Source organism: Capricornis sumatraensis, chromosome 2 (assembly GCF_032405125.1).
Source record: "Capricornis sumatraensis isolate serow.1 chromosome 2, serow.2, whole genome shotgun sequence".
NCBI classification, from domain to species: domain Eukaryota; kingdom Metazoa; phylum Chordata; class Mammalia; order Artiodactyla; family Bovidae; genus Capricornis; species Capricornis sumatraensis.
The window spans coordinates 99,469,454-99,586,109 of NC_091070.1; the positions used below are offsets into that span (position 1 = coordinate 99,469,454).

Sequence of the window (116,656 nt, forward strand, 5' to 3'; positions counted from 1 at the left end):
GTATACATGTCTCGATGCTGTTCTCACAAATCATCCCCCCGTCCCCTTCTCCCACAGAGTCCAAAAGTCTGTTCTTTATATCTCTGTCTCTTTTGCTGCCTCACATATAGGGTCATCGTTACTATCTTTCTAAATTCCATAGATATGCATTAATATACTGTATTGGTGTTTTTCTTTCTGACTAACTTCACTTTGTATAATAGGCTCCAGTTTTATCCACCTCATTAGAACTGATTCAAATGTGTTCTTTTTAGTGGCTGAGTAATATTCCATTGTGTATACATACCTCAGCTTTCTTATCCATTCATCTGCCGATGCACATCTAGGTTGCTTCCATGTCCTGGCTATTGTAAACAGTGCTGTGATGAACATTGGGGTACACGTGTCTCTTTCATTTCTGGTTTCCTTGGTGTTGATGCCCAGCAGTGGGATTGCTGGGTTGTATGGGAGTTCTATTTCCAGGTTTTTAAGGAATCGCCACGCTGTTCTTCATAGTGGCTGTACTAGTTTGCATTCCCACCAACAGTGAAAAGATAGCCTTCAGAATGGGAGAAAATAATAGCAAATGAAGCAACTCACAAAGAATTAATCTCAAAAATATACAAGCAACTCCTGCAGCTCAATTCCAGAAAAATAAACGACCCAATCAAAAAATGGGCCAAAGAACTGAACAGACATTTCTCCAAAGAAGACATACAGATGGCTAACAAACACATGAAAAGATGCTCAACATCACTCATTATTAGAGAAATGCAGATCAAAACCACAGTGAGCTACCATTTCATGCCGGTCAGAATGGCTGCTATCAAAAAGTGTACAAACAATAAATGCTGGAGAGGGAGTGGAGAAAAGGGAGCCCTCTTACACTGTTGGTGGGAATGCAGGCTGAACACGTGACTGCTTACGAAGCATGAGACTGAAGGAGAAGCAAGCTGCTGTGGGAGATAACACAGTCGTCCTTTAGCATCTGTGAGTGGTTGGTTCTGGGCCCGTGGAGAATATCAAAACCTGGAGATGCTCAAGTCCCTTATATTAATATAAAACGGTACAGTATTTACATATAACCTCACATATCCCTCCCATTATACTTTAAATCATCTCTAGGTTTCTTACAATACCTTGGAAGTGCTGTGTAAGTAGTTGCCAGGCTGCTTGGCAAATGCAAGTTTTGTCTTTTGGAACTTTCCCCAAACCTTTTCTATATATTTTTGGTCCATGGCTAGTTGAATCCACAATGGTTGAATGTAGAACCCAAGGATATAGAGCACCTCCTGTACTTAGATCTGGGTAGATGATCTAACATGAAGTGCTTATGGGGATGAAGTAGTTTGACCAACACTGGCTTAGGAGTCAGACTGCCACTTCACTGTGGGTGGACCTGAATTAATTTTGGAATTTCTTTGAGCCTCAATTTTCTATATGTGTGAATAGTAATCTTTAATTGCAGTTCCTACGCCCTTTTGCAGTGAAAGTGAGTGAAGTCGCTCAGTCATGTCCAACTCTTTGCAACCCCGTGGACTGTAGCCCACCAGGCTCCTCCATCCATGGGATTTTCCAGGCAAGAATACTGGAATGGATTGCCATTTCCTTCTCCAGGGGATCTTCCCGACCCAGGGATCGAACCCAGGTCTCCTGCATTGCAGGCAGATGTTTTAACCTCTGAGCCACCAGGGAAGCCCAAAACACCACCAATTTTGAATTAATTTGTATTCTCCTTAAGAAAGGCTCCGCTACAATTTATATATGTACCTGGATCTGCCTTTGGCTACCTTAATTTTTTTCTCCTTCAAATGTGATGATTTCAAATTGTGTCCAACTTAGAGGTACTTAACTTCTGGAGGAAAAAATGCAGAAATAATGTGTGTTAGTTGGTAGAAATTTTATAAGATTAAGAAAAATTACGATTTTTATAATTTCTACACCCAGGGAAGACACTTGATATTTCAGTGATCTCTGTTCAGTCTTCTCTGTGCACATACATAGTTCATTAAAAGAAAAAGATGAGGCTAGTTGGCTAGTGAGTATCATATTACAAATAAAGCATGCATTTCACTTAATATATAATTATTCATTATAATTTATTTTTATAATTAAATTTAATTATCTTATTAAATTATATGATTTGTATAATTTTATAAATATTTATGAATTAATAATTTAGTAATTCTATATTTCACTTGATATCACATGAATTATATAATACAGTTATATCTAATTATCTTCCATGACATAATTTTATTTTTTTCTATGAGATTGACTTTTTATTTAGATTCCTCATGCAGTATTTGTCTTTTCTGCCTGGCATATTTCACTTAGCATAACGCCTTCAAGGTCCATCCATGTTGTCCCAAATAAGTAGGGTTTCCTTCGTTCTCATGACTGAATAATATTCCATTGTGTGTGTGTTATCATTTTTATTTATTCACCCATTGATAGACACTTTTTTCCATATCCTGGTTATTAACAATATGCTGCAGTAAACATGGGAGTGCAGAACTCTGTTCCGTATCCTGCTTTCATTTTTGGGGATACATACCAGGAAGTGGGGTTGCAGAATCATATGGTAGTTGAATTTTAATTTCTTGAAGAACCTCCATGCTGTTTTCAATAGTGGCTGCACCAGTTTACATCCCCACTAACACTCCACTAGGGTTTCCTTTCTTCCACATCCTCCCCAGTATTTGTTATTTCAGACTTTTGATGGTAGCCATTTGAACAGATGTGAGGTGATACCATCCTGGTTTTGATTTTCATTTCCCTGATGATGAGTGATGTTGAACATCTTTTTATATATTTGCTAGTCTTTTGGATGTCTTTTTTGGGAAGATGTTTTTTCAGTTCCTCTGCCCACTTTTTAATCCAGTTGTTTGGTTTTTTTGGCTATTTAGTTGTGGTTTTTTTAATGTAATCAATATTTTGGATATTAACCCATTAGATATATGGAGTTAGAAATGTTTTCTCCCATTTGATAAGTTGCTTTTTCATTTCATGGATGGTTTCTGTCTCTGTGTAGAAGCTTTTTGGCTTGATGTTGTTCTACTTGTTTGTTTCTGCTTTTATTGCCTTTGTTTTTTGGTGTCACATACAGAAAAATCGTTGCTGAGACTGATATCAAGAAGCTTACACTCTGTGTTTTAGGAATTTTACAGTTTCAGGTATTGAATATAAGTTTCTAATCCATTTTTTGTTGATTTTTGTGCACGTTGTAAGATAGGGGTCCAGTTCATTCTTTTACATGTGGCTGTCCGGTTTTCCCAATACCATTTATTGAAGAGACTGTCTTGTCACCATTGTATATGCTTAGATCCTTTGTTATAAATTAATTTATCATATTTGCATAGGCTTATTTCTGGGCATTATTGTTTTCCTTGATCTGATGTCTATCTTTATATTAGTGTCTTTTTTTTTTTTTGGAGCATAATTGATTTGCAACTACCATACTGTTTTGATCACTATAGTTTTATAATATAGTTGGAAATCAGGACATGTGATGCCTTCAGCTTTTTTTCTCCCCTCAAGATTCCTTTGGCTATCTTGGGTCTTTTGTGGTTCCATAGACATTTTAGGATTGTTTGTTCTGTTTCTGTAAAAAATGCTATTGGAGGTTTGAAAGGGATAACATGAATTTGTAGATCACTTTGGGTAATATGGACATTTAAACAATGTTAATTTTTCCAATCAGTGAGCTTGGAATATCTTTCCCTTTATTTATGTCTTCAGTTTCTTTCATCACTGACTTATAATTTTCACTGTACAGATCTTGCACTTCGTTGGTTTAAATGGATTTTATCCTTCTACATTTGGCATAATTTTAACCATCTTTAAGTGTGCCAAAAGTATAATCAACCAAGCTGTTGTTACCAATCACTGAGTTTGTTTCTAAAATGTCCTTTGTGGAAACAATACTGAATATATTTGAATATTAATATTTGTATTTGATTGTATAACATCATTTCTTTTAACTGGACTTACTTTAGTATAACCACTTTATTTTTATGCATTTATTTTTTGTTGTGCTAGGTCTTCATTGCTGCACGTAGACTTTCTCTAGTTGCAGCCCGTTGGGGCTACTCTTTGCTGTGGTGCAGGGGCTTCTCATTGCGGTGGCTTTTCTTGTGGAGCAGAGGCTCTAGGCACACAGGCTTCAGTAGCTGTGGCTTGTGGACTCTAGAATGTGGGCCCAGTAGTTGTGGCAAACGGGTCTCCTTGCTCCGCAGCGTGTGGAATCTCCCCAGACATGTCCCTCGCCATGGGATCACCCCTTGTCCCCTGCGCTGGCAGGCAGATTCTTACTCACTCTACCACCAGGAAAGTCCAGTATACGTGAGCGTTTGAAGCACTTTCAAAAGCTGCTGCTGATTTTTTTTTAATGTATCCTCGCTGACGTGCAATATTATTTTAAAATATCATTGTCTACTTAATAGGTGAAATGATATTCTTTTGTTTTTAATTTTTTTGATTCCATACTATAGTGGAACATTTTCTGTATATTAGTCCCTATTGTTTTTCTCATGTTAATTGCTAGTACCTGACTAGGAAGCTTTTTGACAGGAAAAGAGAAGTTTGTTTTTTTCCTCTGTAAGCAGATGCATTAGGCTGTATAGCACTCTGAATTTAAAAACATTTCAAAACAGTCTCCCTATTGCAGTGCACTAGGAGCTTTGATAGCAGAAGCTGGAGTGATGCATGGTGCTTTGCAGTTCTGACAATACACACCTATGCCTGGACCTCACCCTCAGAGATTCTGACTTAATGATGTTTTTAAAACTTCTCAAGCTCCTAGATGGGGAAACAGTAGAAACAGTGTCAGACTTTATTTTTTTGGGCTCCAAAATCACTGCAGATGGTGACTGCAGCCATGAAATTAAAAGACATTTACTCCTCGGAAGAAAAGTTATGACCAACCTAGATCGCATATTCAAAAGCAGAGACATTACTTTGCCGACTAAGGTCCGTCTAGTCAAGGCTATGGTTTTTCCAGTGGTCACGTATGGATGTGAGAGTTGGACTGTGAAGAAGGCTGAGCGCCGAAGAATTGATGCGTTTGAACTGTGGTGTTGGAGAAGACTCTTGAGAGGCCCTTGGACTGCAAGGAGATCCAACCAGTCCATTCTGAAGGAGATCAACCCTGGGATTTCTTTGGAAGGAATGATGCTAAAGCTGAAGCTCCAGTACTTTGGCCACCTCATGAGAAGAGTTGCCTCATTGGAAAAGACTCTGATGCTGGGAGGGATTGGGGGCAGAAGGAGAAGGGGATGACCCAGGATGAGATGGCTGGATGGCATCACCGACTTGATGGACGTGAGTCTGAGTGAACTCCAGGAGCTGGTGATGGACAGGGAGGCCTGGTGTGCTGCAATTCATGGGGTCGCAAAGAGCCGGACACGACTGAGTGACTGGACTGGACTGAAAGCTCCTAAAGTGATTTTATTGTGCAGCCACCTAACCTCAGAAACTTAACCCCAAGGCTGCATCACATTTTTTTAACCTAGAGGGCCCAGGGTTTTTATTTAAAGCATTCTATTTCATCTGTAGATGGTTATATTTTACAGTAATATTCATTATTCAGCATTTGCGTTATTACTATTCCTTGCAGGATCTGCATTGCATGCCCTTTGGAGATTAATTTCAAATCATTCCTTATACTAATAGGACTTAATAAACAGCATATTATGTGGTACACCATGAGACATTCAAGGTACAGTTGGGTGTGGCTCTCCCCTAAAATTCTTACAGTCAGGACTAGGAAAGGAGATGTACACAGAGGTACCAATATGTTTGTTACCATAAAAGGCAGGAACAATGGAGGGAAGATGAGGGTGGATTGAGTCTAGGTGGAATGGTCGATTATTTCATGGAAATCTATGTTTAAGCTGAACTTTCAGTTCAGTTCAGTTCAGTCGCTTAGTCGTGTCCGACTCTTTGCAACCCCATGAACCGCAGCACGCCAGGCCTCCCTGTCCATCACCAACTCCTGGAATTCACTCAGATTCACGTCCATCGAGTCAGTGATGCCATCCAGCCATCTCATTCTATGTCGTCCCCTTCTCCTCCTGCCCCCAATCCCTCCCAGCATCAGAGTCTTTGCCAATGAGTCAACTCTTCGCATGAGGTGGCCAAAGTACCGGAGCTTCAGCTTTAGCATCATTCCTTCCAAAGAAATCCCAGGGCTGATCTCCAGAATGGACTAGTTGGATCTCCTTGCAGTCCAAGGGACTCTCAAGAGTCTTCTCCAACACCACAGTTCAAAAGCATCAGTTCTTTGGTGCTCAGCTTTCTTCACAGTCCAACTCTCACATCCATACATGACCACTGGAAAAACCATAGCCTAGACTAGACGGACCTTTGTTGGCAAAGTAATGCCTCTTCCGATTGGTGGTGGCTTATTAGTTCTGTGTTCCTTATCAGGATCTCCTGTCATAAAACAACTCATGCAAATAGTTACTACGGTGCCTGGCCAGGGTGGGCAGTTTCAATCTGTGCTTTCCCCAACATAACTATGGCTGATTCATGTTGATGTATGGCAGAAACCAACACAATATTGTAAAGCAATTATCCTTCAATTAAAAAAAATACAACTTTTAAATAGCTAAATATATTGTTATACAAAATTCAAATCAAACTTTTTTGGAATTGCTGAGAAATCTGGTTTGAAAATCTTGCTGAAATAAACTCAATTGAAAACATTGTAAAATGTAAAGTTTTTAGATTGGCTTGTTTTTTTATTTGAATTATATTGATTGGTGAATGTATAATGGTCACAGCTTTCTGTAAAATTTTTTCATTTGAATCACTAACTTTTATAACACATGTAATAAAAATTTAGACAAATACTTTGGCTGGGAATTGGTGTACTAAATAATAGCTTGAATCATAGAGTCAGGAGTTGTTTCTAAGGTTACTTAGAAGTTATTTTAAAAGCTTTTAAAATGTATTCTGTGTTTAGAAGGGCACTTTTTCTTTCTAGAAGCTTGAGGCCTTATGAGGAATTATCTATTCTGAATTTGTCACAAATACTTGATGACTAAGTCCTAGTCAATGAATCATGCACTTTCAGTAAGAGAGTCTTGAAAGCCTTTTGTAAAACTAAGTCATCTTGACAAAAGAGATATTTAGGACAGAACCAAATTGATTAATGTTTCTTTTACTTCAAATATCAAGGGAAAGTATTTCTAAATATATTTAAACTTTTCATTTATTACATATATTTTTCCTAATTACTAATAATATGTGTTTCATTTGTTCATTCAACAAATATTTAGGGAGTATTTGCTATAAGCATTGTAATACAGAGACAAAAGAAAAAAGTATCCAAAAGCAGACAGGAAAAGCAGAAATTACTCCATAATCCACCTTCCATGGATAACTGCTGTGAATATCCACTCGGTGTACATCTGTGGGCATTTTGCTATTTGTCCATTACTTTTCTAATTTATACCATTTTTATTAAAATGAAATTGCTCCAAATAACTCTGTTTGATAGCTTGCTTGGTGCTTTTCTTGCTATTAATTTGAAAAATAAAGATTATAATAAATATATTTCATTTAAAGACCTAAAGTTTTCTTTTAAATTTGAAATGGATCATGAAAACTGACTCTCCCCACCCCCACCCCCCACATTTTAAACCAGATTTTAAATCCAGTTTAAATCCTTGCCAATTTGGATTTTGTCCAACTAATAAAAAATAATCCAAGCTTTACTTGGTTAAATTTAAGTGAAATGTGGAATTTGCAGTGAAATATTTAAGTCAGAGATTAGTAGTGACTCATAGCATTTACTGGGTCAGGATGTGTTCTGAATACTATATTCACTCCTCTATTCAACATTTCTGTTCCCATTTTGTGGGGGAAATTAAGCACTGAGCCTTTAAGTGACTAAAGTCACACAGCTAGTAAATCACAGGAGCAGAAGATTTAATCCAGACTGTGTGACTTCATGATTTTGGTCTCAACTACTTTTCTGTACTGCCATCATAGCTTTTCTAGAAACTTGTGTTTTTAATTCATAGTTCCAGTGATCTACCTAGCAAATCGATGATTTGCAATGTAACATTATTTGTTTTGAAAGATTTAGTAGAATTCTTTTCCTCTGTGCTTGCAAGCCTGTAAATCTTAGCAAGTAATGAATGAGATGTAATTTGTTACCCACCCACCTCTAGTATCTCGTGCTAATAATCTTTCTGCCCCGTGGACCTCCCCCACCCCACCGTTTCTGCTTGTCAGCTTCCGTCGGCTGCAGTGGGTGGCCCGGAGGCAGAGTTGGGGGGGTGGGGGTGGGCGCTAGGTGCCGGCCTGGGCTCGGAGCCGTGTGGCGGGGCGGGGCCCTTGCGCTGCTGCCCTTGAGTGCAGAGTGTGAGTCGGAAAGAGGCGCGTGGAGCTGCTGTGTAATCGCTGGATGCGGACCAGGGCGCTCCCGTTCCCGTCGGGGACCTGCCGATTGGCTGCGCGCGCGCACACGTGACCGACATGTGGCTGTATTGGCGCAGCCCCCCTGGGTGTCATTGGAGACGGGATGGAGGTGCTGCTGGGCTCGGAAATGGGGTAGGTGCTGGAGCTGCGCTGGCCCGGCTTGCTGCTTGGGTTGAGAGCGGGCGGGGGGCGAGGGGGAGGCTGTCTTCCCTTGCACTGTCTAAAGCTGAAGGCCTTACCTTGGCACAGGGTCTGCAGCCACACGCCAAGCGAAAAGGCAGGGGCGTCTCCCCCCACCTCTCCCCTACTGCAGCACCGGAGATGGATTTCCTGTGCTTCTGATCCTGGGTTTTTGACAGAAGAGGGAGAAGGGGGAGGGGTACCAGTGTTAAGGGGAGACTGTTGAGAGAGAGCCGTTTTTGAAGCTAGAAAGAGGTTTTGTTTTTATAATGCCTGTTGACAGAGTAGAGTGGAATAACAGTATCTAAGGAAACGGGTAGAGGACAACAAAGAATGGAGCATATTCATGGCAGGAGCGAAGGCGCTAGCCCATTGAAAGGCTGCTTTTCCTCCCTGGCCACAGGGACACAGGCAGTGGTAGCCGAGAGAGCGGATACAAAGCTGCTGCTGATGGCTGATGTGAACCCTGTGGAAAGGGCAGCTTGGGAGAGGAGGAAGAGGTGGAGGCAGGTACTGCAGAGCCTGAGTGGTGGCTTTGGTTGATTTTGGTTACCAAAGAGCCTGCTTTTGCAAACGGTCTGAGTGAACTGCCTGTGAATAGGGTGGCAAAAAGATGCCAGTGCCTTTGTTACTTTGAAGTCACAACCCTAGGGCCTTTTTGCAAATGACTGCAGCAATGCTTTCTCCCACCCAGGCTGAAATGATAACTGCAGAGGAGTAAGAACCCTTGCAGCAGTGCTGTTGGTAGAAGTCTTTTTATAAAAATCCGTAGTTTATCATTACAATCTGTATAGAAGAAATTATTTAGATTTTTAAAAGTAGGAAGAATATCTGACTATGAATGTTTTGACAGTGGAATGTATCAGACACTGATTCTATATCACAGAAGAGATGTTCAAATTCTTTGCTTCAGATAAATCCTGTAGGAAATCTTAATAAATTATGTATGAAGCAGTGGATCTTTTCCTTTGTTAGCATAGCTTTCTGCTATTAATTAGGTTATTCAAGAGTAAATCACTTTATAATATAAATTGGGAAAAAGTATTGTGATAAATTTTTTCATAGGGTTAATATTTAAGATCTGTATTAAGTATTTATATTACTCTTTGGTCACTTTTAGATATCATTGACTAAAGTATATAGGCAAATACTTCAAATTAAAGCACCATGATTTTTCTTTTAGATATATTTCTGTCTTGTGAATACTCATAACATATAGTCTTGATATCGAGTGTTTTCATTGCACTGTTTTTTGTTCTTTCGTTAAATGTCTAAAAACATGTTTTCAGATTGAGTATAGTTTTAAATGCTGCCTTATCTTTATGCATATTTATGATAGCCAGCTTGTCAAACCTCCCTACTGTCTGATCAGGATGGCAGTGGCTTTGTAAAGCACTCCAGGGTCAATGTATCTTAATTAGTGTTTATGTATTAGAAAGTCTTGAAAGAACCTTTAATTTTTGTTTTAGAAAATTTTTTTCAAGATAAGAAATTGAACTTGAATAAAACTAGTCTGGTTTTCACTATTAGGCAATTTTATTCTTTATTTTTAAAACTATTTTTGCTGTAAAATTATTAATCATGCATATCAGGGTTAATAGTCCTTAGAATCTCTTTTTAAAATCTGATGAAAATTGTACCTAGAATTAAAGATGTTATATTAAATTTTTAAATGAAGTTTGTTTGTTTTTTGTAGTATGTATCTAAATTTTCTAGAAGATCCTTTGATTTATTTTTCCAATAAGTTAAAGAAAAATTTAAGTGAAATTTAATAGCTAATGCCATTCATATCTTTGAACCCTGATATAGTTTTTGAGAGTTTATGGTTCTTATTTTTATATAAATTATCTTGTTTTACTATTTAAACAGCTCAGTGTAGCATGATTTTCATTTTACATGATAGATTATTCCTAATTACGTATATTGTGACTTTATACGAGGTCATGTATTGTATATAAGGACATAAAGAACGTAAGTCTTCTGTTTTGTTCTAACTCTGTAAAACTATTTTATAATGTCGCTTGTTGCATAACATACAAAATAGTATGTAACAGAAATTACTTGAAAAGCAATATAAATCACAAATCATTCATTGAATGAAAAAGAAATCTCGGTTTTGAGTTTTTAGCTGTGGTGTAGAATGCTTTGTGAAATATGTGGTGTCTGAGCAAGTGGAGATGCAGCAGGTTTCATAATGGCATTCATAGCATGCTTTTTAAAGATCATCTCATTAATCAAATTAATACTTGTGCTAAACAGAACAGTATTAGATTGAGATTTTAGGGGGTTTAAATAAGAAAGAGCTAAAGTACGAAAAGTTGATTTCTTTCCTTTTATATTTATTATGAAATACCTAATATAAGACTGTACTGTTGGCTTTAGTGGTCTTTGAAATTATTCATTGTTAATTAATATGGGTGGCTCAGATGGTAAGGAATCTGCCTGCAATGCAGGAAACCTGGGTTTGATCCCTGGGGTGGAAAAATCCCCCGGAGAAAGAAATGGCTACCCACTCTAGTATTCTTGCCTGAAGAATTCCATGGACCATGGCAGGCTACAGTCCATGGGGTTGCAAAGTGTTGGACACAACTGAGCATCTAACACTTTTATAATTGATATGGTCAGAATTGAGCTACTGAGTTCAGAAGTTAAATATTCCTAAGTATGTCTGTGAAGTGAATCAAAGCTGTTAATTGCAGTTTAGATTGCATTGCTGTTTAGATTTCTGCCATTTTCTCTATTTTTAAAAATTCTCACATAATGTAGCAGTCTTCTTATATTAAATGTTCTCTTTAATTTTGACCTCCCCTGCTCTGTTTTTTTACTAATCTCTGAGTGTAATTTCACCTAGTATACAGGATAGGATAGGGTAATATGATGTAGAGAAGATGACTTGAGGAAATACATTCACTAGGTAGTTGAGTACCTACTAAATGCCAGACAATATAAAGGTACAAGACATGGGAACTAACCTCCAAGAAACTTACAATAGAACTATTTGGAATATTATTGCTACTGCATTGAAAACACTGCTTTGGCTACTCCTACAATCTTTAAAGATTTATATCATCTAAAATGTCTTCTGACGTCAAGGAATGTGGTAGTTTGTTGTTTGAAACACAATGCCTTGTAAAATCTGCTTGGAATAGCAGATAATTCTGAAATTAAATTTCCTTTAAAGTATTAAGTGGCTTGGATGTAAAAGATGAAGTGATTTCTAGATCTTCTAGCTGTAATAGTCAATAATTTGTGGTTCTTGGTTTCTGTAAGGTTAGAAGGAAAGTTACATAGATTGTTTCTTGTTTTGGTATAGGTGACATCTCACTTGTTAAGTATTAGTTCTGTTCTTGAAAATTATTTTTGAAAATCAGATCATGACATCATCAGTCCCACAAGGCAAGCTTTCATCGCGTTATTCCCACTCCCCTTATGGGCACTCATTCACATGGTTTCTTAGATGTGCATTCATTCTTGCGAAATGTTCAGCATTTTGTGTCTTTTTTGTAGTTAATGAGGGTTTTTTAAATTGTGGTATTTTTACCAGCTCAACCATTTTTAGGTGTATATATAGTTCTGTGGCATTAACTCTTGTTGTGAATGTATCACACAATTCATCTCTAGTTCTTTTTCACATTCCCAAACTGAAACTACTGAGTAAGCACTGATTCTCCATGTCCTCCTCCCAAGCTCCTGGCAACCACCGTTCCATTTTCTTTCCCTATGAATTTGACTTCCCTTAGAACCTCGTATAAGATTAGTCTTCAGGGTTCATCCATGTGGTCACATCTGTCAGAATGTCCACCTTTTTTGAGGCTGAATAATATTCCAGTGACACCACCCTTATGGCAGAAAGTGAAGAGGAACTAAAAAGCCTCTTGATGAAAGTGAAAGGAGAGAGTGAAAAAGTTGGCTTTAAAGCTCAACATTCAGAAAACGAAGATCATGGCATCTGGTCCCATTACTTCACAGGAAATAGATGGGGAAACAGTGGAAACAGTGTCAGACTTTATTTTTGGGGGCTCCAAAATCACTGCACATGGTGATTGCAGCCATGAAATTAAAAAACGCTTATTCCTTGGAAGGAAAGTTATGACCAACCTAGAAAGCATATTCAAAAGCAGAGACATTACTTTGCCAACAAAGGTCTGTCTAGTCAAGGCTATGGTTTTTCCAGTGGTCATGTATGGATGTGAGAGTTGGACTGTGAAGAAAGCTGAGCACCAAAGAATTGATGCTTTTGAACTGTGGTGTTAGAGAAGACTCTTGAGAGTCCCTTGGGCTGCAAGGAGATCCAACCAGTCCATTCTAAAGGAGATCAGCCCTGGGTGTTCACTGGAAGGACTGATGCTAAAGCTGAAACTGCAATACTTTGGCTACCTCATGCGAAGAGTTGACTCATTAGAAAAGACTCTGATGCTGGGAGGGATTAGGGGCAGGAGGAGAAGGGGATGACAGAGGATGAGATGGCTGGATGACATCACCAACTCGATGGACATGAGTTTGGGTGAACTCTGGGAGTTGGTGATGGACAAGGAGGCCTGGCATGCTGCGGTTCATGGGGTCGCAAAGAGTCGGACAAACTGAGCGACTGAACTGAACTGAATATTCCAGTGTGTGTGTACCACATTTGTTTATCCATTCATTTTTTGATGGACACTTGGGTTGCTTTCATCTTTTGGTTTTTATGAATAATTTTACTCTGAACATGGATGTGGAAATACCTATTTGGGTTCCTACTTTTGCTTCTTGGGGTATTGTACCAAATTTATGTTTTTAATTTGTATAACTTTTTAACATTTTTAACTCAATACTATTTTTTATTTTCTTAATACTATTTAAAAAAATTTTGGTGAGGCGGCGGCTACCACCTGCAACATGGGGCTTTCCCTGGTGGCTCGTTGGTAAGGAATCTGCCTGCAATGCAGGAGATGTGGGTTCCATCCCTGAGTTTGGAAGATTCCCTGGAGGAAAGCATGGCAACCCACTCCACTGTTCTTGCCTGGGAAATCCCATGGACAGAGGAGCCTAGTGGGCTACAGTCCATAGAGTCGCAAAGAGTTGAACACAACTGAAGTCACTTAGCACACACGCACGCACACAGCATGTGTAATCTTAGTTTCTCTGCCAGGGAGTGAACATATGTCCCCTGCGTTAGACGCGTGGAGTCTTAACCGCTGGACTGCCAGCGAAGTCCCTCCATACTGTTTTGAAGATCTCTTTTACTTTCTGTCCATCTAGTTTGTGGTACCAAGTCTGCTATATAATGTTCTGTAGCATCTATCAGATGGGAAGGTCCTTAAGGGTTTTTTCCAAGTCTCTTTTACCACAATCTTTGCTGTGGTGTGCATCCTTGTATGGGCCTTCTTATAGACTATTTTAGTAACATATCAGTATATAATTACCCGAATCTTAGTGGCTTAAACAGGAAATACTTAATGCTTTAGAGTTTCTCTGGGGTAGAAATTCAGGAATGTCATAATTGGTTATATGGCTCGCAGTCTCTCATAAAGTTACTTAAGAAGTTAGTCAGGCCTGCAGCCGTCTGGAGGTCTGACTGGACTGGAGGATTAACTTCCTGGATGGCTCACTCATGGTCTGTTTCTCCTGACTCTGGCAGAAGGCCTCACTTCTTTGCCATGAGCTGCTGTAAGGGCCTGCCTGATAGTCTCCATGACATTGCGACTGGCTTCCACCGGTGATCCCAGAGAAGAAGAGCGGGAAGGGAGCCTTTCGTGACGTGGTCTCGAAGGTCATACTCCAGCACTTCTGCCATATTCTCTTCATTAGCAGTGAGGCACTTAGTCTAGACCGCACAAGAGGAGATGGAGTGAGCTCCAGTTTTGAAGGTATAAGGCCAGAGAAATTGTGGGTGTATTTCAAGATCACTTCACGTCTGGTGAGATTTCACTGGAATTTATCCTTGGAAGAGGGATCACTGGATTATAGGATATTTTCCATATTGTTGTTGTAACAAATTATCACAAACTTAGTGTTTAAAACAGCCCAAATCTGTTATTTTACAACCTTGGTGATCAGAAGTCTGAAATGGTTTTCACTGGACCAAAATCATGATAGCAGCAGTGCTGTGCTTTCTCCAGAGGCTGTTGGGTGAATCCATTTACCTGCTGCTTTCAGCTTCTGGCGTCCAGCTGCATTCCTTGGTTCATGGCCTCTTCTCCATCTTTATGCAAGCAACACAGTAAACCTCTGTCTGACCCTCTGTTTCTGTCTTCACATCTCCTCTGACTCAGACTTTTCTCTTTGCTTCTTATAAGAACCCTTGTGACTACAGCAGCTCTCCCCACATAATTCAGGAAATTTTCCCAACATTAAGAAACTTTACTTGTTCACATCCAGAGTCCCCTTAGCCACGTAAGGTGGCACATTCACTGCTTTCCAGGATTCGGACATGGACATCTTTGTGGGACTACTGTACTGTAGGCATACACATACAGCTTTTTTCTTTTTTTTTTTTCAGATGTACACATGCAACTCTGAAGTGTTTTATTTTTTTAAGTTTTATTTTTGTGAATGAATGTTACTTTTTTGAGTAAATTCTCATTTCATTTACCAAATTTGTTTATAGTATGGTATATAATAATGACTAAGATGGTAACCAGATACCCACTGAAGAATATTGAAATATATGTTCCACTAGCTATTTTTAGAGTCTTGGTTTTATTATCATTTAACTTATGTTGGTATATTAGCTACTCTGACAATGTTTAGAATAGAAGCTGAGAAACATTAAAGCAGTGTGGCTGTACCGTTTAGTCTTGTTATACCATTTCTGTGGGTCCTCTGTCCAAACCTCATCTTCCTCACACTGTAGTGTTACCTAGCCACAGTGTGGTTCCAGGCCCCATTTATGCAATTACCTCCAATTGTCTCAGCAAGGTGTGACTCTCATAAACTCTGTCAGTCTCTTGAACCCAAACTTGCCTTTGAATTGTAGGTTATTTGTATCTTGGGGCTTCCCAGGTGGCTCATTGGTAAAGAATCCACCTGCCAAGCAGGAGACACAGATTCGATCCTTGGGTTGGGAAGATCTCCTGGAGAAGGAAATGGCAACCCACTGTAGTATTCTTGCCTGGAAATCCCATGGACAGAGGAGACTGGCAGGCTACACTTCATGGGATTGCAAAAAAGCTGGACACAACTTAATGACTAAACAATAACAACAATTTGTGTGCCTGAGTCTCCTGTAAGTTGGAATCTTGAGACAAGACTTGTGTGAAATTCTTGCGTTGTGAAGTGATCCAGGAACAAGAGTAGTGGCTTAGAAAATGTTAAATAATGAAGAGGAACAGCCAGTATGTGTTCTCAAGTTGATCACCACTCCAGACAATTTGGAAAGCCGGGACTTTCAGAGGAGCATAAAATTGTTTACCTAAGGAAAGGATTATGCGTACTAGCTCCCATTCCCCTTTAGTCCCAGCTCATGTTCACTCTTACTTAGGCTGTACGTGCATGCGTGCTGGGGACCCGCGCTGGCGTGTCACAGAGGTCCTAGAACAGAAAGCACAGGATGCTTGGTTCAGTCGGCGCGCCGTCAGCTTATGTCTTGCTGTGAGCTGTTCGGTGCGGCAGTGACTGCAGTTAAAATGAGCCAAGGGAATGTAAGATGAGACAAGAATGTCTGATTTATTTGTATACGGAACCTGTTTCCCCTTCTACTGGCATATTATCCTTTGCTAGATCATGAGATATTGAGAATAAGGAACATGTCAGTTTATCTTTTCAGTGTTATAGAGCTGCTGTGACAGAGTTCCACAGACTCGTGGATTAGAACCATAGAAATGTATTCTCTCGCAGAACTGGGGCTGGAAGGACAAAACCACAGTGTTGGCCAAGTTGAAACCTTCTAGAGACTCTGAGACTCTGCTCCCCGCCTTTCTCCCTGGCTCGTGGTGGTTGCTGGCGTTCTCTGGCGTTCCTAGGGTTGCAGCTGACTCACTCCAGTCTATGCCTCCATTGTCACTTGGCATTTTCCCTGTGTCTCTGTTCATTTCTTCACGTGGCCTACTTTTAAGGATTCCAGTCACTGGGTTTAGGGCCAGTCCTAATCCCATCGGACCTATTTTAATTTGATTACATCTGCAAAGTTCCTGTTTCCGAGTGAGGCCATTTTTCACAAATTCCAGGGATTAGCTGCTTGTGACTCAACATATTTTGGGAAACCTGATTCACCCCATAAAACCTCCCTATAATATTTTCATGGTGTCTTGGGAATAATTAGTTTTCAAATGTTTCTTGGTTTGAATTGTACAGAAAGATGGGAGTCATCTTGGACAATCTCTGAATTTGTGCCCTCTTTTTACTCTTCTTTGCTCTCCGTGGCTGTTTATTCTTGCATGTATTTATCTTTTTGTGACTTGCACTGAGTATTTCAGGAATCACAAAACTATTAGACCCAAACCTTGTCTTAAAAGGTGGGAAACAACATGGAGGATCCATGTCAGTGTATGGCAGAACCAATATGATATTATAATTAATCTTCAATTAAAAGTAATAAATTAAAAAAATAAACATTTTTTAAAAGTAATACAAAAAAAAGTAAAGGTGGGAAACAAAACTTGCCAAAGTAAAATGGAATAATTAGAAAGCAGTTAAACCAAGTTGTATAGTATTTACTGAACAGTTAGCAGGAAGACTCATTAATGGCTTGTGGGAGACAGATTTTTTTGTTGTTGTTTAAAAAAATAGCAATTTAAAGTGACATTTGAACATTAGTAGCTGATATCTTAGTCATAACCAGTATGATTCTTAAAGCATACAATAATTCCTGAGTACATTCATTTTTTGCCCCCATCCTTTTTTTTTTTGGCCAGTTTTAAGTAAGATTGTTTTCCCCTATGACTTGTGATACAAATTTAGGAAGGTTTTTATGTGAGGAAACAGAATTGGGCTTTAGAGTATACCAAAGCAGAGGGGGGAAAAGGATGGGACATTCAAAAAGAGATGAATTCTGAGCAGAAGTACAAAATAGTTTGTATGGAAGAGTGAAGAGGGAATTAGGTAAAGAGAAGGGTTATCTTGGAACTTAATAGAAAATAAGTTTGGAACGAAGACTGGTATTAAGTACACTAGATCGTGAAAGCTACGTAGAGGTAGGGGCATGGTCCTAGGAGCTTGAGCATTGAGAGTAAATATGACTTTAAATTGTGGCTCAGACATTTGAGCTGCGTTTTTAGGAAAGTTACTTGACGTTTGTGAAGTCCCATCTTCTTTAACTCTAGAATAGGAAGGGATACCTACGTCACAGTTGGTGATGATTAAACTACACACACACACACACACACACACACACACACACAGATATGTACATGGCACTTATATGACCTATTGTAAATATGCAATAAATGGTAGACTTTCTACATTTCATCAAGTAGAAAGATTAGCAGATATACAGAGGATTTGAATAATATGCTACAGGTGTTAGCATATTATATACCTGTTTTACAACTTTGTACACTTTTTCCTTTTTTAAAAATTTCAGTCAGATATTTATGAAAATTAGTCATGTTCTTGATTACAAGGCAAACTTTTAAAAATTCAAAATAATAGCATTTGTAGGCAGCAGTCTCCAGTCAGTCTAACAAACAATAAATCAGTGGCAAGAAAAAGATGACTCACAAGTCATTTTATATTGCTAATAATTGAGAAAAATCTTAAGTACACCTGAGTCAAAGAAGAAGTCAATATTGAAATTATAAATTATCAAGAAATTAAGAGGAAAATACTTCATGCTAAAACCTGTGAAATATGGCTAAAGCTATACTGAGAAGAAAGTTAGTATTATACCTTAAATTATTATTATTAAAGAAGAAACTGATAACATGGTAATAAAGGCAGTAAATGAATTACTGCTCAATTTAAATAACAAGAACAAAATAAGCCAGTGGAAAATAAGAGGATATAATTAGTAAAGGTAAGTTCAGAAATAAATAAAATAGAATATAAAATAGTGGAAAGGATGTATAACACTAAAAGTGGATTCTGGGAGGAGTTAAAGATGAGTGAAATAGAAGAAACCCTGTAAAGCCGGGCTAAAGGAACAAAAGACGAAAAGAGCATAAATGGGAAAGGAGACAAATCTTAAAGAGACTATTTATGGCGCTTTGCTTATACTTGAAAAGCTAGAGGAATTGGATAATTTATGAGTGAACCGTTAATGAATCAAATTGATACAGGAGGATGAAGAAAGAATGAAAAGGCTTAACAACAGAAGAAAATTTAAAATATTCAGAAATCTTTCACCTAAACAAGCACCTTGTGATCTGAATTCTAGCTGACTTTCCAAGACTAGATAAGTTGCTTTTCAAACTATTCTAGACCATATAAAACTAGCGTAAAGTTAATTTAAATCTGTAATTTAAAATACTATAAAAATTTCAGTCATATTGTGATTCCTTTCATAAAAATTTCCCAGGAGATACTGAGCAATGAACAAAGTAGTAAAATTAATAAAATATGAACAGGTAGGGTTTATGGCAGGAATGGAGGATGGATCAAAATGAGAAAATATGGTAACTGACAGCATCAGCAAATTAAAAACTGTATGGTTATATTTTATCATAAATAGAGGAAAGCAATAGAATGGGAAAGACTGGAGATCTCTTCAAGAAGATTAGAGATACCAAGGGAACATTTCATGCAAAGATGGGCTCGATAAAGGACAGAAACAGTGTGGAACTAACAGAAGCAGAAGATACTAAGGAAAGATGGCAAGAATACACAGAAGAACTATAGAAAGAAGATCTTCATTACCCAGATAACCGCAATGGTGCGATTACTCATCTAGAGCCAGACATCCTGGAACCCGAAGTCAAATGGGCCTTTGGAAGCATGACTATGAACAAAGCTAGTGGAGGTGATGGAATTCCATTGAGCTATTTCAAATCCTAAAAGATGATGCTGTGAAAGTGCTGCACTCAGTGTGCCAGCAAATTTGGAAAACTCAGTAGTGGTCACAGGTCTGGAAAAGGTCAGTTTTCATTCCAGTCCCAAAGAAAGGCAATGCCAAAGAATGCTCAAACTACCACACATTTGCACTCATCTCACACGCCAGCCAAGCCAGGCTTCAACAGTATGTGAACCAAGAACTTCAGATGTTCAGGCTAGATTTAGAAAAGGCAGAGGAACCAGAGATCAAATTGCCAACATCCGCTGGCTCGTCGAAAAAGCTAGAAGAGTTCCAGAAAAACGCCTACCTCTGTTTTATTGACTATGCCAAAGCCTTTGACTGTGTGGATCACAAAAAACTGGGAAATTCTTCAAGAGATGAGAATACCAGACCGCCTTACCAGCCTCCTGAGAAACCTGTATGCAGGTCAAGAAGTCACAGTTAGAACCGGACATGGAACAACAGACTGGTTACAAATAGGGAAAGGAGTACGTCAAGGCGGTATACTGTCACCCTGCTTATTTAACTTACATGCAGAGTACATCATGAGAAATGCCAAGCTGGAATCAAGATTGCCAGGAGAAATATCAATAACCTCATATATGTGGATGACACCACCCTCATGGCAGAAAGTGAAGAGAAGCTGAAGAGCCTCTTGATGAAAGTGAAAGAGGAGAGTGAAAAAGTTGGCTTAAAGCTCAACATTCAGAAAACTAAGATTATGGCATCCTATCCCATCCCTTCATGGCAAATAGTTGGGGAAACAATGGAAAGAGTGAGAGACTGTTTTTTTGGGCTCCAAAATCACTGCAAATGGTGACTGCTGCCATGAAATTATAAGACACTTGCTCCTTGGAAGAAAAGCTATGACCAACCTAGGCAGCATATTAAAAAGCAGAGACATTACTTTGCCAACAAAGGTCTGTCTAGTCAAAACTATGGCATTTCTAGGAGTCATGTATGGATGTGAGACTTGGACTATAAAGAAAGCTGAGCACCAGAAAATTGATGCTTTTGAACTGTGGTGTTGGAGAAGACTTGAGAATCCCTTGGACTGCAAGGAGATCCAAGGATGCAAGGAGACATCCTAAAGGAAATCGGTCCTGAATATTCATCGGAAGGACTGATGCTGAAGCTCCAATACTTTGGCCACCTGATATGAAGACCTGATTACTTGGAAAAGACCCCGATTCTGGGAAAGATTGAAAGCAGAAGGAGAAGGGGATAGACAGAGGATGAGATGATTGGATATCATCACCAATTCAATGGACATGAGTTTGAGTAAGCTCTGGGAGTTGGTAATAGACAGGGAAGGCTGGCATGCTGCAGTCCATCGGGTCACAAAGAGTCAGACACAGCTGAGCGACTGAAGTGATGCGTTATCAAAACGTGCTATAAAGTCATTTAGAAGCCACTCCTAAAAACATTTTTAAATAAAAGGAAGATACCTGAATGTTAAAAGTATTTACTGAAATCTAAGAGTAAGATTTTTAAATGGTGAATTATGAAATCATTCCTATTAAAATCAGGAATAAGATCACTGTTGTTAAAATACTATTTTGAAGTCGATTCAAGCTAACAAGATAAAAAGAAATGAGGTCTAATTATTAGGAAAGAAAAGACAAAATTATCACTACTTATAGATTATATGATTACATACCCAGAAAATCTACAGGAAAAGACTGTTAGAATTCATAGGATAATTGGATAAGGTGATTTCATAAGGGGTATGTATTATATAAAATAATACTAGTACTAGCAATATTTGGTGTTTAAGTCATGGCAAATCAAATAACAAAAAAGCCGGAAGTCAATTTGATACAAAATGCACAGGGCCTTTTCTTGGGGGGGAAAAAATAGAAAATTTGATCGAATTATTCCTTACTAGGTAAGATTTTTAATCTATTTCAAATTAATATAAATGTAATACAGTTATAGGTCTATGTATATATGAGAATTTAACATAGTTCAGTGAAAAAGAAATGTTTTAATTAATCTGCAATTGGTTATTTGTATGAGAATCAATTCAGTTAAACCACTCATAGTATAAAATACAAATTCTAAGTGAATTAAAAATCTTAATGTAAAAAGTAATTTCGAATACAAGCTAGTGAGTTAAAAATCACTTGCGTTTATCACTTCTTTCTCTTAAGACCTCACTGTGAAGTGATACTTACAAAAAACCAGTGAAAACAACGTGTTCTGACAGTGTCACAGAATGAAAGGGAGCCAGATCAAGGTTGTAACAAATTTCTGGAAGAGGAAGAAATCATGGAAATTAAAAATGATTACTGAAACATAAAGTCCTTAAGACTTCCTAGGTCTCTTTTCAGGTTACTTCTTATTTAAGAAAAAAATACTACGGAATTCTCTGCTAGTCCAGTGATTAGCACTTGGTGCTTTCACTGCCATGGGCCCATGTTCAGTCCCTGGTTTAAGAATTAAGATTCTGCAGACTGCATGGTGCAGCCAATAAATAATTAGTAAAATACTAATTTTGAAATTTCTCAATAGCCTTTGAAATTATGTGGGCTACCTTAAGGGGCTTGGAAACCAGAATTGTGAATTCATGTCTGGGCCAGGGATTAGCAAATCGCTACTGTTTTTGAAAACAGTGTTTTTGGAACACAGTCATGTGCATTTATTTATGTATTGTCTGTGGCTGCTTTTGTGCTACAGCAACAAAGTCAAGAAGTTGCGACAGAAATCATATCGTTTACCAAGACTTCTTATCCAGCCCTTGCAGAAAATTATCCAGCCTCTGTTCCAGGTAATTTTGGTGCCCTCACTTGGAATGGACTTCAACAGAGTCCAGCCAATGAATGTAGCCGATTACAGAATGTAAAGGACAGGAAGGGGTGGGGAAAGAATAGAGCAGATAGGAGACTGATTATCGCTATCTACCTGACTTTAGTGGAAAAGAGGAAGAGAAGTTGAATGGAGAATAAATACCTCTACTGGTTGTTAAATAAAGAGAAAAGAATTAAAAATAGGTGAGGTGCAGAATTACTTTTTAAAATCTGACTTGTTAAAGTTTCATATTTCTTGAGATTTTTGTTTTATTTCTTCATTTTCAATTATTATTTCCTTTTAAAAAATTTCCTGTCCTAATTACAACTTCCAGGATTATGATGTAACAGTAGAGAATCATTATCATGCTTTGCTTTTGATTTTAAAAAGAATGCCTATAGTATTTCAGTATTAAGAATGACATTTAATGTTGTTGGCAACTTCTGTTCCCAGCTCACTGAGTTTTTATCTTGAGTAGATAATGATGTTTTCCAAATGTTTGTTCTCTATTGAGATGATCGTATGGTTTTCTTCTTTAATGTTTTAATGAAGTGAATGATACACATAGATCATCCAGTGCTAAACCATCTTTGCAAGCTGAGTAAACTCAGCTTGATTCTGCTATAGTTTCTCTATACTTTTGTGTTTTATTTCCTGACACTTTGTTGAGGATATTTGTGGCAGTATTCATAAGTGATATTAGCCTATGATTCTCTTTTTCACAGTACCTTTGACTTATATCATGACTATATTAGCCTCATAGAATGGGCTGGGGAATATTTCCTTGATTTTTATTCTTGGAAAAGTTTGCATAAGGTTGGAATGATACGTTTCTCAAATGTTTGGTAGAAGGTGTTTATAAAACCATTTGAATCTGGTATTTTTTTGTGTTGGACAGAAGAAAGGGGAAACATTTAACTCCTCCAGCTTTCAGTAGTTGTAGAACTATTAAGATTATCTATTTCTTCTTGAGTCAATTCCCCACACCTTTGAATGTTGTTCACTTTATATGTTTGGTATCTTGTCTGTCTCTAACATTCAATCTTTTCAAAAAACCAACCTTTTGCTCTTTACAAAAAGGTATACAATGAAAAGGAAGGCATCTTCTCAGCAGAGCTGAGACTTTTCCAGAGGCAGTCAGCGTACTTTTGTGTATCCTTTCAATGACATTTTTATCTTTTTCAGTTCAGTTCAGTCGCTCAGTCGTGTCCAATTTTTTGCGACCCCATGAATCGCAGCACACCAGGCCTCCCTGTCCATCACCAACTCCCGGAGTTCACTCAGACTCATATCCATCGAGTCAGTGATGCCATCCAGCCATCTATCTCATCCTGTTGTCCCCTTCTCCTCCTGCCTCCAATCCCTCCCAGCATCAGAGTCTTTTCCAATGAGTCAACTCTTGCATGAGATGGCCAAAGTATTAGAGTTTCAGCTTTAGCATCAGTCCTTCCAGTGAACACCCAGGACTGATCTCCTTCAGAATGGACTGGTTGGATCTCCTTGCAGTCCAAGGGACTCTCAAGAGTCTTCTCCAACACCGCAGTTCAAAAGCATCAATTCTTCAGTGCTCAGCCTTCCTCAGAGTCCAACTCTCACATCCATACATGACCACTGGAAAAACCATAGCCTTGACTAGATGGACCTTTGTTGGCAAAGTAATGTCTCTGCTTTTGAATATGCGATCTAGGTTGGTCATAACTTTTCTTCCAAGGAGTAAGCGTCTTTTAATTTCATGGCGGCAGTCACCATCTGCAGTGATTTTGGAGCCCAAAAAATAAAATCTGACACTGTTTCCACTGTTTCCCCATCTATTTCCCATGAAGTGATGGGACCAGATGCCATGATCTTTGTTTTCTGAATGTTGAGCTTTAAGCCAACTTTTTCACTCTCTCCTTTCACTTTCATCAAGAGGCTTTTTAGTTCCTCTTCACTTTCTGCCATAAGGGTGGTGTCATCTGCATATCTGAGGTTATTAATATTTCTCCCGGCAATCTTGATTCCAGCTTGTGTTTCTTCCAGCCCAGCGTTTCTCATGATGTACTCTGCATAGAAGTTAAATAAGCAGGGTGACAATATACAGCCTTGACGTACTCCTTTTCCTATTTGGAACCAGTCTGTTGTTCCATGTCCAGTTCTAACTGTTGCTTCCTGACCTGCATACAGATTTCTCAAGAGGCAGGTCAGGTGGTCTGGTTCCCATCTCTTTCAGAATTTTCCACAGTTTACTGTGATCCACACAGTCAAAGGCTTTAGCCTAGTCTATAAAGCAGAAATAGATGTATTTCTGGAACTCTCTTGCTTTTTCGATGATCCAGCGGATGTTGGCAATTTGATCTCTGGTTCCTCTGCCTTTATCTTTTTACAACCCTTTTATTTTTTATTAAAACAGGATGTACAGTATAAGACATAGTGATCCATACTCTGTTTTCTCTCTTCTTTTTTATGTTTTTACATCAACCTCATTTTTTAAATGCCAGTGTAATATCCCACTGCATGGATGTATCCTGTTTAATTAAAAGTAGTTATACTTTTATACCCAGTAAAAACCTTTCCCATTTGTTTGACATAACCCAAGAACTTGATTTATTACCCCTATTCTAGTAACAGACATAATCATTTCAGAGGTCCAACAGGCCTTCCATGTGCCTTACCCTTTCACAAATAAGTCAAAATTAAAATGTTCGTTGCTCTATAATAGCCTCCTTGAAAGAAGGTGTATTCCATTTAAGTATTTTTAATTAAAAGCACAACTCTTTTCTATAATTTAAATGCCATATAATGTTCTTAAGCATTTAAATCCCTGTTTCTTTTGTAATTCACCCTAATGTGTAGTATAAGAAATTGATGCTGCTTTATGTTTGCTCATGGCTGTCCTGTTGCCCTTGCCATGTATTTAAAGTCCATCTTCTTTTTTTTTTTTAAGTCCATCTTCCGACATGCTTTTGAGATGCTACCTTTATTATGACTAACTTGCATATACTTCTGAAATTAAAAAAACATGTTCCCTTGGTTGATCTATTCATCTGCCAATATCATAGCTTTTTAAAGCCTTCTTATTTTTAAATAGCTTTGTACTTATAAAAGAGCTAGAAAAATCTAAGAGAGTTCCTATGTACCCTTCAGTTAGTTTCTCCTAACGTTAACATCTTATATATCCATAGTATAATGACAAGAACTAAGAAATCAGCTTACTGATACAGTAAACTCCATACTGTTTTACTTATACTGGGTTTGCAGCACTAATGTAATATGACGTAGGTATGCTCTGCTCTTCCCTTCATATTTTCCCTTTTTTGCTTTTTTTTTTTTTCCAGTTGTCTAGCTGTAGAAAACAAAATTTAAAAAAGTTTATATAGTATTTATATTGGGACCATGTAAAACTAACTCAGGGAGAAATGACATCATGATGATGCTGAATCTTTAGTACGCAAACAAGATACGTCTTTCCATTTGTTGAAATCTACCTTTGTGTCTCTCAGAAGCGTTCCATAGTTCTCCTCATACATGTTTTGAACTCTTTATTCAGTTTATGCCAGTTTTTTTTAATTATAGATAAGATCTTTTCTTCCATTTTATCTTTTATCTGGTTTCTCTTTGTACATGTGAAGGAAAGATTTCTATTATGTTTTATACCTCACTAAATTACCAGATTATCTTGTAGTAATATTTAGTTGATTCTTTTGGATATTCTGGTTATTTAATTGTACCCTGCCAGTAGTATTCCTTTCTGATTTCATTCTCTGTGTTGACTGATAAAATGAGTAAGACTGGTAAAAATGGGGCTTTCCCTGACTTTAGTAATATAGTGTATCTAGTATTTCCTCATTGGGTGGTGCTGGGCTTATGTGGGGCTGAAATATATTGCATTAAAAAAGTGTGCTTTTATCCAGTATTTTCAACAAGAATGGGCATTGAATTTTTAAAGCGTCTTTTCATCACCTTTGGCATGATAATATTTTTCTTCTGTGTAGCTCTATTAATGTGTTGAGTGATATCAATTTTACAACAATGATTTTTGTTGTAAATTTTAGATTTCCCTTCTCTTTTGGTTAGTTTTGATAAAATACACTTTCTAGTAAATTATCTGTTTCATTTAGTTTTCAAGTTTGTTTACATAGACTTGAGCAAAGTAGTCTTTTATGATTCTTTTGATTTCTTTTTGTATTGATATTTTCTTCTTTTTTCATTACCATCTAACAGGACTGACAGCTACATCTTTTTAAAAATTCATTAAACCAGAATAAAAGCAGTTTAATTTTTTTTTAATCCCAAACTTCTTAATTTTTAATAAAGAATCTTTCAGATTTAATTTTAATTGAGTATCCCTTACCGACCTAAACTTTTCTGCCTCCTTGCATTGATTTCTTAGGATCCTTGTGAATTTGTTTCTAGTGAACATGTGGATAAAGGTCTAAATAACAGTCCTTTTGCTTTCTTCTCCCCTACCTTACTTTTAAGGGATGAGAATCTCTTTAGTGCACACCCTGACTCCCTGGTGACTCAGGAAGAATCCACGTGCAATGCAGGAGACCTGAGTTCGATCCCTGGATCAGGAATATCTCCTGAAAATGGGAATGACTTCCTTCTCCAGTATCCTTGCCTGGAGAATTCCATCGACAGAGGAGCCTGGCATGCTACAATCCAAAGAGTTGGCTCCCAAAGAGTTGGACAGGACTGAGCAACTAACCCTTTCACTTACTGAAAAGCCTATTTTAGATCTTTGTATATTCTCAGTAATGTGAAAGATTCAGAGATTTTTTTCCCATTTCATCAGATAAATTTTGAGGTTTTTTTTTTTAATGATGCTGGGTGATTTGCATTTACGATATATTTGGTATGAAATTCTTGTGATTGTTTAAAAGGTTTTCTAAAACAAACTTATGATTTTTTAAAAATTTTGCATTAAGCAATTTTGAACTAGGTATGGCTGCAACATATTAAAAGGACACAAAGCAAAGTATTACCTCAAAACATCTTATTTTTCTCATAAAATTATATGAAAACATCCTGCTTTCTAAAGCAGAAATGACTTAAGTGTTTTGATTCTGGAGGGAGAGAAAAAAAAATGATGGGATGTTTTAATTGTCCACCTAAAGGGCTGAATTCTTTTTTGTTCCAGTAAAGAGCACTTTTAGTAGTCTTTTGCTCAGTTTGCCCATCTGGCTTTTTTTGTAACTGTGTATGGTTATAACCTCTGTGTCTTAACATAATTCCAGTAATTTTCTCTGTCCCTGTATTGTTACTTTTTCTCTTATTTATACTATTTTAGTGGAACATTGCCTGTTAGGCTTTTATTTGGAATGAGGAATTTTAGGGCATACGTTACTAAATGCTGTCAGATTCCCGCCTTTGTCAGATGATGTTTAATGTGCTGCCTCTTTGTAGAGATGCTTATTAGTGGTACGGTATAAAATAGATAGGGCATCCCAGGTGGCTCAGTAGTAGAGAAACTGCTTGCCAATGCAGGAGACGCAGGAGACTGGGGTTCAGTCCCTGGATCAGGAAGATACCCTGGAGGAGGAAATGACAACCCACACCAGTGTTTTTGCCTGGATCATCCCATGGACAGAGGAGCCTGGTGGCTGCTGTCCATGGAGTTGCAAAGAGTCAGACACAGCTGAGCATGCATGTACACAAAACAAATAAGTGATCCCACTTGTGAATTTCTCCTTTGTTTCTGATATACCTTCTCAGTCCTTTTTCAAAAGAGTTCACCTCTTGTCCATTGGTCAGAGGACGGAGGCTTATAACAGTAGATTAACATTAGGTCTTACTAAGGAAGTTACGTTTCAAGTGTATTTTCGTGATATAACTTACACAGGACTTTTATTTTTAGGCCATTCTTTTGTTTCTCAATTCTAATAATATCCCTGTAAAGTATATTAAAAAGGTAGTGAAGGTCCATTTTACAAATGGTGAAATAAATTAAAATTCAGGGACAAAGGTAAAGGCATGACCAAGACTGAAATTAAGACCCATATCTCCAAATCCAAGTCCAGTGCTCATTCTTTTCAGTCGTGAAGGTTTTTGAGGGTGATCTCCACCACCCAGGGCTCTGTTTCCTCCTCAGTTGACAGTGGGTGGCACCAGATTTATCGTCCCTAGCTGTTGGAGAACAGACGAGACCTATGTCACTTGATTTCCCTTGTTAGGGAATCCCTTCCAGTTGCTGAACCACAATATTGTCATGACTAGCCAGTGTTGTAATTTGTCTGCCTTATTTCATATAGTGGATTTTTACTGCAGAAACATTTTTTTAATGTCCAGATCTATTAAGTATTGCTTGAGTACAATCTTTGTTATACTTTTTAACTCTTAGAGATAGGTAGAATTTTATTTATTCCATAGAAATTAAACTACAAAGAGGATCTGGGTCTTTGGAACTTCGTTAGTCTGAACATAACTTCTAGCATTCTCTAATTCTTCAGGCCAAGGACCTCTTATTAGCTGACTATACTCTATATCTTTCTTTTCTCCCCTTTTCTTTCATGGTAATGTCATTAATAGCCAGGCTCTGCTTCACTTCTCTTTGACAGTCTCTACTCCTAAAATCATCCGTTTTCTTTAAGTGTCTTTCAGCCTCAACATGAGCACAGTGGGTCCCGTGATACGTATGCCATAGCGTGGCCTATTATATTCATCCTTTTGGATAAATGTAATAGAATTTTATATTAGCAATTATTATCATCTTTCTTTCCAAAAGATTTGAAGTCTCAATCCAATCCTCTCCCTTGTGTCTGTTTTGTTAAATGACTGCCTTTTTAATGAGGCCTTCTTGGAACTTCATATTTCCCCATGGATAATGTTTAAGACTAGCCTTTTGTCAAATGAAAAGTGGTAGACTGCAGTGCTTAATCTCACTAATCCATTTGGGCTATAAAATTGTGTGACTGTTGGACAAAATCCAGAAATAAATTAATATGACCAATATAAATATATTTCTTATCAATAACTGCATCTCCTAAGTCTTGTCTGTAAGACCATTTAAAATATCTCTGAAACCTCGAAAAAATTCTAACCTGATAGAAATCTTACCCATCTGTAAAAAGGCAGGTGTTTTTCAGACACTACTGAAGTTCTCTTCTGTTTTAAATCTTACTTGTCTTTAATTAAAACCCCGGTATTTCATCTTCTCAGAAAGATGCTGCCACCCGCACAATGTTGTTTTGAGACTGAAACTGCTACGTTAACACAGCTCTTATTAAATGTCTCCGAGGTTTTGTTTCTTTATCCCTTTCTTTGTAACAAGCAGCCACTCTATTTTTCAGTAGTGAATTTCAAAATCCTTTTTAACCTTATAGGTCCAGGGGTAGCCAAGGATGGCTGCAGCTTCATATGATCAGTTGTTAAAGCAAGTTGAGGCCCTGAAGATGGAGAACTCAAATCTTCGACAAGAGCTAGAAGATAATTCCAATCATCTTACAAAACTGGAAACTGAGGCATCTAATATGAAGGTATCAAGACTGTGACTTTAAATTGTAGTGTATCCGTTTTTATTCCATGTTTCTTCCTGTAAACTTGGGGTTAGACACTTCACTTACTTAGAAGTGTATTTTTTAAGTTAAGCAGTAATTTGTAAACTCTTTCTTGCAAAAGTTAACATTGATATTTTCAGTCCAAATGTTTTTAATTCATCCAGCAAATCATATAAAGAAAATGATTATAAAACCACAGTGACTAAGTAGTTAGTCCTTAGTTATTTTTAAGCTTAAAAATGAGAGACCAACTTCACCATCGCTATAGTGAGGCTGGGGGTCCTGTGTGATTCTAGCCTCGCAACTGTAGGATTAATCGTAAGGATTAAAACAGATTGTAGTCACATCCCCAGCCCCCTCAGATCCTGTCACCACTGAAGTGCTGCAGTGGCAGACCATCAAGAAATTTGGGGTGACTTAACGAGAAGAGTCCTGAAGTGAAGATTAGTACCTGACTCTGTTTCTGGTTTTGCCATAAACTGAGCTACAGACTGTAGGGTGCCCTTCCAGAATTAAATTGCTTTATTTGAAAAGTAGTTGTTGCACTAACAGATGATGTCCACGACACCTTCCAGCCCTAAAATTGGTTTGCTGCATAGCATTGAAAAGCTGTGATAACCTCCATGAAAAGTTATAAAATACTCAGTGTGCACTGGGAAAATATGTTCTTATTTCAAAATAATTGCAGTTAAAACTTTAACTGTTTTAATTTCCAGTTAGGCAGATTTTCCTTTCACTGAATTTAATAGAACTGGAGGTCATCAACAAGCTGTTACCCCCTTCTCTTTAAAAAAGAAATCCTTCTTGCTACATGATTTTTCTGCGCCTTGGCTATTTTACCGTCTGGGTTTCTGACCCTCTTCTTCCTGTCTGCTCACTCCTCTTACTCCCTGTTCATTTATTATTCTCTTCTATTTCTTTTTCCATGCATTTTGAGGTCTCTCTTATTCTTCAGGCTTCTGTGCACTAACTGAACTATTGAGCTGTTCCTCTTTTACCCTTTTATTCAGTATCATAGCAGTTTAGCCTTTTACTCATATGAACCTTCCTTTCTTTTTCTCTCTTTCTCCCTTTCTTTCTCTTCTATCCATAAATCTTTTCTACTCTGTTGCCTGTTTCTATGGCAGTAACAATGACAGATCTCCAAGATACCTATCTCAAGTCCTTCATAAAGAAATATTTTTTCTATAGACTATAAAGAAACATTTTTTTTCTCACCACAAACCATGAAAACAGCTGAATCAATTATCTACTAGGTTAAAAAAGAGTAGTTTGGTATTTTAACACTGATCAACATAATGTATCTAAAATTATTGTACATGACATGTGGTTTTAAAAGTTTAAAGATACAAAATTTAAACTTCCCAGTGGGACTAATCGCTTTTCTGCTTCAGAAGTATATTTTGTAGAGAATTCTTCCTAGCACACCTGTCTGAATGTCTCTTGTGCAGAATTCTGAGTCCCCTTTTAAAGTTTTTTCTTTTTTTTAACTAGAGCAAATCGAAACTTCATTTTGATGAAACATTTTAGCATACCTTTAGACCCATCTCCATGGATGGGAATGCTGAAGTGTGGAATGTCTCTCAGAGTAACAATATAAGTCAGGTCCTTAAATTTCTGCGATGAAATACCAGGTTGACCTCTTAGCAATGGGGTGTAATATACATCATGAATATTAGTATTTAAGATATGTCTGAATTCAACCATGAATTGATTACTGCTCAGTGAGTGTTTTTACAGACATCCTTGCAAAGCCATCCACATATTTCTTGAGGATTTAGTGTATGGTATCATAGCAGTTATGCCCTTATACTGAAATTATTTATGTATCTCTCCTTTCAAGAAGCTTTTTGAAAAAAAAGAAGCAGCGGCTTTATGGTATTAACAGGAAATGCCATGCTCTGTTTATTTTGTCTTAAAATATTGATGTGTGAAAAGACACTTGGAAACATTGAAATTTACTACATTGGATTAAAGTTAATCTGAAACAATGGTTATTTCTCAAAAAAATCACTTTTTAGACTTTGTAATACATCATATGATCTTGTATTATGTTTACTGATCATTCGTATGTAATCCTGTGGACGGCAAGATGTGTCTCTTCCAACTAGATTAATTTCGGGATTTCTGAAATTTATACAGTAGTACCATCTAGTGGCAAAAGAGAATACTGCTTTGCTATTGATTACATGTCATTGATAGTATAAAAATACTTTGTGTGTGTGTGACAGTCAGGGAAATATGTGTACAGTAGTTAAGGAAATGTGAGCATTGACCGTATTTGAGAATATTAAGGAAATGTTTATTTTTTAGGTCTAATGATGGCATTGTGGTTGTGTTTAGAAAGAATCCCTTTTTAAATATACATGCAGTATGATGACTGAGATTTGTTTTTCAAATAAATTTGGGTTGAGAGGGAATGGAGGAAGTGGTTATAAGTATAGATAAAAGAAGCCCATGAATTGGTAATTATTGAACTAACGTGAGGATACATAGGAGTTCATTACATTATTCTCATACATATATGTTTATGTATATACTTGATGCTTCTGTAATTAAACTACAGATTTTGTGGGATTTAGAATAAGAATGCAGCAGTTATAGCTAAACTTCAGGGAAATTATATTCTATACTTTTCACTCCAGGGCGGGAAGTCAATGTGATTTACGTTGAAATACTGAGTATCACAGCATGATAAATATGGTGAAAAGTTAAGTTAGCTGCACAGTCGTGTCTGCCTCTGAGATTCCTTGGACTGCAGCCTGTCGCGCTCCTCTGTCCATGGAATTCTCCAGGCAGGAGTACTGGATTGGTTGACATTTCCTTCTCAAAAATATGGTGAGGTATGAAGCATTTACATTGAAAGATGGCATGGTGTAGAAAAATATATCCAGGTAACATTGTAACCAACTGTTTATATCTCTTGTATTTTAGTAAAATGAAGTATTTATAAATTGTTTTTTAACTGTAAAACCATGTACATGGAAAGTATCTTATTTTCAGAGTGTAAGAAAAAAAAATGAGAAGTAAAAATTCAAATTGGCATAGTTCATAATTTATTTTGAAGATTTAATTACCAGGTATACTTTTATCTAGTAATAAAAATATCAGTAACTATGACATAGCGAGAAAAACAGAAGTGGGTCAAGTTGAAACGCCCTGGAAATGACACAGTTACTCAGTGATATAGTGATATTTTCTGTTCACTTATATGACCACAGTAATTTGTCTGTACTAATTAATTCTCTCATGGTTTTAAAATCTTAACATATTTTTAAAATAATGTTTGATTATATGATTTTTAAAAACCAGACTTCCAGAATTAATAAATACAAGTGAGTATTTTCTTCTTTAAAATTACATATTAATTTTAAGAACTGTCATTTCTCAAAACATCCTTTTGAAATATTTTGTTCGGAATTGCTTTGTAGTTGTGTAGCATTTTCTTTTAAAAACCTTTTTGAAATTAAGGACTTCTTTTTAGGCTGTTTTCAGTATGCAGCCCCAAGCAATTAATCAGCCCTACCACAGCAACACTGATAAAACAAAAAAAAGAAAACACTGGATAAAAACAAAAGCCATTCTTTTAAAGACATTGGAGAACTGTGAAATCACCAAGGACTGTATCAACTAAAATTCCTAAGAGGAAAGAGCCCTTTCTAGATGAGCTGAGATCACAAGTAATTTTATTCCCGGGGTATTTGCTAATTCTGGGGACAGACTGATAATTAATCATTGGCACAGGCATCAAGACTCCACTGGAGGAAGGAAACTGGACAAACACGCGGGCATATGTGAAGTATTGACGTTTAGAAGAGCTCCAAGTGTATGACTAGTTTCTCACATTTTCTCCAAATACATGGGACGTTAGCTGAGTCTTGTTGAGGGGAAGATGCTGGGGTGGACTAGGAAGCGGAATATTAGGAGGAATGTCCTGCTAAAGGAAGGCTTTCACACAGCAGGTCTCCTCATTCTGAATTTAAGAGAAGAGATACATTCAGAGAACTCAGCAAACCAAATCAGATGTGAAAGGGAAAGTCACCCAGTCGTGTCCAACCCTTTGCGTCCCCATGGACTACACAGTCCACGGAATTCTCCAGGCCAGAATCCTGGAGTGGGTAGCCTTTCCCTTCTCCAGAGGATCTTCCCAACCCAGGGATCGAACCCAGGTCTCCCGCATTGCAGGCAAATTCTTTACCAGCTGAGCTATTAGGAAATCCCATATGAATTTCACTTAAGCTGCATCTGCAACCCATTTTCAGTTATTGGTTGAGGGAAATCAGACCCCAGTGGTGGAAAGGGCAGACTCTGTAAGGGAAACTCTAACCTCAGTCTTCCTTGTTCTTGCATACATAACGACTGGCATACAGTTAAAAGCACAAGAAATACGAAGAAATAGGAAAATGACTGATAACCAACAGAGTAAACAGGTAATAGAAGCAAATCCCAAGATGATCCACATACTGTAAGTAAGAGTCAAGGATTTCAACATAATTATTTTAAATGTTTTGAAGAAAATGATGTATTAAATGGATAAAGAGTCAGAAAATCTTGGCAGAGAATTGGAATCTATAATTAGGAAGAATCAAACTTAAACCTTGCTGGTAGGAGTATAAAATGGCACAAACACTTTGAAAAACCATTCAGCAGTTTCTTTTTTTTTTTTTTTTATTTTATTTTATTTTATTTATTTATTTATTTTTTTTCAGCAGTTTCTTTTAATCACTGTGACTAAGCATTTAAACTTCCAGATATATATTCGAGAGAAGTGAGTACATGTGTCCACCTGGAGATAAGTGTAGGAATGTACATAGTAGCATTCTTCGTAAGAGCTTCCAACCTGGCAACAACCCAGATGCCCATCGAAAGGATAAGGGATGTATCAGTGGAGATGTAGTCTCACAGTGGACAACTGCGCAGTATTAAACAACTGATACATACAGTAGCATGGATGAGTGTCCTAGAGACTTTGGTGAGCAAAAAACACGAGACACAAAAGACTGTATACTGTGTGATTTCATTTATATGCAATTCACAAGCATGCTAACTAACTGATAACAAAAATCAGAGTACTGGTTACTTCTGGAGAATGAATATTGGTTGGTAAGGGGCAAAAGGGAACCTTCTGAGATACTGGAAATGTTCTGTGTCTTCCCTGGGTGGCGATTACATGGATACTTGGATCATGTAAGAAAATAAGATTGGTATGCTTTTCATATGTATGTTCTATCTCAGTAAAACAGAAAAGAAATGAGCTTAATATTTATAATGGAATAGACACGATCTGTTCACAAGGAAGTAGTAATGTAGTCATGCTGGATGGTGTCATCGTGAGACAGAGTAACTGGATCTATAAATTAACTGCATTTTTTTGAGATTCATAACTCAGAATTTACAAGAATAATTTAAGAGAACACATTCGAATAAGGAGCTTTTCAAGATAGCTGCTTTGAAAATTTAATTTTTTTGACTTTAAATTTCAATAATTTTATTTACTTTATGGTTATTACTTTTACCAATAGACTTCTAGCCATATGCACAGAAACTTAAAACTTACAAGGTATGTATATTCACTATTTTTAAAATTTAGGAAATACAGACAAAAAGAGATCAAACTCACCCATTTAAAAAAATTTTTTTTAATGTTGGTAGGTGATGGACAGGGAGGCCTGGTGTGTTGCAATTCATGGGGTCGCAAAGAGTCGGACACAGCTGAGTGACTGAACTGAACTGAACCTTTGATAATGTGTATATTTTTCTCTCTGTGCATTTTATGCAGGCATGCATTCAATGGGATCATATTTTGCAGCGAGCTTTTTAATTTAATACAGACATCTTTTCATGTCATTAAGTATTTGATAGTATTTTCGTAGTTGTATAATATTCTGTTGTTTGGCTAATGCCATGAATTTATTTAATCCTTTATTGTTGAACATGCAGATTTACATGGCCTTTTCATTTCTCTTGTTGGTGTTATTTTAATTTTTCCTTATTTTTAATATGTTTTTTAAAAACCAGTAATGTGCCGTTAATTTTCAAAAATGAAGTATATGTCCTATGACATGCCAGGGATTTCTTTTAATTGTTGCTTTTGAATTCTTAAATGCTTGTACTTTTTCTGAAAACAATATTTGTTTTGGTAATATCTGTTGTTTTAAAATGAGAAAACCAAAAACAAAAATTGCTTGAAATCCCAACTTGTATAGAATACTCACTGTTAACACCTGATGATAGACTCTAGAGATGGATTGTGTATAAAGACAGACCTGATCAGAGCTGTGCTTAAAAGTTTTATTAATCTGTTAGTTCTGTGCAAGGTAGGACCATTTAAGAGATTATTTCAGTAGTTTTGGTGGCGTCCACAGCCAGGATAATGACATAAGAATAGAAAAGAGACGGCTGATAAGAGATATTGGGCCTAGAATACAGAACTGATAACTGATGAGGGAGATGAAAGAGGTGAGGCTGAAGATTTGAGCTTAAAGGGAAAAGAAGGCTACTGCTATTTAACTGAACAGATATAAGGCAAGGAACAGGATTTAATGGCACAGGGTGATAGCTTGGACGTTTACAGGTACAGTGCATACCATCCAGACACACTGAATGTAAGGCATCTATCAGTCATTCTGGGAAAATGAGTCTGAAGTTGTGAGGTTAGGATTAGAGACATATCATTGATAGTTCCTTGAGAAAGGTAATTGTTGAATTGGAAGACTAGGGATAATAAGAAATAAGATTAAAAGATCGTTGAATTGCAAGCAGCAGTGGATGGAGGGAGACTCAGGATCCTGAAAACTGCAGGTAGCCTCCAGTGGTAATTCTCAAACTTTATGGAAGAGAATTGTGTCCTGATGTTTATAGTAATCTACATTCATTCAAGAAAGACATCCCTGTGCAAATTTACTTCCTATCTCGCAGTTGTGATACACTGACATAATTTCTGACTGTAAATAACAGTCACCTCCACGTTCCCACATCTACTTGTCTAAGCCTTTTAACTTCCAACATGGTCTTTGTTTGAAGGTCAGATCATTAAGGTCACAGGCTATTTCTTATTGTTAACATAGGAATTCTTAATGCTTCTAATGTGACTGTCAAGGTAAACCACTGACATACATAGTCTTTACTATATTTACTCTTCTTGACAGGTTTCCTTTTCAGTCTATTCATGGATCCTTTTTTACGTAGAGGAACACTGCCCATAGCTGTAGGATTGTAACTGTTCAAATACATTGTTTTGCATTTGAAATCCTCCTTGGCCAGCAGAGATTTTGCTATGAACTAGAATGGGATGCCTCAGAATATGTAGAATGTAAAAATACGTATAAATTATTGTTAAGGAACATACAGAAAAACGAGTAGGAAGTGAAAGTTTTCAATGTTCTCCGACAAAAATTTGTTAAGAGAAGGCTTTAGATGGGAGAAGAAGTAATGGATCAAAAGTTGGGAGACAGCAGACAGCCACTTAACTGTCTGCTGAATATAAATCAGTGCGCTAGTAGAATGTATATACATTTAGTATATAAATGCTTGGTATTCATTGGGGTGTTAGATAACACAGCATAATGTGTTAATTTGCTGTCTTTCATGGCCATGTTGGTACAAGCTTAGTTTTTGTGTCTTCAGGAAGTCTTTGAGTCTCAGTTGCTCTGTCTGAAAAATGAGAGTAATCCACCTTGTTATGTTATTTCAGAAGTTACAGATATACATCTTAACTATTCTGTGTATACTGTATGGAGACGACTTGTAATCACCATTATCACAAAGTATCACTGTTGTCATTGGGCTGTAATTTATTATTTATAATTAGTAATAGATAATATATGTAAAGTACTTTGCATTTTATATGTTTTCAGATAGATCTGAAATAACTTTTTTCGCCCAGCAGACCTGAATGCCAAGAAACTTAAAATCATATCTTCAAGAAGTTGTTTAGAATTTTGTCATATTGAGATACTGTGTTCTTTTTTACAGGAAGTACTTAAACAACTCCAAGGAAGTATTGAAGATGAAGCTATGGCTTCTTCTGGACAGATTGATTTATTAGAGCGTCTTAAAGGTAAATTTTAAAAAAATGTTTTAAAGTAAATTTTTTAAGCTCCAGTTGTCAACTTTAGGTGTATATATCCAGATAATGCTTCTCTTGATTAGAATGCTGGTTTTGGATTTTCTTAGCCTCATGCATTAGGATGTGATTTTTAAAGTACAAGTATGTGAAAAGTCTATTTGCTTGTCATTTTCCCAGTTAAAACACTCAACCGCCTCTAAATAAACTATTTCAGATGCCTTTGCTGACAATTTTCAGCTCTTTCTAAAATGCATTGCTCTTCTGCCAGTCATTAAGTAGGTCTTTATTAAGCTTTACGCTATAGACTGGACCCATTGCTTCATTTGGAGGAGTCAGTGCCTTTCTTTGTTCCATTCAAAAGAGAAGTGCTTTATCTTTGTGCATACACACACTCATATATATACACACACACACTGATTTTAAGCCATTTTTAATAGAATTTTGAAAGAATGTCTTTCTTATTACTTAAAAATTCAAATGTCAAATCAGCTAAGTTTTAATTGTAATTGAAGGTGGGCAGAGAAATTACCTTTGGATCCCCAAGTATATTACTACCTACTAGGAATCTAAGAAAGGACATTCTGTATAATTTTTCTTTAACATGCTTTTTTTCCACCGGATTAATTCAAGCTATCTTGGAGGGAAAGTTTAGCTATTCGATTCCTAAATAATTGTTCAGTCACTCATATACATTTGTGGCTTTCTCTGATAGAAATCTAAAGTTGCAGGACTCTAAACCAAAAGGTGAACACTTTTTTAAATTAATGACCCATATTTGTGTATATTGCAAAAGGTCACCACCACAAGTGTACCCTTTTATATGTGCTTTGGTCTGGGTTTTTTTCAGAACGTTTCTTTTATAGAACCAGTAGTCAGTGAATTTCTCTGAGCATCAGCATTTGTGATAAGGATTCCCTCTGTCCCTGTATAGATCTGCTGCTCAATAACTGCCATAATTTAGTACTCACGCATACTTTATGTGATATATATATAATATATTTATATATATATAATGGTTTAACATTTGAGGGTTGAAATGTGAACCTAAGGTTTCATTATTAAAAGGTAATATAATTATATTAGCAATATTTTAGATCACTTACAGCAGTTGTTTTATAAAAACTTGTCTGTATTTTATTTAGAACTTAACTTAGATAGCAGTAATTTCCCTGGAGTGAAACTGCGGTCCAAAATGTCCCTCCGTTCTTACGGAAGCCGAGAAGGATCTGTATCTAGTCGCTCAGGAGAGTGCAGTCCCGTTCCTATGGGTTCATTTCCAAGAAGAGGGTTTGTAAATGGAAGCAGAGAAAATACCGGTTATTTAGAAGAACTTGAAAAAGAGAGGTAACTTTTCTTCATTAAGTAGTAAACTTTTATGCTCCTATTTTGGCTAGATTTTGTCATTTTGTGACAACACAAAACAGGAATTATGAAGCATGTGCGGTGGGTGATCATAAGCAGCACTTAGAGAGCGTTTTCCATTTATTGTCTCAAAGTGGTGTATTACTGATTGCCCTTCCATCTAAAAATGTGAAGGAGGCAGTTTCTTGGGATTCTAAAGCTCAAATGCTCTGTACATTGAATAATGTACAAATAGTATACGTAATCACAATGGCTAAAATATGTAACTTCGTTTTGATTGACTTTTCTGTTATCTTTTCAAATGAATTAAATAGCTACCAGATTCAGTATAAGCTTGACTGGTTTCCATTATTAAACAAATGAAACAATTTATCAGTTTTGGTTTCTTAAAATAATGTTGCTTGACACAGAATCAATTCTTGTTTCTAAAAGCTAGTATCTTAATTCTTTTCTTCTTGAACTTAAAATCATCTCACTGCAAGTATCAGAATATATAGTTACCAAGAACTTTGTCAAGTATTTTTGTACCTCCTATAAGATTATAAATTCCTTTATGCATGATTGATACCATATTATATTTATATTCCTAAAAGTTCTATTAGACTTTCAAGAAATACTCAAATTTATAAATGTTAATTTGCATAAATGTACAAATGTATAAATTCTCTGGGACCTTGGTCAAGTCTTTAAATTTTTGTGTCATTTCCTTGTGTAAAATAGGAATATGGTTCTACCTTGTGGAGTTATAGACAATGGGTATTACCATATGGAAAATACCCAGCATATCTCATTGAGAGGCAAAACACCTTTTACTACTTTCTCTCTGGTTTTAGATGTGACCATCTCTAAGAATAACAATAATCATGGACCAGAAATAGTGCTAAGCTTTCTTTAATCTCTTGAGTTTAAATGAATCTCTGTTTCATATCTTGAACCAGCACTGTTTCTGAGAGTCTAGGAAACACTGTCCTGAAAAATCAGAAGCTAACTGGAGTGTACATTCTTCCGCCACTTTGTCCCCTTTGAGCTGTTAAGAGGCGTGTGAGTGTGCCAGTTTTCCTAGGAACTTACTTTGCTTTCTGTGACAAAGGCCTGATTTTATTCACAAAGAGTGTGTGTGAGTGTGTGTGTGAGTGTGTGTGTAGTTCTCAGTATCCTGTGTCCCCCTGGATCACACCATTGTTTGAAGGTGAATTTAGCCCTTGTTTATGTGACAGCATCTGTATTTTGCTCTTGTACTTGATTGATAGTTTGAATAGGTCTAGGATTTATTTTCTTCAACTTTTGAAAATTCTGTAATTTCTTTGATGATTTTACCCTCTCTGTTTTTCTACTCTTTCTTTCTAGACATCCCTTAAGTCATAGAAACTATCTCTTATCTTTTTTTCTTGTTCTCTGTATTACCTATAGATAGAGTAAGTTTAAGTGAGGTAAGTGTTAGAAAATCGTCAAGCCAGAACTCAAGCCCAGATCCATACCCTTTTTTTTTTTCTTAATTTATGTTTGTTTTTGACTGTGTTGGGTATTCCTTGCTGCACAGGTGCTTTGTCTAGTTGCAGAGAATGGGGGCTTGTTCTGCCACACGAGCTGTAGGGAGCACAGGCTTCAGTAGTTGTGACGTGTGGGCTTAGTTACCTCTGGGCACGTGGGATCTTCCAGGACCAGGGGTCAAACCCGTGTTCCTGCATTGGCAGGAGGATTCTTAACCACTCTACCACTAGGGAAGCTCCATGACCTTTTTGAACTTGTTTTCCAGTGTTGTGAGGATGAAATTAGATATTTTTTAAAAACTGCTTAGCACTCTTGTGTCTGAAACACTCAAATAGTTACTGTCACATTAGCCATTAATACTTTTTAACAAATATTTAAATGCCTGATACATGTGCCATGTTCTTCTAGATGATCCTGAGTTAGCTAGAGGACTAAGAAGACATGAAATTTATGTCAGGTCAGTTTATTTATCTTCCTTGGTTCTTGTCTCATCGCAATAAAAACTTGGAGCAATGGACCAAAAGGTGTAGAACATCAGACAAGTTACAGCTCAGTTCAGCTCAAGCAGACAGATCTTTTCTTAGTAAGATACTCCCAAAGGAGCCCTCCTCATCTTTCCTGTTGGTCCCTCTTGGCTACCCTTTTATATGTCCAGTCTCCTCCTTTTGGTTGTGCCTGGTACAGAGTAGGGCTTGTACCCACCACCATTCAACGAGAGGAATGCAAATGGTCATACACTCAAGGCCAATTGACAATTTCAAGTTATATAACAGCGGGCTGTGTTATTATGCCTTACCACATGTCTTCCCCTGATTCCATCTTATAATTAGATGAATTTGATATTAAAATTAGATGAATTAGGTATTCATCTACATCTAATCAACATCTACATCTGCGGTGTTGGAGAAGACCCTTGAGAGTCCCTTGGACTGCAAGAGATCCAACCAGTCCATTCTGAAGATCAGCCTTGGGATTTCTTTGGAAGGAATGATGCTAAAGCTGAAACTCCAGTACTTTGGCCACCTCATGCAAAGAGTTGACTCATTGGAAAAGACTCTGATGCTGGGAGGGATTGGGGGCAGGAGGAGAAGGGGACGACAGAGGATGAGATGGCTGGATGGCTGGATGGACTCAATGGACATGAGTCTGAGTGAACTCTGGGAGTTGGTGATGGACAGGGAGGCCTGGGGTGCTGCGATTCATGGGGTCGCAAAGAGTCAGACACAACTGAGTGACTGAACTGAACTGAGAATATTCATGAGCCCTTAATAGTCTCCTAACTGCCTAAGGTTACTTGGAGAAGCCCCTGTGGTTGTTTTGTATCCACTCTGTGCTGAGGGCCCACCTGCAGTAGTTGAAAAGTCTCTGGTTATTTTGTAACATCTGTGAGCTCTCATGGGTGTGTCTGGGATGTTCAGAGATCAGCTTGCATCCCTTTCAGCCAGGCTTCCCCTTGTTCCAGTCTAACTTCCTACCTAACATTTACATTTTAAAGAAGACTGTTGACAGTCACTAAACAAGCCTTCAATCTGCTAAATGATAAAGACCCGCCAGCTTCCGAGCCAGTGCCTTGTTTCTGTTTTGAGCCTTAAATACTGTGCTGCGAGTCATAAGATAACTCCTGTCAGTTAACCGCTTGTGACCATTTTGGCTCTTGACTTTGGCTTCCCAAGCAAGAGCATTTTGCCAGAGTTCAGTCTTAAACTTGATAGCAACAACTTGGCCCTATTCTCCTTAACATTGTTCTCATTCCAATACCATCGCTAAAATTAGCTTATTCATTTGAGGACTTTTAGCACCCAGATCTTGATTAAATAAGCCAATTTATTGAAGAGTAATCAGAAAAAGCAAGAGAGTTCTAGAAAAACATCTCTTTCTGCTTTGTTGACTATACCAAAACCTTTGACTATGTGGATCACAATAAACTGTGGAAAATTCTGAAAGAGATGGGAATAGACCACCTGACCTGCCTCTTGAGAAACCTATATGCAGGTCAGGAAGCAACAGTTAGAACTGGACATGGAACAACAGACTGGTTCCAAACAGGAAAAGGAGTACATCAAGGCTGTATATTGTCACCCTGCTTATTTTAACTTATATGCAGAGTACATCATGAGAAACGTTGGGCTGAAAGAAGCACAAGGTGGAATCAAGATTGTCAGGAGAAATATCAATAACCTCAGATATGCAGATGACACCACCCTTATGGCAGAAAGTGAAGAGGAACTAAAACGCCTCTTGATGAAAGTGAAAGAGGAGAGTGAAAAAGTTGGCTTAAAGCTCAACATTCAGAAAACTAAGATCATGGCATCTGGTCCCATCACTTCATGGGAAATAGATGGAGAAACAGTGCCAGACTTTATTTTCTTGGGCTCCAAAATCACTGCAGATGGTGACTGCAGCCATGAAATTAAAAGACACTTACTCCTTGAAAGGAAAGTTATGAGCAACCTAGATAGCATATTCAAAAGCAGAGACATTACTTTGCCAACAAAGGTCCATTTAGTCAAAGCTATGGTTTTTTCTGTGGTCATGTATGGATGTGAGAGTTGGACTGTGAAAAAAACTGAGCGCCAGAGAATTGATGCTTTTGAACTGTGGTGTTGGAGAAGACTCTTGAGAGTCCCTTGGGCTGCACGGAGATCCATCCAGTCCACCCTAAAGAGGATCAGTCCTGGGTATTCATTGGAAGGACTGATGCTGAAGCTGAAACTCCAGTACTTTGGCCACCTCACGCGAAGAGTTGACTCATTGGAAAGAGCTGACTCCCTCATGCTGGGAGGGATTGGGGGCAGGAGGAGAAGGGGACGACAGAGGATGAGATGGCTGGATGGCCTCACTGGCTCGATGCACATGAGTTTGGGTGAACTCCGGGAGTTGGTGATAGACAGGGAGGCCTGGCGTGCTGCGATTCATGGGGTCGCAAAGAGTTGGACACGACTGAGTCAGAAGAAATAGCATCTCCCTCTATCCCTTGTTTCCTTGCCTTAGTCCTGGTAGATCCTGCAGGTGCTCACCAGGGATCATTAAAAAACAGGGTCAGATCTCATTTTTTTGCTAGTTGTAATACCCAGCCTGTGAAAGGGTTTCAGGATTTCTGCACCGCTTTCTCCTGCTCCTGTTGTCAAAAATGGAAGGGAGAGGGCAGCTTCTCATTGTTCAGCACTTCTGCCTCAGGTTGGTACATCGTAACCAGGAGCTGGCTTCTTCCCATGAATTCCTTCCCATGAGGTTGCCACAGCAGAAAGTGAAGGCTTATTTCTTATTTTTCAAGTTGCTTCTCAGTAAAGAAAGGAAAGTTTAGCAACAGTAAAACTTTCCACATACGTGCATACATACTCATCAAGAAAATATAATCAAATAGAATTTTAAAGTATTAATAACAGAGTCAGAGTGGGGAATGACTTGGTAAGAGCAAAGCCCAGAAGCTGTAGTAAAAAAAATATCCTCATATTCAAGTGATTAATTGAGAAAATACATTTATAACTGACAGAGTACTATCATTCTTAACGCAGAAGAGGTCCTGTAAATAAGAAAAAGCCACAGAGAAGGAAATAAAAATGGATTTTAAACTTGGAAAAATGTTTCCCCTTACCCATACTAAAAGAAATCAAATTAAAACCTTAGGAATAGAGAATTCCCTTTTGGTCCAGTGGTTAGGACTCTGCACTTCTAATGCCGTGAGCTGGGGTTCCATCTGTGGTCTGGAAACTAAGATCCCACAAGCTGTATAGCGTGGCCCGAAACAAGGAAGTCCATAATGATATACCATTTTTTAAACCCTAGAAATGTAAAAGGATCTTAAAAGTTTGATAAAGCATTTAGATTGTCAAAGATGGCAGAAGCATAAATTGGTACAATATCTAGTAAGGACAGTAAGTTAAAAATTTAGATATCCTAGGAATTTGTCATCTATACATGCTTGCGTATTTGTTCAATGAAGTTACATATAAGGATATATGTATAATAGCAAAAGATTAGAAAGACCCTAAATTGAAAAAAAAAAAAAACCCTAAATGCCCTCTAACATAGAACCAGTTATTATTTATTCTTGTATGGATTCATAAATATCTTTGCAGCTAGCAGAAAAACACATAGGAGCTCTTTATATTCTGATACAAGAATGATCTGCAAGATAGACTTTTAAGTGGTAAAAAGTTACGACAACACAGATAATAATATGCTATTATTTATGTTTTAAAATGTACGTGCACATATACACACATATATTCTTTCATTTTTATAGAATGTCTCTGGAAATAAATACAAGAATAATAGTGGTCGCTTAGGGAAAGAGTCACACAAAAGGACATAGATCATATACTTCTTGTGAAAGTGAAGCCGCTCAGTCGTGTCCGACTCTTTGCGATCCCATGGACTGGAGTCTACCAGGCTTCTCTGTCCATGGGATTTTCCAGGCAAGAGTACTGGAGTGGGTTGCCATTTCCTTCTCCAGGGGATCTTCCCAACACAGGGATTGAACCCAGGTCTCCCACACTGCAGGCAGACGCTTTACCCTCTGAGCCATGTAGGATCTTTAATACTACTTGTACCTACCGATTTTTTCCTCTTAACACTTTATTTTGCATTATGTTTATATTGATCAGATATAGAGTATTGATATAGGTTGTTATTGAGGACATCATTGATTGGGTTGTCAGAAATTATGTAACAGTTAACAAGTTCATCTTCAGATTCCAAGCCTAAGAAAATGTTTCTCTCCCTCAGAACAACCTCCTCTTATACACAGTGATAATATATTTCTTATTTTAACCAAGAAGAAGCTGAAAGGTACATGCAATAGTTCCCTATACTCCAGATTTATTTTTTGCATAATTACTGCTTTTCTTTGCTCCTTTATTATACTTTTTATTCTTAGATCTGAGTTTTATTAAATCTGTACTTTTTACTGTATACCAACATCAAATTCTTAGGCTATAAATAAATGTGAAGAAAGCATTTGGTTGAAATGTAAATATTCTAGTAAGAATGGTTGCCATCTTATTTAGCTGAAAAAGTTTAAAACTTTTAATATTCAAATTTTAATGACTATAAGTCCCCCCTTCAGAAATCTCAAATTAGTAAAATTCTTACTTATTCATTATATTACTTTAAATAGAAAACATTACATTTATAGCTTATAAGAGTTGCTGTTATGTGCTCTGTATTAGCATTGTGTAAACTTAACTTTTTTTGAAAAACAGATCATTGCTTCTTGCTGACCTTGACAAAGAAGAAAAGGAAAAAGACTGGTATTATGCTCAACTTCAGAATCTCACTAAAAGAATAGATAGCCTTCCTTTAACTGAAAATGTAAGTAACTTGACAAAATAACTTATTTTCATATCTGAAAGTATATCTAAGTTTATAACTGTAATATGTTTTATCCAACTTCAACATAAATACATAGTGAATTTTGTATATAAAGATAATACAACTAAAAGATTCAGGATTCAACTAGGTTTTTTATTAGATGTGTTGAATTACCAAAGATACTCTGTAGAAATGTTTATCACCATCTGTCTGTTTTTTGAACTATATTACAGGACTCATGGCAGATGGTTTTTGCAGTGAAAGTATCTTTGAGATAACTTGAGTCCTGTTCTAGTTATTGTAAATGACAGTAGCTGTTCGCACAGACATTTGGGCTTTTTGCAAGCACTAAAAGTTGTTTGTTTTGCTAATGTAACTATGTAAAAAATAACTTAATTCTGTCAGCCTCTCCCTCCCTACCCAACCTCTCCAAGTTAACTGTTCTATTCATGGGATGACACATATAAGAACATTTCTGAAATACATTAATAATTTTAAATAAGACTTTAACTGTCACCCATAAATTTTAAAACAATTTAATAGGCCAATTAAAATTAATCTTCCACTCTTAGCTTAGATCTTTCATTTTCTAATAAAGTTTTGAGAGGACATAATAAAAGAAAAAGTACAACAAAGGAAAAACCTTTTCAAAACACACAGTTAATCAGTCTCCTGCGTGGGCATTGTCTGGCGGGAGCTAGAACTAGTGCTCAGCCTCCTGAGCACAAACTTATCCAGGTTTGTGAGAGGGAAGGAATCTCCCTTCCTGACAATGTCTTTAACATCCTTCTGGGGGCTCAGGAGACACCACAAATGAAGGAACAGTCATAGAGAGTGTTGACATGTGAGGATTAGGAGCTCAGGAGGGTTTGGAGGGATCTTTGCTCTTAATGTTAAAGCGCTGTTTTGCTTAACATTCACTTTGGTGATTAAAATGTACAGTATTTAGAGTCCAGCTGTCTGCATGCAGTTGTGTATGAAACAGTTCAAGAGCGATTGGTTAATACCTGAAACAAAGATCAGTTGTCAAATCATTCCCATATTTAATGTAAGACATTACAGACCATTAGGCAACATTAGCAAATGTAAATTGCTTATATTTCATAAATATTTTTAAATTCACAAAATATTTATTTTATATTGGGAAGCCAGGTTAAGAACGCTTTCATATGGAAATACTTACCAGGTTACTAGACATTGCTTAAAACATCAGATCTAAACCACATTATTGTAGCATAATGTGTCATCTTCAACCTTTTGTGCAAGGGATTTTTAGAAGTGGAGGACAGATAAGTGTAGCTATAACATGACTCACAGCATGCAGACTGTTTCAGCTGTGCTGCAACACATAATGTGGATATGCCTGTAGGAACACATTCTGCGTGTGTCAGACAACACAGTTTGGGATTCTTAGGCCTACAGAATGCTATTCTGAGTCAGACACATACACATGCAGTTTTTGTGTGTGTGAGTATGTGTGTATGTAAGGTCTTAGCTTCTTGATCAGGGATCAGGCCTGTGCCCTTGACAGTGAGCGCATGGAATCCTAACCCCTGGACCTGCAGGGAATTGTCCACAAGCACCTTTTTATTGGACTTAAAGAGCATGAAAAATCTACAGCACTTGATTATTCCCTTCATGGTCCATTATAACTGTCACCTGTCATTTTGCCTGGTCGTTTTTTTAGCCTTGGAGCATGTCTTTGTAAGTTTCTTTGCCTTCTCCTTTTCATCATTTTTTATACCTAGCAGTTACCACAGCGTCTGGAATTGTAGTTAGAGGGCTAATAAAGTTTTGAATGTACTAAAACCCACTCCATGAAGAAGTACTTTTTTTGGTTTGTTTCAACTTTGGTTCATATTTATATTTTTACCAAAAAGTTTGTGTTGTCTCGCAATTTATGATTGTATTATGTAAAAGCTTTTCTTTATTCTGTCTTCTTCATTTTACATGTGGGAAAGTTCTCTCAGTTTAGTCTATATGTATATAACAATCCTAAAGTGAGGTATCAACTTAAGGATGATGGGCCTGATTCCTGATTTTTCTATTTTGTCCACATTAATATTCCAATTTTTAATAATTCAAAGTAGTGCTTCTTCAGGGCAGAAGAATTGTAAGTTAACTAAAATTAGGCTTACCCTAACTGGACCAATATATAAATATATTTTAAAGAGCTAGTACAATTTAATTAAAACTATTTGTGATTGTGGGGAAATGAAAGTGTTTCAACTCTTCACTTCACATCAGAAACCCAGGCTGAGCCTCACACTGATCAAGTTTTAGGACTTCTTAGAGTAAAAAATAATTTTCTCATATATAATAACATGTATCTGTTTATTCATTTTCTTTATTGATACTTATATGCTTTTTTATTTTTACTGATAAACACAAGATATTAACATTTCCATTTTATTTGTGGTTTTAGTTTTCCTTACAAACAGATATGACCAGAAGGCAGTTGGAATATGAGGCAAGGCAAATCAGAGTTGCAATGGAAGAACAGCTAGGTACTTGCCAGGATATGGAAAAACGAGCACAGGTAACATTTATTATTAAACTACGAAACAGTAATAGCTAGATTTCTATGAAGAATCTAATGAATTATAGCTCTGTTAACTTTGGTTAAGTTTTATTATTAAAGATATTTTAAAGTCTGTCTTTACTTTGGCACTAGTTCAAAATAAGAGTAATGTACTATGGCTGCTGGGAAGCATAACCAGTATTCACATAATTCTGCCCTCATATTTCAGTTCTCTGATACAGTTCCATTATGCCTTGGAATGATAAGAGGGAAAAAGAATTCGATTCTGGTCATCTTATTAGTTGCTAGCTAATTTTAGTTATCCTCTGAGATTTTTACTTCTGTGTTTGTATAATGAAACCCAGAATATTAAAAAAGGTAAGTCTCATTCAAGGAGAGAAACATATATAGAGAACATTGGGAAGAGAAACGAATTGGATGGAGAACATTCCCATGTTTCTACCCTCAACTACGTAAAGAAAGAATATTGGGATAAGAAAGGATTTCTTAAGACATTAGACTAATTGTAAAGATTGGTAAAATTTTACTACTTTAAAATTAAGAGTTTATCTTTATTAGGCACCTTAAAGAAAATGAAAAGGGGAAAAAACACATTTGGGAATTACCTGTCTGTCCATCGGTCTGGACTCAGTGCTCGTACTGCCAGGGCCTGAGTTCCAGCTGTGGTCAGAGTACTAAGACCCCACAAGCCAAGTGGCACAGCCAAAAGAACAAAAATGGTGAAAAGATAAGTTACGTATTGGGAGAAGGCATTTATCACCATATAAGTGGCATGGAATCAAGAATATATAATGAATTTCCAAAAATACTTTAAATTATATGATACAATTAATACAGATTTAGTATTTATAACAGTTGGTGTTTTCATGAAATTATTTTAAAATACCAGGCAGATTTTGTTTGTTTGTTGATAGAAAAACTATGAGAAATTTTACTATGGTTTATATGAGTTTCAGTTCAGCTCAGTTCAGTTCAGTCGCTCAGTCGTGTCCGACTCTTTGCGACCCCATGAATCGCAGCACGCCAGGCCTCCCTGTCCATCACCAACTCCTGGAGTTCACTCAGACTCAAGTCCATTGAGTCAGTGATGCCATCCAGCCATCTCATCCTCTGTCGTCCCCTTCTCCTCCTGCCCCCAATCCCTCCCAGCATCAAAGTCTTTTCCAATGAGTCAACTCTTTGCATGAGGTGGCCAAAGTACTGGAGTTTCAGCTTTAGCATCATTCCTTCCAAAGAAATCCCAAGGCTGATCTCCTTCAGAATGGACTGGTTGGATCTCCTTGCAGTCCAAGGGACTCTCGAGCCTTCTCCAACACCACAGTTCAAAAGCATCAATTCTTCGGCGCTCAGCTTTCTTCACAGTCCAACTCTCACATCCATACATGACCACTGCAAAAACCATAGCCTTGACTAGACGGACCTTAGTCGGCAAAGTAATGTCTCCGCTTTTGAATATGCTATCTAGGTTGGTCATAACTTTTCTTCCAAGGAATAAGCATCTTTTAATTTCATGGGTGCAGTCACCATCTGCAGTGATTTTGGAGCCCCCCAAAATAAAGTCTGACACTGTTTCCCCATCTATTTCCCATGAAGTGATGGGACCAGATGCCATGATATTCGTTTTCTGAATGTTGAGCTTTAAGTCAACTTTTTCACTCTCCTCTTTCACTTTCATTAAGAGGCTTTTTAGTTCCTCTTCACTTTCTGCCATAAGGGTGGTGTCATCTGCATATCCGAGGTTATTGATATTTCTCCTGGCAATCTTGATTCCAGCTTGTGCTTCTTCCAGCCCAGCATTTCTCATGATGTAGTCTGCATATAAGTTAAATAAGCAGGGTGACAATATACAGCCTTGACATACTCCTTTTCCTATTTGGAACCAGTCTGTTGTTCCATGTCCAGTTCTAACTGTTGCTTCCTGGCCTGCATACAGATTTCTCAAGAGGCAGGTTAGGTGGTCTGGTATTCCCATGTCTTTCAGAATTTTCCACAGTTTATTGTGATCCACACAGTCAAAGGCTTTGGCATAGTCAATAAAGCAGAAATAGATGTTTTTCTGGAACTCTCTTGCTTTTTCCATGATCCAGCAGATGTTGGCAATTTGATGTCTGTTTCCTCTGCCTTGTCTAAAACCAGCTTGAACATCAGGAAGTTCACAGTTCACATATTGCTGAAGCCTGGCTTGGAGAATTTTGAGCATTACTTTACTAGCATGTGAGATGCGTGCAATTGTGCAGTAGTTTGAGCATTCCTTGGCATTGCCTTTCTTTGGGATTGGAATGAAAACGGACCTTTTCCAGTTCTGTGGCCGCTTGTGAGTTTTCCAAATGTGCTGGCATATTGAGTGCAGCACTTTCACAGCATCATCTTTCAGGATTGAAATAGCTCTACTGGAATTCCATCACCTCCACTAGCTTTGTTTGTAGTGATGCTTTCTAAGGCCCACTTAACTTCACATTCCAGTATGTTTGGCTCTAGATGAGTGATCACAGCATCGTGATTATCCAGGTCGTGAAGATCTTTTTTGTACAGTTCTTCTGTGTATTCCTGCCATCTCTTCTTAATATCTTCTGCTTCTGTTAGGTCCAGACCATTTCTGTCCTTTATCGAGCCCATCTTTGCATGAAATGTTCCCTTGGTATCTCTAATTTTCTTGAAGAGATCTCTAGTCTTTCCCATTCTGTTGTTTTCCTCTATTTCTTTGCATTGATCGCTGAAGAAGGCTTTCTTATCTCTTCTTGCTATTCTTTGGAACTCTGCATTCAGATGCTTATATCTTTCCTTTTCTCCTTTACTTTTCACTTCTCTTCTTTTCACAGCTATTTGTAAGGCCTCCCCAGACAGCCATTTTGCTTTTTTGCATTTCTTTTCATGGGGATGGTCTTGATCCCTGTCTCCTGTACAGTGTCACGAACCTCATTCCATAGTTCACCAGGCACTCTATCTATCAGATCTAGGCCCTTAAATCTATTTCTCACTTCCACTGTATAATCATAAGGGATTTGATTTAAGTCATACCTGAATGGTCTAGCGGTTTCCCTGTTTTCTTCAGTTTGAGTCTGAATTTGGCAATAAGGAGTTCATGATCTGAGCCACAGTCAGCTCCTGGTCTTGTTTTTGTTGACTGTATAGAGCTTCTCCATATTTGGCTCCAGAGAATATAATCAGTCTGATTTCGGTGTTGACCATCTGGTGATGTCCATATGTAGAGTCTTCTCTTGTGTTGTTGGAAGAGGGTGTTTGCTATGACCAGTGCATTTTCTTGGGAAAACTCTATTGGCCTTTGCCCTGCTTCATTCCACATTCCAAGGCCAAATTTGCCTGTTACTCCAGGTGTTTCTTGACTTCCTACTTTGGCATTCCAGTCCCCTAGAATGAAAAGGACAGCTTTTTTGGCTGTTAGTTCTTAAAGGTCTTGTAGGTCTTCATAGAACCATTCAACTTCAGCTTCTTCAGCGTTACTGGTTGGGGCATAGACTTGGATTACTGTGATATTGAATGGTTTGCCTTGGAAACTAACAGAGATCATTCTGTCGTTTTTGAGATTGCATCCAAGTACTGCATTTCGGACTCTTTTGTTGACCACGATGGCTACTCCATTTCTTCTGAGGGCTTCCTTCCCGCAATAGTAGATATAATGGTCATCTGAGTTAAATTCACCCATTCCAGTCCATTTTAGTTCGCTGATTCCTAGAATGTCAACGTTCACTCTTGCTGTCTCCTGTTTGACCACTTCCAATCTGCCTTGATTCATGGACCTGACATTCCAGGTTCCTATGCAATGTTGCTCTTTACTGCATCGGATCTTGTTTCTGTCACCAGTCACATCCACAACTGGGTATTGTTTTTGCTTTGGCTCCATCCCTTCATTCTTTCTGGAGTTATTTCTTCACTGACCTCCAGTAGCATATTGGACACCTACTGACCTGGGGAGTACCTCTTTCAGTATCCTATCATTTTGCCTTTTCATACTGTTCATGGGGTTCTCAAGGCAAGAATACTGAAGTGGTTTGCCATTCCCTTCTCCAGTGGAATTTACGTTTTTAGAATGTGAACTTACGGAATACTGTATGCATGTTTTTCTATATCTGTTAATGTGTTTGTTTTAGAAGTGAAGTGAAGTGAAGTGAAGTCGCTCAGTCATGTCCGACTCTTTGCGACCCCGTGGACTGTAGCCCACCTGGCTCCTCCGTCCATAGGATTCTCCAGAAAAGAATACTGGAGTGGGTTGCCATTTCCTTCTCCAGGGGATCTTCCCAACCCAGAGATCGAACCTGGGTCTCCTGCATTGCAGGCAGATGCTTTAACCTCTGAGCTACCAGGGATTTGTTTTAGAGGTACTTAAGAAATGAGATGTAGATATGAAAATTTCTGTATTAATATATAAATATAAATAAGTATATTCCAGACAGCTTACTGTAGAACAGATTAACTTGAGTTCTTTCTTGGCCATTTTGTCCAGATATGTGCAGATGTATTCATTTTAATTTTGTTCTGGAATATAGTGTTCTTCTTTTGCTAGTTAATATTTTCAGGAATTTTTAGTCCATATTTTATAAATACAACAAACATTCATTTATTCCGGAAATATATTAAGGTTAGGGTTAAAGAAATATTGTACACAAAGCAAAAATGGAAGTATTTGTAGTACACATGAGGAGTTAATATCCCTAATATACAGGGGGCACCTGCAAATCAATTGAAAACAAGACAACCAAAGAGGAAAATAATCAAAAGGTGTGAGTAGTCCCATCACAGAAGTACAAGTGGTTAATAAATAATTGTGAAAAGATGCTTAAACATCACTAGTCATTAGGGAAAAGTAACATAAAATAATGTTGTTTTTTGTTAGTGGTGGTGGTTTATTGTTTGCTTGGTTAATTTTCTGCCTATCAGACTGGCAAAAGCTTTAAAGTTTAGTGTCATGTAATACTGGTGAGATTGTGAGAGACTGTAATACGAAGCGTTGTCGTCTGCCTGTTGTAAGAATAAACTGGTACAATCCTGAAGGACTCTGTAGCACTTCCTGTCAAAGTTAAAATGTTTGTACCCTCTGACCTAGTAATTCTGTAAGACTCTCAGAATACGTCCTCCAGGAATGTCTACTTAAAGCAGCAAGAATATAAGTATAGATTTTATGATATTCATTGCAACACTATTTGTAAGACACTTACAGAGAGAGACAATTTCAGTGTCCATCATTTAGGTAGTTATTAAATTAGTAGTATGCAGCTGTTACAAATATTAATAATTAGGTAATGGGAATAATGAAAATAATTGTCCATAGTAATTCTTTCCCTTGTAACTCTGCTTGAGTGACTCAACATGTAAGACTAGAATGGCCAGCTAATGAACATGGAAGTGAATTCCAAGAAGGCCTGAGGCCATGAGAAAAAAATGTGGTACCTCCTTTGCAAGCAAAAAAGATGGATAAAAATTCCAAGTAAAATAAAAATAGAGTGAAAGTTTTTTAAAACAATAATTATGTACCAGAAACAGAAGCCAACATTACATTAGATTGAGAAAATAGAGAAGTAATTAGATTGTTACCGTTGCAGTCATTAACATGGGTTGCTGCTTGCTGTCATCACTGTTACTTTGTTTGGAGGTTCCACTAATTCAGGTAGAAAGAAAACAAGTTGTTTACTGCACTGTTTTCCAACCAGAAGAGACCAAATAATTGTCATTTGTGAATTATATAGTTGTCTACCTAGAAAAGCCATGGCGAAGAGCCAGAAAGTATTTTAGCTAATGAGAGAACTCAGTAACGTGGCTGGAGTTAAGATAAATTAGTGTTTCTCTATTAGCAATGGCTACCATTTGGAAATGGCAATTGGATAGAAGGATCTCTTCATAATGACAGGAAACTTTAAAATACCAAAAACAGACGCACATGAAGAGAAATATAAAACTGCTGAAGGACACACTATGCAGCCTTGAAAGTAGAGAAGCGTTGTGTTTGTGTTACCTGGTTGCAGCGATGTCAGGGATATCGCAAAAGAGAGGCCAGCTAAGATTGTAAGGTTCCTGCAGGGTATGGAGTGAAGTGAGTAGTCAGACCACTCGAGCCGGCTGTTCTCTTGCTGTCTGTACATCCTCTGAGTGCCTGCTTCCCCTGCACCCCGCATACAAGACTGACCTTCCCACACACTTGCCCCTGGCCCCAGCTATTGACTGTGCTTATCACTGGGGCAGTGAAGGGCTTTCCCCCCTCTGCTGGTTTCCCTGGTGACTAATGAGCCAACCCGACCTCCCTCTATAACTGGCAATCTCCCCTTCCACCCGAGAGGGAAGCCTGCTGCGTGTCCTGCCTGCAATCCGTCGCACGTGGTAGGGCATCACTCCAGGACCTTGTTTCAGGTGTGTAAGATCCCCCTTCCATTAAACCATTGATGTCTCTGCTGCTAAAAATAAATAAGATTCCTAGGTGAGAAGATTTTAATATCCTAATAATGTCTTTCTTTAAAAAGTTGATAGAGAAATATAATATAATTCCAGTCATAATCTTAGTTTTTTTAGAGCCCAGAAAAATTATTCTTAAGTTTGTAAAGTAAGAATTTCCAAAAGTATTTAAGAAAATTATAATGAGTGAGGATTTACCTTACCATTTGGTAAAATTTACTGTACAGGTGTTGCAGTAATCACAGTATGATATTAATAGCACAGGAATAGACGTAGGCAAATAGAATAGAGACTAGAAAAAGAGGAAGGGAATCTGGAATCTTTTAATGATAAAAGTTGCAGGTTTGGGGCGGGGGTGGGGTGGGGAGTGGTAAATAACTCAGTGAACACATGGATAATAACTAGAAACCTTTTTGGTGGTAGTTGTCTTTTAATCACTAAGTCATGTCCGACTCTTTTGTGACCCCGTGAGCTGTAGGCCATCAGGCTTCTCTGTCCAGGGGATTTCTCAGGCAAGAATACTGGAGTGGGTTGCCATTTCCTTCTCCAGGGGATCTTCCCGACCCAGGGATGGAACCCACATCTCCTGCACTGGCAGGTGGTTTCTTTACTACTGAGCCACCAGGGAAGCCCTATCTGGTAGTACAGAAATGAAAGTAGATCCCTACCTCACATCTTGTGCATGAACAGTTACAGGTGAGTTACATATCTAAATGTAAAAAATAAAGTTAATAGAAGAAACTAGGATAAGAGAGATCTTAATTAAGATTGGAAACTCAAAAGCAATAGGAGGGCAGAGGATTTACTTTGTAAAATTTTAAAAGCATTCATCTGGGAGCACATCAAGGGAGAAAGGTTTAATATCCCTGTACTATAAGAATTCTACAAACTAATAAGAAAAAGACAACTCTTTTTATATGGGCAGAGGATGTAATCATTCAGTTTATTGAAAAGAAAATACAGATGACCAATAAAACCCATGCAAATGACTGTTGAACAGTTCAGGGGAAATTGAAACAAACTCCACTCTTGCCCGTGCCTGTTTGAATTAGTCTCTAGCTATCTCCGTTAACAGCTTGGTTATTTGTTTATTTGTTTCTTTATTTGTTCAGCACAAATTTGGGCACCTAGTATGGTGCTCCCTACTCTCCTCTATGCGTGTAAGAAAAGGTTGGGTAAATGTACATCGAGTTGTTCATAAGAGCTTTTTCTGGGAGCTGGGGATTAGTAGGGTGAAGGTTACTTACACTTCTGTACTGCTGTAATGCTTTATAAATGCATGGATGACATAGTTCTGTGTAGCTTTACCTGTTTTCTGGTTCACAGATACTTAGGTTGTTTATAATTTCTCACTGTTACAACAACTCTGATAAACATACTTATCCATATCCTATAAATGTGCACAAAAGTTTTTCTAGGTCAAGAGTCTTTTTCTTAGGGGGCTATATGGTCAGTATTTTAGACTTTGTGGACCATGTGGTCTGTTGAGACTACTCAAGTCTGCCTTTGTAGCAAGAAAGCAACCATAGACAGCAGTATATGAGCAAATGAGCATTGCTGTGTGTCAGTAAAACTTAATCCATAGACACACATGACTGGCAAGCTGTAACTTGGCTGACCTCAGCTCTGGCATACATAGCTGAAAGTATAGTTGCTGGCCCTAAGGTAGGAGTGTTCTGAATAGTGTTTGCCAGATTGCACTCAAAATGATTTTATCAGTTTACATTCCTCCCAGGAGTATATGAGAATTCTGTTTCCTTTGACTGTTGTTTTTTTTTTCTTCAGAAATTGAGTCAAACTTTATAATTAACAGTCAGTGGGCATGTGAAACAATTGTCTTGTCATTTAGTTTATACTTTCATGAGTAACTGATGTTGAATATCTTTTCATGTATGTATTAGACTTTTAGATTTTCTTTTTGCTGTTTTTTTCATATTATTAGATGTCTTATTCATATATAGTTAAGAGATATTTTAATATACGCTTAATACCCATCTTAATACCCAATACATAATGTATTTCACAACCCTTCCCTGCCAAATCTGTTACCTACTTTAGCTTAATGATAACAAAAAATTAGTTTTTATTGTAATGCTAAATTAATTATATTGTCATATTCGTGCTTTTTTCGACCTATTTTTACATCTTTTCCTATCTTTAAATATACCCTCATATTTTTTTCTAGTAAATCTAATGTTTTATTTTTCAACTAGATCTTTAATTTATCTCAAATTTACTATTATATATGTTTTAGAGGTCAGTCAGTTCAGTCACTCAGTTGTGTCTGACTCTTTGCAACCCCATGAACCGCAGCATACCAGGCCTCCCTGTCCATCACCAACTCCCAGAGTTTACCCAAACTCATGTTCATTGAGTTGGTGATGCCATCCAACCATCTCATCCTCTGTCATCCCCTTCTCCCGCCCTCAATCTTTCCCAGCATCAGGGTCTTTTGAAATGAGTCATTTCTTCGCATCAGGTGGCCAAAGTATTGGAGCTTCAGCATCAGTCCTTCCAGTGAACACCCAGACTGATCTCCTTTAGCTTGGACTGGTTAGATCTCCTTGCAGTCCAAGCGACTCTCAAGAGTCTTTTCCAACACCACAGTTCAAAAGCATCAATTCTTTGGCACTCAGCTTTCTTTATACTCCAACTCTCACATCCATACATGACTACTGGAAAAACCATAGCCTTGACTAGACAGACCTTTGTTGGCAAAGTGATGTCTCTGCTTTACATATGCTGTCTAGGTTGGTCATAACTTTCCTTCTGAGGAGTAAGCATCTTTTAATTTCATGGCTGCAGTCACCATCTGCAGTGATGTTGGAGCCCAAGAAAATAAAGTCAGCTACTGTTTCCACTGTTTCCCCATCTATTTCCCATGAAGTGATGGGACCAGATGCCATGATCTTAGTTTTCTGAATGTTGAGCTTTAAGCCAACTTTTTCACTCTCCTCTTTCATTTTCATCAAGAGGCTTTTTAGTTCTTCTTTACTTTCTGCCATAAGGGTGGTATCATCTGCATATCTGAGGTTATTGGTATTTCTCCCAGAAATCTTGATTGCAGCTTGTTTTCATCCAGCCCAGTGTTTCTTATGATGTACTCTGCATATATGTTAAATAAACACGGAGACAAGATACAGCCTTGACATACGGCTTTCCCAATTTGGAACCAGTCTGTTCTTCCATGTCCAGTGATAACTGTTGGTTCCTGACCTGCATACAGGTGTCTCAAGAGGCAGGTCAGGTGGTCTTGTATTCCCATCTCTTTGAGAATTTTCCACAGTTTATTGTGATCCTCACAGTCAAAGGTTTTGGTATAGTCAGTAAAGCAGAAATAGATGTTTTTCTGGAACTCTCTTGCTTTTTCAGTGATCCAGTGGATGTTGGCAGTTTGAACTCTGGTTCCTCTGCCTTTTCTAAAACTAGCTTGAACATTTGGAAGTTCATGGTTCACATACTGCTGAAGCCTGGCTTGGAGAATTTTGAGCATTACTTTACTAGCATGTGAGATGAGGGCAGTTGTGCGGTAGTTTGAGCATTCTTTGGCATTGTCTTTCTTTTGGGATTGGAATGAAAACTGACCTTTTCCCGTCCTGTGGCCACTGCTGAGTTTTCCGAATTTGCTGGCATATTGAGTGCAGCACTTACACAGCATCATTTTTTACTTTTAAGAGGTAGGAATCTAATTTTTTATATATCTAAATACACACTCGTGCATATGATTTTTATATGTGTGTATATATTTAGTTTATATTATATGCAGTATAATTTCTATTCAATACCCTGGTGGCTCAGATGGTTAAGCGTCTGTCTACAATGAGGGAGACCCGGGTTCAATCCCTGGGTTGGGAAAATCCCCTGCAGAGGGAAAGGGCAATCCACTCCAGTACTATTGCCTGGAAAATCCCATGGACAGAGGAGCCTGGTAGGCTACAGTCCAAGGGGTCGCCAAGAGTCGGACACGACTGAGCAACTTCACTTTCACTAGTGATATATACACACATACAGGTACGCACAGATAGATATACATTTATGTTGTTAACTAAATTTTCCGTTATCATTTATTGGATGTGCTTCTGTTTCCCCATGGATTAGTAATGCTGTTTTTGGCATATGAGACATTGTATTTGCTGAATATTTGTGAACTCTGTTCCATTAGTCTGTTTTAGCTTCTCTTGATACCACACTTGTTTTATTTGCTATAATTTTACTAATTTTAAGTCTTGTAGTATGAGTCCTACGTATTTACGTTTGTAAAACTGGGTTTATCATCTGTTTTGTTACTCTTATTTGAAATTTAGTATCAGCTTATTTTATTCAAGGAAGAAGCTTATTGACTTTTGATTAGAATTACATTGAATTTATAAATTAATTTAAGGAGAATGTATATCTTTACAGTATGAAGATTGGATCTTGGTTGACAGGTTGTACTCTGGATTCTAATTCCCTACCTGTCACTTATCAGCACAGTGATCTTGTTTAAACTCTGCCTCAGTTTTCTCATTGGTAAAATGTAGAAAATGATTCCCTGTGAAAAATGTGAGGATTAAATGAGTTAATATGCATAAAACCCTTGGAATTTCGCAAACTCCAAGTAAATATTAGATATTGCTGCTGCTGCTAAGTCACTTCAGTCGAGTTCGACTCTGTGCGACCCCACAGATGGCAGCCCACCAGGCTCCACTATCCCCAGGATTCTTCAGGCAAGAACACTGGAGTGGGTTGCCATTTCCTTCTCCAGTGCATGAAAATGAAAAGTGAAAGTGAAGTCACTCAGTAAGTGTCTGACTCTTCGTGACCCCACGGACTACAGCCTACCAGGCTCCTCTGTCCATGGGATTTTCCAGGCAAGAGTACTGGAGTGGGGTGCCGTTTAGTTTTATATCTCTCCGTTCATTTGGGTCTTATTTTATTGCCCTTCAGAAAAGTTTTATAATATTCTTCATAAAACTCTAGTTGTTCAGTTGTTAAGTCATGTTCAACTCTTTGCAATCTCATGGTCTACAGCACACCCGGCTTCCCTGTCCTTCACTTGCTTCCAGAATTTGCTCAAATTCATGTCCAATGAGTTTGTGATACTATCCAAATGTCTCATCCTCTGTTGCCCATATTCTTCATAAAACTTTTCCAATAAGTCAGTTCTTTGCATCAGGTGGCCAAAGTTTTGGAGTTTCAGCTTCAACATCAGTCCTTCCAATGAATATTCAGGACTGATTTCCTTTAGGATAGACTGGTTAGATCTCCTTGCAGTCCAAGGGACCCTCAAGAGTCTTCTCCAACACCACCGTTCAAAAGTATCTATGCTTCAGCACTCAGCTTTCTTTATAGTCCACTCTCACATCCATGCATGACTACTGGAAAAACAATAGCTTTGACTAGACAGACCTTTGTTGGCAAAGTGATGTCTCTGCTTTTTAATATGCTATCTAAGTGGGTCAGAAATTTTCTTCCAAGGAGCAAGAGTCTTTTATTTCATGGCTGCAGTCACCATCTACAGTGATTTTGGAACACCCCCAAAATAAGGTCTATCACTGTTTCCACTGTTTCCCATCTATTTGCCATGAAGTGATGAGACCAGATGCCATGATCTTAATTTTCCGAATGTTGTTTTAAGTCAACTTTTTCACTCTCCTCTTTCACTTTCATTGACAGGCTCTTTAGTTCTTCTTCGCTTCCTGCCATAAGGGTGGTGTCATCTGCATATCTGAGGTTATTGATCTTTCTCCTGGCAATCTTGATTCCAGCCTGTGCTTCATCCAGCCCAGCGTTTCTCATGATGTACTCTGCATAGAAGTTAAATAAACAGGATGACAAGATACAGCCTACACGTACTCCTTTCCCTATTTGGAACCAGTCTGTTGTTCCATGTCCAGTTCTAACTGTTGCTTCCTGACCTGCATACAGATTTGTCAAGAGGCAGGTCAGGTGGTCTGATGTTCCCATCTGTTTAAGAGTTTTTCATAGTTTGTTGTGATCCACACAGTCAAAGGCTTTGGCATAGACAATAAAACAGAATTAGGTGATTTTCTGGAATGCTCTTGCTTTTTCAGTGAGTCAGCAGGTGTTGGCAGTTTGATATCTGGTTCCTCTGCCTTGTCTAAAACCAGCTGGAACATCTGGAAGTTCACAGTTCACATACTGTTGAAGTCTGGCTTGGAGAATTTTGAGCAACACTTTACTAGCGTGTGAGATGAGGGCAATTGTGCAGTAGTCTGAGCATTCTTTGGCATTGCTTTTCTTTGGGATTGCAATGAAAAGGGAACTTTTCCAGTCCTGTGGCCACTGCTGAGTTTTCCAAATTTACTGGCATTTTGAGTGCAACACTTGCACAGCATCATCTTTCAGGATTTGAAATAGCTCAAGTGGAATTCCATCACCTCTACTAGCTTTGTTCGTAGTGATGCCTCCTAAGGCGCACTTGACTTTGCATTCCAGGATGTCTGTCTCTAGGTGAGTGATCATATCATCATGATTATCTGGGTCATGAAGATCTTTTTTGTACAGTTCTTCTGTGTATTTTTGCCATCTCTTCTTAATATCTTCTGCTTCTGTTAGGTCCATACCATTTCTGTCCTTTATTTTGCCCATCTTTGCCTGAAATGTTCCCGTGGTATCTGTAATTTTCTTGAAGAGATCTCTAGTCTTTCCCTTTCTGTTCTTTTCCTCTGTTTCTTTGCACTGATCACTGAGGATTGCTTTCTTATCTCTCCTTGCTATTCATTAGAACTCTGCATTCACATTGGTGTATCTTTCCTTTTCTCCCTTGCCTTTCACTTCTCTTCTTTCCACAGCTATTTGTAAAGCCTCCTCAGACAACGATTTTGCCTTTTTGCACTTCTTTTTTTGGGGGATAGTCTTGATCCCTCCTTCCTGTGCAATATCAGGAACATGCATCCATACATAGTTCTTCAGGCACTCTATCTATCAGATCTAATCCCTTGAGTCTGTATATCACTTCTGCTGTATAATCATAAGGGATATGATTTAGGTCATATCTGATTGGTCTAGTGGTTTTACCTTACTTTCTTCAGTTTAAGTCTGAATTTGGCATTAGGAGTTCATGGTCTGAGCCACAGTCAGCTCTTGGTCTTGCTTTTGCTGACTGTATAGAGCTTCTCCATCTTTGGATGCAAAGAATATAATCAGTCTGATTTTGGTGTTGACCATCTTGTGATATCCATATATAGAGTCTTCTCTTGTGTTGTTGGAAGAGGGTATTTGCTATGACCAGTGCAGAAAAACTCTATTAGCCTTTGTCCTGCTTCATTCTGTACTTCAAGCCCAAATTTGCCGGTTACTCCAGGTGTTTCTTGACTTCTTACTCTTGCATTCCAGTCCGCTGTAATGAAAAGGACATCTCTTTTGGGTATTAGTTCTAGAATGTCTTGTAGGTCTTCATAGAACCATTCAACTTCAGCTTCTTCAGCATTACTGCTCAGGGCATAGACATGGATTACCGTGATATTGAATGGTTTGCCTTGGAAACAAACAGATTATTCTGTCATTTTTGAGACTGCATCAAGTACTCTTTCAGACTCTTTTGTTGACTGTGATGGCTATTCCATTTCTTCTAAGGGATTTCTGCCCACAGTAGTAGATATAATGGTCATCTGAGCTAAATTCACCCATTCCGGTCCATTTTAGTTTGCTGATTTCACTCTTCGCCATCTCCTGTTTGACCACTTCCAATGTGCCTTGATTCATGGACCTAACATTGCTATGCAGTATTGCTCTTTACAGCATTGGACTTTACTTCCATCACCAGTCACATCCACAACTGGATGTTGTTTTTGCTTTGGCTCCATCTCTTCAGTCTTTCTGGAGTTATTTCCAGTAGCATAGTGAGCACCTACCAACCCCGGGAGTTCATCTTTCAGTATCCTATCTTTTTGCATTTTCATACTGTTCATGGGGTTCTCAAAGCAAGCATACTGAAGTGGTTTGCCATTCCCTTCTCCAGTGGGCCGTGTTTTGTCGGAACTCGACACCATGATCCGTCCGTCTTGGGCGGCCTGACACGGCATGGCTCATAGTTTAATTGAGTTAGACAAGGCTGTGGTTCATGTGATCAGATTGGTTAGTTTTCTGTGATTGTGGTTTTTGGTCTGTCTGCTCTCTAATGGAGAAGGATAAGAGGCTTATAGAAGCTTTCTGATGGGAAGACTGAGTGAGGGGGAAACTGGGTCTTGTTCTGAGGGGCGGGGCCAGGATCAGTAAATCTTTAATCCAATTTTCTGTTGATGGGTGGAGCTGTGTTCCCTCCCTGCTGTATACCTGGGGCCAAAGGCCGTGGCACCCCACTCCAGTACTCTTTGCCTGGAAAATCCCATGGATGGAGGAGCCTGGTAGGCTGCAGTCCATGGGGTCGCGAAGAGTTGGACACGACTGAGCGACTTCCCTTTCACTTTTCACTTTAATGCATTGGAGAAGGAAATGGCAACCCACTCCAGTGTTCTTGCCTGGAGAATCCCAGGGACGGGGGAGCCTCATGGGCTGCTGTCTATGGGGTCGCACAGAGACGGACACGACTGAAGTGACTTAGCAGCAAACTGTGGTTGAGGTAATGAAGTTAATGGTGACCTCCTTCAAAAGATCCCGTGCAGGCCCTGCTACGCTCAGTCCCCCAGCCCTTCAGCAGGCCACCACCGTCCCACGCCTCCACTGGAGACTCCTGGACACTCACGGGCAAGTCTGGGTCAATCTCCTTTCTCCTTGGTCCTGGTGCACACAAGGTTCTGTTTGTTTCCTCCAGGAGTCTTATTTCCCCAGTCCTATGTAAGTTCTGGCTGCTCTATGGTGGGGTTAATGGCGGCCTCCTCCAAGAGGGCTTATGCGATACCCAAGTCTGCTGGACCCAGAGCCCCTGCCTGTGAGGCGGGTCACTGCTGACCCGTATATTCACAGGAGATACTCAAGCACAGTTCCTTCTCAGTCTCTGTGGGGTCTCTTGGTCCTGGTGCACATAAAGTTCGTTTGAGCCCTCTGAGTGTCTCCGGTGGGTATGGAGTTTGATTCTAAATGCAATTTCAATATATATATCAAACTGTATTATTATATAATTTTCATACCAGTTTTTCAAAAGTCATACCATCTCTGTATGCCTGAACAAGTAAGCATTTTGCATTTAATTAAATTTCATAAATATTGAAGATTGTCATATAGAGAATGGAAAGAAATGCTACTGGCTTCTTCCATTTTATGTTGAGTAACAAAAGCACACAGGTTATTGTGGAAGCAGTCATCAAGGTGATGACTTGATTACAGGGTTTAGTGACCTAATAGCAATACAGAATTATAGTTCTGTGAAGAGGAATGTTAGATATATTTTCCTGTTTTCATCCTCTAAATATTAAAAATTTTGACTTGGGACTTTATTGGTGAGGGGGAGCTGGTTATATAAAGAGAGGAAAACAATGAAATATTATGAAAGTAGTAAGTGTAGATAGTTTTGTTGTTTCTGTAATGCCAGGATGTATTTAGTGTCTGATATAGAAGTGATCATTCATCTCTGCAGAATCTTTAGAGAGCTACCAGAAGTCCTTCTTCTTCAGCATATTTTCATGGTGAAAATTGGACATGGTAAAATGTCTTAATTAGAGAATATTATTTACCTTAAGTTCACTATTTTCAGAATCGTGATAGAGAATCAGCATAGTTGTAGTGTTACAAAGGAGGGACAGAGGGAAGAAGTTTTCTTTTTTGGTGAGCACAAATTTTTTGAGCTTTTCCATGTTTGTTTATCATAATGAAGCAGCAACAATAATCATTTCTGCTATGGCAACAAAATCATAAGGACATTGTATTTAAACAGAACTATGTTTGATCAAAGGGTAAGTTTGTATGTAAGTTTTTTAGCTGTATATACTTAAAGCTGTTCGTTATAACACTTTAATTATCTATTGAAGTATACGTGCTCAAAAATCTTTCATTGATGGGTCCCTAATCATAAAAAGTTTGGAAATGACTCCATCTAGTTTCTGACCCTTTTTCCTCATTGAAACAATTACCCTTACAATACAGTTTTTTATACCAATGTTACAATGTCAACTATGGAATTATGGCAGAAGATGATACAATATCAGCAGTACTTATTTTTAAAACATGTATACTTGAAAACATTTCCCACATTTTTCAATTCCACATTGTTTGATCTGTAGTTACTGCTTTGTGTTCACTTGAAGATCTCAGTATATGGGGGAAGCAGTAACTCTTACCATCATTGTGATTTTTAGTGTTGGGAATAATGTTTAGCTGCAGTAAGTATTTGGGAAAGCTAACTCTGAAAGGTACTGCTGACCTGTAACAGGAAGGAATATTATTATTTTTTACATACTGTTGCTTCTTAAAAAAAATCAGATGCTCTTTCTCTTTACAGGATGCCATACTTTATATAAACCCATTTTACTGTACTGACATCTGAATTAATATAAAAGTTTAAATTCAGATGTAATTTTCTTTTTGAAATAGTTTTTGAGAACAGCTTTTAAATACCAATTTCACACTGTTATGTATCATTTGTTGTTCAGTTGCTCAGTCATGTCCAACACTTTGCCACTCTGAACTGCAGCATGCCGGGCTTTCCTGTCCTTCACTATCTCCCTGAGTTTGCTCAAACTCATGTCCATTGAAATCCATGATACCATCTAACCATATCTTATCCTCTGTCGTCCCCTTCTCCTTCTGCCTTTAATCTTTCCCAGCATCAGGGTCTTTTCCAGTGATTTGGCTCTTCGCATCAGGTGGCCAAAGTATTGGAGTTTCAGCTTCAGCATCAGTCCTTCCAGTGAATATTCAGGACTGATTTCCTTTAGGATGGACTGATTGGATCTCCTTGCAGTCCAAGGGACTCTCAAGAGTCTTCTCCAACACCACAGTTCAGAAGCATCAATTCTTCAGCACTCACCTTTCTTTATGGTCCAAATAGATACATGACTTGCATTTGTACAGTTTTCCTAAATCTAGAGATCTGTTTTATAAAGTTAGATATGTTAAAAAGTTGAACTGATGCACTGATGTCCTCAGTATATGAATATGTATATATGTATGTATCTAATTTTCACATAAGAACGATTTGGTATAGAAAAAAAGAATGATTTTATATAATCCTAAGCTTTTAAATGGTAAGCATAGAATGGTTAATGTTAAATTAATATTACGAACTAATGTTTTTAATAAAAATAGACCTAATTTGGTTACTTGTTTTATTTTAGCGAAGAATAACCAGAATTCAACAAATAGAAAAGGACATACTTCGTATACGACAGCTTTTACAGTCCCAAGCAACAGAAGCAGAGGTTAGTAAATTGTCTATTTTGTTTACAGATGTAATGATAGGCGGTTATTCTAAGAAGAGAAGATATGTACAGTTAGCACAGTGTCATTGAAATAGATGTTCTAGAGAATTGAGACATTTGATAAGCTTTTTCATTAAATTAAGTAGATTTCTAAAACCTATGCTACTATGATTTCTTCATAATGTATAGTTAATTAAAGCTAAAAGAGCCATAAATGGATACCTTACTTCAGTTATCTGTTTACATATAGTTTGGCTACTGAGTTTATAAATAAGCTATCTCCTCCTGTAATCCATAGTAAAAATTGATCATATACATTTATCTATGCTTACTTTACAAACTTCATTAAAATGACGGTAAAAGGATAAAATGAAGAAGCACAAATACCAAGGAAGGTGACAATTAATAAAATTAGGAGAACTGCAAAGCAGATCAATCATTTTTTAGGTTACGGTAGAGATTTGACCCTGGAGTGAGCACTAGTAGGTCACAAAGCAACTCATTTTACACTGTGGAGTCCTGAAAGTTTCCAGAATTGGTTACAGTAGGTGCTTCTGGATATGAGGATTAAAAGGGGGGTTAAAACCATGTTTGTCAGCTCTGCAGCTAAAATTTGGTTTTGATCACCACACAGAAGGGTGGGATATAAAAACCATCCCTTCAGCTGTCTGTTTATAGCCACTGAATCTGGGCACTTCTCACCTTGTTTATGGGCAAATAAAAGGAAAACCTACATGGAACTTAAATGAACTATTGCTGAAAAGGGAAAAACAGCATGTGGGAGGCTCAGAGAAAATAAAGTATTTGCTTCTTTCGTCACCTACAGGAAGACCTGTCTCTATGCAATAAGAGCAAAAAGTGTTGACTAAAAGTCCACATTGAACAATACAGAATTGTTGCTAGGAAAAATTGGCTCAGTATTTGGGGATACATCAGTGCAAAGTTTCTAATGTGCAGCCAGATTGAGACTCACATTCCAGACCATACAGGAAAAAAGAAGAGAATGCAAAGAATGAAACAGCAACCTAGTGCTTTATTCTAAATAGAATTACCAAAAACAGGATGAAGTGCTTGTTGGGACTTTTAAATGTTGATGATATACAAAATAGTATGTACACTTTGATCCCATTTTTTAATATGCACAAATAAACGTAGTGTGTCAGAAATAATACGGAAAGGCAGATACCCATTGTTAATACCGCTTTGATTTTTAGTTTGGCCAGTTTTGTAATGTTTTTATAGTAACTGTACAGCTTTTACAGTGAGAGAAAACTTTTGTACGCGAAACAGATTTGGCACGTTTCCCAGGTAGCTCGGTGGTAAAGAATCCGCCTGCCAACACAGGAGACTCAGGTTCTGTCACTGTGTCGGGAAGATTCCCCGGAGCAGGAAATGGCAACCCACTCCAGTATTCTTGCCCGGGAAATCCTATAGAAAGAGAAACCTGGTGGACTACCGTCCATGGGGTTGCAAAAGAGTCGGACAGGACGTAGCAACTGAACAACAGCAGCAACACTCCTCGCCAGCACATTCCACCCATGGAAAATCTGATCAGATAATGAATAGGTCTGTTTGGAGGCAGAAACTTAGTGCAGGCCCATTTATACACAGGGAGGACAACTAAATCTAATGTTAAAAAGTATAATTTTTGAAAACAGTGTCTTTAAGACTCTCTTCATCCATGCTTTGCTTTTTAAATATCTTAGAAGCTTTGGCTTCAGTACATCGGAATTTGAAATATGCAGAAACGTGTATTTGCTAAGTAGTCAAGTTCAGTGTAATAGTCATATTGTTAAAAGTAGTTTAACCTGGATGTTTTAAGTCAGTATGAACCGAATATTTGTAATATACAGAATGTGTCCTTTTTGCAATGTTAACCCTTCAGGACTGTTTTTTTCCTTCCAAAATAAAACAAAACTATCTCTTTACTCCTTTTTCAACATCATTGGCATTGCTGTATGTGGCATTCTGGTTATTATGGCCCCTTTGGGTTTCCAGGGTAGTATATCTATGTGTGTGTGTGTGTGTGTGTGTGTGTGTGTGTGTGTGTGTGTGTGTGTGTGTGTTTCTAGATCAAAAATACTCTATTTTTAAAACTGTTTTTAGAGAGGCAACTTTTTTTTTATTGAGCAGCACTACGTTTATATTTTCTTTTTATATATATTTTTTCTGCTTTGAGTTTTTGCTGTTGTTTTTCTAGCTTCTTTAGTTATAGTTAGTTTTTATTCACTGTCTTTCTTATATTACGATTTTTATTGTCTGGCTGCATCAGCAGGGTTTTGTTTTTTTTTTTTAATTTCTAAGTCAGTATTTACATTTATTTTTCTGCTTGACTGACTCCTTTCTGTGTGTGAAATGGCCTTCTTTGCTATTAGTATTGCTGCACGGGGCTTCTTTTGGTCATCACTTGCCTGATATAATATACTCACTGTCAGTACATTTCCAAACGTTACCAACATTCTGGCCTCTAGAAATTCCTAAGAAAAGTTGTCGTTTGTTAATAACTAAGTCCTCGTTGTCAGCACAGTTATAGTTTTATTGCAGGTCGGGGGCTTGTTTGTGTTTTTTATCTGTTCAAGATTTCATTTATATCATTGGATTTGGGACCAACTGTCTACCATTGTAACAGTCTGTTCTTGTTTCTTTTTGTTATAAAAATGGCCATATTTTTCATAGCCTTAAGTGGTTACATTTATTCAGTCAATATAAACTAAAAGAAGGTGTCATGTCTTATTTAAGAAAGAAAGAAAACTTTAATTTTGCTGTTTGATGTTTATTACTATCAGAAAGAGAAGCTAGAAAATGGAGAAGACTGGGGATCAGATACTCATAAATTAGTTCCCATCAGTATAGAAAAGAAAAGATGTCTGCCAAATAATTTATCCACCATGAAGCATCTTATAACACTCTTTGCCCTACCTGCTAATAACTCTGGTTTAGGGTCTAGATGCAGAATATAACTCAGATGATATAACTATTGCACTTGATTCAAATCTCAGAAGTTCCAAAAGGGTACATGAGGCAGCCAGTGCTACCACTTTCTCTTGTATTCTTTCCAATAGGTTTTTTACTGACAAGTGTATACATTTGGGGGAGAGGGGCCCCAAAAGATGGGAGCTATAAGGAAGATTGTGGCATGGTTTAATAATCTCTAGAAAATAGCCAGTGAGAAATAGTTTTTAAAATCCCATGCAGAGTACTCTTATAACTCATTAATAAAGAGACAACCCAACTTACAGATGGGCTAAAGATTTAATACACATTTCACCAGAGAAATACATAGAAATGGCTAATAAGCACATGAAAATAGGCTCAACATCATTGGTCGTTAAGGAAATCAAGTTAAAGCCATAATGCTGTATCACTCTATGCTCACTAGGATGGCTGTAGTCATGAAGAAAACAATCAGCATTGGCAAGAACGTGGATCAATAGAAGCCGTCATATGTTGCTGATGGGAATGTAGAATGGTCAGCCACTTGGAAGTTTGGCAGTTACCTGAAGTATTAAATGTACAGTTACCATATAACGCAGCAGTTCCACTTCTAGCTGTCTAAGAGAAATGAGCACATTTGTCCACGCAGAGACTTTAATTTGAATATTCATGGAGGTATTACTCACAGTAGCCCGAAAGTAGAAAAATGCAAAAGTGCATCAACTGATGAATCAGTAAATAAAATATATACCATTACAATGTAATACTATTCGGCAATTAAAAGGAGCAAATTGTTGACACACACTATAACAGGGGTGAGCCACAGAAACATCACTGAGTAAAAGTAGCTAGACTGGCAAGTCCATGTATTCCATCTACAGTAAATACACAGAAAAGACACGTTTCCAAAGTAGAGTCATAGTGGCCCGGAGCTGTGAGAGGGGATGGGGATTGCCTGTAAATGAGCGTGAAGGGTCTTTTTAGAATGATGAAAATGGTCTAAAACTGAAGTTTGGTGATTCTTGGTAAGTTTATTCAAAGTCATTGAGTTGTACACTTAACGTGAATTGTCTTAAAGGCATTTTAAATCCAACATACCCAAAGCATAATTAATGAAGGTCTCCTCCTGAGTCCTCCTTGGGACCCCCACATCCTCCCAGCCCTCATTCTCCTTTAGTGTTATCTGTCTCTGTGAATGGCACCAGCATTGTTCAGCTGTGTGAGCTAAGAAAGAGAAGAGTAGTCTGTGACCCCACACCTCTTCTTCCACTGTATCCAGTCTGTCTGGCAGTCCTTCAGATGACCTCTGTCTCCACTGCTTTTATCTACATCAGTGCTTCCCTGGGTGTAAAGGACCGTCTTCTCCCACTTACGTTAATATAGAGTCTGCAAGTTGACGTCTTCTGTTTCCCACCTACTTAGACCATTTAAAATTTGAGCTTAAACAATCAGGATACATGCACCTTTTCCCTATAGTATTACTAGTGTTGGTTATGTAGGGCCATGAGTGCCATCTGAGAATCACACTGAAATTCAACAAAATCAGTAAGTTCCTTTTTTTAACCATCTCTCCATTCTACTCTTCACACTGTAATTCACTGATATCCTAGCGCAAGCCATGTTCCTCCCGTCCCAGCTCCTCGGCATATGGTCTCTATTTGCCTGAATCTTTGCATGAGGTCTCTGTTTCCTTCACCCTCTGCCATATCCCATTTCCCAGATCTCCTGTGCATATTTTAGATCTCAGTCCAAACAACGCTTCCTAAGAGAGCGCTTCCCCAGCCTCCCACAGTGTCTCATGTCCCTCTGTTACATGTCTTTATAAGCACCCTGTGCCCTTTTCTCAGAGTACTTGTCGAAGCGTTTACCCTTATTGTTGTTTCTTTCAGTATTTGCTAGTATCCCTGACTAGACTGAATCTTGAAGAGTGCAATGAACAATGTCTGGTTGCGTCTGCTGTATTCTCCAGCCCTATTGCAAGTAACTAACATAGCACATGTTCAATAATTGCTTTTATATTGACATCTTCAGTGATGTTAGTGTCAAACCTTTGTGGATTTAGTGCTCGTTAATTCATTTTTTTCTCTTCAGTGACCTTGTGTTCTCTCTTTAGATGATTTTGTTGAATTTTATAGTGTCACTTTCCCATGGTACTGTATTTTCTTGTTTCTGGATTATTGGGACTACCTCTCTTTTGCCTATGTATAACTTACACTTGTTTATTGATGGAAATAGTATATGTAAATTATTTTTAAGTCACATTTTAAATGGTCTAGGAATGCTTTATGTTTAAAGAAATTCCAGTGGAAGCCATTTTGTAATATAGTTTTCCATTATTATGTCACACTTTTTAATGTGTGATTTTTAATTTTGCCTATAATTTTCCTAGAGGAGGCACACTGGTAATTGTTTCTATAAAAGATGATTGATAGATTATTTCTTTGATTCTTTGGTGATATTTTTCAAAGTGACTGCTTTGTATTGGATATAATCTGTCTTGAAATGACTGCTTTTACTGGATGTAATCTTGCCCTTTCACTTTACATAACAGATGGTGGTTACCATTAGAAAGGTTTTGGTTTTATTCATATTAGAATCTAAGAGCTTATCTGTTGGTTTCATATGACTTTTATTAGCAGATGTATATAAAAATACATATGTGTGTATACTTACATAGAAGGTATTTATAAGCTTAGGTAGTAACTGTTATATTTGCTGCTCTATTAAATACCAGAACCATGTGACCTTGCGGAAGAGACAGTTACTAGTTGGGTTATGTCCCTGATAGTGATGTGAGCACAGCTGGTGGAGGATGGTGTTTCTGTGAGTCTCAGAAAATCCTTTGTCTTGTGCGGCTCTATTGCTCGAGGGACACACTTCACTTGCCTTTTACCGAAATAGTCAACTGACAACCCTGCTGGAGGTTATGAAGTATGAAGTGCAGTTCCAGGCTTTTGTAAACCTGTATTTTTATGTGCATTCAGAGCTTTAAAGCAAGAAAGAAGGAAAGCTGTGGGCTGAGAAAGCATGCACCATTTTTGTGTGTACTGATGTTAACTCCATATTAACAGAGGTCATCTCAGAGCAAGCATGAAGCGGGCTCACATGAAGCTGAACGGCAGAATGAAGGTCAAGGAGTGGCAGAAATCAACATGGCAACCTCGGGTAGCGGTCAGGTAAATAAATTATTTTATTAGTTGTTTTCTAGTTAACTATTTAAATATTTAAAAAGAAGTACTGAGTGAGATGATTCTCACAACGGTCTGTAAATCTTATCTGTTTCCTTAGTCCTAAATGGATATCTCCAGAAGAATTCAGTACTAAAATGCTATGTCATTTTTCTGTATTATATTTAACAATGATGCTTTCAAAATTTCCAAGTATATTTTATAGCTCTAAATTATGTGTCTCTGTTTTAGCCTAAAATGATTAATGTGAGTAGAGTTTCTTTGAAAAACAAATACTAAGCTGCATTTTGGTCATATGTGATTTGACCTAGTTATTATTGCATGCATTGAATAGATTTGCTCTTTCTCTGTGGCATTCTTTCTAAGACATTTTTATGTGTTTTTTTTTTTAATCATAAAGAGTTAATATTCTCATCTTCAGTTGTATTTCAAGATTATATAAACACAGCATTGAAATAAATGATTCTAATGCCCGTTTAAAAAGTAAATACATACCCTGGTCATATTTACTATTATCATCTTTAGCAAAATTATGGAAGATAATTGTTTTTAATGTAGAACATTATCTTGTGCTGCCGTCAGTTTGACTGGAATGCATCCTAATATGACAGTATTTTTCTTTGGAATGTTCTGTATTCTCCACATTTTTTCAAGCAATATTTTATGTTTTAAATGAATGATTTTTTAAAATGCAGTTTCAACTAAGTTGATTTTAAGGAAATTTTCTTACTGTTGATATAAAATATTCCTTTAGTGTCTGTAGGTTACTTTTAATGATACTATTTATTTCGAAAGAACATGGTTCTATTAGTTCATTAAAATTTAAAGCTTAAAATGTCTCATACTTAATATTTAAATTTACCACGTTTAAACAAAAATATACTTCATTTTAATATTACTGGTCCACATTGTACTGGGTAATACTCTACAGATGGGTAAATTAGGGCAAAAGAAATTATATTTAAATAGTACATTAGGGTTCTTTGTCTACTATTTAGGGAATTCTTTGGGAATATCATGTGTTCCTACACATATGTAGAAAGAATTTCTGTCTTCTTGACAAAAATTTTTTTTTTTTGCTTTAGGATTAAGACCCACTATTAATGCTTTGGGTCATATTTCAATTATTATATCCTTTAAAGCCTCACCTAGCCAATAAGCTGGATATTTATTTTTTTAATTGAATTCCTATCTCACTTCTTACATCAAAATTTAACTCTAAATATATTAGATTTAATGTCGAAAATGAAAACTTTAAAAAACAGTTCACTCATTTGCCTGCGTCGTGTCTTAGTCACGGCACGTGAGACCTCCACTGTGCCATGCAGGATCTTCTCTTGCACCGTGCAGGCCCAGTAGTTGTGGCCCTCGGGCTTAGTTGCCTTTGCAGCATGTGGGATCTTAGTTCCCAGACCAGGGATCAAACTCACATCCCGTGCATTAGAAGGCAGATTCTTAAATCACTGAACCACCAGGGAAGTCCCCCTAAAGAAAATGATTACAAATATTAAAAGGTAAGAAAATAAGGATAGAATTTTTATAATCGTGAAGTGAGTAGGAAACCGTAAAAGAACGATAGGTTTCATCTAAAAATGTAAGACTTTAGTGTGCCATAAAATCATAACAAACTTAGAAGACAAAAACCAAGATCACATTAACATCGCTACAGCAGCTCCCAGATCCTACGTAGATAAGTGGTGAGACTATGATTTAGTTATGCCAAAATCCCGTTACCTGTCTTAGTAGGACTGACACACATGACAGACTCTTGGGGTTTGTTCATTTCTTTTGTTACTTGCTCCAGAGACAAAAACAATTAACACTAACAGAAATGAAAATAATCTGTCTGACTTTCTCAGGATCGTAGTAATATGATCCATCAAAGCCCCTACCCTAGCACCCTTATCTCTACCACTGTGTGGAAGGAAGCTCACTGTACCTTGCCTGGTTTCCTGCCCACAACTACTCTGCCAGGATGATCTTTCATGAGTAAATCCCCCTCCTGGTAAAATCCTTTGTTGGCGTCCCTTGGTCCTTAGAAAAAGACAAGCCTTTATCACGACCTGTATAATCTGGCTCCTGCCTAAACTTGTCAGCTCTCTGTCACCCTTTGCTCTCAGCATTTCTACCACACTGGCCCTTCAGGACCTCCCCTTGACTGGGCTTCCTCTGTTGCAGCCTGCACAGCGTCTGCACCTGTTCTCTGCTGTGCATTCTCATCCCACTTCTCTCAGTTAACATCAGTTTGTGTGTGTCTGAACTTAAGCATGATTTCTCTCAAGAGGCTTGAACTGTTCACATCCCATTATTATAGACTGTCCTAGCTTGTTCTTCTCACTTTGAAGACGACATTTACAGTTTTATTTTTATTTATTTATTTCTGTTCTCCCTACCAGATTGTAAGCTCCAGAAAGACAGAAATTCTTTCCAGCTTTATCCATTTTTATATCCCCACAGTCCCTGATAAATAGTAGATAATAGCAATGAATATATGTAGGTTGAAAGGGATAACTAACATCCCTTCTAGAAATCGGGATTTTTGATCTGTGATTAATCTCCCTTGAAAGTTAAATGAAAAGAGAAAGCTAGAAATAAATTATATGAGCTAGATCCCTACTTGCTTAGTATATAACTTTATGTGTAATTCATTTATGAATCGATTCTTAGCTTTTCCGTTTAATGTTTAGAACCAGATCTCTAGTGATGCAACCAGTAAGTAGTGATGAAGTTCAAATAAGAGTGGGAAAGGGATGAAATGTTAGGAGAACCTTTTCCACTGCCAATAATATGTTTTTAAACTTGTTATTATGGAAAATTTCAAATATGGTGGTGGTTTAAATTTCCCACTCTTGTTTGAACTTCATCACTACTTACTGATTGTATCACTAGAGATCTGGTTCTAAACATTAAATGGAAAAGCTAAGAATCGATTCATAAATGAATTACACATAAAGTTATGTACTAAGCAAGTAGAGATCTAGCTCATATAATTTATTTCTAGCTAAAATTTCAGATATATACAGAGACAAACAGAGTAATATAGTAATCTGCAGGTACCCTATATACTTTGTCCTCTGATTTTATTTCTAGAAAAGATCCCAGGCATCATCATTTTTTGCTTAATTATTTCACTGTGTATTTCCAGAATACAACATTTTTTTAATTGAAATGTAATTGATTCATAATATTGTTAGTTTCAGGTATACTGCAGAGTGATTCAGTTATATTGTATTTTTCCAATTCTTTTCCATTTTAGGTTATTACAAGATATTGAATATAATTCCCTAGGGCTTCCCAGGTGGTGCTAGTAGTAAAGAACTTGCCTGCCAGTGCAGGAGACATAAGAGATGCGGGTTTGATCCCTGGTTTGGGATGATCCCCTGGAGGAGGGCGTGGCAACCCACTTCAGTGTTGTTGCCTAGAGAATCCCATGGACAGAGGAGCCTGGCAGGCTATGGTCCATAGGTTCGCAGAGATGGACATAACTGAAGCGACTTAGCATGCATACATGCATGCACTGTAAAGTAAATCCTGTTGATTATTTTATATATATCAAAGTGTATATATCTGTTAATGCCATACTCCTAATTTATCCCTCCTCCCATTTCCCCTTTGATAACCCTAAGTTTGTTTTCTGTGTCCAAGAATACTTTCTTTTAAATTGAAATACAATTGATTTACATTATTGTGTGAGTTTTAGCTCTACAGCAAAGTGATTCAGTAATATATACATATGTTTTGGATTATTTGTATCTGTTAATCCCATACCTTTAATTTGTCCTTCCCTGTCCCCTGTGGTAACCATAAGTTTGTTTTCTGTGTCTGTGAGTCTATTTCTGTTTTGAATATAGATACATTTGTATTATTTTTTAGATTCCACGTATAAGTGATATCATATAGTATCTGTCTTTATCTGACTTCCCTCACTTAGTATGATGTTCTCTAGCTCCATCCATGTTGCTGCAAGTGGCAATATTTCATTCTTTTTTGTGACTTCTTAAACCATTGTATCTTCTTAAACCATCATCTGTTGATGAGTACTTGGGTTCTTTCCATGTCTTGGTTATTGTAAATATGTTGCTGTGAACATTGGGGTGCATTTATCTTTTCAGATTAGAGTTTTCATCTTTTTTGGATTTATGCCCAGGAGTGAGATTGCTGGATCATGTGGTAACTCTATTTTTAGTTTTTTAAGAAACCTCCGTACTGTTTTTCATTGTGGCTGTACCAGTTTATATTCCCACTAATAGTGTAAGAGGGTTTCCTTTTCTCCACATTCTCTCCAGACTTTTTGCTCTGATGGTGGCCATTTTTAATTTGAATTTCTCAGCAATCAGTGATGTTGAGCGTCTTTTCATGATTTGTTGGCTATCTGTATGTCTTTTTTGAAGGAATGTCTGTTTAGGTCTTCTGTCCATCCTTTGATTTTGTTGTTTTTATTTATTTATTTATTATTATTTTTTTTTTTTTGATACTGAGTTGTATGAGCTGTTTGTACATTTTGGATATTGACTGTCAGTCACATCACTTGCAAATATTTTCTCCCAGTCTGTAGCCTGTGTTTCTGTTTTGTTGATAGTTTTCTTGACTGTAAAAAATCTTTTAAGTTTGACTAGGTCCCATTGGTTTATTTTTGCTTTTATTTGTTTTCCCTTGGAAGACTGATCTAAGAGAATATTGCATAATTTGAGACTATGAGGCTATTTGCCTGTGTTTTCTTCCAGAAGTTTTATGGTATCATGTCTTATACATAGAGGTCTTTGAAACAATTTTTTTTTTTTTGGCTTGTTTGTTTATGGTGTGAGGGTGTGTTCTAACATCATTGATTGACATGTAGCTGCCCAGCTTTCCTAGTGTCACTTGCTGAAAAGACCTTCTTTTCTCTATTCTGTATTCTCACCTCCTTTGTCAAGGATTAATTGACTGTAGGTATGTGGGTTTAGTTCTGGGCTCTTTATTCTGTAGTTTCGGTCTGTGTGTCTGTCTGTCATGTTTTTGTACAAGTACCATGCTGTTTTGATTACTGTAGCTTAGTAGTATTATCTGAAGTCCCAAAGCAGTCTGCAGATTTAATGCAGTTCCTGTCAAAATGCCTATGACATTTTTCACAGAACTAGAACAAATACTACTAAGATTTATATGGAACCACAAAAGGCCCAGAATTGCTAAAGCAGTCCTGTAGACAGAGGACACCTACAGAATACCTAACTATTGTGCCATTATTATGCTACCAAAGACACTAATAGTAATTCCTCAGTAGCATCAGATAACTAGTCAGTATTCAAATTTGCAGTTGTTTCATAAATGTCATAGTTTTTAAATTTATTTAACACAAGGGCCAGATAAAGTTCATGCACAGAGATTGGTTAATGTGTCTTTGAAGTTTCTTTTAATCTATAGGTTTCTTCTTTGTCTCTTAGATTTTTGCTCTATATTTGTTGAATAACCAAAGTTATTTGTCTTTTCAAGGTTTCCATAGTCTGAATTTTGCTAGGAACATCTGCATGGTGAGGTTTGACCACTCTCTTTGTCTTCTGTATTCCCTGTAAATTGGTATTTGGCTCTAGAGATGTGATCAAATTTGGTCTCGGGCCCTCATCTATGGCCGAGACTTTCATAGGTAGCATGGTGGTCTTCCACCAGGAAGCACATAACGTCTGGTGGACTCTCTTTTTGTGATATTAACAGTATCTATACTTAATGTCTAGCTTCACTAATTCACTAAGGGTTATAGAATTAGCTGTAGTACTTTAACAGAGAGAAACTTCTCCTTATCTACTGTTGGACCACTTCAATGTACCATCTGTATGAAAAATGGCAAGGTGGGGAGGGTGCTTGCTTCTTTCGCTTCTTCCCCCTCTTACACAGTTTCACAGTGAGTTGGAGACTGTTGCTACCTCTATGGTAAACTTTTTAGAGTCACTTTGTTTTGTTTTGTTTTCTCAGAAAAATACTATTTTTGAGTCACTTCCTAAAGTGAGCATGATAGAAGAAGGGTTTTTACCCAGCAGATATAGTTGAAATTGACCGTGTCCCAGCTGTGCTGGTTGAGCTGCCAGGCATAGTCCTTCTTGGGACCTTTGGCACTCATTTAAGTGCCCATGATGGCAGTGGGTATTGAAGGGTGGATAGAGGAGGACCAGAAAATAGAGAGGTGCTTGATTCTAATGTGTGTGAAAAGGAGGTGCAGGTCAGAAGCAACAGTTAGAACCAGACATGGAACAACAGACTGGTTCAAAATCTGGAAAGGAGTACATCAAGCCTGTATATTGTCACCCTGCTTATTTAACTTACTTGCAGAGTACATCATGTGAAATCCAAGGCTAGAAGACTCACAAGCTGGAATCAAGATTGTTGGAAGGAATATCAGCAACCTCAGATTTGCAGATGATACCACTCTAATGGCAAAAAGTGAAGAGGAACTAAAGAACCGCTGGATGAAGGTGAAAGAGGAGAGTGAAAAAGCTGGCTTAAAATTCAACATTCAAAAAATGAAGATCATGGCGTCCTGTCTTGTCATTGCATGGCAAATAGATGGAGGGAAAGTGGGAACAGTGGCAGATGTTATTTTCTTGGGTTCCAAAATCACTGCAGATGGTGACTGCAGCCATGAAATTAAAAGACACTTGCTTCTTGGAAGAAAAGCTATGGCCAACCTAGATAGCATATTAAAAAGCAGAGACGTCACTTTGCCAACAAAGGTCCATCTAGTCAAAGCTATGGTTTTTCTAGTAGTCATATATGGATGTGAGAGTTGGACCGTAAAGAAGGCTGAGCACTGAAGAACTGATGCTTTTGAACTGTGGTGTTGGAGAGGACTCTTGAGAGTCCCGTGGACTACAGGGAGATCAAACAAATCATAAATGAAATCAACCCTGAATATTCATTGGAAGAACTGATCTGGAAGCTCCAATACTTTGGCCACCTGATGCAAAGAGGCGAGTCATTGAAAAAGACCCTGATGCTGGGAAAGATTGAGGGCAAGAGGAGAAGGGGGCAGAGGAGGATGAGATAGTTGGATGGCATCACCAACCCAAAGGACATGAGTTTGAGTAAACTCCAGGAGATACTGAAGTGCAGGGAAGCCTGGCATGCTGCAGTCCATGGGGTCACAAAGAGTCAGACATGAGTTGGCGACTGAACAACAATAACCGTTTCTTACAGGTTACTGCTTCTCTGGTCCCTCTGAAGGATGATGGTGCAGACTTCATCATAAGAAAAAGGCCCAAGAAAGATTCTCAAGACTCGAGTTCTGGCTTATAGGTAGTATGGGTATGGGAACGTTCTCTAGGAATCTCCTTATAATAAATCCTTCTGGGTTTCTAGCTAGACAGTTTGGGAGAGCAGAGTGGAGAGTGTCCCAAAATCAAGAATCTGTATAGAAAGATACTAAGTCTGAAGCTTAAAGGTGATTTGATGTCTACACTGAAATGAATGTGAGAACATGTTTCAACGTAGACATGGGTTTTTCCTTGCTTTATAATATAATCTCTTGTTTCTCTTCTGTTTCAAACAATATATCAGTTATCTGTTGCTGCCTGACAAATTTAGCAGCTTAAATCGGCAACCATTTATTGTCTCTGTAGATCAGGAATCCTGGTGCAGCTTAGCTGAGTGCCTCTGGTTCAGGGTCTCTCATAGGTTGCGGTCACCATGTTGGTTGGGGCCTCAGTCATTTCAAGATTTGATGAGGGGAGGATCTGCTTCTGAACTCACCATATGACTGTTAGCAGGCCTCAGGTCTCCAGGCTGTCGGCCAGTGGTAACATTTCTTGCCACCAAGGCCTCTACAAAGAGCAGTTCATAGTGTAATACCTGGCATCCCTCAGAGAAGAACAAGAGAGGGTGTCCAGGATGGAAGCTACAGTCTTTGTAAACTTACAACTTATCTTGAAAGTGACTTCTCCTCATATCTACAGCAGTCTGTTCACTAAAAGCCTTTCACTAAATCTCACATTTAAACACAGGGGTAGTTCATAAGGTGGTGAATTCTAGAAGACGAGGATCCTTACAGGTTATGTTACATCCTCACTACCAGAAACAGTCAAAGTATTTAGATATCCTTAAAGACAGTATGCTTGCTTCAGGATAAGGAGTCATTCATTCCCTCCTGTAGATCAAAAGCAGCCCTTCCCCAAAATTTCCGTAAAAGCCTCCCACCTGCTCTCTTTATCTTGAGTCTTGGTCCCTCAACTCCATCTTCTTAAATGCAATCAGAAGAAGCTCTTCATCTCCAAGTCAGTCAGTCAGTTTCTCTCTCCCTGTCTGTCTCTGTCTCTGTCTGTCTGTCTGTCTGTCTGTCTGTCTGTCTGTCTCTCTCTCTCTCTCTCTCTCTCTCTCTCTCTCTCTCTCTCTCACACACACACACACACACACACACACATTCTTTCTGACCCGTTCTTATGGCCTCTGCCTCATCTGAGCTGCCATGTGGCTAACCCTCCTCTTTTTTAACTAAACACCTCTTTGTCATTCAAAATCAGACAGTCTCTGTAATCCCAAACTGAGTACACACCATTCCTGTGCGTACACCTGGGCTCTGTCAAAGCACTGTGTATTTACACTGTGTATGTTGAGCAACCTGTCTAGATTCTGTATGCAGTAAGGGTGTGGATGTCTTATTCACTTACGTTCCTAGAGACTAGCATTGCACCAAGAAAGGACAGAAATGGTATGGATGTAACAGAAGCAGAAGATACTAAGAATAGGTGGCAAAATTACACAGAAGAACTGTACACAAAAGATCTTCATGACCCAGATAACCACAGTGGTGTTATCACTCACCTAGAGCCAGACATCCTGGAATGAGAAGTCAAGTGGGCCTTAGGAAGCATCACTACGAACAAAGCTAGTGGAGGTGATGGAATCCCAGGTGAGCTATTTCAAATTCTAAAAGATGATGCTGTGAAAATGTTGCACTCAGTATGCCAGCAAATTTGGAAAACTCAGCAGTGGCCAAACAGGACTGGAAAAGTTCAGTTTTCATTTCAATCCCTAAGAAAGGAAATGCCAAAGAATGCTCAAACAACCACACAGTTGCACTCATCTCACATGCTAGCAAAGTAATGCTCAAAATTCTCCAAGCCAGTCTTCAACGGGACGTGAACTGTGAACTTCTAGATGTTCAAGCTGGATTTAGAAAAGGCAGAGGAACCAGAGATCAAAATGCCAACATTCGCTGGATCATCGAAAAAGCAAGAGAGTTCCAGAAAAACATCTGCTTTATTGACTACACCAAAGCCTTTGACTATGTGGATCACAACAAACTGTGGAAAATTCTTCAAGAGATGGGAATACCAGACCACCTGACCTGCCTCCTGAGAAATCTGTATGTAGGTCAAAAAGCAACAGTTAGAACTGGACATGGAACAACAGGCTGGTTCAAAATCGGGAAAAGAGTACATCAAGGCTGTATACTGTCACCCTGCTTATTTAACTTATATGCAGAGTACATCATGAGAAACGCTGGGCTGGATAAAGCACAAGCTGGAATCAAGATTGCCGGGAGAAATATCAATAACCTCAGATATGCAGATGACACCACCCTTATGGCAGAAAGTGAAGAAGAACGAAAGAGCCTGTTGATAAAAGTGAAAGAGGAGAGTGAAAAAGTTGGCTTAAAACTCCCAACATTGAGAAAACTAAGATAATGGCCTCCAGTCCCATCACTTCATGGCAAATAGATGGGAAAACAATGGAAACAGTGAGAGACTTTATTTTGGGGGGCTCCAAAATCATTGCAGATGGTGACTGCAGCCATGAAATTAAAAGACACTTGCTCCTTGGAAGAAAAGTTATGACCAACCTAGACAGCATATTAAAAAGCAGAGATATTGCTTTGCCAGCAAAGGTCCATCTAGTCAAAGCTATGGTTTTTCCAGTAATCATGTATGGATGTGAGAGTTGAACTGTAAAGAAAGCTGAGCACCGAAGACTTGATGCTTTTGAACTGTGGTGTTGGAGAAGACTCTTGAGGGTCCTTTGGACTGCAAGGAGATCCAACCAGTCCATCCTAAAGGAAATCAGTCCTGAATATTCATTGGAAGGACTGATGCTGAAGCTGAAAATCCAACACTTTGGCCACCTGATGCGAAGAACTGACTCATTTGAAAAGACCCTGATGCTGGGAAAGATTGAGGGCAGGAGGAGAAGGGGAAGACTGAAGATGATATGGTTGGATGGCATCACTGACTCGTTGAACGTGAGTTTGAGCCAGCTCTGGGAGTTGGTGATGGACAGGGAGGCCTGGCGTGCTACAGTGCACGGGGTCACAAAGAGTCAGACGTGATTGAGCAACTGAACTGAACTGACTTGAAGAAAGGAGCAGGAGCTCAGTGAATGTCTGTTGTTTGCGTGCATGTGAACTGAAGTACCGTTACAGAAGCACACGGTAGCCGGTGACAGTGGAAGGAGATGTCTTTCTGCTCTGCCCCTTCTCCTGCTCCGAGGGTGCTACCCTGCTGCTTCTAATTGAGAAATATCCCTAGAAGATTAATCAACATAAAGCATCCAGGCCTGCAGAAGGAGTGGAGTCTAGAAAGGGTAGCCTGTCTGGGACTCTGTTCTAGTTTCCTTAATCTAACCCTAGATTTCCCAGTGTGTGTATGAATAGGTAGGTCGTCACGCTTTTATCTGGGGAAACAAAAGAGACCTCTCAAGTTATGACTTCTTAAAAATAAACTTTATTTAGGAAAGAGTGACATACAGTAAAGTGTACCTATTTTAAATACACAGTTAAGTGAGTTTCACATTTACAGTTTTTTCCTACAGTTATATTTATAAATGTATTTTTCTCTTAAAACTTTTTTTTAATAATAGCCATTCTGGCAGCTGTGAGAATGGTATCTCGTTTCAATTTGTATTTCTGTAATAAATGGTGATATTGAGCATCTTTCCTTGTGCCTATATGTCTTCTTTAGAGAAATGTCTATTCAAGTCTTCTGCACATTTTTTGATTGGGTTTTTCATTTTTTTGATATTGAGTCTTACAAGCTATTTAAATACTTTGGATTTTAATTCCCTGTTGCTCCCATCATTTGCAAATATTTTCTCCCATTCTCTAGTTTGTCTTTTTGTTTTGTCTATGATTTCCATTGCCATGCAGCAGCTTTTAAGTTTAGTTGGGTTCCATTTGTTTATTTTTACTTTTATTTATTTTGTCTTAGGAGACAGATCCAAAAAAATATTGCCACTATTTATGTCAAAGAGTGTTCTGCCTTCATCGTCTTCTGACTTGCTCCCTGTATTAGTCCCTTTAGACGTCTCGTGAGTTAGTTATTTTTTCATGTCTTTCTCCAGTAGAAGTTTCAAGCAGTCTTCTCTCTGCTCTCAGCTCCTGGAGAACCTGGACTGTACCCAATTCAGTTAGTTTTGTGGTAATTCAGAGCATTTCATCACTCAGTGGAGCTCTCTACCAACCAGTTTATATTTAACTGAATGTGATTTCATGCCTTTTGATTTGGGAAAGAATATTACTCTTAGAATTTCTTCAGTGTTCGGTACTTTGTCTTTTGCAACAGTTTTTTTTTTTCCTTCAGTGATTCTCTAAATTCTACTCAAGTTAATACATAAAAATACTCATTTTGAGCAGTTATAAATGTTCACACTTTAATGGTATATTTAGCTATTTACCCTAAAGACAGTTCATTTGGAGTATCTTAACATGAAGCTAGCTACATGTATCTACCATCTAAATTATACTGTCTATAATTTGCTTAATTTCTAGGGTTCAACTACACGAATAGATCATGAAACAGCCAGTGTTTTGAGTTCTAGTAGCACACATTCTGCTCCTCGAAGGCTGACGAGTCATCTGGGAACCAAGGTAATAGATTATAAAGTCTTGTTGCTAGAACTCTGAGTACTTTTATTAAAACATTCTTCATTCTTCTTTTAAATTTAGCTAAAGAATTCTTTTGTTTCCATCATCACAGTCTCTTAAAGAAATGACAGCCCATTCTCTGCAAGTATCCTAAGGTCCAGTCCAAGCTGGCTTGCTCCCCCAAGCCCTCTCCCCCTTTCTGCCTTGGTGCCCTGTCTGCAGTGGTGCACCCCTCCACTTCCCACCCCACTGCAAGACGACCGTCAGAGTCCTCGCCAGCCTTCAGAACTCTTCTTGGGCTTTCCTTCTTTCCAAAACATTTTCTGATTTCCAGGGCCCTCTTGCCTACCCATGCAGTCTGTGTCTGCCTCCTTTGAATCAGTACATTTGGAGCACAGGAACTGTTTTTTAAACAGTATATTTTCTGTCACATCTAAATACTTCCTTGTTTTCATAGCATATTCCACATACTCTTTCTTTACTTTAGTAATGTAATGGCTCTGAGGAAAAGCATTACGGGACTAATGTCAATTTAAGAAACGAATTTTAGAGTAGCAGTGATATTATTAATATAAAGCTTAATCCTTTTAATAACTCACAATAGTTACTACTTGGGATCACTAGTGTGCCAGTAACTGCTAAAAGTTGTACATTTACTATCTCTAATCTCTTCAAAATCCCTTTGAATGTATTATTCTTGCCCCTCTTTGGAATGAGAATACTGAAGCCAAAAAGATGGTAATTAAATTAGAATTCCACCCTAATCTGTCCAACATCAATGAGTAGTTTTTACTATAAAGAAAACCTTTAATATTTAAGAGTACTGTTACTTGAAAACTGACAGCTTGAATACCATTTGCTTTTGGAGTGATTTATGCATGATAATATTAAGACCTTACTACATTTTTGAATGCCAGTTACTATCCTATACATGTGTTACTTTTTTTAATCTTCACAAAGAAAACCCTATTAGGTAAATTATTCCATTTTGCAACTGAGACAGCTGGACCTCAGAGAACTCCGATAACTTGGTTGTATCACACAGCTCACTTGCAAATAGTGGAGTCAGAATTTGAAAGCCTATTTTTTTTTTTCATTAGGAAGGCAGTCCTGTACTGCCTTCCTAATAAAACTTTCAAATCTAAGAGTAGTGTGTATGCACATTTAGAATAGAGTTTTTCAGCCTCAGCATTATTGGCTGGATGATTGCTCATTGCATTGTAGGGTGTTTAGCAGCATCCCTGGTCTTCACCCACTGAACGCCCAAAGTGTTTCCTCCCAAAGTGTGATGGCCAAAAATTTCTCCAAGACATTGCCAGAAGAGTCTCAAGGTGGCTAAAGTTGCCCCCGGTTTGGAACCACTAATTTATAGATATGATGCATTTATATAATAGCTCAACTTTTATATAGTAGCTCTTGCTTTAAAAAACTGCGGTTGATCACAGGACAGGATGACTGGGTGCTGTTTCCTGTTTCTAGTCTGCTTCTGAGTCAATTCTCAGAGTTTACAATAAGGAAGTGATGATGCTTATCAGCTGCTTCAAAAAAAAATTGAGTAAGAGTTTTGACTTTGTATCCCTATATGATCAGGGCATTTTTTTAATGACAAAATACTTTTACATGTGTAAGGGAGACATCATAATTTTAGGAATATTATAATCTGGTGAGGGTTAGCAATTGCTGAAAACTAGTACTTAGTAAATAGCAATTGCTAAAAAATATTTTCTCTTTATTGATTATGGTTGTAGATTTTAAAAAATAAAGTTTTTAATTGTGTAAAGAATTTTAGATAAACCACATTTCTTACTCTGTGTGTGTCGTTAGGTGTGTGTGTGTGTGTGTGGTGGGTGGGGGAGATGTGAGAGGGAAAGAGAGAAATCGGCTGATTGTCTTTCGTTATAATAACGGATTATCACCCGCTGATCCAGACAATAGCTGTTTAGGTATGCAAGAACCTACTGTCTCCTTATGACTATATACTACCACTACTAATATTTACTTATAAGCAAGACGGTGATGATGATTATAGCATATGGATTTTGAAATAACACTCATTAACTTCATCCTGGAAAGAAGTTTTTGTTTCTGTTTTGTTTGAATTACAATTAATATCCCATTCGTCACTTCATTGGTGTTGGCTTTTGGCTATTAAAGTCATAATTTTGTTTCTAAACTCATTTGGCCCACAGGTGGAAATGGTGTATTCATTGTTGTCAATGCTTGGTACTCATGATAAGGATGATATGTCGCGAACTTTGCTAGCTATGTCTAGCTCCCAAGACAGCTGTATATCCATGCGACAGTCTGGATGTCTTCCTCTCCTCATCCAGCTTTTACATGGCAATGACAAGGACTCTGTGTTGCTGGGAAATTCCCGGGGCAGTAAGGAGGCTCGGGCCAGGGCCAGCGCAGCGCTCCACAACATCATCCACTCACAGCCCGATGACAAGAGGGGCAGGCGTGAGATCCGAGTCCTCCATCTTTTGGAGCAGATACGAGCATACTGTGAAGCCTGCTGGGAGTGGCAGGAAGCCCACGAACAAGGCCTGGACCAGGACAGAAATCCAAGTACGTTCCATACGGTGCATGTGACAAAGCAAATGTAAAAGTTTTTGAAATGAAAAGCTTTTTAATTAGGATGGTGTCTTTATGAATCAGAGTGGGAAATTCAGATTAGCTACCTACACTGCTCACACAGTTCAAAGCTTAATTTCTCTATTTCCCTAGAAAAAAAAACTAGCAAAGGAAAATGTTGTGTGTCCTACAGTGCAACCAGAAAAGAACAGAAAATCCAAGTAGACGTAAACACTCATAGCGTAGTTGATACAGAAAGAACTTGAGCGATTATGTTCTCCTCTCGAGATTAAGCTCAGGAAGGTGACTTTACGTAAGTTCCTTCAGCTGTGAGTGACCAAGCTGTTCTCTCATATTCGCACATCACTTTACTCAGTGGACGCAGAGCTGTGTTATATCCGTTATTTGATCCTTACAACAACCTTGTGAAGTAGGAAGAGAAGATATCATCTTCATTTTACAGATGAAGAGACTGAGGTTCAGAGAGGCTAAAAGATTTGCCTGTGGCTTCACAGATAGGTGGTGGGTGGATCTAGGATCAGGGGCCAGACCTCCTGCCTCTCAGCCCAGTGTTCTTCTCACTACCCCATCTGTCTTCAGGCCTTGGGGCCCCAGTTGCTGGGGTGATCAGCCACCCAGCTCTTTTCTCAGGGAGAAACCCTCTCCCCCAGGAGCAGGGGTCATGGGAGTTGGGACCCTTGGGGAGATAACTTGCTTCATTCCTATAGGAAGAACCAAAAGCAGTAAGAATATAAGGTAAGACCTCCTTTCACCTGCTAAGAACCCACACATAGACATACACCCAACAAAGGACTATCGAATCAATATCTCGATTGGGGGAGCAGGAGGAAGACTGATGATGAGAACTTGATCTGTAAAGATTCAGTAGATTTCTCTTAGGGTTAGGTATAAAGGTGAATTTATTACAAATTAAACATTTTTCAACAATAAGAATATCACAGAAATGTCCTTTCTGTTTGTCCTAGGGCCAGGGAGAATTAATACGTTGCTTTACTGGGAAAACATTATCTTTATGGATCGTTTTCTTTGGCTGTCCACAATTATGTAATGACTTGTATTGTGTGCTCTTAATACCTGTCCTCAGAAAAGTTAAATAGAATAAATATGATTACTTCTGAAAAATAGATTGGTTTTTAAATTTTTGTTTCAAGTAACAGTTTTGAAACTTTATGCATAATATTAAATGTGCAAGTACATTTTCTTAGACACTTTTCCTTTAAATTTTTATTTACTATCTGGTATCTATATAATAAGCTTTCTCTACTAGAGTTGCACTAGGTTTCTCTATACATTTCTATATAGCCATGTGCCTTTCAGTTGAAAATAAAGATTATAAGTAAATAGTTTTATACTAAAATGTTTTTATTATTTCAAATAACCAATATTATTTTTAAGTTATTAGTTGAATTATAGCATAAACCTACATGGGAGTTAGTCCAACAGACTTGGTCAAAGGCTGATGAGAGGTAAACATTTTTATGGAACCAAAAAAAGCGCTTTACCTATATTTTCCTTTCTGTGTGTGTAGCATTGATTCATCTTTTCAGCAAATACTTGTTGATTCACTAAGCTACCATGCATGAGAAGTATATCAACAAACTCTGAGTATTTTTTAGATATAATAAACATCACTACTTTGAGAAAACAAAGCATTATGGTTTATGTCAATTTTATTTTTCAGTGCCAGCTCCTGTTGAACATCAGATCTGTCCTGCTGTGTGTGTTCTAATGAAACTTTCGTTTGATGAAGAGCATAGACATGCAATGAATGAACTTGGTAAGATAAAAATGTTTCTTAATGCCATAGAAGAATCCTGAAGACTTTTCGTCATTGTTAAATTAGTATATAAGGCCACTAACTTCTATTACCATCTGATTCCTCCTTGTAGCAAGTGACTCTGGTTTCCAGAGAAGACAATGTCCTAAGTGACAGAAACTGCTACCCTTTTATAACGTAACTTGGGTTTTTAAAATCTTAGCCAGAGATGGGCAAAAATAAATAAATGGGCCACTCTTGCCAATATTGTCAAGGTAGACCCTGGGTGACAGTCAGTGGGAGGGTAATTTGAATCATTTTGAGATGTGATGATATGGAGCTTTGTAATTATCCTTGAACTCAGTCACTTCTGATAGACACAGGAAGGAATTATTATTAAGATTCTCATTTATCTTCATGGTTATCCATACTTTACTGAATTTTCATGATAAGCAGTGTGGTTGGTATCTCTGAAACTCATTAATAATGGAAAAGCATTATTCTCTAATTTATGTTAGGAAACATTCCATTAATTTGGAAGGATTACTCTCAGTGTGTGTTCTCACATACTCTGAACCTTATAAAACCTGCCTCTGTGGCCCCCACTGTTCATGTGATGGTTTCTCTTTGATTTCTAGGTTCATTTTGTACATGTGGTTTTTGTAAGTTGCGTCGTGCTGAGCCATCCCATGTGGACCTGGATCGCTCTAGCTGAGCCACAAGCGAGAGCATGCACTGCGTCTCCATCTTAGTGTAGCTGTGCCCTTGCGTTTTGTGCTGTTTACGTTGCCTTCCATTCCAGCCCCCACTTGTGTCCCTGCCACACTTACCATTTTCATTCATCATTTATCTTAAAAGTGACAAAGTCGTGAGTCTCTTAAAACACAGAGAACCTGAACGGCTGAAAATGAGTGCTGTCTCCTTCAGATCGTCACTTTGGGAGGCTGTGTATACTTGGTCTCCACCTGCCCCCAGCTGTACTTTTCTCCCCACAGGCCCTAGCCCACTTGATTCTCTTTCCTTATTCCCCAGGTTCCTGTGAAATTGAGTATGCACTTGTGAGTTCTCCCCTCCTCAATACAATGCAGCATTGGTGAAATCTCAAGTTTGGGTGTTTTTTTTAACACTCGTAATAATGGGGGAAATAATGAACAAACAGGAAAACTAATCCGGTTTTAAGCTCCCACAAATGTTTTTCCTAAATGTCCCTGTGTTCCAATGAACTGTAGACTAGGACTGACCCACATTAATCATCTGAATTTCCAAGTGAAATCTAGACTCAGTATTTGTTCCTCTTCCTTCTTCAGGTAGGAAGGCTACCCGGGGCATTTCATCCCAGGAGCTAGGGCAGGGGCTTTCAGGTGAGGAGCAGGACGGGGCCTCTGGGGGTGTGACTGTGGGGATGTAGCCACAGGGGATTACCTTTTCACTCCTAGCCTCTGACTTTGCGTTGGAGCCAAAGAAGGAACAAGGTGTGTAGACTGTGGATAGATACAGTCAGGTAGCACAAGGGATCTGACAGTGAGGGAGAGGAGGAAACTATCCCTCACTGTCAGATAGGGACTTCATCTACTAAGTCCCAAGTAGATGAAGAAAAATTCCTAAGCCCAGTCAGCTAGGACTGTCTTTAGTAGATGCAAGAAAATTCTACAACTGTTAGGGTCATTTAAGTTTGCAACTATTAGTGTTGCAAGTTTTAGACTATAATACCAGGAATGTACACATTTATTAATTTCCAACTCCATCCTAGAAACTGTGCTAGGCACTAGATACAGAAAGGATTAATATGTGGTCCTGATTTTCAAGGAACGCATAGTTAATATGCATTGGTGTTTCCCACACTAGATGCTGATGCTCACCAGGGCCAGTGGTCAGAACGTGTACTTCTCTGGCCCATGGTAAGCAAGCTTAGGAAAATAGAATCTCCAGAGCAGGGGACCTAGGAATCAAATCCAGTAAGTGGCCCAGGTGATTCTTAGGATCAGGAGATTTTGTGAAACTACCAATATATAGAGTATTGTTGCTGAGCCCTACCTGTTTTAGAATGAGGTATTTCATGCTAATGGTGACTATCTAAACCAAGTAAAAGAAAAGTAATATACTTTTTTAAAAATTCTGTCATCTTTCTACTGTCTTGTTTTGGTAAGTTTAAGGATTTTGGTAAATGTCACCTGAAGACATTGATCGTCTACTATCAATAAGGTTATGAGATACCATACGCAGTAATATTTGGTTCATCTGGACCACTGTTCTCTAACACAGACACCAAGAAAATGTGGAAGGATGTGCTCATGACCTTTACATTACCTTGAAACATCCTAGTATTTCTTAGGGCAACCAATTTTTTTCCTATCTGTTATGAATTCACATCATATTTTTGTGAATCCATTTTTAAAGTGTATAAATTCTTTGCCTTAAAGTTCACTGGAAGTTTTTTTTTTTTTTTTTTTAACTCCTGGAAATCATAAAGGGTCTCTCTCTTTTATCTAATACGCTGTTTTATTGAATGTTCTTTTTTCATTAGCACATTCTTCATCATTTTATTGGCATTAATCAGGTTCTTTTTCAGAGTCAAGTCCTAAGATTTTTGGTTTTCCCATACAAAAGTAGTCAAGGGCCTTCTTGGGAGGTTCTTGAGATTATTGCACATGTTACTGTCTTAGAACAGTGTCACAGATGCTGCTGTACTGGGCAGGATTTTATGTAGCCATGAAGCAGAGTGTGCTCTGTATGGCTTTGACGGTCCCCTTTATAATCCTCAAGATTTGGTGATCAGTACACAAGGCTACTGTCTTTAAGTCAGCAGTGACTCCCAGGCCTGTTTCCTAGTCAAGACTCTAGTCCCTCCTCCTTTGCTGAAGGAGTAAGGGGTGGGCCTTTCTGAAGCTCCCTACTAGGCTTTCTTCCATTCACTCTCCCTAGGCTATAAGCTCTGCTACATGGCTTCCCTGACAGTGTTTTTCAAAGTAAGTAAAGTAAGTAAAGTCGCTCAGTCGTGTCTGACTCTTTGCGACCCCATGGACTGTAGCCTACCAGGCTCCTCCCTCCATGGGATTCTCCAGGCAAGAATACTGGAGTGGGTTGCCATTGCCTTCTCCAGGGGATCTTCCCGATCCAGGGATTGAACCCGGGTCTCCTGCATTCCAGGCAGACGCTTTAACCTCTGAGCCACCAGGGAAGCCAACTCACATCGTAATCCACGTTCCCTCTCCTGAGATTTACACACATTTTCGTACTGCTCCTCCAGCATTTTCACCGAGATGATTTTTCAGACATTTCTGACTCAACTGACAGAAACTGAGTCTGTCTCCTCCATCCCCAAAACTGTCTCTTGACCAGGGTTCCTTTTCTCAGACAGTAGCCTTCCCGTCAACCCACTTGCTGAAGCCAAAATCTTAGACGACACCGTCGACTCTGTTCCTGTCCCCTATATCTGCTAACTGTTTTAATTCTGGCTCTTAATACATCTTACACCACTGCTAATCTTTTTATCCCCAGCACAAGCAAAGCCTCTTTCTTCACTGCTAGTCTCCCATAGTTTGTCTTACTTGACTCCCTACTTCCCATCGTAATCATTTCAATAGCCTTAATCATAGGAATCTGTTTAGAACATGCATCTGATTATTCTTTTCTGCTGCATTAAATCCTTGGTGAGGTACACAGTCTTGTATTACCTGGCATTTTTGTAGTCCCTCCTTGTTGCTGTCTTTTAATGTCTCAGGCCCAGCAGCCCTTACACGTGCTCTTTTATCTGCTTGAAATTCTTACTGTGTCTCCTCTACCCTTCTTAGATGGTCATTCATCCTTTAAGTCTCAAGTTAAACCTTAATTCCTCAGCCATTTTCTTGATCCTTCCAGTCTACATTAGGTTTGCCTGTTATCACGCCCCGTGCTTCTACACAGTCATGACATTTAAATTAGTTGTTCGATGGTGCTCTGTGCTAATCTGTAAGCTCCATAAAGACATTGGTTGTTTTGTTCATGGGCTGTTTTGTTCATGGGCTGTTTATCTTTCCCATCATCATGGGTGGATGGAGGAAAATCTTCCTAAATATGGTTTGCATTGGCCTTAACCAAATTAATTTTTATTCATCTACATTCAGACTTAACTGTCATTGGTGGCAGTTATAAAGATTCACACAAATGTTCCAAGAGTTAAATCCCTGGCTTGGCATTCTTGACCCAGAATTGAACTTGGTCTGTTTTGCAGACTTGCTGATTGCTCTGCATACTGATCCTTTCTAGATTATTTACAAAAATGACGAATGTTCAGAACTTCTTTCAGATTAATGACCTAACAGTTTAGACTTACAGTATCTAAGAATTACCTGTTTATATTCATCATCTCTTTTTCTGTCTTAGCTAACAGGATCTCCAGTTTCATAATGATTATATTGATGACGAGTACTATTTTGAATAACTTCCATATGCGTTTTTCTTTTTCTTTTTATTCACTCCCGCACCATCTTGCTTCACCTTTTGTCCTTCTGTTTTGTGTTGTCTTTCTACCCCGTCCTGTATGTCTTTTCCTTTCCTTTCCCTTCATTTTCCTCCCTGCCTTCCTACTGTTGACCACTGTGGACATTGTTAAGTATACCCAGTGGTGGGAATCAAGGGGAAAGAAGATACTAAATCCTAGTATTGGTATTTGACACTTGTGTGTATCAAAGAAAAATAAGAATTTAAAAAGAAAAACCATAAAAATGGTTCTATTCAGCTTAGTAATAAGTTGAACAGGTAATTCTTTTTCATAAAAAACAACAATAAGCTTTGCTTCCTGCACTATTTCACTTAGAAGTTTTAGTATTCCTAATGATACTAAAAATTATTTTGGAGATAAAAATATATTAAAGTAATTAGGCCATAGTGTGTGACAGTCCTAGTAATGAAGTTACCTTTTTCTCCTTACATTCAGGAGGACCTAATAGTGGAATATAGTCTTCTTCTTCCTTGACAGGATGCAGCATATTACAGTAAATAGAGTGTAATATTCATTTTATCCAGTAAGACAGGGCTGGAGGGTGGAGAAACTGGCAGAAAATGAAATAGTTGTCGCTCGTACTTGATAAGTGTATTACACAAGAGTGCTTTATAACATTTTTTGTAGCTTGTAATTCTGAAGACAGAGTTAAACTCATTCTTTGAGATTTTTCCCTAGTAATTTATAAACTTGGTACCCATTTGTGTTATTTTAGATTATTGACTTTTTCCTCTTGCCCTTTTTAAATTAGGGGGACTACAGGCCATTGCAGAATTATTGCAAGTGGACTGTGAAATGTATGGGCTTACTAATGACCACTACAGTATTACTTTAAGACGATATGCAGGAATGGCTTTGACAAACTTGACTTTCGGAGATGTAGCTAACAAGGTATGTTTTATAAGATCGATTTCTTAAGGTAGCTCTGGTATGAGCTTTTTTAATATACAGACTACTTTTCACTGACTTCTTTTTTGTCACTCTCGTCATTAAACACTGACTAATAAAAACTTGTACTTTATATTCCACTGCATATCCGTACTCATTTGATGTCTAATGCCTAAACAAAGGCAAAAGATGGAACGCAGAAGTGAACTTACGTCATCACATTTAAAATTCTGTTCCTGGGCAGACTTCCCTGGTGGTCCCGCAGTTAAGACTCCACTCTACCACTGTAGGGAGCACAGGTTCAATCCCCGATTGGGGAATTAGGATCCCATTTACTACCTAGTGAGACAAAAAAAGTAATTTAAAAAAAAATACTGTTCTTGGGAATGATAGCAAAAATCTGGAAATCTTGATGATTGGTGAAAGTGTCAGACACATATTAGTTCCATCCAAATAAAAGACTTTACATTCAAACCCTTTTCTTATCATTTCTTATTATTTATTCACTTTATTTTTCCAGTTTGCCAAGAAAGGAATGAATATTGCAAAGGATTAGGAGGGTGTTTGTCTTTCATTTATGTAATTTATGGTTCTAGTTCTCGTATGGGTGGCTGCAGGTTGCCTTGTTACTAACCCGTGTAATCTTTGACTTTCTAGGCTACTCTCTGCTCTATGAAAGGCTGCATGAGAGCACTCGTGGCTCAGCTCCAGTCCGAGAGTGAGGACTTGCAGCAGGTACTCCTCAGATTCCACGTGGTTTTCTTGGATATTAGTGGCTTAACACCCTGACTTAGGTTAATGTAAGCTATGACTCAGTATTCAGCATCTCATGTTTAAATTGTGGCTGCATTAACACCAGAATAGAGGAAAAGAATTTTATTTTAGACTTCCTTTTGGCTCTATATTAGCTTTAAGAAGAAATGTATTTATTAATAGATTTATTCTCTTACTTTTGGGCTTCCCAGGTGGTGCCTATGGTAAAGAACCCACCTGCCAGTGCAGGAGACAAGAGAGACATGGGTTTGACCTCTGGGTTGGGAAAATCCCCTGGAGGAGGGCAAGGCAATCCATTCCAGTATTCTTGCCTGGACAGTCCCATGGACAGAGGAGCCTGGTGGGCTACAGTCTATAGGGTTGCAAAGAGTCAGACACGACTGAAACAACTTAACACGCATGCACACTCTCTTACTTTTAACCTTAAGAACAAGAAAGCAACTAGTGTAAATAATTTTATAAACAAACTATTCTAAAATTGATCCATTTGCAGGTTATTGCGAGTGTTTTGAGGAATCTGTCTTGGAGAGCAGATGTAAATAGTAAAAAGACTTTGCGTGAAGTTGGAAGTGTGAAAGCACTGATGGAATGTGCTTTGGAAGTGAAAAAGGTACCTTTGAGAACATTTGGTATTACCATATGCATTTCATCTTTGGATACTTTTTTGCTGCCCCCTCCCACCTCTGAGACTCACTAATTTCTGACCCTCTTAGCTTACCAATCCCAAGACTTAGAATGCTCCAAACTCTGCAAGTATTAAGGCAGACAAGCCTACAAGGTGACCTAGTGTAAATCGGGGTGTTTCAGCTCTGTTGACATCTTGGACAGATAAGTCTTTGTTTGGGGGTACTGATCTGTGCCTTGTAGGATGTTTAGCAGCATTCCTGGCCTTTGCCCACTAAATGCTGACATACCTTCCCCTCAGTCATAATAATCAGAAATGTCTCCATTTATTACCAGATGTCCCCTCTAAGGGAAAAGGGACAGAATCACCCCCAGATGCTTCCTTGCTGCCCAAATCCCAATCTCCCAGAGTCCCCAGATTTTGCTAGTCACCTTATAGAGGTAATCAGACCCAAAGATGAAAAATCCATCAAATGATAATTTGTTTACAAAAGGAAGAAATATCCAGGTGGGATATCTACTTTAGAAACTAAGCTAATTTTTTTAAATTGAAATTTGCGAAGAACTAAACTAAGCTCGGCTTTTTAGCTAATCTGAGCTTCCTTTCACCCAACCAGCCCTCCTTGACCCAGAACCTACATTTTTCTCTTCAGAATTTCCTTTTCAGTCTGGGGCTATTTTTTAATTTATGCATTTTTTTCTAAATTACATTGTTTTATACCTGGAAACTCCAAGAAAATCAACTGGAAAATTATTAGAAATAAGAAAAATATTCAGTTAAATAACTGGCTATAAAGATAATGTTTAAAGGTGGTCAACAGGTATAAACTTCAGTTATAAGATAAATACATACTAGAATGTAATATATGATATAATAAATGTTGTTAGCACTACCATATCATATATGAAAATTTTTAAGAGAGTAAGTCCTAAGTGCTCATCACAAGGGAAAAGTTTTCTATTCTTTAATTTTTGTGTATGTATATATACATATATATATATATGAGATAATAGATGTTCACTGAACTCACTGTGGTAATCAATTCATGATGTATGTAAGTTAAACCATTATGCCGTATACCTTAAATAGTGTTACATGTCAATTATGTCTCAAAACTGGGAGAAAACAATACTGTTCAAATATACTCAGGATTTGCATAAAGGTACCTTAGAACACTACTGAATCAGCAGAACATTTGTACTCACACTCTAGAAAAACAGGTTATGAATGGCCAGTAAGCACTTGAAAATATACTCAGCATCATTAGTCATCAGGAAATACAGATTACAACTGTGAGATACCGTTATACATAGTATATTGGTTATAATCTTTAAAATTGACCATGTGTTGTCAGAGATGTTAAAGAGCTGGCAGAAAAGTTAAATGGTATAGAGGCATACCTCGCTTTATTGCAGTTTGCAGATACTGCGTTTTTGCTAAGTTGAAAGTCTGTGGCAACCCTGCACCAAGCAAGTCTTTTAGTGCCATTTTCCCAACAGCGTTATTTTTCACTTAATGTATGTACATCTTTATACATAATGCTTTTGGACAGTTAATAGACTACAGTATATGCACTGAGAAACCAAGAATATGGTGTGACTTGCTCTATTGCAATATTTGCTTTATTGGAGTGGTCTGGAACCATACCTGCAATATCTCTGAGGTCTGTCTGTCCCACTTGAGAGAACTGTTGGCAGTGTATTCAAACTAACATTTACCTGCCATACAACCTTGCCACCCATGAGGAACAAAAACTTAAATTTACACAAAGACACACAATTATCCACTTAAAGATTATTTGTGATAGCCAAAACCTAGGAAAAACATTCTAATGTCTGTCAGTAGGTAAATGGGTAAATAAATTGTGGAATACTATTTGGCTATTAAAAAAAAAAGAATGAATTATTGATACCTGCAGTAATCAGTTATGTCAGAAATCAGAGCAGTAGTTGCCTGGGTTTGGGGGTGGATTACAAGGGGTATGAGGAAATTGGAGGAGGATCAAGGTACAGTTTATTGGTTGCCTTAATACCTTACTAAAATTATACAAAAAAATTAGTGCCATGTACATTTTAAGACTCCTTTCTAATCAACTTTGTGTATTTTCAGAAAGATTTAATGTTTTTGTATAGATTATTGGGACTTGTATTGCTGCTGAATAGCTCATTGTATTATCACTCAGGGACCTCAAAGATCTACATACAGGCCAATTGCTACATACCAAGAAAGTTAGAGTAACAGACACAGCCTACTGAAAAGTGTAAAAGAGGATTTTAATAAATGTCAAGACATAGTCTGTCTTGTAAAGGAAGAGTAGATCATTTCTCTCTCATAGATGAGAGAGAGATCATTAAACATCATTTCTCCCTAAATTCATCTATAAATTTTTAATGTAAGCCCACACCGAGAAAACCAGAATTGAAAGAGACACGTGTACCCCAATGTTCATCACAGCACTGTTTACAATAGCCAGATGAATGGATAAGAAAGCTGTGGTACATACACACAATGGAATATTACTCAGCTATTAAAAAGAATGCGTTTGAATCAGTTCTAATGAGGTGGGTGAAACTGGAGCCTATTATACAGAATGTAGTAAGTCAGAAAGAAAAACACCAATACAGTATATTAACACATGTATATGGAATTTAGAAAGATGGTAACAATGACTCTATATGAGAGACAGCAAAAGAGACACGGATGTAAAGAACAGACTTTTGGACTCTGTGGGAGAAGGCGAGGGTGGGATGATTTGAGAGAATAGCACTGAAACATGTATATTATCATAATGTGAAATAGATCGCCAGTCCAGGTTCAATGCATGAGGCAGGGCGCTCAGGGCTGGTGCACTGGGATGACCCTGGGGGATGGGATGGGGAGGGAGGTGAGAGGGGGATTCAGGATGGGGAACACATGTACACCCATGGCTGATTCATGTCAATGTATGGCGGAAACCACTACAATCATGTAATTAGCCTCCAATTAAAATAAATCAGTTAAAAAAATTTTTTTAATGTAAGCCCAATCTTGGAAAAACTAGCCCATCAGAAAGTTATGCTATCCAGTTCTGGTTTGGTCTTGCTCTGGTTAACGGTATTAGAATTTATCTTTTCCATCTTTTTCTACATTCAGTGCAACAGCCAGTATGAACATTCTTTCTCTTTTTAACTTGTCACCTCTTCATTCTCAACTTCATTTACTCCTCAACCACAAGGACCAGAACTGCCTTGCACATTCCCCGTGTTCTGCACCCTTTTCACCTCATTCACTGGCCCTTCCTCTTCTACACAACAGTCTTTCCTTCACCTGCACCCTGCGCTCTGGGCATTGCTATTACTCAGAGCTGTTCGTCCTTTACTCTTGTCCGCTATACTTTCTCTACTGCTTATAGAGAAGGAGGCTTTTTTAATGTTTCACTTATCTCTAAGAAGCCCAATATTTTGAAAATAAAAAACAAAAATGTTCATTTTCATTGCTTCTTCCAACTTCTTCAGAGAATCTCCTGTAACATCCAAAGCCCTAAACAAGTAGTCAAGTAGTCACTCCCTTCATTTCCTAACTGGCCATATCTTCCCCAGTTCTTTCTAAATTTGCTCCTAACAAAAAATCTAGATTTATAGCTTAACTAGGATATCACTTTTCTACCTGTACCTGTATTTGATACCTTTGATCACATACCTTACTGAATCTCCTCCCTTTGTTTTTACCACCTATACTTCCAACATCCAATCATTTCATCTTGTCTCCTCTAACTATTAAGCTTTGAAACAAAACCCTTGGCCCCCTACATGTAGTCCCAAAGAGAGCAACTTCTGTTTTCCTACCTTCAACTCTCATCTCTAGGTCAGTTATAAGTTTAGCTCACTCCTCTAAACTCTTCCCATTTTTTCTGATCGCGAGATACTTTGTCCCATTTCCTCAGTCGCATTATAATTAAAATTGAGCTATTGTCCTTTTCACATCTTCAGTGGTGAAAGCATTTCTTCTCTGCCTCATCGTAAATATTATCTATTTTATTCATTCAATATCCTGAAGAAGAGAATACAATGGCTCTTGATTGGGTTGAGCCCAAAATGTTTGCCATGACATTCAGGGCCCTCTTTTCCCTGTCTGACCTTACTTCCCGCAATGTCCCAACGTGGACTTTGACGTCTTCTGTGTCTTCTTTCTGTTATTTAGTCCTCCCTTGCTTATTCCCACTTCCATGCCTTTACTCATTCTACTTCCCCTGCCTCCTCTGAATGTACATGTCTTTTTATCTGCAGAGGTGCTCTCCTCCAAAAATTATTTCATTTATTTGACTTAAGTTCCCATGGCAGTAATCTTTTCATTAGAGCCCTTGGTTTTAAGTATAGTGTTACAGTCTTTTTTCCCCAAAGTAAACAGCACCTTCAGAGCAAGTGTCAGTTGCTCTGTTTATATCCCCTAAAGTACCTGTAACTGTGATAGGCACAGAGTAGGTTTCTAATGAATGTTCGTTTGTCCCCTGATTGATTTTTAGTAAGAAGACTGTCTTCAGGAGCATGACAAGTTTTAACCAACATTCTTAATTGTACACTCAAAGTGTTTCCTCTGGCAGTTGTGATTTGACAGCTTACTATGATACTGCACATCAGGGAGTTCTCATTTTTATAATGACTTTGTTTCTTTGAGGATTTTAAGAAATTGGGAGTATTTCCGGTATGCTTCCATGTTAATAAATTGTTACTTTTGCATCAACCACACATAAATATGGATGTGTATTTCATACAAGCAGAATATTGTACGTACTTGTCTGCAACTTGCTCTTTTCACTTAATGATAGGTCTGGACATCTTTTCAAATCAGCATACGGGGGGTCTTTTCTAGTGTATATTATCCTGAAAATGTTGTCTTTTCCGAACGCACATCAGTTGTTTCATTTTCTGATATAAGCTTCTGTGAGATAAGTGTGCACCATCTAGACATTTCACGTTCATTGCTTAGATGAATGTGATGGTCATTGTTTTAATGTTGTGTTCTGCTTGTCTCATGGGGATATCACTGTCTTAAGTTCTGTTTGGTATTTTATGAAAGTTTTTTTAAGTGAGGAGTTCCTAATGCTTTACCAGTAAAGGATGGGCAGCCAGGGGATATTTTTAAAAAAAGAGAGAGCTTTCTCTATAGAAGTAAGTATAGACGTTCTAAGAGTTACAGTTACAGCCCTTAACTAGACGACATATATTCTGTTTCTTGCTAGGAGTCAACCCTCAAGAGTGTTTTGAGTGCCTTATGGAACCTGTCGGCACACTGCACTGAGAATAAAGCCGACATATGTGCTGTAGACGGCGCGCTTGCGTTTCTGGTTGGCACTCTCACTTATCGCAGCCAGACCAACACTTTAGCCATCATTGAAAGTGGAGGTGGCATCTTACGGAATGTATCCAGCTTGATAGCTACAAATGAGGACCACAGGTAAGTACAGAGTTTTATGTTACTTTTAAATGAATTGGTAAGATTCATATATTCAGAAAGACTTAACTGAGCAGTGTTTTGTGTAATTATGCAAGTTCTGAGCCAAACTACATTTATGACAGTGAAACTATTAACTATTAATACCTGATTTATTCATTAACATTTATGCTAATACAAGTTCATAGTATCACAAAGATGTCTAAAAATAAACCAGTGATACTTGAGAGATATAACCCATGTGTAGAATAAAAAATGAAAGCCATAAATATTACAGAGAACAAAATCCTTTCCTGTATGTAGTATGGATTAAGGGAATATGAGGTGATAAAAAAAAACTTGTGGTTATGATCCAGAAAGTACAATGATTCACATTTTTCTAGTGGAGCCATAATATCAGTGATCAAAATGTTTTTCAGCCAACAGCCATTCATCCAATTTATTAGAACTGTAAAACCTAACAGAGCACCTCAGATACAAGGCATACATTTTCAGAACTTGAGCTTTGCATTATCTCAACAAAAATAGAGTATCTTTCACAGTGTATTATTTATTTTATCCTGTATTGTTCCTCTCTCATTTAAAAAAAATAAAAGACTATGGGATACTTGTAGTAAAAGGCTTTTGTAAAGAATGTAAACATCTTTTCTGTAAGTTTTTGATGCACAAACTACAAGCCTTACAGCCCTTTCATCTTCTCATGGAAGAACTCTTAAACTCAATAAGCACTCAGGTGTCTGCTGGACTGCTGAGAGAACTGCCATTGCTACAGCTTATTGTACCTTTTTGCCTATCAGTTTTAAAGCCCACTAGAGCTGACTATGCTCTCATTAAACTTCATTTTACCATGCATTAAACAAGCCATAGCTCTTCAGATCCTAACATTCATTACACTGACTCTCAACTCTTGTTTTTATAGTTACTTTTAAATGTTTTTAAAACTTTTTAGAAAAACTACACACACAATTTTCCCAAGACCACTTAAAAGGGGGAATATCAGTATTACAAATTCAAACCAGAGAGAGATTATCTAAAAGTCATTTTGCTGACCTGAGCTTACAGTGTGTTCTCTGACTTTGTAAAGATCTGTTAATTGATTCTTTTCTCTACCTCTTCTGCAATGTCTCTGTTATCAACATTGTGGAACCCACCCAGATGTTAAATTACCACAGAGTCCCTGTTCAGCTTTCATAATATATTTATACTCAGTAAACTGAGAAACTCTGTCACTATGTAAAGTAAATATATATTTGCTCAAGAAAAATTTTTAAAGCTGTTAGGTCAGAATAGGAAATGCAGAATTGATGAAACTGAACATTTTTACCTTTTAGTCTGACAGATGAGTACTATAAAACAATAAACATTAAATGAACTAAAAAGGAGATGGGCAGTGCTTGAAATTTATAATATAATTCGGTGTAGTTTTATTATGCCTGTTGTTACAAGTTTTAGCAGTTATCTTTAGATTTAAATTTGTTCTCTTTCATTTTATTTGTCACTGCAAACAGATTTTTACCTTACTTTTGTAATATCTTGTTTTTATTTCAGGCAAATCCTAAGAGAGAATAATTGCTTACAGACCTTATTACAACACTTGAAATCTCACAGTTTGACAATAGTCAGTAATGCATGCGGAACCTTGTGGAATCTCTCAGCAAGAAACCCTAAAGACCAGGAAGCATTGTGGGACATGGGAGCGGTCAGCATGCTCAAGAACCTCATTCATTCAAAGCACAAGATGATTGCTATGGGAAGTGCTGCAGCTTTAAGGAATCTCATGGCAAATAGACCTGCAAAGTATAAAGATGCCAATATCATGTCTCCTGGTTCAAGTCTGCCTTCTCTTCATGTAAGGAAACAAAAGGCCCTGGAAGCAGAATTAGATGCTCAGCATTTATCAGAAACTTTTGACAATATTGACAATTTAAGTCCCAAAGCATCTCATCGTAGTAAGCAGAGACACAAGCAAAATCTCTATGGTGACTATGTTTTTGACACCAATCGACATGATGATAACAGGTCAGACAATTTTAATACTGGAAACATGACTGTCCTATCACCATACTTAAATACTACAGTATTGCCCAGCTCTTCTTCATCAAGGGGAAGTTTAGATAGCTCTCGTTCTGAGAAAGATCGAAGTTTGGAGAGAGAACGAGGTATTAGCCTAGGCAACTATCACCCAGCAACAGAAAATCCAGGAACCTCTTCAAAGCGAGGTTTGCAGATTTCTACCACTGCAGCCCAGATTGCCAAAGTCATGGAAGAAGTATCAGCTATTCATACCTCCCAGGAAGACAGAAGTTCTGGGTCTACCACAGAACTACATTGTGGGACAGATGAGAGGAATGCACTAAGAAGAAGCTCTACCACCCACACACATGCAAACACTTACAACTTTACCAAGTCAGAAAACTCAAACAGAACATGTCCAATACCATATGCCAAAGTAGAATATAAGAGATCTTCAAATGATAGTTTAAATAGTGTCAGCAGTAGTGATGGTTATGGTAAAAGAGGTCAGATGAAACCTTCAATTGAATCCTATTCTGAAGATGATGAAAGTAAATTTTGCAGCTATGGTCAGTATCCAGCTGACCTAGCCCATAAAATACATAGTGCAAATCATATGGATGATAATGATGGAGAACTAGATACACCGATTAATTACAGTCTTAAATATTCCGATGAACAGTTGAACTCTGGGAGGCAGAGCCCTTCACAGAATGAAAGATGGGCAAGACCCAAACATATACTAGAAGATGAAATAAAACCGAATGAGCAGAGACAATCAAGGAGTCAGAGCACAGCTTATCCTGTATATCCTGAAAGCAGTGATGATAAACATCTCAAGTTCCAACCACACTTTGGGCAGCAAGAATGTGTTTCCCCGTACAGGTCAAGAGCAGCCAATGGATCGGAAACAAGTCGAGTAGGCTCTAATCATGGAATTAGTCAAAATGTGACCCAGTCTTTGTGTCAAGAAGATGACTATGAAGATGATAAACCAACCAACTATAGTGAACGTTACTCTGAGGAAGGGCAGCATGAGGAAGAAGAGAGACCAACCAATTATAGCATAAAATACAGTGAAGAAAAACATCACGTGGATCAGCCTATTGATTATAGTTTAAAATACACCACAGACATTCCTTCTTCACAGAAACCAGCATTTTCATTCTCAAAGAATTCATCTGGACAGAGCACAAAAACTGAACACATCTCTTCAAGCAGCGAGAATATGTCCACAACTTCATCTAATGCCAAGAGGCAGAATCAGCTGCATCCAAGCTCAGCACAAAGCAGAAGTGGTCAGACACCAAAAGCCACCTCTTCCTCCTGCAAAGTCCCCTCTATCAACCAAGAAACAATACAGACTTACTGTGTAGAAGATACCCCAATATGCTTTTCAAGATGCAGTTCATTATCATCTTTGTCATCTGCTGAAGATGAAGTAGGGTGTGATCAGACAACGCAGGCAGCAGAGTCCGCTAACACTCTGCAAATAGCCGAAATCAAGGACAGCAGCGGACCTAGGTCAAATGAAGATTCTGTGAGTAAAGTTCCAACAGTGTCACAGCATATTAGAACCAAATCCAGCAGACTCCAGGCTTCTGGTCTGTCTTCAGAGTCAGCCAGGCACAAAGCTGTTGAATTTTCTTCAGGAGCCAAATCTCCTTCCAAGAGTGGTGCTCAGACACCCAAAAGTCCGCCAGAGCACTACGTTCAGGAGACCCCACTCATGTTCAGCAGATGTACTTCGGTCAGTTCACTCGATAGTTTTGAAAGTCGCTCGATTGCCAGCTCTGTTCAGAGTGAACCCTGCAGTGGAATGGTAAGTGGCATTATAAGCCCCAGTGACCTCCCAGATAGCCCTGGACAAACCATGCCACCAAGCAGAAGTAAAACCCCTCCTCCTCCTCCACCTCCTCCTCCTCCTCAGACAGTTCAAACGAAGCAGGAAGTACCTAAAAATAAAGCACCTAGTGCTGAAAAGAGAGAAAGTGGACCTAAGCAAGCTGCGGTAAACGCTGCAGTACAAAGGGTCCAGGTTCTTCCAGATGCTGATACTCTGTTACATTTTGCCACAGAGAGTACTCCTGATGGATTTTCTTGTTCGTCTAGCCTGAGTGCACTGAGCCTTGATGAGCCATTTATTCAGAAAGATGTGGAGCTAAGAATAATGCCTCCAGTTCAGGAAAATGACAACGGGAATGAAACAGAAAGTGAGCAGCCTGAAGAATCAAATGAAAACCAGGAAAAAGAGGCAGAAAAACCCACTGATTCTGAAAAAGATCTTTTAGATGAGTCAGATGATGATGATATTGAAATACTAGAAGAGTGTATAATTTCTGCCATGCCAACAAAATCTTCACGCAAAGCCAAAAAACCAGCCCAGACTACTTCGAAATTACCTCCACCTGTGGCAAGGAAACCAAGTCAGCTCCCTGTATACAAACTTCTGCCATCACAAAACAGGTTACAGGCACAAAAGCATGTTAGTTTTACACCAGGAGATGATATGCCACGGGTGTATTGTGTAGAAGGGACACCTGTAAACTTTTCCACAGCTACATCTCTGAGTGATCTAACGATAGAATCCCCTCCAAATGAGTTAGCTGCTGGAGACGGGGTTAGAGCAGGGGCACAGTCAAGTGAATTTGAAAAACGAGATACCATTCCTACTGAAGGCAGAAGTACAGATGAGGCTCAAAGAGGGAAAGCCTCATCTGTCACTGTACCTGAACTGGATGACAATAAAACAGAAGAAGGTGGTATTCTTGCAGAATGCATTAATTCTGCCATGCCCAAAGGAAAAAGTCACAAGCCTTTCCGTGTGAAAAAGATTATGGACCAGGTCCAACAAGCATCTATGTCTTCATCTGGAACTAACAAAAATCAATTAGATGGTAAGACAAAGAAACCGACTTCACCAGTAAAACCTATACCACAAAGTACTGAATACAGGACACGTGTAAGAAAAAATACAGACTCAAAAAATAATTTAAATGCCGAAAGAAATTTCTCAGAAAACAAAGACTCAAAGAAACAGCACTTGAAAAATAACTCCAAGGACCTCAATGATAAACTGCCAAATAATGAAGACGGAGTCAGAGGAAGTTTTACTTTTGATTCACCTCATCATTACACACCCATTGAAGGCACTCCATACTGTTTTTCACGAAATGACTCTTTGAGTTCTCTAGATTTTGACGATGATGATGTTGACCTTTCCAGGGAAAAGGCTGAATTAAGAAAGGGGAAGGAAAATAAAGAATCAGAAGCTAAAGTGACCAACCACACAGAACTAACCTCAAACCAACAATCAGCTAGTAAGACACCAGCTGTTACAAAGCAGCCAATAAACAGAGGTCAGTCTAAACCCGTGCTGCAGAAGCAGTCCACTTTTCCCCAGTCTTCCAAAGATATACCAGACAGAGGGGCAGCAACAGATGAGAAATTACAGAATTTCGCTATTGAAAATACTCCAGTTTGCTTTTCTCGAAATTCCTCTCTAAGCTCTCTTAGTGACATTGATCAAGAAAACAACAACAACAAGGAAAATGAACCTATCAAAGAGACAGAGCCCCCTGCCTCACAGGGAGAACCAGGTAAACCCCAGGCCTCAGGTTATGCTCCTAAATCATTTCACGTGGAAGATACCCCTGTTTGTTTCTCAAGAAACAGTTCTCTCAGTTCTCTTAGTATTGATTCTGAAGATGACCTGTTGCAGGAATGTATAAGTTCTGCAATGCCAAAAAAGAAAAAGCCTTCAAGGCTCAAGCCTGATAATGAAAAGCATAGTCCCAGAAATATGAGTGGCATATTAGCGGAAGATTTGACACTCGATTTGAAAGATGTACAGAGACCAGATTCAGAACATGGTTTATCCCCAGATTCAGAAAATTTTGATTGGAAAGCTATTCAGGAAGGTGCAAATTCCATAGTGAGTAGTCTACATCAAGCTGCTGCTGCTGCATGCTTATCTCGACAAGCTTCATCCGATTCAGATTCCATCCTTTCGCTGAAATCGGGCATCTCTCTGGGATCACCATTTCATCTTACACCTGATCAAGAAGAAAAACCCTTTATGAATAATAAAGGCCCACGAATTCTAAAACCTGGGGAGAAAAGTACATTGGAAACTAAAAAAATAGAATCTGAAAATAAAGGAATAAAAGGAGGCAAAAAGGTTTATAAAAGTTTGATTACTGGAAAAGTTCGATCTAATTCGGAAATTTCGAGCCAAATGAAACAACCCCTTCCAGCAAACATGCCTTCAATCTCCCGAGGTAGGACAATGATTCATATTCCAGGAGTTCGGAATAGCTCTTCAAGTACAAGCCCAGTTTCTAAAAAAGGCCCACCCCTCAAGACTCCAGCCTCCAAAAGCCCTAGTGAAGGTCAGCCTGCTACCACCTCTCCCAGAGGAACCAAGCCATCAGTGAAGTCAGAATTAAGCCCTGTTACAAGGCAGGCATCCCAGACAGCGGGATCAAACAAAGGACCTTCTAGATCAGGATCTAGAGATTCCACTCCTTCAAGACCCGCCCAGCAACCATTAAGTAGACCAATGCAGTCTCCAGGGCGAAACTCAATCTCTCCTGGTAGAAATGGAATAAGTCCCCCTAACAAATTATCTCAACTACCAAGGACGTCATCCCCTGGTACTGCTTCAGCTAAGTCCTCAGGTTCTGGGAAAATGTCTTACACATCTCCTGGCAGACAGATGAGCCAGCAGAACCTCACCAAACAAACGGGCTTAGCCAAGAATGGCAGTGGTATCCCAAGGAGTGAATCTGCCTCCAAAGGGCTAAATCAAATGAGTAATAATAATGGAGCCAATAAAAAAGTAGAACTTTCCAGAATGTCTTCAACAAAGTCAAGTGGAAGTGAATCCGATAGGTCAGAGAGACCTGTATTAGTACGCCAATCAACTTTCATCAAAGAAGCTCCAAGCCCAACCCTAAGGAGAAAACTGGAGGAATCTGCTTCATTTGAATCTCTTTCTCCATCTTCTAGACCCGATTCTCCCACACGGTCCCAGGCACACACTCCAGTTTTAAGTCCTTCCCTTCCTGATATGTCTCTACCTACACATTCGTCTGTTCAGTCTGGTGGATGGCGAAAACTCCCACCTAACCTCAGTCCCACCATAGAGTACAACGATGGAAGACCAGTAAAGCGCCATGATATAGCGCGCTCTCATTCCGAAAGTCCTTCCAGACTTCCCATCAATAGGTCAGGGACCTGGAAACGTGAGCACAGCAAACACTCATCATCACTTCCTCGAGTAAGCACTTGGAGAAGAACTGGAAGTTCATCCTCAATTCTTTCTGCTTCATCGGAATCTAGTGAAAAGGCAAAAAGTGAGGATGAAAAACAAGTGAACTCTATTACAGGAAGCAAACAAACTAAAGAAAACCAGGTATCCACAAAAGGAACATGGAGAAAAATAAAAGAAAGTGAAATTTCTCCCACAAATAGTACATCTCAGACCACTTCTTCAGGTGCTGCAAATGGTGCTGAATCAAAAACTCTGATTTATCAAATGGCACCTGCTGTTTCTAAAACAGAGGATGTTTGGGTGAGAATTGAGGATTGCCCCATTAACAACCCTAGATCTGGAAGATCTCCAACAGGAAACTCTCCCCCCGTGATTGACACTGTTTCAGAAAAGGGAAGCCCGAACCCTAAAGATTCAAAAGATAATCAGGGAAGACAAAATGTGAGCAGTGGTAGTGCCCCTACACGCACCATGGGTCTGGAAAGCCGCCTGAATTCCTTTATTCAGGTAGACCCCCCAGACCAAAAAGGAACTGAGGCAAAACCGGGACAAAGTAGTAACCCTGTCCCTACATCCGAGACTAATGAAAGTTCTATAGCTGAGCGTACCCCGTTTAGTTCTAGCAGCTCAAGCAAGCACAGTTCACCAAGTGGGACTGTCGCCGCCAGGGTGAGTCCTTTTAATTACAACCCAAGCCCAAGGAAAAGCAGCACAGATGGCACTTCCGCCCGACCGTCTCAGATCCCAACGCCAGTGAGTAACAACACAAAGAAACGCGACTCAAAACCCGACAGCACAGAACCCAGTGGGACTCAAAGTCCGAAACGTCATTCCGGGTCTTACCTTGTGACATCCGTGTGAAACGAGCTGGAAGGATGAAACTAAGAATGTGATATGTGTTCATTACAACTGCTATGTAGAAATTTTGTTTCAAGTGAAACTGTAAAAGACTGAAAAATTTTGTAAATAGGTTTGATTCTTTAACATTAGAGGGTTTTTGTTCTGGAAGCCATATTTGATAGTATACTTCGTCTTCACTGGTCATATTTTGGGAGGCACTCTTGATCGTTAGGAAGAAAATGGTAAAGCCAAGTATATTTGTACAGTATGTTTTTCATGTATTTAAGTAGCATCCCATCCCAGCATCCTTTAATTATTGCTTGTCTTAAAATAACACTACAGATAGAAAATATGATATATTGCTGTTATCAATCATTTCTAGGTAATAAACTGACTAAACTTACATCAGGGAGAAATTGGTATTTATGCAAAAAACCATTCTGTTTTAGTCCTCGAGAGTCCATCTAACATCATAATTAATCATGTGGCTGTGAAATTCACAGTAATATGGTTCCCAATGAACAAGTTTACCCAGCCTGCTTTGCTTTACTGCATGAATGAAACTGATGGTTCAATTTCAGAAGTAATGCGTAACAGTTCTGTGGTCACATGATGTGCATATAGATAGCTATAGTGTAACAACTTACACTATTCTGTGCGCAAAACAAAAAAATCTGTGTAACTGTAAAACATTGAATGAAACTATTTTACCTGAACATCAGAAAGTAGGTAGAATTTTTGCTATGCTGTAACTTGTTGTATATTCTGGTATTTGAGGTGAGATGGCTGCTCTTTTATTATTGAGACATGAATCGTGTCTCAACAGAAACTAAATGAACATTTCAGAATAAATTATTGCTGTATGTAAACTGTTACTGAAATTGGTATTTGTTTGAAGGGTCTTATTTCACATTTGTATTAATAATTGTCAAAAAGGGCCTCTTTTAAAAGCTTATATACATTTTTTCTTCAAATTCTATGCATTTAAGAGTAAACTTCCTCTTACTGTAATAAAAAACAATTGAAGCTGATTGTTGGCATTTAACCATTCCATGCATTGGCACTTAACCGTTCCTGACAGTTTAATGTGTGATTAGCACTTCCTGTTTAGTATTTTTCTTTTCTTACTCCACTGGAGTTGACTTTTTAAATTCATATAATAGCAATGTGAACTGCCTTGCATACGGGCATTGAACACAATAGGCCCACAAAGAACATTTCTTTTTTCTTAATAGAATTCTGTCCTTGAGAAACTAATTATTCTGAGGTAGAAGTAGTCTCTTCCAAGCCCATCTTGGAATGTCACGGTCTTGTCCCTCCTGTTGCTCCTGGGTCTGGAATGAACACCTTCCATCACCTTTTGTGTTACAGCAAAATTTCAGCAGCCAAATATAATCAGCACCTTGCCATGTTCAGAAAATGCTGAGACATTCAAGAGACTCTTAAGAAACCACTGCCTGTTAACGAAAACTTTGTTTTTGATGAGTAGGGTTGTGGGGTGTGTGTTTAAATGCCCCCTTCCTCACACAGCAAGGAGAGGATCCTCCTTCATGAAGGAAGATAGACTGATAAGATTTATTTAAAAAGCTAATATATCTTTCCAGAATTTGTTCTAAATAATCAGAGTAAGGATGATGATAAATGTTCACATATTTGTTGAATAAATGAAATTTTATTTTTTAATGATAAATTCATGCACTCTGCATTTGGGGGCGGGAAAAGATATTTAGATATGGCAGGACACTGGGGAAAGGTGGTGAGGAGTAAGCATATCTACCTGCTGTCTTTGAAATCATATCATAGAGTTAGTTATCTACCGCTTACCTGTGTTTATTATTTACAGGTAAGGACTTTTTTTTTTTAAGTCCTTTACTAAAATGCCAGTAAATAAGTGCTGTGATTTGAAGAAAGGCATGTGACTCCAAAGCCCATACTCTTTCTACTGCTCACCTTTGGAATATACCTACATTTAAACTTTAGTCAAGTTTTATCTGTGTGAAATCATTTGTAAGTCCTAAGACTATTCTGTTTTTCTCAAAGGATGCCTTATAAAGGTCATATTTCTTTCCTGTTTAGTCCTGATTTTCTTTTTTTTTTTTAAGTTACTACTGCATGACAATTTTTATAAACCACTTCAAATACTTTTATAGAAAAAAAGTGGGATATAAGTCAATTAGAATAAAATTGCCTTTCTCAAGGAAGGAAAAAAGAAAAAGATAACCTCAGTGCTGAAAATGAAAAAAGGATGCCCTCCATATCCCAGAAAACTCAGGAATTCCAGGAAGTAGTGCCTACTGGGAGAAGGTATAGTATACATTGACCACTGAGGAAAAAGTTCTGTATGAGACCCTCTAGTTAGAGACAATGGCTCTGAATTAGTAAAGGAGAAAATCTCAGTTCTAATTTTAGAAATTCAGGGAGTGTTCTCATAACTGATAACAAGCCAAATAGTCCCCAGTTTACACTTGTAGGTTAGAAATGGCACACCGAGCCAGCATTGGGGGTTGGTTGAGTTGCAGCGCCTGTTGAGAAAAGTAGGGCAAGTGCCCTGTTATCTTTGGACTGCAGCAGACAGAACCGAGGCAGTGGATTTCGAACTTGAGTGCATGCAGATCACCAAAAATGTTTGTTAAAGCACATCCCCATCCTTCCTAACTCAGAGTCAGCCCTGGGAACTAGCAGGCGATGCTGATGCTGCTGTTCTGGGACCACTCAGAGTTACTGCCATGCATGACTGCAGTAAAGCTCCTCGAGGGATTGCCTTCAGCTCCAACTATTCTCAACCACTGGACTCAGCATCTGAGAAAGTACACCAAACTGCCTTCCCCTTAGGCATGAAAAGATGTGAATATTGAGTTACAATCTGATACAGCCCATCTCAACTCCCAATAGTCCACAAGTTTACCAGACATGAATGAACGGGTAATTCTATATCTGAGGGATTGACTCGTGTTCCCTTTGAAACAGTTATCAAAAAGGCAAAATTTCAACAAATACCTAATTTGGATTTGGAATAATGTCAAAAGAGACACACCAAGAACAGGGCAAAGAAGAGAACTTTGAAGAGAGAGCAAATGGACTTCAGATGAAAGAAAAATGTGCCCAGTTAGTATACAAACAACCACCAATGGCAAATTCGGTATTTGAGAAAAAACTTGACAAGTTTCTTTGCACTGACAGGAAAGTTAATGAGAGGGAAATAATGAAATAAAAGATAAGCCCCAAAGATCCAACTGCATTGTAAGAATAGTCAAAACACTTTTTCCCCCATAAACTATGGATTGTTCCCACAAGGTTAATGAACTGAAGGGATGAGTCTTGCTGAAGATGGAAGCCAGTTGCACTATATCATGTTTTCACAGTTTCCTTGTATCTAAATAGAAAAAGAACTGAGTGCCAGAAATGCAAAAAGGAAATTGCCAAGAACTGAAGAATACTTGAGTAGTCAGATCATTCACACTTAACCAAACAAAAATAATTTCTCAAGAGTCACAAGGGTTGAAATAGAGTATATAAATTATATTTTAGTTTCTAATTCCTTCATATTAATGCTGACTTTCAAATACTACTTCATAGTGTTGAAACCTATGGACTTTGACTCCTACAAACTCCAGGTCTTTTTTCTGCCCTTCTCTTCAGTGGTCTATAAAACTATATTCTGGTTTTTGTTAGACCATTGATCCTTCTTTCAACCTGTATGTTTTGTGTGTGTATAATATTGTTCTCGGTGCTAAATACACGTCTGATATTCAGGATAACTCTACAATTGTGACTATTTGCTTATTTTCTTGACGTTATGAGATTGTTCCTTTTTTTAATTAAAAATACTCAACATTGTGCTAGTGAAGGTGACCACTGAATATAAAGCAACATTAGTGAATGTTGCAAAAATTAGCTATTGTTAATAGCTATTGTTGCAGACATTACCTGTCCCACCTACACAACCTTTTGGAATCCTGACATACAGTCTCACAGTTGATCATGGAACCTTGTGCTCATTGTTTCCCCCGGCCATGGCTGTTTCCACCAGAGGGGGTACCTGACCTAGAGGAGACTAGTTACCAAAGACTTGCAGGGCTTGTCTTTAAAAAAAAAAAAAAGATTAGGTCAATTTTAAATAGAAGAGCCACGAAATTTCCAGTTGGAGATTGAGTGCTAGAACTGAAAGCTCTTGTAAAGTTAAGACTGAAGGTGCTCTGATTGGCATCATGAAGCTAAAATAAGAGAAAATGGGTCGCTAGAGAGAGAAGGAACAGGTATGAGAGGGAGGCATAGAAAGCAAGTGTGAGACATACAAGAATGGCCAGCTCCTGGCATTACCACAGTTCTTGCTGATTCTGGGGGCTAGTTCTACTTTTCTTTGTGTTTGGAACATTTGTGACTTTCAAACCCACTTTGTTCCTGAAGTAACTTGAAACAGGAAACTATTTAGACTCAGTTTAGTGACGTGTTTTTTTTTTTTTAATATAAAGTTTCTTTAAATCTTTCCTTCTTGAAATCATCTGTGGGGAAAAAGGAATAGGCTGCCTATATAGAAAAAAATAGATTGGCGTCAGATTTCTTCTCTGAAATACTGAATGCCAAAAAAAAAAAAGCAATAGGACAATATATATACCATTTGGAAGCAAATGGAAATATTACCTAAGAATTCTGAAACCTGTCAAACTAGCACTTAATTTATCTGGAACACTTGTATCATTCGGGATTCTTGTTACAGTTGTTAACAACTTTCTCTAAAAGAGGAGACACTCATTTAAGGAATCAGATAGCTCACAGGAGCTGTATGAGGGCCAGAAAATCAGGCTTGGGAACCACCACAGAAACAATACCCAAACCATACTGTCAGGCTGCTTCAAAAAGACCCAGTTGTGACCTGTCAACTCTCGAGCCCTCTGACACCACCCTCCCCATAAATTAAGAATATATTCAGCACTTGCCTCATCACACCGCTCAATTCTGGACTGCAGTCTTGCTGAATGGACACTATTGGCAGAGCTGTCATATGCCTGTAGAGCCTGGGAAGGCTCAGTGGTTTGGTTTCTCCATTGAGGAAGCTGGATGCCTAGGACATGAATTCTCCAAACCTACAAGGGGCATTTCATAGGCACCATTGGGAAACCAGAATCTGTGACATACCTCCTACCATAGTACTCCTGCTGCCTGAGCAATTAAATGGGAATGTATTAAGGAAACAGTTTGAGCAATAAAACCTTTGAACTGAACAAACGTGTAAGTAATTGTGGTTACTCTGATAATGAATCTCAATGTGAATGTGCATATAACTCAGAACTGAAAAGATGAAATGCTTAATTTAAATTCCACATTATTCTACCCCAAACTGGGAAATGAGGGAAAGAAGACATAAAAGCATGCTAAATTTCTACTCTTTCAAGTAGGCAGTGTCAAAAGATACTATTTTACTTTTGGAAAAATACAAGTTCAACTTTTCTATTTAGTGCTAACAACAATGTTAAAAAGAAAGCTTTCTATCCAAATCATTAGTCAAAATAACTGTGAATACAGGAACACTTGAACAGGGTATCAAAGAATAGGGAAAAGCGGAGAGGGAGAATTAGCTACAAAAAAAGCATAAAATGACAGGAATAACAAATAATGAGTGGATTAAGCACATATGGTAAAGTTGGAGTCAAGTAAAAAAAAAATCCTTTACCTATATGCCATTAGTAAAAGATACACCTAAAATGATCCAGACGGGACAAAACTAAAAGCACAACTACACACAGGCAAATGCAAAGAAAGCAGTACAGGTACATTTATGTCAAAGTATAATTCTGGATGAAAGGCATCAAACAATGCAAAGAAGATGAACAGCAGTTATGACTTTCTTTGAACATCAAATGATAAAGCATCAAGTGTATGAAACAAAATTACAAACACAAAGAGATTGACAAAAACTGGCACCAGTGACAGGGTCAGTGTTTGACAGATGATTTAGTCTACACACAACCAAAGGAGGACTATTACTTAAAACCACAACTTCCTTCCAGAAAGGGTGACTCTTGCTTCTTGAAAAGTCCTTTTCTTTAGCTGAGGACCTTGATGGGTTTGGGATCTGTAAAGCCAAGCCTGGAGTTTAGTGGGAGGAGGGTTAGAGAAAATCACATAGGTGTGCTTAAGAGAGGCAAGAATTCGGGGTTTGGGGGTACCCAGGAATGGGGGGTTGAGGAGCAGAGATGTGAGCACAAGAGGAGAGACAGAACAGAAAAAATGGCAGGAAGCCAGGGTCCTATGAAAACCCTGGTGATGCGACAGGCAATGGTTTTAGAAATAGAGACATACACTACTTCACTTGAAATTAAGTTCTTTATAAAATCTTTGTTCAAAATAAAAATAAAATCTTTGTTCAACAATAATGTATTCACTTAATTTTCAGAATCTTTTTAATGATCACAGTTATCTTCACCATCACTTTATATAAATTATTAAAGTATTTGAATTTACTTACATTACATGTAAGTGTTCACTGTTTCCTCTTTATTGCATAGCAGAAACACTTTCTTCTTTATGTTAATATAATTTGGTTTGGCAGGAATATGTCCTTAAATAGTGTTTGTTTGTTTGTTTTCCAGAAAAGCTAGGTTGGGAATATACTTTCTCAATCCTTGCTTGCTTAAAATTGTTTTTCTTTTGCCCTCACACAAAGGATAATTTGAGTCACAACTTTAGTCACAACTCATTTTCTTCAAAACTCTTCTAATGTTTACTGTGGCTAAAAAGTTCAGATATAAGGCTGAGTTCTGTTTCCCCTATAGAAAACTTATTTCCTGCCTGGTGTTCTTTGGGTTTTGTTTTTAATCTTTGAAATAAAGCAATTTTACTAGCATAAACCCAGCTGTGTGTCTTTTTTTCCACAGCCCTTTTAATCCTGAGTCTTTTCAATCTTGAGTCTTCAGTTCATTGAATGTTCTCACCTTACTCTTTACAAACCAACCAGATCTACCAAAACACTGCTCTCCATTAGACACCAGCCAGAAGCTTGGTGGTGCCTAAGCGAGAGGCACCATACTGGGTGCCATCCTGTCAGTTCTTGGTGTCCAAAAGCTGCACTCTGTCCCTACACAAGTGGGAAGAACACTTGTCCTCCACTTTGGGATTTAGTGTAACACTTCCCTTCAGAGTACCAAAGCAGTGCTGCTTGTGTTCAAATGCCTTAAAGGATTTGTAGTGAAACAGTTTCACTAAAAGAAATTTTACTTACAGTCTACCCTCCCACACCAAGATAAAGATCTGGAGAATACTGAAAGTGAAAGTGAAGTCGCTTAGTCGTGTCCGACTCTTTGCGACCCCCCCCTTGACTGTAGCCGACCGGGCTTCTCCATCCGTGGGATTTTCCAGGCAAGAGTATTGGAGTGGGTTGCCATTTCCTTCTCCACAGGATCTTCCAGACCCAGGGACTGAACCCGGGTCTCCTGCATTGTAAGCAGATGCTTTACTGTTTAAGCCACCAGGCGAGTGGGTTGCTATTTTCTACTCCAGGGGATCAATCATCCAAGCCATGTGCAAGGAGATTCTTTACCAGTGAGTTTAATTTTAGGGTAGAGATTCTGAAAAGTGTATAGTCGAATTCCTAACATTTACACGGAACACTGAAACAGTGCCAGTAATTTTGCTAGTTCCACCACTATAAAGATCCATTTTTGCCAAGTTGAAAGCAAGCTGCAGGGCCCAGGAGCGGTTAAAGATTAAAAAACAGGGCATTTCCTTGCCTACTCTAACAACTGGCTCAGAACTCACAGATAACCCGCGGTGTTGAGTCGTACTCTAAGGATGAGAGAAACATG

At 38.2% G+C, this 116,656-nt stretch overlaps 1 protein-coding gene across 7 annotated transcripts; it reads left to right on the forward strand.

Moving 5' to 3' along the window:
* Nucleotides 1-29,604: 29,604 nt before the first annotated feature.
* APC (APC regulator of WNT signaling pathway) lies at nt 29,605-109,885 on the forward strand. 7 transcript variants are annotated; one of them, XM_068966114.1, is made up of 16 exons: nt 29,605-29,739; nt 37,735-37,819; nt 38,971-39,172; nt 45,886-45,994; nt 48,420-48,533; nt 66,152-66,235; nt 72,241-72,345; nt 84,083-84,181; nt 86,368-86,746; nt 88,455-88,550; nt 89,837-89,890; nt 93,761-93,900; nt 94,555-94,632; nt 95,165-95,281; nt 100,515-100,729; nt 102,275-109,885. In XM_068966114.1, the coding sequence occupies exons 1-16, from the start codon at nt 29,605-29,607 to the stop codon at nt 108,873-108,875; spliced, it is 8,613 nt and encodes a 2,870-aa protein (XP_068822215.1). In that variant the 3' UTR covers nt 108,876-109,885. The 7 variants fall into 7 exon arrangements, with proteins under 7 accessions (XP_068822215.1, XP_068822219.1, XP_068822216.1 ...); XM_068966118.1 differs by having other exon boundaries at nt 86,671-86,746; XM_068966115.1 differs by lacking the exon at nt 89,837-89,890.
* Nucleotides 109,886-116,656: the final 6,771 nt, after the last annotated feature.

Bases quoted from the DNA above. Each gene is read 5' to 3' on its own strand.
- APC (XM_068966114.1), top strand. From the start codon at position 29,605: ATGGCTGCAGCTTCATATGATCAGTTGTTAAAGCAAGTTGAGGCCCTG. The intron at 39,173-45,885 runs GTAACTTTTCTT...TTTGAAAAACAG, and splicing joins GAAGAACTTGAAAAAGAGAG to ATCATTGCTTCTTGCTGACC. The intron at 84,182-86,367 runs GTAATAGATTAT...TTTGGCCCACAG, and splicing joins CGAGTCATCTGGGAACCAAG to GTGGAAATGGTGTATTCATT.